General features: G+C 38.2%; 2 protein-coding genes, 1 long non-coding RNA gene and 3 other non-coding genes across 6 annotated transcripts in view; all 6 read right to left on the bottom strand.

Moving 5' to 3' along the window:
• CNTN1 (contactin 1) overlaps positions 1-26620 on the bottom strand; it is a 241139-nt gene extending 214519 nt beyond the window's left edge. The window contains 1 exon segment of the mRNA XM_049783881.1: positions 26505-26620. The gene's annotated coding sequence lies outside the window, so the exon portion shown is untranslated.
• Positions 26621-39160: 12540 nt separating this feature from the next.
• LOC126023465 (U6 spliceosomal RNA) lies at positions 39161-39267 on the bottom strand. Its single transcript, XR_007500586.1, has one exon. It is a non-coding gene; the product is annotated as a U6 spliceosomal RNA (small nuclear RNA).
• Positions 39268-42190: 2923 nt separating this feature from the next.
• LOC126023668 (U6 spliceosomal RNA) lies at positions 42191-42297 on the bottom strand. The gene has a single exon (XR_007500768.1). It is a non-coding gene; the product is annotated as a U6 spliceosomal RNA (small nuclear RNA).
• Positions 42298-42633: 336 nt separating this feature from the next.
• LOC126023162 (small nucleolar RNA SNORA51) lies at positions 42634-42766 on the bottom strand. The gene has a single exon (XR_007500368.1). It is a non-coding gene; the product is annotated as a small nucleolar RNA SNORA51 (small nucleolar RNA).
• Positions 42767-76793: 34027 nt separating this feature from the next.
• On the bottom strand, positions 76794-81551 carry LOC126022867 (uncharacterized). The gene is made up of 4 exons (XR_007500278.1): positions 81478-81551; positions 79103-79132; positions 76941-76972; positions 76794-76863 (listed from the first exon to the last, which is right to left on the bottom strand). It is a non-coding gene; the product is annotated as an uncharacterized LOC126022867 (long non-coding RNA).
• An 8464-nt stretch (positions 81552-90015) lies between these two features.
• Positions 90016-123304, bottom strand: MUC6 (mucin 6, oligomeric mucus/gel-forming). The gene is made up of 27 exons (XM_049782874.1): positions 123263-123304; positions 121440-121500; positions 121126-121220; positions 119230-119440; positions 117696-117818; positions 117153-117276; positions 112822-112957; positions 112365-112448; positions 110919-111003; positions 110642-110779; positions 109457-109606; positions 107979-108073; positions 107141-107267; positions 105474-105720; positions 104125-104177; positions 103925-104025; positions 103561-103712; positions 102937-103075; positions 101473-101577; positions 101190-101384; positions 100366-100605; positions 100127-100283; positions 98518-98643; positions 97286-97427; positions 96335-96366; positions 90140-90897; positions 90016-90108 (listed from the first exon to the last, which is right to left on the bottom strand). The coding sequence occupies exons 1-27, from the start codon at positions 123287-123289 to the stop codon at positions 90016-90018; spliced, it is 3996 nt and encodes a 1331-aa protein (XP_049638831.1). The 5' UTR covers positions 123290-123304.
• Between the last annotated feature and the right edge of the window lie 20875 nt (positions 123305-144179).

Here is a 144179-nt window from a genome sequence, read left to right as displayed (position 1 = left end):
ATCCTTGAAGACTATAAAGAATATGAGCAGCTCCCAACAGAATCTAAACATCAAGAACTCGATTCTCTATGACGTCCAAGAGAAGAGACCTCAAAACCTATCGCTCTCCCTATACTATCAGAAACTTAATAATACAGGAACTGCAGAAGCTAATTAGCTTGCTGCCTGTTAATTATATATTTTTATTTTTGTGGAGAAGTATGTAAATTTCTTGGGAAAAACTATAATTTTCTCTAATTTTATTATCTAGAGATAATTATTAACATTTAGTTTGTATAGTCACCCATTTTTCCAGTATACAAAACTTTGTATATATGGTTATTTTCTTTCCATTAAAATGACACTAAATTGTATATAGTGTTTTAAATTTAGTATATGTAATGTAAAAAACACATTAACTTCTTTATGTCAATAAATATTTTTCTCTGGCTTCATTTCTTTCTTTCTTTCTTTCTTTCTTTTTTTTTGGTTTTTGGTTTTTGGGTCAGACCCGGCAGCGCTCAGGAGTTGCTCCTGGCTCTATGCTCAGAAATCGCTCCTGGCAGGCTCAGGGGAGCATATGAGATGCCGGAATTCGAACCAATGACCTTACCTCCATGCTATTTCTCTGGCCCCTCCATTTCTTATATCTCATAATTTACGTTCTAGATCTGTTTATACTCACTTGTACTAACTTGTTTCCATTTTTTTACTTTATTTTATTTCAAGCATTGTGCTTTATATTATTGGTACTGATATGGTTTTATAGATATAACATTTTAATACCACATACTTCATCAATTATCCACTTCCCTCCACTGTTATTGCCCCCTCCCTGCTCATCCTAATCACCCTGACATTTCATTGTAAGCTCAATTCTGTAGAAAAGTCCAGATTCTGTTGCTTCCTTTTAATCATTTGGGTTTTTTTTTAACTTGTCTTGATGTCTCTTTACACTCAAAGCTATAAAACTACTTTCATCAGAAAATAATTATATATTAGGATTTTGTGTGGGAGCTAAAGTACAGCAGTTATAGTATTTACCCTGCAGCTGGGGGAACTTATTTCATCTACACAGCATTTCACATGTTACATATGTTCTCCCATACACTGCCAGGGGTTATTCCTTAGTGGAGAGCCAAGATTAACCTCAGAGAATTGTTGTGTAGATCCCAAAAACAAAAATCGAGAATTAATCTGTCATATTGCCTCAATACAGGAAAAATAAAAAGAGTTCCAGCAATATTAGATTGAATTCAATATTAGAAACCAGAAAACCTTTGCTATTAGGAACAACTAAAAATGTTGAGAATAGAACTCCCAGATCTTTTATAAAAGGATAAGAGGATATAAACATTAATCATAAATTTTTATTTTCAGTCACATCAAAAGTATACTTCCTAGGAGCATCTCCTGGAAATGATCACTAAATATTGATCATTCAAAGGCCTTCATGCACACACACACACACACACACACACACACACACACACGCTCACACATCCCCAATACCACATATATATCAACCCTTGGCTTTCAGGTGATGAAGACATAAATTTGGTTTGAATCAATCTCTCATGGCTGATCTTGGGGCATTAAGGATGCAGAATTCAGAGTTTGAAGCCTTCTTGTATGAGTAATTGTCATTGATGCTTCTTGGCTTGCAGTATTCCCTGTACTAGATGAAGCATTAAGTTGGCAAGGAACTGTCTGAAGTCAATTTAATGGCCTCTCCTATCAGAAGAAGCTGTTGTAGCAACTATTCATAGATGGTAGGTCACTCAACCACTACAAGTCTAATGATTTAGAGAAGTAATACTTTGGATCTTGGATTCTGAGCCAGCATTTCCAGTACTATGTTTTGACTTTCTTGAACCCAAAGAGTTAGGGAATCTAATTTCAAATAGCTTCTGATGTAATCCAGTACAATTTAGAGGCTTACACTCAGGTCTCTTTAAAGACTCATACAGAGATTTAGCTCTCTGTTCAATCCAAAGAATCCAAATTCTACGAACATCTGCCATTAAAAAAAAAAGGAGGAAATTGGAGAAAAAGTACAGGGATAAGGTGTTTGCCTTGCTTATGACTGACCCAGTTTCAATCCTTGGCATGGCATAACATTGCCAGGAGTGATCCCTGAAAACAGAGCCAAAAATAAATATGGAGAACATCTGGGTGTAGCCAAAAACAAACAAACAAAACAACAACAACAACAAAAAAAAACCCATGTACCTAAATGTTCTTAGTTACTTCTTTGTTTAAGGAAGTTGTAGATTTAAAGCATTCTTGAGGTTGTTCTTTAAACCTGTGTTCCTTGAACATGTGTCTCGCTAGTAGCCTCTAAGATTGTTTTGCTTGCTCTTTCCACTTGGGAGAAATCTGAGTTCTGTCTCTAACACACATTTCTCCCTTTCTCTCCCTTCGCTTCTTTTTAAGTTCCAATAAAAACTATCTTGCTTCACTTACAGTAAAATAAATTTTGTAGGTTTTCTCATATCAATAAGATCTCTATGTCTTATGGTGATAAGATAATTTTATTTTAATGATATCAAATTGGAAATTTTTTTTTTTTTTTTTTTTTTTGGTTTTTGGATCACACCCAGCAATGCTCAGGTATTACTCCTGGCTCTACTCTCAGAAATCTCTCCTGGCAGGTTTGGAGGAGCCATATGGCATGCTAGGATTCAAACCACTGTCTTTCTGCAAGCAAGGCAAATGCCCTACCTCCATGCCATCTCTCCAGCCCCATAATTGGGACTTTTTCAAGAGAGATCCAGAATCCTTTTTAAGGACTTTTACCTGATGTCTCTTTTATTGGGTTGTATATGACTAAGTCACCTACATATTGAAGAAAAATTCTTTGTTTAACTTCTATTTGCTGAAACTCCATAATTAAAGTGTTATCATATTACTGGGGACAATCTCTAAACACTTAAGGATCAAGTATATTGCTAATTAGGGTCACTTGAGGAAATAGATGAATCTGAGTATTCTTAATATTCAGTATAATATTCCACACTACAAAGTTACATACTATAAGCAGCCTCATTTACTGCTTGATATAAAAAATAATAATAAATTACTTTGAGTAAGATAGATATTAGTACAAACTGTAGGTATTGATGCAAAAATGATTAGGCCCCACCACCATTACCAAAATGCTCATGATCTTCCGGATTTTTCTTTATGTCATCTCTAGTATAGTCATTATTCCTTGTATAATCAGCATTATAACCCAATTTCAAGGATTTGTTACTGTTAAATATTATCTTCTCCTTTGAGTTGTCTCACCATTCCTATGAGTAAAACTATGTTGTATTTGTCCTTTTCTTTTTAACTTATATTACTCAACCTTTCATCCAGTTCTAACAGCATAGAGTGACTGCATAATTTCATTCATTTTTAGAACTAAATAGTATTCCAGTATGTGTATACCACAACTATTGTATCCATGAATAGATTGTTCCCAAATCCTGATTATACTCAGGGCAGCAACTGACATAACTAACATAAGTCTACATACTTTTTATAATCAAAAAATTCTTTTTAAATGAATGGTTTTGTGTTTTGATTTGAGATGTCAATAACTAGAATCACTATAATTGCTAACTTTTGTCTGTTTGGGGCCAGACCTGGCAATGTTCAAGAATTACTCGTAGCTCTGCACTCAGGAATCACTCATTGCAATGCTCAGAGGGCCATATGGGAGTAAACCCTGAGCTATAAAACCAGGACTCTGCTTTGACTGACTCCACACTCACAGCTGGATATGAACCCCAAACAAAACAAAACAAACTCTTCAAATTCAATGATTACCTGTTCAAAGGTCATTTTTAGATTCATTAATGTGACTATGAATGTTACTCTAAAATTGGCAAGTAGATTATAAAGGACTGATGATGTATTGGGAGAAGGTTTTGGACTTTTTCACCTTCTTAACACATTTAAGCTCCTTTAGTTTTTTTCATGCTTCTAGGGATATGACTACCACTTGTTGTCTGAGGGGTATTGCTTCTACTACTTGTTACCCCTGGGATTCTTTCCCCAATGGGTGTGGTTTGACTCACTTCTGTGGGTCTCCATAAAAGAAATAGTCATGCTGGAAGTGCTCATTCAATCCCAGTATTCCTATCCATTCTAGGACAATGGCCTTCTATTGGATTTTATACTAACCTGTAACCTCCATTTGGTTTTATCTATGCATAAAATGGAAGTTACATGCAGATTGGATGGCTTTAATAAATAAAAAGAGGGTTGGAGAGATAGACAGCAAGTATGCACTTACCTTCCAGGTAGCCAACCTGAGTTTGTACCCTGGGCCCTATTTGAGCCCTCTATACCCCCACCCAAAGACATAATCCTAAAGTTCAAAACTAAAAGTAAGCCATGAGTGTAGTCCAAAAAAGAAATATATAGCAAATTGAATTCCGATATGAAATTTCTTGCTTTAAGATTAATGATACTGGCCTTCTTTTTTATTTATTTTTTAATTTTTAATAATATATTTATTTAAACACCTTGATTACAAACATGATTGTAGTTGGGTCTCAGTCATAAAAAGAACACACACCCCTTCACCAGTGCTACATTCCCATCGCCTATGCCCACTGTCTCTAAGGGAACTTAGGGGGTTCTTTTTACTGAATTTATATGGGAATTAACAGTTCTGCTCTTCTGAGAGCTTTGGTGTTCTAGAACCGGGCATTTACTTAAGATAAGATGTACTTTGAAATTCTCCCAGGGTTTTTAGAGTAAATAAAAACATGAGTCATTAAAGAATTGTCATCTTTAATTTTTAATGGAGTAATGAATTGACTTAAGACACCAAAAAGTCTTAGTGAAACTCTCCCTAGAAAATGAATTGGTCATTCTGCACTATGAAAAAAAACAGTGAGAATAGCTAGTAGACCTTACATTACAGATCATGGAAAATAGACTGGACTTCAGTTTGTCACTGAGAAGTTAAGGGTGGACACAAATCAAGCTAACTGGATCAGAACAGAATAGGAAGCTCAGATCTAATTTTAGTATTGCCACATCAATAGTTACCTAAAACAGCACTAGTATGACAACATAACCAGGTGATGGTAAACTGTTGGTTGTTCCTCTATTTCCATCAGGTGCAGTGAGTGGTCTCCTCATCCCAAAAGCTTGAATTAGAAACTTTTTCTAAGACTGTCAGTCAAATGACCCAGGAGAGGCAAATAGAAAAGTAAGTCTTTTTTCTCTTTTCCAGTGCACCTCCTTCTGGCAGTAGATACACTGGTTGAGGTGAAGCCTCTTCAATCAATCTTTAGATTAACACCAGATCTCTATTTTTGTTTGTGTTTGATTTGGGGTTACACCCAGTAGTGCTGAGGACTTACTCCTGGATCTGCACTGAGGAATCACTCCTGATAATGTTCAATGAAGCATATGAGATGCTGGAGAGTGGAACCTGAGTGAGCTGCATGTAAGGCAAATGCCTTACCTGTTATACTTACTCAGGCCCAAAACCAAATTTCTTTCTTTTTTTTCTTTGCTTTTTGGGCCACACCCGGTGATGCGCAGGGGTTACTCCTGGCTATGTGCTCAGAAATCGCTCCTGGCTTGGGGGACCATATGGAATGCCGGGAGTTCGAACGGGAGATGAACTGCAGTCCATCCTAAGTTAGCTTGTGCAAGGAAGACGCCTTACCACTTGTGCCAGTCCCCCAACACCAAATTTCTTAGCCTTTTTAAAATGTGTGCTTAATTAGGACAACCAACAGTTGTACTTCCTTTTCCATTCTTTTCATTCTATTCTGCATAATCCCCATTATCAAATAACTTAAGAGACTCCTTACCAAGTTTTCATGAATATATAGAACCCTTCTTTTAAGATTTTTTTTCATATGGTGCTGGAGCGATAGTACATGTAGCTGACCAGGAATACCTCTGAGTCCAGAGATAGGAGAAAGCCCCAAGCAGACTAGATATGGCCTCCCACCACACACACACCCAAAAAAATATAACAAATATTTTCTTCATAAATTTTCTTGTCTTACATATGTACATATAATCTACATAGTAGGTTTGTTAAGCTTTATTCACTCCTTAAAAGGTTACATTATTTCCTTCTTTTTTCCCTTTTTCAGATAACAAATTCCTTATTTTCTTTGAAATTCTCACATATTTTCCATTTAAAAGCACTTTTCTATTCTCTTAAATATCAATTAGTACCAGTGGACATTAAAAGTCAAGGGAAGGGGGAGGAGCATCCAGAGCAATAATAGTACAAGAGGTGAGGTACTTCTTTTGGAAAGAGCCATCTCAAGTACAATCCATATATGGTACTCAAGTTCTGCCAGGAGTGATCACTGAGTGCAGAGCCAAGAACAAAACCTGAGCCCTCTTTGTTGTGGTCCCAAAACAAAACAAACAAAAAAAAAGAGGTAAGTGGTTTTTTGGATGGGTATTGAGAGAGAATAATGTGCAAGTTAAGACCTCGTTGTGTAGGCATCCTACCCTGGTTTGATGTTTGGGACTCAAGTTCCATCAAAAATTAACCTAAGCACAAAGTCGAAAGAAAAAAAAATTGACCAATGTCAGATGTGCCTCCCCAAAACAAATTTAAATATATCTGTTGTTTCTGAATACTATATAGCTGTTAGACAAATTAAGTAATTTTATATTAGGTCATTTTCTTTATTTTATTGAGAAACTTGCTTATATGTGGACAGATATGAACGCAATAGTGTTAAGTGAACTAAGTCAATGGAAGAAATATAGTCATAATTATCAAACTCCTCTGTATGATATAAAAGAACAACAAGCAAAATCATAGTCTGAGAATAATACCCAAAGAAAATAGAAACATTGGGTGAAAAGTGCAATTAAGACAGAGAAGGAACACTTCTTACATATGACAGTTGGATATGATCACTCTGGAAAAAAAATAAACAATAAGTAAAAAGATATGCATGATACCCCTTCAGCAATAATATTGAAAACCATAGTGCCTAAAAGAAAATAATAATAAGAGAGAGAAGGAAAATGTCTATCATAGTCAATGTCAGCAATAGAGTCAGGCTAAGGGTATTGGTGGGGAAAGGAAAGGTAACGGGGGAAATGGGTGGTGTGTTGGAGAACCGGTTCTTACTTTATTCAGAATAATTCTTCTTTGCATGTTCTTGGTCCACCTGGGCAAGAACCTCTGATTTGGCCCCCTACTCTTAGCTGTTCTCCACCCATAGGGGTGGTCCTACTCTTCCTAATAAAGACCTCGGGTCAGAGCAACTTCTTCCTGTTTCGGTCCCATAAATAGCCTGTACGCCTGCTGGTACCCTTTTGCCTGCTTGCAGATAGTTTATAGAAGTTCCTGAACCTGTTTTGTCTTCCTAACCTGTGTGGATTATTTCCTATATCGTTACTGCTTCCAATCCTACGTTCTCCAATCCCCCATGATTGAAGTATGAGGCTTTCACTATATCTGGTGCCATGGGTAGGGAAGTGTTCAGTAATAGATAGATTTACCTGAGTGGGTTACATGGTTACTCAAATGGATATTTCCACATTGGATAAAGAATCTACTCCTTGTTTGGCTCAAGGCTATGACAATGACTCAGTTTTAGATCAAAGGATCCAAAACTTTCTTCCAACAATTAATATAACATATACAGGAGTAGTAATTTGTATATTAGTCATTCTGGTATTGCTCCAGGTAGGCATTATAATTTTTATGTATTGTGCACTACTAGAAGGCCAAGTTTTCTGAAACATCTCCTACTTCAGAGAATAAAAAAGCACAGTGGCCAGAATGGTGGCACAAGCAGTAGGGTGTTTGTCTTGCGCATGCTGACCTAGTACAGACCGCAGTTCAATTCCCCAGTGTCCCATATGATCCCCCAAGCCAGGAGCGATTTCTGAGCACATAGCCTGGAGTAACCCCTGAGTGTCACTGGGTGTGGCCAAAAACTAAAAAAAAAAAGAAAGAAAAGAAAAGCACATTCCCAGAAGTGACACTCATGAATCATCTGATGTTGTTGACAAATTAAATGACTTGAATAGCTCAGTGTCGCAACTAGAATTGAAAAGTTTAATAAAAAGTCGGCAAGCCAAGAAAAACAAGAAAAAGGAATGGCAAATTTGGCTCAGTTAGAGGCCTTATACCAGTCTTCATGGGATAGCCAGTTTGTGGGTAGCAGGGAGGACTGTTTTCTTATAAATCAGTTTTTTTGTGAGGTAAGAAAAGATGAACAGAATGAGAAAGAAAATATACCAGTTACTTGGACAAGTTCTTTAGCAGAAAAGAAGATACTGAAATACTAGAAACTGAGCCAGTGGAGGATGGGAAGCTCGGGAAGAGAGGAAATGAGGAAGGATTTCTGTACCATGATGGGGAGTTCCTCTTTAGCAAGCAACTTAAGTCCATAGGTATCTCACAGTTCCACAGTCCAGAGGGTCACCACTTAAGTCAATCCAGGCCACATTAACACCGCCTGCTATGAAATCTCCCCCTCAGATTCCTCATAAGACATGCAGCAACATTCTGAAACATTTGAACTAAAACACTCAGCAGACATTTCTCTTTGTGTTTTTTTATGAAGTGTGTTTTGTCTTTAATTATAGTTTTAAGTCATTTTTTTAACTTGAATCAGATGCTGTCATTTAGAAAGGATTTTGTAAGTTCTTGGTTTTTTTAAATCCAAATTATTTTTTCTACATGTGAGATGGTTTTCATTTTAACTGGCATGTCGTTTGCACACAAAAATTAAGATTGAGCAAAATGATGCAATCAATGCTGGAGGAGACAAATGTACTAAGACAAGTTTAGAAAAAAATACCAACCAAAAAAAACATTCTCTCATAGAACAATGATCTGTTTTACAGGAAACAAAATCTTGCCTTGAAATTTACACAGTGAGACTGTACATAATTGCATGAAAATATCTATTTTTTCCTAAAGCATTTTTCATTCATGAGTATTTTCAAGTTTTTCATACTGTACACATTTCTTAAAACACATGATACCAGCAGCAACTGAAAATAAATGTCGAATTTGGTACACATGTGTTATCAACCTGAAGATAACAAAAGTATGTGGCAAAACATATACCAGCCATGGTGCTTCAAAATATGCACTTCTATTTAGCCAGCATTTATTATAGTAAACTATTCTTACAATTTATTCACCGTGTATACATGTTCTGATATGCGTTCTTTTATAGTGACATATTACTACGTCTCCTCTTATTTATTTTAGCAAATTCAGTATATTTTCGGTATTTAATTATAAAAAAGTTAACTTTGTTTCTAAAATTAATTTGCAAACACATTTTTTTCCACTTGGCACTATGGTTTTATTGCCTGCTTGGCTGATTCTAGAGTGTCAGCTCCTACTAAGGCTGACCATGTACTTCATTCCCATAATAGCCACTTTAAGTAAAGTGCTCGCTGTGTATAGTAATTTATATTTTGAAGGTGCTTGATCTATCTACAAAGAAAAATTAGGAATTACTTTATTATAAAATGCTCCTAGAAGTCTTTATTGTGTTCATTTTTAAAAAATAAAACAACTGTAATGTTAGATGTGGGCATGGAAGTAATTAAGGTACATCATTATTGTAGTTTAAAAAGTAAGTTTTGTTTTTACTGAATGATCTATTTCCCCATCCCAAGGCAAGCATGAATAAAATTAGGTTAAATGTAAAAAAAAAAGAGGAGAAGAAAAGAAATTAAGTGGAGGAGAAGCACAAATATGAAGGACTGGGGTCAGGCATCAAGTGATCTCAGGCGCATTGGTGATGTTGAAAAGGAGAGAACTAAATTATCTAAGCCAAAGTCAACAATGGAATCAAGAGATCCAAACTTTAACAATCTAAACTTAAAGTGGGGCAGTTATACTGGCAGGCAAGCAGAGCAGAGGGTAGTGGTTTTGGATGCACTCTGGGAACATTGGTGGAAGGAAGGCAATCATGGTGGTGGGCTTGGCCTTTATTCATTGTGTCTGAAATCCAACTATGAAGGACTTTGTAAAGCACAAAGGTTTCAATAAAATAAAAAAAATTTAAAAAGAGTTTAAAAGAATTTTCCTGCACAGTCATCACTAGGAATACAAAAGTCTAGTCCACCCGAGTTAACCAGATGGCATTCACATCCTAATCTACAGGGCTCAAAAAACTTACTCCTAAAAACTTAAGGTAATTAAGAAATTCCCCCATAAGAGAAGTTAAAGGTAAATCAGAGAGAGAAAAATATCAATGTTACTCTGGATTATTTTTTTTTTCTCTTTACAAATATCTACTAACATTAAGGACAAAAAGTAGAGTACTTTAGAGCCAAAAGAAAATCCCTCTTTCACACTGAAGGCTTTTTATTTCTCTTTTACTTTGATGTTCCTCATTTTCTTAAGGTTCAGATTCGTGGTTTGTTTTGCTGTGTTTGATAAAAACCTAAAAAAGTACCATTATTCTCTTTAAGGAAATCAGCATACCCAAAAGAAAATGGCTGCCTATGCTTCCCAAGTAACTGGATCAGGACTGAAATCCTTGTGTAATTCTCAGAAATGTGGGGAAAGGAGAAATTCTCCTTTCTGCATTAAATACAGAAGCCAACACCACATTCTATACTCTCCACACCCACCCCACCACCAGAAAACCACCAGAAAACCCAGCAGACCCTGCCCACCATCACCATCATTCAGGCAGAGAAATGGCCCAGATCTTCCACAGACTCGAGTGAATAGAAATGAGAAGACTTCAAGCAAATATCAGGGCTGAATGACATGGTAGGTGAAATGGAAAAACTCAGAGGAAAGCCTCAACGGCAGAGTAACAGCTGATGAGGACAGAATTTGTAAGTTGGAAGAGAACTTCATAACACCTCCATACAATAGAACAGGCTGAAAATGAGTCTTAAAATAAACATCAGAAGATGGGGGAAAAAATACTCAAATAAAGCACACAGATGATAATAGAACTCTGGGATAAATAAAATAGAAACAACATAAGAATCACTGGAGTCCCAGAAACCCAAGAAGAAAATCATTGCTCCCAGAGAAATAGAGATGAGGGCTGGAAGGACCAGCCCCTGTGAAGAAGCTTATCGCAAAGATTGACTAAGTGCACTTAGAGAAATAATTACACTAACAACTTCCATGACAATGATAGAGAAATAGAATGCCTATCTCGAAGACAGGTAGTTTTATGAAGGAGGGGGGAAATGGAGGGCAATGGTGGAGGGAAACTTACATTTTAATACCTAAAAATTAAATAGCTCACTTGAATAACCAGTCAGTCAGAGATGAAATCCAAGAGGGAATCAAAAGATTCCTGAACACAAATGAGAATGAAGACAAATTATCAGAATTTGAGGGACAAAAAAAAAAAAAGAATTTGTGGGACACAATAAAAGAGGTATTAAGAGGGAAGTTTATGTCTTTGCAAACATTTATCAGGAAGGAACAAAGTGCCTACATAAACAACATAATGGCACAGCTTAAAAACTTGGAAAATAATCAACAAAATTAACCAATAATAGGCAGATGAGAAGAAATAATAAAACTTGGAGCAGAAATTAATCAACTGGAAATGCAAAAATAAATCTGTAAGACATAAGAAAAACAACAGATAGTGTGGTAATAATTTCCAGTCAGCAGAAATGAGAAACAGGAGGACCAGTCCATGGTAAAAGGCTTGCCAACTTGCCACAAAAGGCAGCAAGTGCAGTTAAAGTAGAGAAGGGTCAACTATGAATGATAGTGACAGGTAAAATTGATCACTCTGGACAAGAACTGGATTCTGAAAGGGTCTAAAATAGCATGCATGGCACCCTCTCATTAAGAATAGTGCAAACCACAGTGTCAAAAAGTAAAAAAGAGGGGCTGGAGCAATAGCACAGACTTAAAGAGCTTTGCCTTGCCTGCGGCCAACACAGGACAGACCCCAGTTCAAATCCTGACATCCCATGTAGTCCCCTGAGCCTGCCAGGAGCGACTTCTGAGAGCAGAGCCAGAAGAAACCCCTGAGGGCTGTCGGATGTGACATAAAAAACGAAAACCAAAAAAAAAAAAAAGAGAGAGAGGTAAAATGCCTGCCCCAGAGACCTGCTTCTGGGGCAGGCATGGATGGAGAGTAGGAGGGAAAGTGGGAATACTGTGGTTCGAAATTTGCACTGTACTGCAAACCAAAGTGTCTAAAAGCAAAAAACGGAAGTGAAAGAAAGAGGGAGAAGAAGAGATATAGAGATAGATGGGAAAATGTATGCCTTATATACAGGAAGGGGAGAGGGCATTAGTGAGGGTGAGAAGGAATACTGGCAATGTTGGTAGTGGAAAAATATGCACTGGTTAAGATTGTTGTGCATTGTATGATTGTAACTCAATTATGAACAGCTTTATCTGTGGGAAAAAAACAATAGTATTATGAACAACCTTGTAATCAAAGTGTTTAAATTTTAAAAAATTAAAATAATAAAAGAACCAATGGCACAAAACTCTTAGAAAAAAGTAACCCAACGGCTTCATGATACTTGTTTGGTAATGATTTGTATTGATGCATATTACATTAAAAGAAAAGGGACGGGGCCGGCGAGGTGGTGCTAGAGGTAAGGTGTCTGCCGTGCAAGCGCTAGCCAAGGAAGGACCGCGGTTTGATCCCCCGGCGTCCCATACGGTCCCCCCAAGCCAGGGGCAATTTCTGAGTGCTTAGCCAGGAGTAACCCCTGAGCATCAAACAGGTGTGGCCCGAAAAACCAAAAAAAAAAAAAAAAAGAAAGAAAAAAAGACAAGGGAATTAAAGAAGAGTTGAATTGGACTTTATTTAAAAAAGAAAAAAGAAAAAGAAGCAAAGTGGATAAACCATTAGCAAAAATTATAGAGAGAGAAGTCTAACTGAATCAGAACAAAAGGAGAGCTGTCACAGTAGACACTACAGCTCGTAAAGGATCATCAAAGATTACTTTGAGAAACTTTATGCCATGAAACAAGAGAACACAGAAGAAACATATAAGTTATTGGACTCCTATAACCTTGCAAGGATGATCTAAGAAGATATAGAACACCAAGCAGACCAAAATTGTTTGAAGAAGTAAATGGATATGGTAATTATTCACTACTCAAAATCAAAAGCCTGGATACAGATGGCTTCACAAGTGAGTTCTTTCCAACCTTTAAAGAAGACCTATTCCCAAATCTTTTCAGACTCTTCCAGGAAACAGAAATACCCCCAAGCATTTATATATAGCAAACATCACCCTGTTACCAATAGCAGATAGAGACAAAAAAGAGAATTATAGATCTATACCAATGATGAACACAGATGAAATAGCCTCAAAGAAATACTAGCAAATAGAACACAATACTTCATTAAAATTTCACACTCCGTGACCAAGGAAAATTTATCTGAGTTGTAAGGATACTTTAATATACATAATGCATAATGTATAATATATAACACAACAAATAATAATACTGTTAAAAATTAAGATTATATGATCATATCATGAGATGCAGAGAAAAAAAATTGACAAGATCCAGCACTCATTCATGATATAAAATCTAAAAATGTGATTGAGAATTTTAACTTATAGTCAAAGCCATTTACACAAACACACGAAAAACATTCTCAATTCTCATCACTACTATTCAATATAGTACTAAATATAGTACTGGAAGTATTTGCCACTGAAAAATAAATATCATGGACATGCAGATAGCAAAGGAAGAAGTCAAGCTGTTACTGTTTGCTGAAGACATGATATTAGATTTAGAAAACCATACTCTATAAATAAAAGATGCTAGAAACAATAGATTTGTAGAGTAAAGTAGCAGTCTTCAAAATTGATATGCAAAATTCCATGATCTTTCTACACAAATAATAAAAAGTAAAGATATATTAAAAAATCTTACAGTTATGCCTCAGAAAATTCAATTGCATTGGAATCAACTGAACTGAAGAAATAAAAGACTTATACAAAGAAAACTACAAAATACTGCTTCAAGAAATAAAAGAGGATACAAGAAAATAAAAACACATAACACTGTTCATGTATTGGGAGAATTAACTTTCATAAAAATGACAATACTTCCCAAAGCATTGTAAAGATTTTATACAACTTCTATAAGGATACCCATGACATTTTTTTCAAAGAAATAGATGGATCACTCCTAAAATTTATATAATAAAATAAACCTCCACAAAAAAAATAAATAAATAAATAAATACTTTTGAAAAATAAGATGGTAGATATCAATCTTCCCAACTTTAAAGGGTATAATAAAGCAGTAGTCATTAAAATAGAATGATATTGGGGCTGGAAAGATAGCATGGAGGTAAGATGTTTGCCTTACATGCAGAAAGATGGTGGTTCGAATCCTGGCATCCTATATGGTCCCCCAAGAGGGCCAGGAGCGATTTCTGAGCATAGAGCCAGGAGTAATCCCTGAGTGCTGCCGGGTGTGACCAAAAAAAAAAAAAAAAAAAAAAGAATGATATTGAAATAAAGACAGCCCTCAGAACAAAAGAATAGACTTGAATATCCTGACACAGACCCTCAGGAAGATAGTCAATTAATCTTTGATAATAGAAATGTAATAAAAAAATATATGAAGTGGAACCAAAAAAGCCTCTTCAACAAGTAGTGTTAGGAAAATTGATCAGCTACATGCAAAAATATAAACTCGGATCTGTCTTTAACACTATGCACAAAAGTCCAATATAAAGTATTAAAGACCCTGACATTAGACCTAAAATGATAAGGTAATTGTAGACACATCTCTTCATGACATTGAAGCTAAAGGCATCTTCAAAAATAGAACCACACTGACCAAGCAAGTGGAAGCAAAGATAAACAAAAGGGACTACATTAAACTGAGAAGTTTCTACACCTCAAAGGAAGTGGTTTGCAGGATACAAAGACCGTTCATAGGATGGGAGAAATTATTCAACCAATACCCATCCGATAAGTGATTAATAACTAAGATATACAGGTCCTTGGTATCAAGATATATAAGACACTGGTAGAGCTTAACAGGAAAATAAAATAATCCTATCCAAAAGTGGGAAGAGATGAACAAAATTTCCTCAAAGAAGAAATACAGATGGCCAACATGCACATGAATAAATATTCCACATCATTTGTCATCGGGGAGATGTAAATCAAAACAATAATAAACCACAGAGACTGGCACACATCACAAAGAACAAGAACTAGCACTGGTGCAATACAGGGAGAGATGGACACTCATTCACTGTTGATGGGAATGTTGACTGGTCCAGTCTTTTGGGGAAAATTGGATGGACATTCCTCAGAAAACTAGAACTTAAGATCACATATGACCTAACAATACCACTCCTAGAAATATACCCTAGGACCCCAAAAACAATGCAGTAAAGGGATCTACACTCAAGTTCATTGCAGCAGCACTCCTCACAATAACCAGAATCTGAAAACAATCCAAGTGCTCAAAAACAGATGAATGCATAAAGAAACTATGGTACATCTACATAATGCACAATACTAGGCAGCTGTTAGGAAAAATGAAGTCATGTCATTTGCTTATACATTTTAGATATGTAGTGTATTATGCTGAGAGTAATGAGTCAAAAGTAGAGAGATAGACAGAATGATGGCATTCACTTGTGTGATATAAAAAATGTTAGTACAATAATAAAAGCCAAGTACAATAGAGACAAGAGCAAGGAGGACCAGTCCATAGTGGGAAGCTATCCACAAAGAGCTGTGGAGTTCAGTTAGGGCAGAGAAGGGACCGCTATAACAATAATGGTTTGAAATGATCACTTTGGAAAGAACTGGGAACTGAAAGGAGATAAAATGCTATTCACAATACCCTTTCAGTAGCAATATTGCAAACCACAGTGTCTAAAAGAAAACAAAGAAGAGATAGAAAAGAACAATATCTGCTACAGTGGTAGGCAACAGGGGGAGGAGAGAAGAGGAGAGCAAGAGGGAAATTTGGCACATTGGTAGCAAAAAATATACATTGTGAAGGGTGTTGGGCATTGTATGAACGCAACTCAATCATGAACAATTTCGTACCTGTGTATCTCATGATGATTCAATTAAGGTAATTGTTTAAAAATAAGTAGATAAAATGAAATAAAATAGGAATCAAAGGTCATAGTAGAGTGGTCCCTGGATCAGAGATAGTAGAGAGGTTAAGGTGCTTGCCTCCCATGCAACCAGCCTTATTTTAATCAGTGCAATGCATATGGTTCCCCGAGGTTGATCAGGAGTGATTACCGATCACAGGGCTAGGTACAAGTTTTGAGAAATATTGTGTGTGACCCCAAAACAAAACAAACAAAACCCATCCTCTTAGAACAGGGCTAAAATGCTTACCTAGACTCAAGTTTGATTCTGCCATTTCAAATGATCCCCCAGCACTGCCAGGAGTGATTTCTGAGTACAGAAATGGGAGTAAGCCCTTGACACCACCAGGTATACATTTCCAAAATAGGAATTTCTATAAATAAGGTATATTTACACTTGTCCCATTGCTTTAAAGTTGTTTCTCAAGAGATATTTAATTGATTGATCTGCCACCTTACATACAAAAATATTTGTTGAAAGTACTTAATTTTGTTGACAAAAACTAAGTCAATAGGAAAATGTCAATAGACAATTGATTTTGATTTTCTAAATAATATAAGCATAGCACATATGGTAGCATATTACAATAGCTCATAACAATTCTTTATATTTTTTACTCCAAATGTCAGAATAAAAAGGTAATTTTGATTTACCTTCATTTCTAGTACACATTACAATCTGTGTTTGTGAGTTCTCATGAGAGAATGTTCCCACAGGATTTGAAGTGATTTTCAAAATAGTACTGAGAGATAGGATGACTTGGGAGGTGAATTCTAGATATTTCTCTCCCTTGGGTAAAAAGTTTCTGAGAAATAAGTACCTACTTTATGTTATTTTTAGAGGCACATCCTGCAAGCTCAGGGTTTTCTTCTGTTTCTGCACTAGGGAATCACTCCTGGCACTACACAAGGAACAGTCTGAGATGCCTGGAATTGAACCCAATTTAGCAAGTGTCCTTTCCACTCCAGTTCCTTTACCTTTTTTTTTTTTTTAATCATTAAAGTCTAAGAGAGACTGTTTTGTTGCTAGTGTTTTATTAAATAGTACAATGAGATTATAATGAGGAGCAAGTTACATTCACACAATTTAGTTGCCAGTTTGTGGTAGGTTTGGGTTCTAGTCAGCTCACGTTGCTGTTTCTCAATCTGCCTTCCTCAGGGTGAAGGCTATGGTCTTTCACTTCCTTCTCTGGCTTAGTATCCTCATTAAAAAGGGATAATTGAAAAGAAAAGAACCTTCTTTTCTAATAAGACATGTTATTGGAACCTATTCATCATGTATATTGACCAGTTATTAATTTAATACATTTTGATATTGTTTATGAGACACACTCCCTACTGTGCTAAAAAGGCACCTAAATTTGATTGAATCTAAATATTATAAGTAGGAACTCTAAACTTTGAATATTATCTTTTTCTACAAAGAAAATTAAAAAACAAAAATATTACTAAGTGAACAGCCCCAAATCACACTGTTTTAAATGACCATTTTAAGTTAGGTTTTCTGCTTTGCCTGAAATTCTAATTCCAATCCTCTGAAGGGCCAAAGAAACCTAAACATTTTCTAAGTTAAATAAAGCAAAACAGGAAAAATAATGAAACTATCAAGTCTGCATCATCAAAACCAAGTACAGGGAGTGAATAATTATCCTGTGAACAAAGTACCATCTGGATGATCTAGGCAAAAGCAGCTTTAGAACTTGAGTGATACAGTAATTGTGCAAATCTATGGCCTACTTTGAGTAACCTGGTCATTAACATCTTCTGTAGTAAGATCTGCCCAAAGGCCCTTTTAAAATAGACAATGGTTGCTTAACAAAGAATTAGGTATTACTTATCTCTTGAATCACATAAGCTTTATTATTGCAGTAGATTGAGATTAGAGCTCAAATCTCTCAAGAGGCACTTCACACAGTATATATACATTATATAAAGAAGCTGAATCCCACTTCAAAATGGGAAGAAGCTGAGCAATAGTTTAGACAGGCACAGGAAGTTTACTGAGCAATGATAGTATTACAAATATATTTATTTATTAAAATACAATACAGCATAAGTTTCTATTGTCGAAGAAAAAAGAAAATAAATTTTTAAAGGTGTAGTAAATTATCACAAATTTCAGACTTTTATGATAGCAGGAGTTCTTATTTTAGAAAATACAAATATCAAAATAAGAAACTGTCAAATGAAATCCACAATTTTAAAAAATTTAAGAAATCAGGGTTGAAGCAATAGTACAGAGGGTCGGGAATTTGCCTTGTACCCGGCTGACCCCCATTTGTTCCCAGATATTCCACATAAGTAAGGCCCCCCAGCCAGCCAAGAATGATCCTGAGCACAGAAACAGGTGTGTCCCAAAGGATCCAAAAATAAATACATACATATATACATATATAAATTCAATGATAAAATATTTCTCTTACTTCATTTAAATCATAAACATAAAACGCACACCAAAAGAAACCTAGATATCTAATTTTCTGTCAGCAAAGAATTCATGACTTTTGAACCACAAAGTCAGATACTAATGAGAATATTTCCAAATCTATTTATTCCAGTTAACAATCTCTACATAAGCTTTTCGCTGAAGTAATGTGGAATAAAGATAGAATCTGAAAATACTTATATGCTTGATTCAGTAATATCTTAATAGTTATTTTAATGAAATTTTTAGAAATGTAAATTAGTAAATATTTATCTATTTCCATGTGACATGAAAAAATTAGAATTCAAGACTCAACCAATATTTATAAGTCATTAAAATAAAAATAACAATATGAAATAAAATAAATAAATATGTACGATATGATGTTAAGTTCTAGAAAAGCTCAACGCAAAATATATCCATATAATTTAAAATCTAAATGTATAACACCTATGTATATTTGCAAAAATAAAATTTCTGTGAAAGAAGGTTCATCCATGTGATTGAATCATCTGTTAAATCAAGTTTTCCTTAAATAAGCATCTATATCCTTATAAACACAAAAATGTAATTTTAAATGTAGTACTAGATGGTTATAATGCTGTATGTGTTTTAAACAACAGGTAAAATAGTACCCCATCCTTCTCTTTGTCCTTTCTAAGGTCAATTGTATTTTCAATATTTTAAATTTTCTTTTTTTCCTTTGTTTTTTGGAGGCCACACCGAGAGGTATTCAGGGCTAACTCCTGGCTCTGCACTCAAGACCCACTTCTGATGGGTCTCAGGTACAGTATATGCTACCAGGAATCTAATCTAAATCAGCTGATGCAAGGCAAGTGCCCTATCTACTGTACTAGCTAGCTCTCCAACCCCAGGATTTAAAATTTTCTTGTATGAAAGTCAGTGTTCATTAAGAACTTAAATATGACAAGTTTCAAAGTAGAGTAAAACCAGAGTAAAAGTTAAAAATACATTATCCATTATACCAATAACAACATCTGGTAGCTTAGAGATATATACATTTATATGACTTTTATCATAACTATAAATAGTATTTCTACAATTAATATCTATAGTTGGGTAAAACTCTGTGCGGATTCTTTTATTTTTGTTTATTAAATCATTTGTTTATTGAGTGCTCCAGAGGCTGCTTCCAGCTCTGCTGGTGCAGGGGTTATTCCTGCAGGTGCTGAAGGTCAGTGTGTTATTAGAAATTGAACCCAGGCCTCCTAAATGCAGAGCATGCCCTCAGCTATCTCTCTGACCCTGGCTCCCCCTTCAAATATTTTATTTATTATTTTATTTAATATGAACAAGAAAACCCCACAAAAATTCTCAAGAACTATTATAATCCTCAACTGACTTAGAGAAAATTCACCAATGTGCATTATGATATAAAAAATGTATGTAGATTTCCTTTCAAAACTTGTGTTCTTAGCCAGTCAGATAGTATTTTGTAATAAATAGAGGAAAAAAGATTCTGAATGGAAATAGACATAGAGAAATTTGTTTATGAAAAATGTTACGTGTCATCAGTTTAGGTATTAATATGTGAAAACTAGAAACAGGTGAAGAAGAAAATCAGAAAAAGACACCCAATCATCATTGTGATATCTGGATTTAAAATATAAGATGGAGATTAATAACATAGAAAATAGCAAATAGAAAGGAAAGGATACGTAATATACCAGTAAAGTGAAAACAAATACTAAAATTGAAGATTTTGAGAGTATGGGGCCTGATATGATATAGATAATGACCAACTTTTATATATATATATAAAAGTTCACACCCAGCAGCGCTCAGAAGTTACTCCTGGCTCTATGCTCAGAAATTGCTCCTGGCAGGCTCAGGGAACTATATGGAATGCCAGGATTCAAACCACCGACCTTCTGCATGCAAGGCAAATGCCTTACCTCCATGCTATCTCTCCAGCCCCAAAGCTTATACTTTTAAATAAGGCTATTTATTTATTTATTTATTTTTGGTTTTGGGGCCACACCCGGCGGTGCTCAGGGGTCACTCCTGGCTGTCTGCTCAGAAATAGCTCCTGGCAGGCCCCGGGGACAATATGGGACACCGGGATTCGAACCAACCACCTTTGGTCCTGGATTGGCTGCTTGCAAGGCAAACACCGCTGTGCTATCTCTCTGGCCCAATAAGGCTATTATATTGCATGTTTTGTATAGAAAAATATTTATGTGGGTGGTCTTTAGTCAGTTTCAAGGGTCACAATGTACAAAAAAAATACATAATCTTTTTTTTGTTTTTGTTTTTGTTTTTTGGGGCCACACCCGTTAGATGCTCAGGGGTTACTCCTGGCTACGCGCTCAGAAATTGCCCCTGGCTTGGGGGGACCATATGGGACACCGGGGGATCGAACCGTGGTCCTTTCCTTGGCTAGCGCTTGCAAGGCAGACACCTTACCTCTAGCGCCACCTCGCCGGCCCCAAAATACATAATCTTTATTGTCATAACCTGGCAGTCTGTAAGGGTTAAAATAGTCTGTAGGTAGTTAAATGCCTTGTTATTCCTTATTTAGAAGATAAATGAGCCAATGGAACTTTCCAAAATAGTCTCCAACACATGTCCTTCTTTTAATAGACAAATCAGCCTCATATTATCCTAGTTCCATGTAAAGATTAAGCAACAAAATGAGACTGGTTGTGATTAGATTAACAAATAAAAAGTAAAGGATTAATGCTGTTATCACTGGTTTTTCTCCTCTTTGCTAAAATTCAATGCCCATTTTTCTATACATCGGTATTTTATTTCACCACAGATATTAAACCTTTGACATTTACTCATACCGTTTCTAGTAATTACTTACTTTATAATAATTTAATTTATGCTGACTGCTTTATTTGTTTCTATGGGTGAAGATCAAGAAGCAAAGAAGATAAAACATTGAGTAACAATGTGACTGATTTAAATCAAGAATCTTTAAAAGATGCTAGCAGGCATTTCAGGGACACTATTTTTCTTATTTAATAAATTAGGGACCTGTTCACTTAAAGTTTAGGCCTCAGATATTTTGGAGCCTAAAACTACACAATCCTATCTCTGATTACAGAGACTGACTACAACAACCGCAACTGAGTAGAAATCTTCCCAGGACTAGAAAGAAAGACCTTGGGTTTGAACAATTGCCCCTAGCCTGCAATCGGTCTTATGACCGTATGTTTCACGGATAGACAGCCTGATATTTTTAGGTCAAGGGTATTTCCTTTCTATTTTCCCCAATGTTTACTGTGCCTATGCAAAAAAAAAAAAAAAAAAAAGAATTCTGCCATACCCACCCCCCTTTTATTTTATTTTATTTTATTTATATCTTCTAGATAGAAATTCTGGCTTTTTTTCATAGAACCTTGGAATGTGAATCACTTTGTTTTATCTCATATTTCTAGTCTTTCTACAAATTGAGGGAAGAAAAAAAGGGGGTGAATGGGACCTAGGGGCCAAGTGGTCTCAAGTGCATTGAGTGGGGAAAAAATGGTCAGAACTAAATACACAAGCCAAAGTCAAGGACAATAGAATAAAGAGACCTAAACAGACCTGTTACATTAGTAGACCAGAGGGCTCTGGGTGGAGTTTGGGATGCATGCTGGGAACTGGGTGGGAGGTCAACACTGGTGGAGGGAATAGAACTAATTCACCATCACTATATATCTGAAATACCACTATGAAGGAAGGACTTGTAATTCACAATAGTGTCAATAAAAAATTAAAATAAAAAACTACTCTCTCTCTGACTTATTTCACTCAGCATACTAGATTCCATGTACATCCATGTATAGGAAAATTTCATGACTTCATCTCTCCTGACAGCTGCATAATATTCCATTGTGTATATGTACCACAGTTTCTTTAGCCATTCATCTGTTGAAGGGTATCTTGGCTTTTTCCAGAGAGTGAAAGACGCAGAATGGTCTCACTCATCTATGGGTTTTAAGAAAAATGAAAGACATGCTTGCAATAATAACTTTCAGACACAAAGGAGAAAAGAGCTGGAAGTTACAGCTCACCTCATGAAGCTCACCACAAACATGGATGAGTTTAGTTAGAGAAATAACTACGTTTTGAACTATTCTAATAAAGAGAAAGTATGAGGGAAATAGAAAGCCTGTCTAGAGTACAGGCGGGGGTTGGGTGGGGAGGAGGGAGATTTAGGACATTGGTGATGGGAATGTTGCACTGGTGATGGGTGATGTTCTTTACATGACTGAAACCCAAACACAATCATGTATGTAATAAAGTTGTTTAAATAAAAAAACATAAAAAACTACACGATCCTAACCTGACTGATTTTGTCTATAACTTTCTTCAAAATGCTTTTAATTTATTTGATTGATATTTGCCACTCCGAACAAAACCACTGAGAGCTCCATAAACGTTTTAAACTTCATAAACTTGCAAACTTTTTTGTCAGAAAAAATTTATAGGTAACTTCAGGCATATTTTTATAACTGAATAAGTCAATAAGCAGTTATCTATCCCAGATTTCTCACATATGGAAATGTGCTCACAAATATTTTGGTTCAGACCATTCTAGAAAGTGTATATAAATCAAAGTGAAGCTACAAAGAATATGCTTGGGAGCAGGTCTTACTGTAGAACAAAGAGAGAAGCATAGAAAAGTGAGGGAAATGAGGTGAACTTTCTTAGATGGTACTTGCTTTTTTTCTCTGAAAGACATTGTAACATCTTATTCTTTTGGGGGGAAGGTTGGTTTTTGGGTCATACCCAGCAGTGCTCAGGCGTTACTCCTAGCTCTACGCTCAGAAATTGTTTCTGGCAGGCTCAGAGGACCATATGGGATGCCAGGATTCAAACCAAAATGCCCTACCTCCATGCTATCTCCCTAGCCCCGTAGCATCTTATTTTTAAGACATCTGTAGCTTGGGAGAAAATATTTTGGGGGGAAACACCAAGGATGCTCAGGGCTTACTCCTGGTTCTGTGCAGTCAAAAATCACTCCTGGTATGGTTCTACGGATTATATGCAGTGCCTAAAATCAAACTTCTGAGATTCTCAAAAGGCAAGGGTCTTACTAGTTATATTAGCTCTTCCACCCAAAGAGTCCTGTTTTGTTTTGTTTTGTTTTCATCTCTATTACTGATCTCAAAGCCACAGAGCAGAGCATGGTCATGCAATCAAATTCTTCCACACAGGAATCTGACTCAAAAAGATCTAAATTCTCTATTATAGGAGCAGTCAGAGATTAATCATGGCCACTGTTCAGTAGCCTGAATTCCACCCAGAAGTACCAACGTACACTAAAAGTTTGCTTGTGCTATAGGAGCTTATTGGTTATCAATTGATTTCTACTTCTTTTTTTTTTTTAACATCCTATCTTATCTCCTATCCAATGGCTGACCACTCTTCTTCAGGTAACCTTACTTCTGTTATTGAAACAAAAAAATATGATAACTTGTCTTTATTTTGCCTTAACTAGACAACTATTTTATAGCCTTATATTACATGTATAGTTGATATAAAAATATGTGCCTTGCACTTTGATCTATTCTGCTTCAGTACTGTATTTCTTTCATTTCTGGTGAATTACAAATTTCATTTTCATAGATAATTACTAATTTATTACTGTATGTTACAAAAATTCAAATATCAGGCCAGATTTTTCTGCACTTCTTTTTTGTTTGTTTTATTTTTGGGTCGCACCAGACAACGCTCAGGGGTTACTCCGGGCAGGCACGAGGGATCATATAGGATGCCGGGATTCGAGCCACCGTCCGTCCTGGAAGGGCTGTGTGCAAGGCAAACGCCCTACTGCTGTGTTATCCCTCTGGCCCCTTTCTGCACTTCTGGTAGTGCAGAAGGTAAAAGAGGCATGCAGCTGGCCCCAGTTTGAATTCCTGGCATCACATATGTTCCCTCAAGCACCCTCAGGCAGTCTCTGGAGGGCACAGAGCCAGTAATGGCCATGTGGCCGCACTTGTCACACACTCTGCAAATAAAATCATAATACAAGAAAGATGCATAAAAGGCAGAGCTGAAAATCTTTGTTAGCGGTATTAGTATTAAGATGATTTTGTTTCCAAACTCTGAAAAGCTAAAAACTATTTGAAGGGAAACTGCTATATGACATAATTCAAAGCAGGTTGTTGAAATCTTAAAGTTGAAATAATATATTTATGTAGAGACATTGTGTCCTCTAAATCATAGTCATTCATCTAAGAAGATGAAAATAATCCCCTATAATCAAATTATTTGTATCAGATAATTCTAGGAAATGAAAAGAAGGAATATAGAATGTCCACAAAGCATCGTTTAAATAGTAGGTCCACCAGCACATTTTGTACAGAATTATTAAATGTCAATATAAAAATGTTAAAAATTATATGTAAAATAATCAGTATTTTAATGCAAAGGTTCTAAAAGTCCCTTAGCTTTACATCCTCTAAATGGTTGGATCTTTCTTCTCAGTTTCCCAAATAATTTATAGTTTAACACTCAAATTTACTACCAAATGACCATGGTACTGATAAAAATTAATTCATTTCCTCTATTAAATTCAGTAAAATACCCAGATATGATGCATGCTTGTTTATTTGATATACGAATTGTATTTGAGGCAGGCAAGTTTCCACATAAACAGTGAAATGGGGGTGGTGACGAGGATTCAAGGAAAAGCCCCAAAAGCACTCTAATAGATTTTTTTTCCCTAATAGATTTAAATTGATTTTTGGAAACAGTGATCCTGGTACAAATTACAGAGCTAGTTCTGCAGTGTTTGTTCAATCTGAATGCATGTTCTCCAGCTTTTACTCCACAGGAAATTTTGGGTCCCTTTAGGCCCTCCCACCAGCCCTGGAGACAGCTCTAGAAGGCCAAGGCAGCAGGCAAAGGGGGCTGGGTGAGCAGAACTATATATAGCTCCACCTTGGAGACGTACACACACAAATTGGGGTTCGAACTGGATTTGGCGTGAATAAATGAGAAAGGCAGCATCTTTTGCATTTCTCATCGGCCCAACCTTGTAGTGATTTTTCAGAGCCGGGTGGCATCAGTTTCTAATGAACGATGAGGTTATCTTAATTCTTCTGCAATTCTGCCCACCGCTTGCAACAATCCGATGAGAACCGGCATGCAGCCAACACCTATTATTCCACATGCTATCACCCTGGGGGGCTAATCTGCCTCCGTTCCAAGCCCTTAGGGGGACTACGATTACTTTACAATTCAGGAATTCCCCAGAGGATGAGCCCACCTTTCAGAAACAAGGGCAGAGGGTGGTTCCCCATAAGCAATGCCACAGAGGGAAGGAGGGAGAGATGGAGAGAGAGAGAGAGAAACCTTCGCCATTTCCACTGCTGTCTGCAGCAGATAAGAGGCAGAACCCTTTTCTTCTGATGTGATCAAGTAGAAAAAAAAAGTCTTTTGATTGAAGTAATTTCACCCCAATACCACCAGACTCCACCCCCCCAAAAAAAGCAAACTAATTCTTGGAAGCAAGAACTCATGATGGAGGAAGGGAAACTCCCTTTCCCGCCTTAGTGTAATTCCCAGGGGGATTTTTTTTTTGCACCCCAGCTTCCCATCATCCCCACCCTGGATCCCCCAGAATGTGTCAATCTTGCAAGGCGGGAAAGATTTTTTAAAAAAAAATTAGGAAAAAGCTCTTTTTGACTTAGCAGGACCTAAGGATTCACCTGCAACTGACATGACATGTCTGCTAAAGGCACACACCCTTTCCTGCCCAGTCTGCACCGCAGCATCCTTTGGGGGTGAGGATGCAACCTCTGGAGAAGTTGGGGAGACACAATCTGGGCCTGCTGACTTCTCCTCAGCCCCCAACCCTGCAGGGTCACCCCGATTTCAGCATGCCTCGCCCCTCCTTGCCACCCCTAGGCAGCTCCACCCTTTGGATCTGCATCCCAAGGAGATGCACTACAGGAGATGCCAGGCATGACCAGGGCGGGGCAATGCTAGGGAGAGGCGATGCTTGGCTATGGCAGCCTAAAAAAAAAAATCTGATTTTTGATTCTATCTACACAGCAGACCTCTCTTACCTGTTCCCAGCTCCGGCGTGACACAGCTAATCCCTTCCCCTACAGGTTTCCACTTGGGCTTGGGCAAATGCACCCCAAGCCAGCTCTAGCTCTGAGCCTTCACAGACAGAGCCCACCTTGGCCAGCTACTTGGTGGAAGCCCAGCCTACTAGAGCCGTGATTGGTGCTTGGAGAGATGTGGGCGGGCACTGTTGGGAAACTGGTTTTTCTGATTGGACAGGCGGTGTGTCACTCCACAGCCTGTCTGAGGCTGAGGCCGAAGCTCCAGCCTGCCTGACTGCAAAGGGTCTCTGGGAACCGGCTGCTACTGGATCGCGGCCCTTCAAAGCGAACAGAAACCGGTTTGACTACTTGTCATCCGGGGCCTTGAACAGGACCAAGCATCCAGCACTTTCTGAGCTTCCCTGAAGGGACCATCTATTTGGGGATTTTGGGGGGGGCAGGCTAAAAAATGTCGGGAGTAGTGAGTTGCCCCTCTGAGAGAAACCTGAACTTCTATTAAGGATGGAGAAGAAGAAAACAAAATAGTCTTTGATTAAAAAAAAAAATATATATATATATATAGTTTTTTAAGTGAGGGTTTTATATTTTCATATTTTCATTTACCTAAATGGCAGAGGTTTTGTGTGTAGAGAAATTAAGTGCTTATTCTGAAGAGCTAAGCTTCCGACTATCTATCCCCTGATAAAAATTGGACTTAATGAGAATGTGCTATATAATAACCTCTTAAGAAAGCATCAAGGATGAAAATTAGGGTCAAAAAGCTTTAGAAATTTGCCTTAGGCAAGTTCGTTTGGTGGCCAAAATCTGTCATCAGGTTAAGTGATGAATCAATCTGTTTCCCTTCTTCCTAGCCTTTATTTTGTGCCCCAACTCTGAGAATACAGGTGCAGAAGCCAATTCAAATCTTGGTTATGCCAATTATATTTTATAGGTGGTGGATGATGGGGATACAACAATCTTTTACTCAACTGTTTAATTTATCCAGGTGGAAACAGGAAGCTATAGGATTCAAGGGACAAGTGGAGGAAAATGAAGAATTGATAACACAAAGTTGGGAATAGGCAGAGGATTTATTGCTCAAACGAGGAAATAATCCACCATCACAGGCTATCTTCTATAGACATATATGCTCTCCATTTTATGTGGCTAAATTGAGTAGCCAACTTAGTTAGCACCTAGTATAAAATACATCTCCCATCTATTAAGAGTTTCTGATAGACTTGGCATTGGACAAGGTTGGTGCAAAGGAACAATTGGAGAAATAAGTCACTGAAAGAATTACAGAACTAAGAAAAATTTATTTGGGATACAGAATGCCTGCAAATTAGAGCAAATAGGCTTCTTCTTCAAGAATAAAAAGCTCTAGTGCTTTCCTTTGTCTGGGAATATGTACCCTTTCTTGGATGTGAGTCATCTCACCCTTGGGAGACAGTCTTTGGAAATGTGACATTGGTGTAGATATTAGGTCTGGGTTAGTTCTTCCTATGGCTTAGATACTATCAGCATCTAAGTGATAAGCATTTTGGGGGACAAGTGGTAAGGTTTTGGGGAACAACAGAAATATGCTGAGAACTCCTGGAAGGGCATCCACAGAGATGTGTCTTTCACTATGGTTGCCTGAGACATTTATGGTTTGCATCTCTTATCCTGGTTTATACCTGGGAATAAGAAACTTGCTAAGCAGTTTTAATTTTGTAATTGTTTTACCCCTTCTTCTCAAAATGCTATCATTACTTATCAGACAACTTAGAAAGATCACATTTAGCTTAGTGTTGGTTTGTTTTGCTATTAAAGTAGCCTACATAAAGTATTTTCTCATAAAACTAAAAAAATTCAAGATATGTGGATGTGGAAAAGGACACAAAAATATTTAGCAAGAAAAATAAATATGATCTTTTTGCTAAGATAACTTTCAACACTTTGGAATTATTGAAAATATGATAGCAACTTGAATAAACTTCATTAGTCATGTAGAAGCCCAAGGGACCCAAAGCTACCAGAGGGCCAAGACTGCCAGAGCCCTGTGCTGCAAGGCTCACAGGGGTCCATGAGGCCCATCTGCCAGGGGGACCTCAAGTCCACCCAGGGATGCCAGCTTGTAATGACTGCCTGCTCAGGACTGAGGGAGAGGGAAGAGAAGAAGCTAAGTACATCTTTTATTCCTCCTGATGCCTGAGGCCTACTATACTGACCAGGGGTTCCAGAGAGAGAAAGAGTTAGATGGAAATTCAACAGCCATCTCCTAGGAGAGTCTTGGGTTCAAAGAAGATATAAAAATGAATAGTTGCAAAGCAGGCAGCATTTCTCCAATGCTTTATCTCTAGTCACCCGTGACAAGTCACTGCTCTGATCACTATTCTGTCCCCCGCTTCAACAGACCAAGTTTCTCTTTTATACCAGCATGACAAGGGGGGCATATCCAGGTTCAACAGTCATTACAGTGGGAGTATTCAAAGGGTGTGTCTGAATTTAATTGCCAACTGGAGTTATCTCCAAGGAGCTTATCCAAGCCCAGATGCCCTATTTCTTCCTACTGCCAACTGACTCTGTCCAACTGTCTCTTCCAATTGCCATAATGCTTCAATAATTATGAGTACAACTCAACAGAAATGATGAATCAAGAAAGAGCCTTATTAGCAACAAATCAGTGGATTAGAAGATGGCATATTCATGTCCTCAATGCAACTACTTTTTCTACATAGTCACAACAACTTTTATAGAATAAGAAAGAAGTACAGCTTTAGGAAGAGTGTGTTACAAACTGGTGGTAACCAGAGTAATGAATAAATTTCCTCATGGGTTATACATATTTCCTAGCCCCAGAGATCTGTTGATCCCCTGAGATACTTTCAATGTGTCTACAAATATTAAGATTCATCTTGATACACAAGAGTTGAAGGGTGGAACACCATATTAATTCAATCAGTCACTTTAAATCTCTCTCATAGAAGAGTTAACTCTTCAAAAAGGTAAACAATTGGGCCCGGAGAGATAGCACAGCGGTGTTTGCCTTGCAAGCAGCCGATCCAGGACCAAAGGTGGTTGGTTCGAATCCCGGTGTCCCATATGGTCCCCCGTGCCTGCCAGGAGCTATTTCTAGCAAACAGCCAGGAGTAACCTCTGAGCACCGCCGGGTGTGACCCAAAAAAAAAAAAAAAAAAGGTAAGCAATTGAATAAATAATGGGATGATAGAAAAGATGGTGAAATGGTAGCAGATTAAAGGAGGCCCCAGCCCTTCCTTCTCTCCTCCCTTTTCTTTTCTGTCTCTTTCATCTTTCTCTCTGCTCTGTCTCTCCTTTTTAGTAATTTTTTTACTTAAACACCATGATTACAAGGTAGTTCTTAATACAGTTTTTATTTTCACAGATAAAGGTGTTCATGATTGAGTGGAAAGTTTTTATCATGAACAGGTGTTGGAACTTGTCAAATGTTTTCTTTGCATCTATTAATATAATCATCAGACACTCTTCACTTAACGACCAAATTCCATTTCAAAGACTTGGCCATTAAGTGAATTGGTCGTTAAGTGAGGAAATGCATGTACTGTGTACAGTAGTACAGTGTATGCATAGTACTCGACAATACAGTATTCTGAATAAGTAAAATAACGAGAAAGATCAAACTGAAAACTTCCACTTGTTTTCATTTGCATAGGTTGTGTCATTTCCACACAGTACTGCAATGTATTGCAAAACATAAAGTTAGTAAAGTAGGTACATTAAAGCACCAAAAACCACAGTATTGTACTGTAGAGTGTACAAAATGGAAAAAGGATATTTAAAATAAAATAAAATAATGGTGAAAGATGGTCATAAGTGCGAGTGGTTGCTGAACAGGTAGGTCACTAAGCAAGGAGTATCTGTATAATTTTTGTTTTCCTTTTGTTGATATGACATATTATATTGATTGACTTGCTTATGTTAAGCCATCCTTGACCCCTGGAATGAATCATGCTTGGTCATAGTGTATAAGTTTCTTGAAGAGTTGTTGGATTCTGTTTGCTAGTATATTGTTGAGGATCTTTGCAATCATGTTCAGCAAGAGTATGGGCCTATAATTCTCTCTCCTTTTTTTTTTATTTTTGTTGTTTTTGCTTTTTTATTAGGGTGATGTTAGCTTTATTAAAACTATTTGAGAATCTCTTCAAGGTGTGTCTCGGCTGAGGCGTGTGTTTTCTGTTGGAGTTGTGGACAAGAGAATTTTGCTGGTTTTCTTAGCTTGGCAGACATTTGGGGGCTTCCCCAGGCATCCCCTGATGGCTTGCCTTGGCTGAGGTGAGTGTTTGGGGGCCGGAGTTGCGGATAAGGCTGACTGCTGGACCCCTAGGCCCGGCAGACATTTTGGGACCTCCCCCAGCCTGCATCAACCTGGGAACTTTGATCTCCTCCAGCATTAATCTCTTCAAGGTGTGTCTCGGCTGAGGCGTGTGTTTTCTGTTGGAGTTGTGGACAAGAGAATTTTGCTGGTTTTCTTAGCTTGGCAGACATTTGGGGGCTTCCCCAGGCATCCCCTGACGGCTTGCCTCGGCTGAGGTGAGTGTTTGGGGGCCGGAGCACGGCCACTCCGCTGTGCTTCGCGGCCACGCACTCCACCTAGCCAATGAGTACCACCACAACACGTAGAAAAACCCACAGCGTAAGCGTGACAATGGGGAGACTACGCAGACCAACTTCAACCATAGAGAATGAAGATGGAAACTCTGATGACCCAACAATGGCCAACTACCTATGCAGTCTTTCAGAAATGGAGTTTAGAGATGAAATATGGAGGTTACTAACAGAAATCAAAGAAAGTATAAATCAGAACACTAATAAAAATCAAGAGAATATGAAGATAGAAATCAGAAAACTCCAAACTGAAATATCAGATCAGATAACAGGTCTGAAAAACTCAGTAGACGAATTGAAGAACATAATGGATGAGCTTTCAAACAGGTTAACAGCAGCTGAGGATAGAATTAGTGCTTAAGAAGACGAGATGCATAACAACTTTACACAGCAGAAATTGGAAAAAAGCCTGAAATCAAATGATCAGACAATGGAAAATTTACTCAAAGAATATGAGCAGATGAAAATAGAAGTCTTTGATAAGCTCAACAGAAACAACTTTAGAATCATTGGAGTTCCAGAGACCCAAGAAGAAAATCTTCAGGAAGAATCAATGGTTAAGAACATCATCACAGAGAAACTACCAGAGCTAAAGAAAACATGTGACCAAATCCTGCATGCCCGAAGAGTACCAGCTAAAAAAGACCCCAGTAGAAACACCCCAAGACACATCCTAGTCACCATGATGAAACCCACCGATAGAGATAGAATACTGCAAGCAGCAAGATTGAAAAGGGAAATTACATTCCAGGGAGCATCCTTGAAATTTACAGCAGACCTGTCACCAGAAACACTCAAGGCCAGAAGGCAGTGGTGGGACGTAGTGGCAAAACTCAATGAAATAAATGCTTCACCAAGAATACTGCACCCAGCAAAACTAAGTTTCAGGTTTGAAGGATGTATACACGGCTTCACAGATAAACAACAGCTCAAAATCTTTGCAGACTCAAAAACCAGCCTTAAAAGAAAAACTGAAAGATCTACTCTAAAAACAAGACAGAACAAAAAACACACCAAACTTCTACACAAAGATGGCAATAAATCCCATGACAATTATTTCTCTCAATGGACTAAATGCACCAGTTAAGAGGCACAGAGTGGCGAAATGGATCAAAAAACTGAAGCCAACCTTCTGCTGTCTACAAGAAACACACCTGAATAGTCAGAATAAACATAGACTCAAAATCAAAGGCTGGAGGAAAATCATTCAAGCAAACAACACCCTTAAAAAAGCGGGGGTGGCCATACTAATATCAGATGACACAAACTTTATACTCAGAAAAGTTGTAAGGGACAAAGATGGATATTATGTACTAATCAAGGGATTTGTACAGCAAGAAGAAATCACTCTCCTAAACATATACGCACCGAATGAGGGTCCAGCAAAGTATTTAATACAATTGTTGACAAATCTGAAGAAGGATATCAATAATAACACAATAACTGTGGGAGACCTCAACACAGGCTTGTCAACACTTGATAGGTCAACCAAATGGAAACCCAACAAAAATATACTAGACCTGAAAAGAGAAATGAATGAAAGAGGCCTAGTAGATATATATAGGGCACTCTATCCTCAGAAACCTGGATACACATTCTTTTCCAATGTACATGGATCATTCTCCAGGATAGATCACGTGCTGGCACACAAAACATACCTCCATAAAATAAAAAAGATAGACATTTTGCAGGCTGCCTTTGCTGACCACAAGGCTCTGAAGTTAGATGTGAACTGCAAAGGGACACAGAAGAAAAAATTTAACACCTGGAAGTTAAACAGCCTTATACTCAATAACCAGTGGGTCCGAGATGAAATCAAGGAGGAAATCAAAAGGTTCCTGGAAACAAATGACAATAAAGACAAACTATCAGAACTTATGGGACACAGCAAAAGCAGTACTGAGAGGAAATTTTATAGCTTTGCAAGCACACATCAGGAAGGAAGAAGGAGCTTACCTGAGGAGCTTAATGACACAGCTAATAGAACTAGAAAGTGCTCAACAAAAGGACCCAAAAATAGGGAGGCAGAAGGAAATAACAAGCTGAGAGCAGAAATCAATGAAGTGGAAACCCAAAAAACAATCCGCAAGATTAACGAAAGCAGAAGTTGGTTCTTTGAAAAAATAAACAAGATTGATAGACCACTGGCAAAACTAACAAAGAAAGAGAGAGAGAGAAATTTGATAACTCGTATTAGGAATGAAAAAGGAGAGGTCACTACTGATATGACAGAGATTCAAAGGGTAATCAGAAACTACTTTGAGAAACTCTACGCAAATAAAATGAGAACCTGGAAGAAATGGATACATTCTTGGACTCTTGTAATCTTCCACGGTTGAATGAAGAGGATGCAGCATATCTAAACACCCCCATCACCATTGATGAAATTAAAACGGTAATCAAATGTCTGCCGAAAAACAAAAAGCCCAGGCCCAGATGGATTCACTAATGAATTCTTTCAAACTTTCCAAGAGGAACTACTACCAATCCTGGCAAGACTCTTTCATGAAATTGAACAAACGGAAACACTTCCAAATAGCTTTTATGAAGCCAACATCACCTTGATACCTAAACCAGACAGAGATGCTACAAAAAAAAGAAAATTACAGACCAATATCGCTGATGAATGCAGATGCAAAGATCCTCAACAAGATCCTGGCAAATAGAATTCAATGCCTCATTAAGAAGATCATCCACTACTATCAAGTAGGTTTCATCCCAGGAATGCAAGGCTGGTTTAACATCCGTAAATCTATCAATATAATACACAACATAAACAACAACAAAAATAAAAATCACATGGTCATATCAATAGATGCAGAAAAAGCATTTGATAAGGTTCAACACCCATTCTTGATGAAAACTCTCAGCAAGATAGGAATAAAAGAAACCTTTCTCAATATAGTCAAAGCTATCTACCAGAAGCCAGTGGCAAATATTATCCTCAATGGAGAAAAACTAAAATCCTTTTCTCTAAATTCTGGTACAAGACAAGGCTGTCCTCTCTCACCACTCCTATTCAACATAGCACTGGAAGTACTTGCTATAGTGATTAGGCAAGAAAAAGATATCAAGGGAATCCAGATAGGAAAGGAAGAAGTCAAGCTCTCACTGTTTGCAGATGACATGATACTCTACTTAGAAAACCCTAAAGACTCTACCAAAAAGCTCCTAGAAATAATAGATTTGTATAGCAAAGTGGCAGGCTACAAAATTAACACACAAAAATCAGTGGCCTTTTTATACACTAATAATGATAGGGAAGAAATGGACATTAAGAGAACAATCCCATTCACATTAGTTCCACACAAACTCAAATATCTTGGAGTCAACCTGACTAAAGATGTGAAGGATCTATACAAAGAAAACTATAAAACACTGCTCCAAGAAATAAGAGAGGACACGCGGAAATGGAAACACATACCATGCTCATGGATTGGCAGGATCAACATCATTAAAATGGCAATACTTCCAAAAGCAGTGTACAGATTTAACGTTATTCCTCTGAAGATACCCATGACATTCTTCAACGAAGTGGATCAAATACTTCTGAAATTCATCTGGAACAACAAACAACCTCGAATAGCTAAAGCACTCCTTGGGAAAAGGAATATGGGAGGCATTACTTTCCCCAATTTTAAGTTGTATTACAAAGCAACAGTTATAAAAACAGCATGGTATTGGAATAAAGACAGACCCTCAGATCAGTGGAATAGGCTTGAGTACTCAGAGAAGGTTCCTCAGACATATAACCACCTTGTTTTTGATAAAGGAGCAAGAAATCCTAAATGGAGCAGGGAAAGCCTATTCAACGAGTGGTGTTGGCACAACTGGTTAGCCACTTGCAAAAAAGCGAACTCAGACCCACATCTAACACCATGTACAAAGGTAAAATCCAAATGGATTAAAGACCTTGATATCAGAACTGAAACTATAAGGTATATAGAACAACATGTAGGTGAAACACTCCAGGACATTGAGACTAAAGGCATCTTTAAGGAGGAGACAGCACTTTCCAAGCAAGTGGAAGCAGAGATAAACAGATGGGACTATATTAAGCTGAAAAGCTTCTGCATCTCAAAGGAAATAGTGCCCAGAATACAAAGGCCACCCACTGAGTGGGAGAAATTATTCACCCAATACACATCAGATAAAGGTCTAATATCCAAAATTTACAAGGTACTGACAGAACTATACAAGAAAAAAACAACTAACCCCATCAAAAAATGGGGAGAAGAAATGAACAGACACTTTGAAAAAGAAGAAAGGCAAATGGCCAAAAGGCACATGAAAAGATGTTCAACATCACTAATCGTCAAGGAGATGCAAATCAAAACTACTATGAGGTACCACCTCACGCCACTGAGATTGGCACACATCACAAAAAAGGAAAACAAGCAGTGCTGGCGGGGATGTGGAGAGAAAGGAACTCTTTTTCACTGCTGGTGGGAATGCCGTCTAGTACAACCTTTATGGAAAGCGATATGGAGATTCCTTCACAAACTGGAAATTGAGCTTCCATACGATCCAGCTATACCACTCCTAGGAATATACCCAAGAAACACAAAAATACAATACAAAAATCCATTCCTTACTCCTATATTCATTGCAGCGCTATTTACAATAGCCAGACTCTGGAAACAACCAAGATGCCCTTCAACAGATGAGTGGCTGAAGAAACTGTGGTACATATACACAATGGAATACTATGCAGCCATCAGGAGAGATGAAGTTATGAAATTTTCCTATACATGGATGTACATGTAATCTATTATGCTGAGTGAAGTAAGTCAGAGGGAGAGAGAAAGACGCAGAATGGTTTCACTCATCTATGGGCTTTAAGAAAAATAAAGGATATTTTTAACAGTATCTCAGAGACAAGAGAGATGAGGGCTGGTAGGTGCAGCTCAGGACATGAAGCTCATCACATAGAGTGATGAGTGCAGTTGCAGAGATGACTACACTGAAAACTATCATAACAATGTGAATGAATGAGGGAAGTAGAAAGCCTGTCTCGAGTACAGGTGTAGGGGGGTGGGGAGGAGGGAGATCTGGGAAATTGGTGGTGGGAATGTTGCACCAGTGAAGGGGGGTGCTCTTTACATGACTGTAATCATACAACTATAATCATGTTTGTAATCACGGTGTTTAAATAAAGATAAAGGAAAAAAATTAAAAAAAATAAAAAAAAACTATTTGAGAGTGTTTCTGATTCTTTAATTTTTTTGCAAGAGCTTCTCTAAAGGTTTGATTAAATTCACTAGTGAATCCATCTGCACCTAAGCTTTTGTTTTTAGAAAATATTTTGATTACACTTTCGATATCCTCATTAGTGATGATAGATCTGTTCAAGTATTACAGATCATCTGGTTTAAACATGGAATATTGTATGAGTCCAAAATTTTATCCATTTCTTTCAGGTTTTTTTTGTTTTGTTTTGTGACATAATTTAATCTCTCAAAGTATTCTCTTCCCTTTGAATTTCTGCAGTTTCTGTAGTAACCTACCCATATTCATTTCTAATTTGGTTTATTAAGTTTCTTTATCTTTCTTTCTTTGTGATTCTTGCTAGTGGTTTATAGATCTTGTTATTTTTTTAAAAGAACCAACTCTTGCTTTCATGGATCTTTGGAATTGTTTTTAGGGTTTCCAGTTCATTAATTTATGCTCTGAGCTTTGTTGTTTCTTTCTGTCTGCCAATTATTGGTTCATTTGTTGCTCTTTTTTCAATTTCTTAAGCTGTGACATTAAATTATTATTAATTTTTTTGGTTTTTGGGCCACATCTGTTTGACGCTCAGGGTTACTCCTGGCTATGCACTCAGAAATCGCCCCTGGCTTGGCGGGACCATATGGGATGCCGGGGGATCGAACTGCGCTCTGTCCTACACTAGCGCTTGCAAGGTAGACACCTTACCTCTAGCGCCACCTTCCCGACCCCGACATTAAATTATTTATGTAGGCTCTAACTTCCTTCCTGATGAATGATTGCACAGCTATAAATTTTCCTCGTAATATTGCTTTTGCTGTGTTCCACAAATTTTGATAATGTGTGTCTCCATTCTCATTGTTTCCAGAAATATTTTAATTTCTTCTTTAATTTCATCTCTAACCCACTGGCTGTTTAATTTCCAGGTGTTAAAGTTTTTTTTCTGTGTCTGTTTATAATTCACTTCTAATTGCACTGCACGGTTACCTGAGACAATAGTTGATATAATTGCTATTCTCTTGAGTTTATGGAGGTATATTTGTGGCCCAGAATGTGGTCTTGGAGACTGTTCTGTGTGCATTAGAGAATAATATATATTCAAGTTTTGGGGGATGGAAAACCATGTACAAGTCACTCTTTTCTATTTCTTTCTTCAGAACCTGTATATCCTTGTTGTATTTTAGCCTTGTTGACCTTTTGATCTATCATTGGGTTATAAGAGTCTTCAAGTGTCCCTCATTGTTGTGTTGTTATTAATGTTTTTCTTCAAATCTATGTTGTTTAAATCTATAGTGCAATTGTTTTATTTACTGGTCCATCATTGGGTACATAAATGTTTAGGAGTGTAATTATTTCCTGTTATACATATTCCTTAATTATTAATTTATATTAATACATAATTGATATATTTTAATATTAGATATATAATATATGATATATATAATTATTATAATTATATCTGTCTTTTTTGGTCACATTTACAAAGTTGTTTTATTTTTCTTTTTTAAAGTAATATCATTATTTAAACACCTTGATTACAAACATGATTGTGGTTGGGTTTCATTCATATAAAGAATACCCCCCTTCACCAGTGCAACATTCCCATTACCAATGTCCCAAATCTCCCTTCTACCACTCCACCCCTATGTGTACTCTAGACAGGCTTTCTACTTCCCTCATTCATTCAAATTGTTATGATAGTTCTCAATATAGTTATTTCTCTACCTGCACTCTCACTCTATGTAGTGAGCTTCATGTAGTGAGCTGGAACTTCCAGCCCTCCTCTCTTTTGTCTCTGAAAATTATTGCAAGAATGTCTTTTATTTGTCTTAAAACCCACAGATGAGTGAGACTATTCTACATCTCTCTCTCTCTCTCTCTCTCTCTCTCTCTCTCTCTCTCTCTGACTTATTTCACTCAGCATAATAGATTCCATGTACATCCATGTATAGGAAAATTTCATGACTTCATCTCTCCTGATGGCTACATAGTATTTTATTGTGTATATGTACCACAGTTTCTTTAGCCGTTCATCTGTTGAAGAGCATCTTGGTTGTTTCCAGACTCTGGCTATGGTAAATAGTGCTGCAATGAATATAGGAGTGAGGAAGGAATTTTTGTATTGTATTTTTGTGTTTCTAGGGTATATCCCTAGGAGTGGTATAGCTGAACCATATATGGTATAGCTGGGAGCTCAATTTCCAGGTTTTGGAGGAATCTCTATATAGCTTCCATAAAGATTGGACTAGATGGCATTCCCACCAGCAGTGGATAAGAGTTCCTTTCTTTCCACATCCCCACCAACACTGCTTGTTCTCATTCTTCCTGATGTGCGCCAATCTCTGTAGCATGAGATGGTACCTCATAGTTGTTTTGATTTGCAGCTCCCTGATGATTAGTGATGTGGAGCATTTTTTTCATGTGCTTTTTGGGCATTTGTATTTCTTTTTTGTTAAAGTGTCTGTCCATTTCTTCTTCCCATTTTTTGATGGGATTAGATGTCTTTTCTTGTAAAGTTCTATCAGTGCCTTGTATATTTTGGAGATGAGCCCCTTATCTGATGGGTATTGGGTGAATAGTTTCTCCCACTCAGTAGGTGGCTCTTGTATTCTGGACACTGTTTCCTTTGAGGTGCAGAAGTTTCTCAGTTTAATGTATTCCCATCTGTTTATCTCTGCTTCCACTTATTTGGAGAGTGCAGTTTCCTCCTTCAAGATGCCTTTAGTCTCAATGTCATGAAATGGTTGTTTTTTGTTTGTTTGTTTGTTTGTTTGTTTTTTGGAAGGTTTTGTGTGTGTGTGTGTGTGTGTGTGTGCATGTGTGTGTGTGTGTGTGTTTAAAATATGGAACGCTTCACGAATTTGTGTCTCATCCTTGTGCAGGGGTCATGCTAATCTTCTCTGTATAGTTTCAATTTTAGTATATGTGCTGCTGAAGGGAGCACATCATGAAGTGTTTCACCTACGTGTTGTTCTGTATATCTTATGGTTTCAGGTCTGATATCAAGGTCTTTAATCCACTTGGATTTTACCTTTTTTTGTTGTTGTTGTTGTTTTTAGGGCCACACCCATTTGATCCTCAGGGGTTACTCCTGGGTATGTGCTCAGAAATCACCCCTGGCTTGGGGAGACCATATGGGACACCATAGGATAGAATCGTGGTCTGTCCTAGGCTAGCTCTTGCAGGCACACCTAAACTCTAGCACCACCTCTCCAGTCCCTGTCTTTAACCTTTTTAAGCTAAAAGTCTGTGCTGTCTTGTAGTTAATAAACTTAACATCCAGAGTACACACCCTATTTTTCCTAATCCTCTCACACTGTCTTCCCTAAACGCAGAAGCACATACCCTGTTATAATACCCTCTTACATCCTACCCAATGGCTAACACAAAGTTCACATTTCACTCTCTCCTAATATAAATATTTCCCACCTATAATAAACTGAGTTACTCTCCCAAAGTGACTGGTGGATACTTCTTTGTGAGTGCTGTACTCACCTGAGATCTAACCTCACCAGTGACTTATACATCTAGTGACTCTGACCTTACCAGCGATTCTGACATCAAAAGTGACTTCTATCTCTTGGGATATGACCTGACCAGCCTCATTTACATCTGGAGCCAGGAGTAGGGACTCTGTAATTTTCTGAAAGAGCTAAGGCTAAACTTAATAGCTTAGATCACTTGGAAGGATAGTTGTAGGGTTTAGTTGACTTATGAACTGCTGATTGGAGAAGAGTTTTCAGATTTAAATAAACAGGCAAAATTATTCCATAATATTTTGGGACTAGTCAGAAAGCACATGTTAAACAAGATTTTGAAAAAATTAATTCTGACACCAAATTTAAGGGTAGCTATTACAAATATTTTCCAGGGAGCTTCTGAGCCATATGCAGAATTTTTAGGGGAACTGAAAGAGATTGTCTGGATTATAGACCAGATTAAAGACCTGTTAGCACAACAGGTACAGGCATAAACGTTAGCCTTTGACAATGACAATAAAAATGGTCAGGTATTAATACATTCCATTAGGGAGAGAGAAGATGTCATGGTATTTTTACATACTTGAAAGAATATTGTCATATAAATTTCTTTCTCCTGGCCTACCACTGCCCCCCTTTGTCAACTTATGCTATTCAAATGCAAACTCTGGGGAGCCAGAATAAATACAATTATCCAGTTAGTGGACACGGTGACTACACTCAAGGAGTAGATTTTGCCTGATGCATGGCAAAGGATTTTTTGAGCTAGAGATAGTTTCTCATCTTCTTATTGTATCACCAGCAGCCACAGAGGAGGTCCAAAACTAGCCTCATGAGTTCAGATCAGATGATTTAAGTTTGGCAAAGTGGGACATTTATGTATAGATTACAGAATGCAATCCTTTTCTGCTCTGGCTCCTGAGCCATCCTCTTGAGGCCAAGATCTAATCAGCCTGTCTCAGAAATTTGGACTGGAGAGAGGAGCTAGAGAGATAGAATGGAGGTAGTGTGTTTGCCTTGCATGCAGAAGGACGGTGATTCAAATCCCAGCATCCCAAATGGTCCCCTGAGCCTGCCAGGAGCAATTTCTGAGTGTAGATCCAGGAGTAACCCCTGAGCACTGCCGTGTGTGACCCCCCCAAAAAATAAGAAAAAGAAATCTGGACCAGGGGCTGATCCTGGGCCTACAAATCAGGAAACTTATTCGTAATAATTAACCTTCCCAGTCCAGTCTAAGAACTCAGCATAAGCTCATTAAAGCCTACCACTCCAGAAAGTTGTGTTCTCAATATACCCTGTACTGAAGAATTAACCATAATACCACCATCTTGGTGCCCTTACAAGATAAGATCTGGCATATATGAGCCAATTCCTTCAGAAACTGTGTATCTGATAATGGGGAGAAGCATTCTCACTATTAAAGGCATTTCTATTTTTCTCAGAATTATAGATTCAGACTACATTGGAGAAATAATAGTTCTTGTTTTCATGCCCACATGAAAGTTTGGACTTTCATAAAAGGTAAAAATACAGCTCAAAATTTATTATATCCTTATGTTATGCCTGGTAAATCATAATGCATCTGGTAGAGGGATTTCAGAAGTACAAACTCTGCTGCTTCTGTTAAATCATTAATAGATTTTACTGATAAGTTAAAAAGAAAAACCAATGTTAACATTTGAAATTAAGGACAGGAAGTTTGAAGGAATGTTTGACTCTGGCACTGAAGTTTCTGTGATTTCTTTAAAACACTGGCACAGCAATTAGGCTTTGCAGGATATACTTTATAGTCTGAAAGGAACAGATGGTGTTTTTCCCCCTCCCCCATCTATTCACCAGAGAGCTAGGTTTTTCAAGTACTTAGGACCATAAAATCAACAGGCTGTTTTTCAACCACATGTAGCTCCAGTTTCTATGAACTTCTGGGGATGCAATTTGCTTAAGCAATGGAAGGAAGAATATCATATCCCTCATTCAACCCTCTTTTATTTCACCAATTCAGATGTTTCGCATTATCACCCAAACCCCTTTGAGTCCACTAGCTCTGCTATTTCACCTTTTTTGGGGGAGGGGTCACACCCGGCAGCTCTCAGGGGTTATCTTGGTTCTAAGCTCAGAAATTGTTCCTGGCAGTCTTGGGGGACCATATGAGATGCTGGGATTCGAACCACCATCCTTCTGCATGCAAGGCAAACGCCCTACCTCCACACTATGTCTCCGGCCCCTATTTCACCTTTTTCATTGGGGCAACCGGAAATTGAATGCACCAGTTTAGATTCCCCAGTGACCCATAGACAGCACAAAACAAGAGGCACTGAGAAATTTATTTGATGAACAGCTAAAGCTGGGACACATAGAAACCTTCTTTTCTTTTTTCTTCTTTTTTTTTAAAATATGAAATGCTTCACGAATTTGCATGTCATCCTTGCACAAGGGCCATACCTATGTTCTCTGTATCATTCCAATTTTAGTATATGTGCTCCTGAAGCTAGCTCAGAGAACTTATTTTCTGAAAGAATTCCCCCACTTTTGCTATGCAAAAATGTGCATTTTTTATGGGAGAATTTTATGTGATTTAATGCATCCATGTTACTATGGGGAAACTACAGAATGGCTTACTTTTACCAGTGGTCATTCCAAAAGTCTGTCCCTTTATAGCAATTGACTTAAAAGACTGTTTTATAATGTTTCCATTCACCCAAAAGACAGAAAATTCTTTGCCTTTTCAGTTCCCTCTCTTAATAATAGAGCACCCATGCAGTGGTTTCAATGAATGGTTATACATCAGGACATGGAGAACTCACTACCATGTGTCAATATTTTGTTTTTGTTTTTGTCCCCCAATTCACAATACAGACCAGGCAAACGGCCTGGGTTGAGGTGTATATGGGGTGCATTTACTGTACTTCCTTGTTCTATATAGTCAGTGTAAAGAACACGGCCTGTGGTAAGAATTGGGAGGCCTTATCTTTTCTTTTCTTTTCTTTTCTTTTATTTTTTTAAAATATACAAAATCCTTCACCAGTGCACTTTCCCATGACCAATATCCCAAGTGTCCTTCCTCCCCACCCCACAAAGGCCTATACTCTAGACAGGCTTTCTAGAAAGTCAATATTTTGTTGATGTAGTTTATATATGCTCACAAAAGTTTTTCAAGGTATTTTTGGTCGACTATATAGATGACGTTCTTATGGCCTGCTATACAGACAGAAAATTACAAATGTTTGTATGAATTTGCCTTTAGTTATTTGCAGGTTGCTGGATTAACAATAGCCACAGAAAATATTTAGACTTGCCCCCACTTCAGTATTTGGAATTCTTATTGGAGTGTACTTTAGTTGGTCCCCAAAAGATTATTATTTATTAGAAATATCAGGGGCCAGACAAATAGCACAGTGGTAGGACATTTGCCTTGCCTGCAGCTGACCTGTGATGGACCCGGTTTGATTCCCATCATCCAATATGCTCCCCAACCTGCCAGTGGATATTTCTAAGTGCAGAGCCAGGAGAGACTGCTGAGCATGGCTGGGTGTGGCCCAAAAACCAATCAATCAATAAACAAATAAAGTTAAAAAAGAAGAAATATCTCATTGTAGTTTTGATTTTCATCTCCCTGATTATTAGTGATGTGGAACATTTTTTCATGTGTCTTTTGGCCATTTGTATTTCTTCTTTGAGGAATTGTCTATTCATTTCTTCTCCCCATTTTTGGTGGGGTTATGTTTTTTTCTTATTAAGTCTGTCAGCACCTTGTATATTTTTGATATTAGTCCCTTCTCTGATGGGTATTGGGTGAATAATTTCTCCAATTCTGTGGGTGGCTTTTGTATCTTAGGCACTATTTTCTTTGAGGTGCAGAGCTTTTCAGCTTAATATAGTCCCATCTGTTTATCTCTGCTTTCACTTGTTTGAAAAGTGCTGTTTCCTCCTTGAAGATGCCTTTAGTCTCAATGTCATATAGTGTTTTACCTACATGTTGTTCTCTATACATTATGGTTTCAGGTCTTATATAAAGGTCTTTAATTCATTTGGATTTGATCTTTGTGCATGGTGTTAGATGAAAGTCTGAGTTTGCTTTTTTGCAAGTGGCAAACCAGTTGTGCCAACACCACTTGTTGAAGAGGCTTTCCTTGCTCCATTTTGGATTTCTTTCCCCTTTATCAAAGATTAGTTGATTGTATGTCTGAGGAACATTCTCTTAATAATCAAGTCTATTCCACTGATCTGAGGATCTGTCTTTATTCCAATACCATGCTGTTTTGATAACTATTGCTTTGTAATACAGTTTAAAATTGAGGAAAGTAATGCCTTCCATATTCTTTTCCCCAAGTATTGCTTCAGCTATTCATGGGTGTTTATTGTTCCAAATGAATTTCAGAAGTGTGATTCACTTCTTTGAAAAAATGTCATGAATTCATGAAATTTTCTATATATGGATATACATAAAATCTATTATTCTGAGTGAATTAAGTCAGAGGAAGAGAGATAGACACAGGATAGTCTCACTCATCTATGGGTTTTAAGAAAAATTAAAGACATTACATAATAAGGCCCAGATACAATAGAGTTCAAGGCTGGAATAGCCTAAAGGACTTGCTCTCAATTTGAAACTCACGACAAAGAGTGATGAATGCTGTTAGGGAAATAACTACACTAACAACTAGCATGACGATGTTAAATAATGAGAGAAGTAGAATGCCTGTCTCGATACAGGTAGGGGTGGTGGGCATTGGTGATGGGAATTCACCAGTTGCACAGGTGAAGGGGGTAGTCTGTTTATGACTGAAATCCAACTATGAACATGCTTATAATTATAGTGCTTAATTAAAGATTTATATATATAAAAAAACAAAAACAAAAAGAGAAATATCTAAGGACTCTTGATGATTTTTAAAAACTCTTAGGTGATGTAATTTGGATCCCTCCCTCCCTTGGCATTGCAAACTATGAACTCAGCAACTTATTCAGCACACTAGAAAGAGATTCAGACTTAAATAGCCACAGGTGTTTCACTCAGGCCCAAAAGGAATTGTACTTTTTTCATGGACTGGCTTCAAAAGTCCCATCTTTCCAGGTTCATACCTGGAGAGAAGGTGTGCCTTTTAATTTTTGCAACCCTCACTCTCCTAAAGGGTGCTATTGTTCAGCTCTCAGGGCCTCTGGAATGGGTTTATTTACATAACAAGCAAACTCCTACATTTGTACAAGCCATCAATGCAAGTTATCTGACAAACTTTCAACAGACTTCATAACTTAGGAAACACTTTTAACATGAATTCAGTGCTACAATGCTTGTATAATATTCCTAGTTTGACTTCTTACTCTTACCAGAACTATTGTAAGAAGAATATTAACAGATCAACGTGGCAGAAGAGTTTGGTAAGATTATAAAAGCCTTATGTGAAGAACAACACAGACATATCTACCCAAAAGACTTTAAGATGACCATTGGAAAGATAAATAATCAGTTTCAAGGAGATAGTCAACAGAATCCACATGAACTACTTCTATTCTGGATGGAGGGTCTTCATCAAGACTTGATCAAAGCTGATATACAGAGGAAAAATAGAGATAGACAGAGTCTATCTCTGTCTGTAGAGTCTGAAACAATAGCTCACAGCAGTCATGATCAGGAAATGTCCTGATAGACAGAGGAAAATAGAGACAAGCAGTTTAATGAGTCAATTGTTATTACACTTTTCCAAGGCCAGCTTACATCTACAATTCAATGTCTCACCTGCCACCAGGAATCAAAGACATCAGAGATCTTTACTCATTTATCCTTGCCTTTGACATCTACATATAAATGCACGTTGCATGATTGCGTTAAAGTGTTTTTTAAAGAAAAACTAAAATACAATAATAAGGTTTATTACAGCCACTGTGACACACAGCAGGATTCCTTAAAAAGGACAGAAATTTGGAGACTATCACCTGTGCTCTTAATACACTTGAAACCCTTCTTCTATGATGGCAAGAGAATGAAAAATCTACAGACCTATGTGGACTTTCCTTTAGAAAACCTTGATCTTATCACTATGGACTCTAACAACAAACCTGAAGAGGGCAAATTATTCCCTGTTTTGAACCATTATTGTGAAATGGAAAAATGTCATGGCACAGCCTATGGTAAAAATACAGCAAGAAATGGTGGTTTTAAAATGGATGACTAAGCAATTTCAGAAATAGCTAATTTGTCTGTAAAATATAGTTTTTTATATTTTAAAGAAATTTACTTCTATGAATATAGCTTTTAAATTAGTGGATATTTACCTGGATGCTCCTTAGAAATGCCTATAATGATGTTCTAACATTTAACATTTTTTTACCAACAGAAAAACAACTGCAGGATGTGGAGTCGCACTATAGTACTCATTATTAGAATGTTTCAGTGCCTTAATTTCTATTCTAGTATGTGTATAATAATCTTAATACTTCTGTTAATAATGATCCATGGAAATATAGTTTGGATACCTTAATTTCACGTTACAGTGATATTTTCTGTTGGTCTCCTAATTAATTTTTTTTTTTTTTTTGGTTTTTGTTTTTTTGGGCCACACCCGGCGGTGCTCAGGGGTTACTCCTGGCTGTCTGCTCAGAAATAGCTCCTGGCAGGCACAGGGGACCATATGGGACACCGGGATTTGAACCAACCACCTTAGGTCCTGGATCGGCTGCTTGCAAGGCAAACGCCGCTGTGCTATCTCTCCGGGCCCTGGTCTCCTAATTAAGAGCTCATCACCATATCACTTAGTATTCAAGTCTTAAAAATTATGATCATTTTACGAATGTTCTTTGCATGTTCTAAATCATTAAGCCTTTTTTCAGCAAAGTTCCTATCCATCGATGTTGATTACTCTAAGGAAGTACAAATTTTTTCACCTGACATGCTGGCTTTATATTTTGAGGCACTTGGACCCATTCTACTTGGGTCAGTTTTTCTATGGATTGATCTTTTAATCTGTCTGTGAGTGTTTGTGTGGTGGCCACCTCTATGTTTAATGTTTGTCTGTATTATGCGTGTCTGTTCATATTTTTTAATACATAAAATATTTTTTATAAATTATCTTTATTTAAACACCGTGATTACAAATATAATTGTAGTTGTATGATTACAGTCATGTAAAGAGCACCCCCCTTCACCAGTGCAGGATTCCCACCACCAATTTCCCAGATCTATCTAATCCCCACCCCACCCACACCTGTACTCCAGACAGGCTTTCTTTTTCCCTCATTTATTCACATTGTTATGATAGTTTTCAGTGTAGTTATTTCTCTAACTGCACTTATCACTCTACGTGGTGAGCTTCATGTCATTAGCTGCACCTACATGAGAAGATGGGGGGAAATAAAGGTTGGGACTGAGGCAGTAAAATATTAGAAATGAGATTTGTAGGGCGGTATCAAAGTCACAATACAAGATGGATGTTATGGATATATAAAATATATGCATACAATACTATCAATAGGAAAACAAGGAGGAAAAAATTCCAGTGACTGTCCCAATATAAACCAGTACTAAAACGAGCTGCCCTTCTCCCAAAGCACATTTCCATTAGTGTCTCCCTATATTTGAGTCCTTTTGTTGAGTACTTTCTATTTCTATGAGCTGCGTCATTAAGCTATTCAAGTATGCCCCTTCTTCTTTCCTGATATGTGCTTGCAAAGCTATAAATTTTCCTCTCAGTACTGCTTTTGCTGTGTCCCATAGATTCTGATAGTTTGTGTCTCCATTGTCATTTGTTTCTAGGAATGTTTTGATTTCCTCTTTGATTTCATCTCAGACCCACTGGTTATTCAGTATGAGGCTGTTTAACTTCCAGGTGTTAAAGTTTTTCTTCTGTGTCCCTTTGTAGTTCACATATAATTTCAGGGCCTTGTGGTCAACGAAGGTAGCCTGCAAAATTTTTATCCTCTTGATATTATGGAGGTATGTTTTATGTGCTAGCATGTAGTCTCTCCTGGAGAATGTCCCATGTACATTAGAGAAGAATATGTATCCAGGCTTCTGGGGGTGGAGTGTCCTGTATATATCTACTAGGCCTCTTTCTTCCATTTTTCTTTTCAGGTCTAGTATATTCTTGTTGGTTTTCAGTCTGGTTGACCTGTCAAATGTTGACAGTGCCGTGTTGAGGTCTCCCACAATTATTGTGTTGTTATTGATATTATTTTTCAGATTTGTCAATAATTGTATTAAATATTTTGCTGGACCCTCATTTGGTGCATATATGTTTAGGAGAGTGATTTCTTCCTGCTGTATGTATCCCTTGATTAATACAAAATGTCCATTTTGTCCCTTACAACTTTCCTAAGTATAAAGTTTGCATCATCTGATATTAGTATGGCCACTCCTGCTTTTTTATGGGTGTTGTTTGCTTGGATGATTTTCCTCCAGCCTTTTATTTTGAGTCTATGCTTGTTCTGACTATTCAGGTGCATTTCTTGTAGGCAGCAGAAGGTTGGATTGAGTTTTTTCATCCCTTTAGCCACTCTGTGTCTCTTAACTGGTGCATTTAGTCCATTGACATTGAGAGAAAGAATTGTCCTGGGAGTTAGTGCCATCTTTATATCGAAGTTTGGTGTGTCTGTTGGTCAGTCTTGTCTTAAAGTAGGCTGGTCAGTTTTTCTTTTAAGAATGGTTTTGAGTCTGTAAAGTTTCTGAGCTGTTGTTTGTCTGTGAAACCATGTGTTGTTCCTTCAAACCTGAAAGTGAGTTTTGATGGGTGTAGTATTCTAGGTGAAGCATTTATTTCATTGAGTTTTGTCACTATGTCCCACCACTGCCTTCTGGCCTTGAGTGTTTCTGGTGACAGGTCTGCAGTAAATCTCAAGGATGTTCCCTTGAATGTAATTTCTCTTTTCGATCTTGCTGTTTTCAGAATTCTGTCTCTATCTGTGGGATTCGTCATTGTGACTAGGATGTGTCTTGGGGTGTTTTTTCTGGGGTCTCTTTTAGTTGGTACTCTTTGGGCATGCAGGATTTGATCGCATGTATTCATTAGCTCTGGTAGTTTTTCTTTAATGATGTTCTTGACCGTTGATTCTTCCTGGAGATTTTCTTCCTGGGTCTCTGGGACTCTGGGACTCCAGAGTACTAAAACTATTATCTGTCTGTTTCTGTTTAGAGTACTAAAACTATAGTAGTATGTATTACCTATATATAATGCATAATATCATGTCATTACAATGTATAATATATTAAGACATATCACATATTGTATATTTTAACATACTGCAATATCATCCATAAAATAATACCTCATTTTTTTCATGGCATTACATATATCATTATATGAAGCTATATGCAATACATCATTAAAATAAATAATATGTATATTAAAATATCAATGTAATCATGATATAATCATACAATTATTCATTCTATAACACAAGCTATAGACAAATATGTTATAATAGAAAACATTTGATATGCCAATGATATTTATAATAAGCAGTGTAATATGATGCACACATAATATCGCTTATTATTTTTGTTATATAATAAAAACACATACATGGCAATATACTGCATATAATAAAATACAATTCATTTGCACATTTTACTTTATTTTTTTTGGTTTGGGGCCACATCTGGCGGTGCTCAGGGGTTACTCCTGGCTCTGTGCTCAGAAATAGCTCTTGGTGGAGGCTAGAAGGTCCAGCTCGCAACATTAAGCTCACCACGAAGAGTGATGCATGCAGTAAGAGAAATAACTACATTGAGAACAATCATAACAATGTGAATGAATGAGGGAATTAGAAAGCCTGTCTAGATAACAAGCGGGGGTGAGGTAGGGAGGAGTGAGATTTGGGACATCGGTGATGGGAATCTGAAGGGGGTGTTCTTTACATGACTGAAACCCAACAATAATCATATTTGTAATCAAGGTGTTTAAATAAAGATGTTAATAAAAAAGACAAAAATAAAAAAAGAAATAACTCTTGGCAGGCTCAGGGGACTGTATGGGATGCTGGGGCTCAAACCTGGGTCTGTCCCGGCTTCAGCCTCATGCAAGTCAAATGCTACCACTGTATTATCACTCCAGTCCCATGTGCACACTTTAAAAGATAATTTTATGCAACATAATGTCAAATAACATATGGCATAATATAATATATAATATGTGATAATGCTATAAAATATAAAAGCAATAGGTTGAATGTACTACTACTATTAATAAGTGCCTAAGCTAATGTGTATAGCATAATACATTTATATTTTAATAATATAATATGAAACTATCACACAATAACATATGTGCTTTTATATAATGGTATGATACTATAACATCATGAGTCAAAATAACAGATGATTACTCTAAACTCAAATAAAATAACATTATAATGCTATATCAAAGTATAATGCATGATTTTATAGCATACTACTAAGGTACCTTTATATGGCAATATGTCATATAATCATTTTATATTACATATAACATGAATTGTTTTATAATATATTAAACACAATTATACTTTATAGTGATGTTATGCTATATTTCCCAAATGCAATGTGATATGATATATGTTGAGATATATATATATAATTATTCTATATTATACTTAAATGTCATCTTAATTAATTAATTAATTAAAATCACAACAGACTTTATTTTTCCAGTCTTGATTTGACTCCTTGGATTTGACCAAGAGTTAGTGACAATTCAGGTGAGCTTTCCCCAGGCCTGCTAAAAAGAATACTGTAGGGGTCAGAGAGATAGCACAGTGATTGGGCGTTTGTCTTACACATGGATGACCCAGGACGAACCTGGGTTCAATCCCCGGCATCTCATATGGTTCCCCAAGCCAGGAGAGATTTCTGAGCGCATAGCCAGGAGTAATGTGTGTCGAAAGATGTTCCCCAAAACAAAAATAAAAATAAAAGAACATAGCAACTTTGTAAAGAATGGCTGCCATCTGGTGGAGAGAAAAATCCCAACAGCATCATGCCTGATGACATGATTAAATTTACAGAGAATACAGAAACAGATAATAGTTTCCCCAACTAAATCCAGAATGGCATACCAAACCAATTTGAAAATCAAAAACCTTGAAAAAAAAAAAAACCAAGGCAAAACTGACTCTTCTATTCATACAACAGTGCCGTTCCATACTCACTGTGTAAAGAAAAATTTATCCGTTCTCAGAGCCAGTCTGCAGGTAACACAGACTGAAGAATAAACCCCAAATATCAGGCCTTCAAAAATTTATAAAACAAAGTCACGGCTCAAAATCTCAGTTTTCATGTACTTTAACGTAAGTACTCTTAGAGAAAAATAGCTAAGGTTTTGTTTTCACATACTTTTCTACATGAATAACAGTGCTCAGTAATTGGTTCATGCTTAATGAACAAAGGTTTACCATCCACAACAATACACTACATCTCTGACACTCTGTGCAGTATGTGCCATAAACCAGCCCATAGAAATACATAAAAACAGACCAATTATCAAAGTCTTGCCTCTGATGTGTAAAACAGTAAAGTAAGGAGGAAAGGCAGAGACTTTATAAAGGGTCACATATTTGACTTGCACTGGTGTCATAAGTACTACCAGCAGTGAACCTGAACAGACTGATGTGGAATCAGCAAAAATAATAAAAGGAAACAGTTATTGGGGGAAAAAAACTCCTCTCAACATTTAGTAGTAAAACAACTACCGTTCAACATGCAGGCAGGGCAAAAAAAATAAATAAATAAAAACTAGACATGCAAGTTAAATCATTTTAAAAAGAACTTAATTACAAATATAAGACATTGCTCACAACAGTCGTATTGCTGTCTCTAAAGTCAATGAGGGCAATAAACTAGCCAAATGAGAGGGCATCCTAATCACAGATTAGAAAAAAAAGAGAACAATGCAATGGATGCATCTGTCATTGTGATTGCAATTTAGAGCTTCATTATGTAAAAGAACTACAGAGATAAAAGAAACATTTGCAATCACAAACAATGTAATGCACCCAGTAGCAATCATAGATAATATTCAAAGAACATAAATCCCCATTGAAGTAGTATTCATACAGCATATTAAATGGGAAAAACATAAATCACCAACAATCAGTGACAGTCAACTAGACATTCCATCATAAATATTCTGACGTGGTGATAGTATCAGAGGAAAAGAAGCGGAAAGAACTTCATCGTTGTCAACATTTGGAATGCATTGCCATGAATAGGAGATAACAAAAATACTTGAAAATGCAAGGATTTTCTCTGGTGAAAATGATCAACCAACTATCAGGAAACGCATAGTAATCCTGAAGTATATTATATAAGCACTAAACATCAATCCTAAGGAATGAAGTTTTAGACATTCCAGAAAGCTGGCATTTGGTGAAATGACAAGAATTAATGGAAAATTTACCAGTCAAAACTCTAACATGAACACAGTTCATGCAGTTCACAGATACTGCAAGCAAAATAAAAAGCATGCCACTATGCAGGGGCAATTGCAATGAATCTATGAGTGCAAGCATAGTAGGACAAACCCACTACACAATAGATATTACAGTCAATGCATAATTAAAAGGAAGTCATGTGAAATTCCCTATGTGGAATGGAAACTGTAAACACCAAAAGCTAATGTTCGGATTCCCTCAAACATCGATAAGAATAGCATTGGGTCCCACAATTTGTACACACAGCATTTGTAGTAGCCAATGGATTCTCAAGCATTGTTCAGGCCCAGATCAGTAACAGGATAAGAGGGAGTTAATAACTCCCAAAGATGATCCCTAGTAAAGGGATCAAAGTAGGTATACCACCATAGGTTAATGGTGCACAGAATTCATTCCAGCGTCATTAGTCACAGAGTTGAACTGAAGGCAAGAAAAAGACCAAAGGACACATTTGCATATGGTGACATAAGAAGTCAAAGAGAATTAGTCCAATTGCAAGGGCAGAAATCCCAGGACACAAAAAGGAAGAGACGATTTGAACTGGGATTCTCCAGGTTCCCATTGCTTCCCCCGATCTCCTCCTACAAGCACCAGTCTCAGACCACCATCAGTCTTGGCATCCAATGCACCTGCCCACCCAAACCAGGTGCATCATTTGAGGGAGAGACCTTTGGTCCCTGATTTGAACTGGGACTCTCTAGGCTCCCAGTGCCATTGCCTGTCCCCTCCCCCAAGCATTAGCCTCACCCCACCACCAGTCATGACATCAGATCCATCTTCCATCCTCTCCTCAAACCACGCACAGGCACATCTGCACAGAGTCACTTCAATTTATATTTACTATATCCTGGCAGATATGCTCTAGCTGCACTTCTTTCTCTTAGAAAATAGACAGCCTCAAAACTCAGCTAAACCATTTTTATCATACTTGGATGCCATCGCAGATTTAAGAAAATAACCTGTAAGTCACCTTTTGTGTAATCAATTAAATAGATCATTTTCCTAAATTACAGAGAACCTGAAACTCTATCATTTCAACCAGCATTTTTTGCACTGGACTAAATGTGTCATGCTACCATGGCCATCACTACCACCACTCCTGCTGTCCACACCATTCCTCAGTATAAGTATGCCATAGGTGTGTGCAACCCTCAGCAGAATCTCAGTGTGCAGCCATAGGTCATCATGCAACAGCCTGTAGTCCAAAGTTAGGAGCCTTTGACTGCTTCCATGTTGTCATCTGCCCCTCCTCAAGGGAAAAAGCAAATGTTGGATGAAAGGCTCTTTCCTCTCATTCAGGAAATGCACCCTACTCTTGCTGGTAAAAAAAATCACTGGCATGTTATTAGAGATTGACAATTCAGAACATTTTCACATACTTGAGTCTCTGCAGTCTTTCTGTTCTAAAGATGATGAAGCTTTGGCTATACTACAAGCCCACCAAGTAAAAGAGGATGTCCAGGAAGCAGTGAAGAGTGTCAGTGGTGTTCCAACTGGCTAAATTTATCAGAGACCACAAACAAACTTGTGCTTCACCAAAGAAAAATAACTAAACATTGAGAAACTTAAATATTATGGGAAAAAAAACATTGCAAAATATAAAATAAATAAAAAAGGAAAAGAAATTTTGAACCCTATGTACTGAGCAAATGCCAGGACTTAGGCATTTAGAAATGCCAGGCCTACATCACCTCTGATTTAAAAACAAAAAAGCCCCCATGTAAATAGTAAAATATAAAAATAAATAATGTTTTCTAGACCCTGGAAAAAGGTATTTTAAGCAAAGTACAAAATTTAAAGCATTTCTTTCTTTAATTATATAATTCTTTACTGTGTACTATCTCAGAATGTCAGTTTTGCTTTAAAAACAGACTTGACTACTGAGCAAGGAGATGCAATAATGGAATTGGATTATAAAATTCTTGTTTTAATAAAAATTCCTTACACAGTGAAAAAAGAATATGGATTTATATCAAGACAAGGATATGGATAAAGCTGATTGGTTTGAGAATGATGTGTACACAATTTAGCCTATGATACTTTTGTTATTCTGATACATATAAAAACAAGGTAATGTATATGTATATAGACAAGAATTTGGAAAAAGCTGACAGGTTTGAGAGTGATGTATGCACAATTTGACCTATGCTACTATAGTATAAAGACAGGGATATAGAAAAAGCTGATTAGTTTGAGAATGACGTATACACAATTTAACGTATGATATTTTTATAGCCAACTTTACCCTCACGAATAGAACAGATATGAAACTTACTACTGCCTTAAATTTTACATACCAGACCATACTTGACAGCTTTTTATTAATAAAGTGCTGTGAACCATTTCCATGTAAAACAGGCTGGAATCAAGTATGTAAGTTTGGGAAACATGGAACAAAATTTTAATCAGCCAATAGGACTAATCATAAGATTGGCCCACTAGCTGGAATAAACTCCCTTTTGCATTTTACATTTTTCAGAGGTAATCTTTGACTCTCAGCATTGGTCAGGTTATCTGCTTAAACCCTAACAGCTATGGCTACCCTTGGTAAACAAAGTTTAGTAAGTTTTCTTTGGCAATGGATCACAGAAATCCTCTGGAGCAAAAGAACTACTGCATAAGTACAATCTGCCTGAAGCAACTTCTATAGAAATCTACAAGTTCATGATTGTCCTGTGAAGATCTGATGATATCATCAGCTGAAGCCACTTGTCTATGGAAAGGCAGCAGTTTCCTGACTACTCTGCACAGATGAAGAAGCAGTAAGCTGGGGCCGGGAAGGTGGCGCTAGAGGTAAGGTGTCTACCTTGCAAGCGCTAGCGTAGGACGGACCGTGGTTCGATCCCCCGGCGTCCCATATGGTCCCCCCAAGCCAGGGGCAATTTCTGAGCGCATAGCCAGGAGTAACCCCTGAGCATCAAACGGGTGTGGCCCAAAAACCAAAAAAAAAAAAAAAAAGAAGCAGTAAGCTACAGCATTTTGGATATGACCTACCTGGAATACCCATCCTAAAAACATTTTTTAACAACAAAAGAAAGGGTGAAATCTTAGCCTGTATTACTGTAATACTCCAGTAACACCCCAGTAGTAGCCATACAAAGGGGTCATCCCTTTAAGAAGGACCCTACCTAACTGCCACTCACTGGGGATATAAAACCCATTCCAAGTGAGGCAGGTGTGGAGCAGAGGACTGGTAAACTTGCTGCTGATTTTCTACAGACATAGGTTGCATTTTCTAAGACAGTTTTATCCTTTTGTTACTCCTGCCTTTTACCTTGCCCTATCTCTGACCTTGTCCCAAACTGCCCCCTTCTCTCTTGACCTAGGGGTCTGTCATAAGGCACGTGGCCTCTCTACCCTCCCCGCTTATTAAAATAGACTTAAAGAAACATCTTGTCAGAATCTTGCATGCTCTACCTCCGGCAGACCAAAGTGCTCGGATTCTGACATATGCCGACATAAGGAAAGAAGAAAAAGGTGGTTAAATCAACAATCAAAAGGGAACACCTTAAATATTTGGAAAACAAACAACAAACGACCCAAACACAAAGAGAAAAAAAACATAAAAGAAGTCAACAATATGGTAATAAATAAAACAAACAGAATCCATGAAACTGGGAGCTGGCTTTTTGAAAGAGTAAACAAGATAGAGAAACCATCACTGGCAAGACACAAGTAAAAAAGAGAAAATGTTCAAATAATTTGGATCAGAAATGAAATGGGGGGGGCCAGGCAGTGGCGCTAGAGGTAAGGTGCCTGCCTTGCCTGCGCTAGCCTTGCGAACCGCGGTTCGATCCCCAGGTGTCCCATATGGTCCCCCAAGCCAGGAGCGACTTCTGAGTGCATAACCAGGAGTAACCCCTGAGCGTCACCGGGTGTGCCCCCCCCCAAAAAAAAAGAAAAAAGAAAGAAATGAATGGGGAGACATTACAACAGAACCTCCAGACATCCAGACATCATGAGAACTTATGAGCAACTATACTCTGTTAAGCTAGAGAACCTAGAAGAAATGAATAGATTTCTGAAGATAAAATCTCCCAAAACTGAATGATGAGAAAGTAAATAGCTAAACAGGCCAATCACAAATGTAAGATGACACCCAACTATTAAGCCAAAACAAAGACACCCCCCCCCAACTTCCTCTTTCCTTTAAATCTAACCCTTTGCCTTTAAATCTAACCCTTTGATATGTAAAAGTTCACCAGGAACTCACTTGATCCTCCCTTATCCGGGTGAATTGGTCCTGATTTAATAAAGGTTAGTCTTGCTTGGTGTGTAGAGAGAACAGGGGGAGAGAAGCAAAATGACCCATGATTATCTCTTGACTGGCTTGGTTTATAAATTCTCCACAACTACCCTTCTTCAGACCCATTCACCTGGGGTTAGAAATATGATGTGGGGGATTTATTTTTACAACAAGTATGAAAATTGAAATAGTAATTAAGAATCTACCCAAGAATAAAAGTCCAGTACCAGATGGGCTTACAGGTATGTTTTATAAAACATTCAGAAAAGGATTACTACCATTGATTTGTAGACTCTTCCAAAATATCAGAGATGGGAATTCTCCATAATATCTTCTATGAAGCTAACATTATGCTCATTCCCAAAGGTGGCAGAGATACTACCAAGAAAGAAAACTACAAACTGATTTAACAGATGAACATTAATGCAAAAATCCTTAATGAAATCTTAGCAATCGGAATACAACAGCACACAAAAATTTATACATCATGATCAAGTGGGTTTCATCCTGGGGATACAAGGATGATTCAATATATGCAAATTAGTTAACATCATGCAAATGGGCCTGGAGAGATAGCACAGCGGCGTTTGCCTTGCAAGCAGCCGATCCAGGACCAAAGGTGGTTGGTTCGAATCCCGGTGTCCCATATGGTCCCCCGTGCCTGCCAGGAGCTATTTCTGAGCAGACAGCCAGGAGTAACCCCTGAGCACCGCCGGGTGTGGCCCAAAAAACAAAACAAAAAAAAAAATCGCATTAATAAGAAAAAAAAAATCACATTAAAAAAAAAAACAAAAAAAACTAGAAATTGAGCTCCCATACGATCCAGCTATACCACTCCTAGGAATATACCCTAGGAACACAAAAATACAATACAAAAACCCCTTCATTACACCTATATTCATTGCAGCACTATTTACCATAGCAAGACTCTGGAAACAACCAAGATGCCCTTCAACAGACGAATGGATAAAGAAACTGTGGTACATATACACAATGGAATATTATGCAGCTGAGATGAAGTCATGAAATTTTTCTATACATGGATTACATGGAATCTATTATGCTGAGTGAAATAAGTCAGAGAGAGAGAGAAAAACACAGAATGGTCTCACTCATCTATGGGTTTTAAGAAAAATGAAAGACATTCTTGCAATAATAATTTTCAGACACAAAAGAGAAAAGAGCTGGAAGTTCCAGCTCACCTCAGGAAGCTCACCACAAAGAGTGATGAGTTTAGTTAGAGAAATAACTACATTTTGAACTGTCCTAATAATGAGAATGTATGAGGGAAATGGAGAGCCTGTTTAGAGTACAGGCCGGGGTCGGGTGGGGAGGAGGGAGACTTGGGACATTGGTGATGGGAATTTTGCACTGGTGATGGGTGGTGTTCTTTACATGACTGAAACCCAAACACAATCATGTATGTAATCAAGGTTTTTAAATAAAAAAAATTCAGAGAAACAAATAAAAAAAAGAAAAAGAAAAAGAAAATTTTAAACAAGGGATTAAATGGCCTAATTTTATGTATACAATGGTATTAAAGAAGACAGAAGCACATTAGGATCCAATTGTAATTTTTTATTAAAATATGATAACCTATGTTCAGAGGGAGCTATCTATGAAAAAGATATTCATTTCTGCTGTGGGCCTAATATGGATACTATTAAAATGTAAAAGATGTAAGTAAAACTTTTAAGTTTACATTGCAGGTATTTAGTGGTTGTGATTTGCTTTGTTATATTATCATTTGGATTAATAAAATCTCCAGGCAAAAAAAAAACATCATGCAAATGACATGATGATGCACATCGAAAATCCTAAAGAGCCCACAAAAAGCATATAGAAAAAAATAAACGAAGGCAACAAAGTGGACAGCTTCAAAGTGAATACACAAAAGACTTTATACAAACTCCTGTATATATTCCTTTATACAAATCATGACATAGATAAGATAGAGATCAAAGAGTTTAGCCCTCTTAAACAGAGCCCTAAACCATCAAATAACTAGGAATAAACATAATGAGAGAGGTAAGACACCTATACCATGAAAACTTCAAAACACTTCAGAAAGAAATTGAAGAAGACCTAAGGAAATGGAAAAACATTCTATGCTTATGAAAGAATCAATATTCTTTCATTCTTAAAATGACCATCTTACCTAAACTACTATATAGATTCAATAAAATCCCTATCCAAATTCAGACAATATTCTTCAAGGACTTAGAACAATAAATTAAAAAAGGTTTTGTGGAACCATAAAAGACCTAGGATAATCAAACCCAAATGAAGCATCTCAATACCTAACTTGAAGCTCTACTACAAAGTCAAGTGATCAATATAACACGATATTGGAACAAAGAGAGACTTTCAGTCCAATAAGTCAGAAAAGAAGATCCAGTGACAAACCCCAAAGTATAAGGTTAATGAAGCTTTGACAAAGGAACCAAGAACTTGAAATGGAACAAAAACAGTCTTTTCAACAAATAGTTTTAGATAATCAAGTGTATGAAATTAAATATTGATCTATATCTCACACCTTACACAAAAGTCAATTCAAAGTGGATTAAAGATCTTGAGATTGGTCCTGAATCCATAAAGTTTACTGAGGAAAACATATGCAAAACACTACAATATTTAGACCTCAAATAAGTCTTCAATGATAGGATGCCATTGGCAAGGACTCTAGAATCATATTTAAATAAATGGGACTTTATCAAATTTAAAAGTTTCTGTAGGGCAAAAGAAAATTAAAAGACAGATAACTGAGTGGGAGAAAATATTTGTACTCACACATCAAATAAAGAAGTAATATTTCAGATATACAAAGTACTCTCTAAAGGTTAATATCACAAAACCTAAAAAATTTCCAAAAATTGGGAGATGAAATGCATACTCACTTCTCTGAGAAAGACCAACAGATGGCCAACAGGCACATAAAAAATGCTTATCATCACTTATCATTAGGAAAATAAAAATCAAGAAAACAATGAGATATCATCTTACACCAGTGAGGATGACACATATCAAAAATACTGGGAACCAAAAAAAAAATACTGGGAACAATCCATGTTGGTGGGGATGTGATAAAAAAGGAACTCTCATCCATTGATGGTCGAAATGCTGCCTGGTCTAATCCCTATGGAAAACAGTGTGGAAGGTTTTAAGAATTGATCTGCCATATTGACTCAACAATCCTACTTTTGACTATCTACCCCAGCACAGAAAAATACTGATCCAAAAGGATGTATGCACACTACAGTTCATTGCAGCACTCAATACAATAGCAAAGAGTTGGAATAAGTTGGAATACTTAGAATAAGTGCATAAAGCGGCTAGGAAGATAGCACAGTGGTAGGGCATTTTCTTTGCACACAGGCAACTCGGACTGACCTAGGTTCAATTTCTGGCATCCCATCAGTCCCCCGAGCCTGCCAGGAGTGATTTCTAACTGCAGAACCAGGAATAACACTTGAGCACCACTGGGTGTGGCCTAAAAATCTAAACCAAAGCCAAAAGCAAACAATAAAAAGAATAACTGCATAAAGAAATGCAATACTTTGAATGGTAGTTATCTAGAACACCATTGACTCTAGAGTATACCAAGGAGAAGGAAAGAAATTGAGTGGAGGAGAAACACAAAAATGACATAATGGGGGCCAAGGGATCTCAATTGAATTTGTTGTGTTAATAAAGGACAGAACTAAATATCCAAGCCAAGATCAACACAATGAAATTATGAGACCTAAACTTTAAAAATAAAAACTTAAAATGGGCCTAGTATGCTGGCAGATTGGGTGCAGGGGTAGAAACCTTGGTGGATAGAGTTGAGATTGGTGGTGGGATTGGTGCTGATATATGGTATAACCGAAACCCAACTGTGAAGATATTTGTAAATCAAGTGGTTTCAATAAAATATTTCTAAAAAGAAAGAGATACTGTGCATATGTGTGAATTTAGATCAAAGACCAGCATGCCTTGTCTGATATACTAAAAATATACCTAAGTAATGTGTGGGTCAACTGGCTGCAGAAGTTGATAGTGAAATATTAATGAATATGAAGCTGCACAAAAACAGCTTGGAATAAACCCAATTTGAACTAAATTTGGATTAAAACGATTTCCCAAGAAACAGCCCATCGTTAATGATAGCATGCCATGGCAAGCAGCAATATTTAAATAATACATCAAATGATAAATAAACCAGACATTGTAATGATGGGCACAAAACAACTATAATGAATGAAATCAATATTCCAATGCAAATCGTAACCCAATTCATTTCTAATCACTCAATGTCAGTCTCTGAGAGGGGCACTTTTAGGTACTTTCAAATGAAGAAAATACTTCTGAACGCTAAATTTGGAAGAAAACTGTAGAATAAAATAATTAATGATGGAGCTGGATGGTGATGGAATGCATGGAGGTCTTTCTCCTCCAGCTCAGGGCCACAAGGCTGCATTCCCCCTCCAACCGGCGGGTCATCAGGTTCAGGTAGAGGCAAGTAAATCATCCACACAGTTTCCAGGAAATATCATGCCCTAGCCACCACATGTGTGTGGCCTATCATAACCATTTGTGCTGGATCCTTATTCAGCCCTGCATTGTACCTTATTTCTTAGCCATCTCCTTCTGCTTTCTCCTCCATGCTGCTTCCAAGCAAATCCTCCTGCCCTTCTGGTCTAAGGCCTCATCTAACCTTTCCCAGCCGCCTCCCAGAAATGGGAGGGATTTTTAGCAGGTAAGATTACTCAGGAGGATTGGGGGTGTGGCAACACTCTGCCCCTTTTCTTTTTCAAAACAAAAGCATAGGTTCTCTTTTGTTTTCCTAACTTCTGCCTTTAGCTGAAGGTGGGTAATATTTCCACAGCAGCAATGTAGAGTGAAAATTAACATACTAGTCTTTTTCAAAAATTTAACATTTCTACCAAATATATTATACACCTGTAACTAAAAATCTTCAATGCTTTCTACCAAGCACTATTCTGGAACTTCCTAGTTCCTAAACTCTTAATGCTATTTATTAAGCATTTTATCCTGGAACTTTTATGTTCCTATCACCTTAATATAAACACATAAGTACAAGAATATCTATACAGAACATACATTTAGAAAACAGACCAATACATTAAAATACACAGTAAAACATTTTGCAATTGAAAATATTAACTGGGCCGGAGAGATAGCATGGAGGTAAGGTGTTTGCCTTTCATGCAGAAGGTCATCGGTTCGAATCCCGGCGTCCCATATGGTCCCCTGTGCCTGCCAGGAGCAATTTCTGAGCATGGAGCCAGGAGTAACCCCTGAGCACTGCCGGGTGTGACCCAAAAACCACAAAAAAAAAAAAAAAAAAGAAAATATTAACTATGGAAAACAATAAAAAACACTTAAATTAAGTTAGATGCAGGCGGTTCTGACTCAATTCTTTCAGTTGGGCTATGCTGTATTACTCCCCCCCCCCTTTTTTATTTTTATACCACTACCTAATTGTCTAAAAGTGAATACACTGTACTTTTATCCCATTACCAACACCAATTGTCCAAACGCATCTTCTCCCAGGCCTCTATCACTGCGTGGTTTACTTTCATAGTACCAGGCTGTTTCACCTTCCTGGTCTGGAGGGCGGAACCAGTGGGAGCCCGCAGCAGCTTTTTTGCTGCAGGATAGGTGCTCTCGGCTAATTGCAGCTGCCTGCAGGCCAGGCGGTCTCTGCTAATCGCAGCTGTCTTTTCTCCCCTTCAGGTGGTTCTTTAGAAGCAGGTACCACTGCCTCAGCCACACCACAGTGTCTCCGCCACAGCTTCTTTGCAGGGCACATCTGGATGTCCATAATTTAAAGTGATCCAAGCTAAAAGTCCAGTCCGAAATTTCCAAAGTCGAAATCCATTTTCAGGCTGTTGGTCATATTCAGTAAAGCAGTCTATTTTTAATACAGTCTTTTTTCTTGTCCGTTTCCAATCTAGGCTTTCCATCAGTCTCTGAGGAGGTCGAGGTTTTTGTTTCTTGTAACAAAGTCTTAGTCCTGGGCCTGGGCCTGGGCCTGGGATAGGGGTGATACAAGCTTCCACCTCCCATATTTCAGTTTCCCTTCGGCCCCCAGAAGGGATGTTGCCCATCTTTGAAAATGGCTCCACATGGTGGCCCACAGGTGTGGGCTCACTGCAACTGAAAGAGCCAAAATGAAACTCAAAAGTAGGAATCTTACCATGATTGCTGTTTTCTTGAATCCCGAGTTCAGATCCATGTTCAGGGCGCCATTTGTTGCACTAAGCCCATAGGATCGGCTTGAATGGTGGTGGATGGTAATGGAGGCCTTTGTCCTCCAACTCAGGACCACATGGCTTCACCTTTTCCATTAGCCGGTGGGTCTGACAGTTCAGGTGATTGCAGCGGGCAGAAATGAAGTCAGGCTTCCAGAGAGATAACATCTTTATTTGCCCTGGCCAACATGTGTGGCCGATAGTAACCATTTATGCTGAATCCTTATTCAGCCCTGCATTGTACCTTATTCCTCAGCCATCTCCTTCCCCTTGCTTCCTTCTCCATCCTGCATTCAGGCAAATCCCCCTTGCCCTTCTGGTCAAAGCCTTATCTAACCTTCCCAAAGACCCCACCCAGAAATGGGAGGTCTATTAGCAGGTAAGATTACGCAGGAGGATTGGGGGTGTGGCAACAGAAAACTATGCTGGTCATAGTGAGAAATACAGGAGCACAGGCTTTAGCATGTTATGGTGTCACGTTAAAAGATCATGCTAGAGGGACCAGAGTGATAGCACAGCAGCAAGGCATTTGGCTTGCAAGCAGCCAACACATGACAGACCCCAATTTGAATTCTAGTATCCCATATGGTCCCCTGAGCCTGCCAGGAACAACTTCTGAGTGCAGAGCCTGGAGTAACTCCTGAGCACCACTGAGTGTGACCCCAAAAGCAAAAGGTAAAGAAATAAATAAATAAAGATCATACTAGAGGCATAGGTAGGTATGTATAAATAAAATATGAGAAATATTTCTTCTTCCTTTTGGAGAAGAAACAGCATATGCCCAAAGCAAAATTATCATTGAGTGAGTATGAACTGAGTAGTGTTCCTGAGAGAGTAACTGAGAAAATGAGCATTGTCCTTGCTGAAATCAGCCGTGCCAGGTCAGCCATATTAAAGTCAGCCATTCCAAGTCATCTGTGTATGGCAGTTCAGATAAAAATGACGGGAGATGTGCATGTGCTACTAATGCCTCGACAAAATTGAAGCATAGTTCTTAATATTAATACAGACACTGGCTAATAATAACACTACATCCCAGACACAATGTAATAAGTATTGGGGAGAAAATAAAGGATGTCTGGCTGTTTGAAAAAGGCAAATGGCGGGGCCAGAGAGATAGCATGGAGGTAAAACATTTGCCTTTCATGCAGAAGGACGGTGGTTCAAATCCTGGCATCCCATATAGTCCCCCGTGCCTGCCAGGGGCGATTTCTGAGCATAATGCCAGGAGTAACCCCTGAGCACTGCTGGGTGTGACCCCAAAACCAAAAAGAAAGAAAGAAAGAGAGAAAGAAAGAAAGAAAGAAAGAAAGAAAGAAAGAAAGAAAGAAAGAAAGAAAGAAAGAAATCAAGAAAGACAGAAAGAAAGAAAGAAGGAAGGCAGGAAGGAAGGAAGGACGGAAGGAAGGCAGGAAGGAAGGAAGGAAGGAAGGAAGGAAGGAAGGAAGAAAGAAAGAAAGAAAGAAAGAAAGAAAGAAAGAAAGAAAGAAAGAAAGAAAGAAAGAAAGAAAGAAAGAAAGAAAGAAAGAAAGAAAGAAAGAAAGAAAGAAAGAAAGAAAGAAAGAAAGAAGGAAAGAAAGAAAGAAAAAAAAAAAGGCAAGTGGCCCAACAAACACTTTAACCTGGTCCTTAAAAGCTTGATACAGAAAAATAACCAAGAGAACAAAACTGCTCTACTAAGACAAGATTGTGTTCAACACAAATAACAGACACAGCAATAAAAAGATAAATATAGAAAGCAGGCTGTGAGAGATGACTACGGGACAATGCAAGCTCTCAGTGAATGCACTCTAAGAGAACAAACACTTCTGTTCAACACATCATTAGATGCATATCTATCCACAACAAGGAACTACTGCCACCATAATTTAAGAGAAGTTAAAATTAGAAGGCCCACTGGACTTCCCCAATGCAAATAGTTGAGAAAAGATCTCAAAGAGAGGTCGTGTCCTTGAAAAGTGAGCGTGGTGTTTCTCAAGCTTAGTAATAGATGCAAACAATAGTTGCAAAGATATATTTGGCCTAATAAGAATCTCTCTGCTGCTGTGCTAAGTATGAATACAATTGAGCATTTAATTCCAGATGAAAAATTATACATTAAATATGGCCTTGATATCACTTTACCTGGGAAAATCAGCATCAAGAGAAACATAAAAATAACTTTGTAGTTCTCAAAGTAAAGTTAGTTCTTAAAAGATGTTGTGTATTTTAAAACAGTTTGCTCAGTCAGGTGAAAGGAGAATACCTGGCAAACTTGCTAATCTTTTAATTTATATCAGAATTGACACCAGGGGCCCAGCCTGGGAGTAAAAACTTCGAGATGTTAAAATTTGGTCTATATTCACACACCTATACGGGCAAAAACTTCTGACTTCCTCAAGGTGCATGCCTAGACACGGAGAAAAAGGAAATGAAAACAATCATGGGGAAGACGTTTTCATCCCGCTAGCTTCCTGGGGGCAGGAAGAGGACGCAGCTTGCGCCCAAGGCTGGAACACTTGCTACTGGTAATCGTAGCTTTCAATGTTGCACCTCTTCAGGTTCTTAAGGGATTTTCCATTTTTGGTTTTCCATTTTGTACACGTTTGGAAAATAATCTGCAAAAACGAGCTGTGCTTGCAAGGACTTCATAGTTCCCAAGAATTTAAAAAAAAAAAAAAAAAAGAAAAATATTTTAAATTCAAAAAAATTTTTTTTACCCTTGGATCCAGAGAAGCCTCTGTCTTTCAATTGGAGCTTATCATTCAGAAGATTTGTCCGGAAAGATAGCACAGCGGTGTTTGCCTTGCAAGCAGCCGATCCAGGACCAAAGGTGGTTGGTTCAGATCCTGGTGTCCCATATGGTCCCCTGTGCCTGCCAGGAGCTATTTCTGAGCTGACAGCCAGGAGTAACCCCTGAGTATTGCCGGGTGTGGCCCAAAAACCAAAAAAAAAAAAAAAAAAAAGAAGATTTGTAACTCACACTGAAGGCCTGTGAATTGTCTGTTGTGAAGAAACTTATAGATCAAAAAGTATGTGCTAAGCTTGTTGCAAACAAGAAAATACAAAATTTTAAACCTTGCAAAAAAAGATTAAAAGGTTAAAAGGAAAGCAGATGTAGGCAGTCTACCACACATAAAATTCATGTTCAAACACATCGTTGTAGTATTCAATAAATACACACAATTATGATTCACTCCAACAATTGAGTGTTTCTCCCTCATTCGCCAAAACTTGCACCCACTTTACTGGGGACCCAGAGAACTCCCTGAAGTGTCCAGACAGAAAGGCTATGGCAAGCAACGAATATAAACTAAGCACAATACAACTATAAAGTAGACGAAAGCATCAAAATAAGCAATTCAAAATAAGTTAAATGTGTTGTAAATGACTTTTGGCTTTTGGTAGAGCAGCATGTTGGGCTGAGCTCTCAGGGCACCAGGCAGCAGGAAGGGAAGTGATGACATGACTGGCCACCAGAGGATTAGGAGACACTTTAATGTAGTGAGAGCCTTGAGATTCCTTGGGCGCACTCTTGCGCGTTTGTGTTTGAGGAGAAAAATAGGGAAGGGAAAGAGGGTACAAAAGCAAGATGTAAGTTTGGGCAGGATTGAGTGAGAGTGAAGATTCCACAGCACGATTAAAGCCAAGTGCAGGCAGGTACCTGGCATTCCTGGTCCCTGTCTGTGGGAGGGTTGTGATATGAAAGAGCCAGTGCCTAAGTGCTGGTTTTGAGGTACGGGAGAGTGGAAGGGGCAGTATTCGTGTCTCCAGCCAAGAAGTCTTGGTAATGATTGTCATTGTCATTGCCAGGCGAGTGTTTGTATGGGGGATGTGGGCAGTGCAGGGACAGTGTTAAGGGAAAGGGTGGTGTCGGAGCTGTGAACAATTGAGTCAAGAGTTAGGTTCTACTGAATCAGGTAGCACTTCGGGTAAGGAGCTTGCTTTTCTTGATGACTGGCTGATGTTGATGCCTCTCGTTCAATGTGTGAGGAAATGCCACCTGAGGCCAACCCACTAGGGGTTAATCCACCAGTGAAAAGTCTGATAAGGGCTGCCTGGCCTGAACAGACTCAACAAGCCAGGGGTCAAACGTCAAGGGATAGCCTGGTTAGGGAAGCATTAAACTGTTTCTCCTCAGGGTGAAGGGGCACTTGTTCACGGACTGTGAATTTTGGGGGATGTGTGAATAGGTTCCCCCCTTTTTGGAAAACACATTGCCACATTTTAGTATCTTGGGCCACAGCAGAGAACAAGGATGATGCTCTCCACATACAAAACTACTGCTGCAGCCAAACTCAACTTGCTTTCAAAACATTACATCTCTTACCTCAAAAACAAAAATATCTCAATCTCTTGATATCTATCAGTTAAGGGGACCAATACCAATACCAACTACTCCAACCAAAATACAAAACAATCAATGATACAACAGCCCTTTCCACAAATGCCTTGAACTTGGAGAAAGAACCCATAAGTGCTTTATGAAACAACAGCACAAAAAAACAACAGCACAAAACACATAAACAGTCTCACACACAAACACAAAATAAAATAAAAAAAATATAAGTAACATGCAAGCATATTACACCTTCAGTAGCATTATTCCAGAAACATAAAGTAAGAGAAATAAAGGAATAATAGAATAATTATAGAGAAAGAGAGAAAGAAAGACAAAAAAGAGAGATAAAACTAAAGTGTCTAACATGGAGGAAAAATGGAGACAGGTGTGAGGTGAGGTGACATAACAAGGAAAATGGAGAAATGAGTGAAGGAAATAAACAATGCTGGCACATGGGAAGAAGAAAAATTTAATATCAACTAATGTTCAAATCTTTAAAAATAATTTAATAAAAAATGGAAGAATGTAACACCTAAAAATCTATAATTAGACATTATTCAACAAAAAGTTAGGACTTTAGGTTAGCTCTACCATCTTCCTGCCCTAGCAGTGCCCAGCTGGCCACCATGGTGAATGTGGCTGCCAAGAAACCGTAAAACATTCTCCGGCATCCCACCTAGATCCAGTGAGAACAAGCTGAAGGAGGCATACAGAAAGTTAGCCAAGGAATCCCATCCTGATAATAATCCAAATGCTGGAGGCAAATTAAAAGAATTAAGCTTTGAATATGAAGTACTATCAAATCCAGAGAAATGGGAGTTATATGATAGCAATGGAGAACAAAGTCTTCATGAAGGTAGTGGTATAGGAGGTGGAATGGATTACATATTCTCTCAGTTTTGGTGGGGGATCATTTTGTTGCATGGGTAGAGAAGTTGAAAGCAGAAGAAGAAGAGAATCAGGATGCATTCTCTAAACATATCTTTAGAAGATCTGTATAATGGCAAGACAACCAAATTACAACTTAGCAAGAATGTACTCTGTAATACAGCTCACCTCTCATAGCATGTGAAAACTACAGGTTTTACCAGCTTTAATGTCGGACTGTGTACTGGCTCTCTCTGCCTTTGGAGAGACTGATATTTTCTATCTAACTATCTATCTATCTATCTATCTATCTATCTATCATCTATCTCTGTCTCTATCTCTTTCTTTATCACTGTCTGTTTTTCTGTCTGTCTCTATCTCTTTCTCTATCCCTGTTTCTATCTTTCTGTATCTCTCTCTTTCTCTTTGTCTCTCCTGTTTGAACTTCCTAAGAATTTCCTAATAAAACATATTGTTAATTTACTGTTCAGCTCTTCATGAAATTCTTTTCTGAGCAAAAGTTGACAGACATGAAAGGTCTGTGTAAGGTCTTGAACGGATTTGCCTTTATTCGATGGAGCAAGGCTCACAGTTTGAGATGTCTTCAGGGATGAATCTTTTCTACTTCCAACTTAACATAAGTCACCAGGAAATCATGGCAGATCCTATGGCTCTCATACCTTTCTCTTCTCGCCCAAAAGTGCTCTATAAGCTCTCTTTCTTACCCACAGATGTCCCATGTGCTTTTGGATCAGAGATGATACTAGACCCAGAAAAAGTGTGGGAAGGTGAGGACAAACATCCCTGAGGGGTTTTCTTATATTCATTATGAAAAATTTTCATCTACACTTAGAGAGATAAACTTTATTAGGGTTCCCATAGGAAAGGATGCCTTCAAAGTCTTGGATCTATTTTTGCATTTCATCCTTAAAAAGGCACAGCACGGGTAACAGTTATTTCCATTTTGTTGATAAACAATTCAACAGAAAAGGGAAGAGCCATAAAGCACATTTCAAAAAAAATTTTTTCTTCTTATTTCAAAAACGAATTTGTATCAGAGAGCAGTATTAAACTACACAAGCTGCCCAGTTCAGAGAAAAACAGAGAAAGAACCCATCCATGATCATAAAAAGTTGACATTGTGGCTGCACCCAAGTCACTCTGAAGAGTTCATGAATCTGAAGTTTTGGGATACAGTTGACAAAAGAGAGAAATTGCTATTTGTTGGAAGTACTGGGCCTGTGTAGAGATGGTCTAGTGCTGGCAATGGAGGCAGGGTTGATGGAGAGGGGAGGAGAATTCAACCCTCAGTAATTCAATGAGGTGTTTTCTTGTACTCAAGTGTACCAAGTAGGAGTAGTAGCACTGTAAGGCCATTAACCATTAAATAAGCCATTAACCATGGAGGGTCTGGGTTCAATCACTGTCATTATATATGGTAGGCTATTCTAAGAGGTGTGAATTTGCTGGGGACAAGCCTGAAAGAGGGTCTGTATTTTGGAGGCTAAATCACAGTGTGTGTGAGTGCGCACATGTGTGTGCTCATAGGCAAGTGCACACACGAATCACCCTGCAGTGCCATTCTTTTATGACAAATATCTGGACTGGGCTACAGAATTGGGTTTGGGGGAGACAGAAGGTGGAAGCTAACCTGCACATTTTGCTCCTTGAGCTCCCTTTAATAACTATGCAGTGCTGTTTTAACCACAGGAAACAGATCCACAGTATATAAGAAAGCTCTGTCAGGTGTCCTTGCCAATTACATGATAATGTGATCATTATTAGGAAATTCAGGGAATGGTTTTTAGCATTAATGGATGTAGAGTTTAGGAGTGCAAAATGAAACGTTGTGGGAGATGAATAGTTGGAATATTTGTACAGAGTCATTATATAGAAACATGCACATAAAATGGTAAATATCATGTGCATCTAATCCCATAGGGTAGACTCATCACCAAGAGAATCAAAGATTGATGAAGTAATCAAGAGCTGGAGGGAAGATGGCCTGATTATAGGGTAGAAAAAGAGAAACTCAGTGCAGTAGAAAAAAAGAACAGGCATAGAAAATGGAATAGAGAATTTGCTATCACTGTGACAGGCGGTAGAAGGTGAAGTGGGCATGTGATTGGACTATATTATAGAAACCAAAAATACTTCCCTTATTGGAAGTGATCTGATGGGAGTGTAGGTGGAGATCCCTCATGATCTCTTAGACTTCAAAATACCTTGAAATTTTTTGACCTATTAAAAGTGCCAGAGCAAGCATTTCCTTTGTCTTCTGGATCCAGAACTAGAGACTGTCAATGGCTTTTAAAAGCCATTTGGACACAACGTTCATGTACATGTTCCTTTGTTAACCTTAGTCTGTCCATCCTTGATGCCACAGAGACTGAGAGGGAGAAGAAGTCAGTGAGCCTATCTCTAATACTGACCTTACACCAATAGTGTGTAGGGTAAGTGAAGGTGTGTCTACACAGTAACACTGTGCTGGCATTTCCTGAGGCAGACTTTTAAAATAAAGTGTGGCTTCAAAGAAGCACAACAATAACAGATCATTCACAGTGAATACAAGAGATGTCTCATAGTAAATTGAGTTTGGGGAGGAAATAACAGGGTCAATAAAGGCATCTTGTATAAATAAATAATGTGTGAGGTACATTTGTAATTGGGATAGAAAGCAGGTATGTGTGAGTCATGGAAGTGTTAGACTTGACCAAAGGTTAGTTTTAAAGGTCTTCGAGCTTAAGTTCTGATATTCAACCACATCAATAGTATATGTACAAGTGTACATATTTTGCAAGTAAACCAGAGGTTAGGTAAAATATTGTGTAGTTTAATTTTGCTGTTTCTGAATTTGACAGCCCCAATTTAGAGTGGTGATAATGTATAGATAACTCAGAGAAGGAATTGAGGTTAGAAATATATTCAGGTTATTATTTTACAAAACACATTTACTCATAAAATGTTCATAAAATGGAAATGTGTGAAAACAATACACAAAACAGAATGCAAATTTGAAGAAATTTAAAAGAATGGCCAACACAAAAAGCAAGGGTGCTATTTTGAAAGAAATTCTTGGGAATAGCAATACAGGAAGAGTGAGAGTGGTATTAGATCTACAAAATAATTTTAAGAAGAACAGTGATTTCCTGAGCGAAAGATATCTTAGAATGAAAGTTTGGCATAGAAAAACAGGGGAATAAATGTAGATATATTTTTTGTAAGTGTATCTGTAAAGAAGAGAAAAGGAACAAAGTCATAACTTCAAGAGATGGTATGTAGAAGAAGAGTATAAGTAGGTAGGAGATAGTGTGGGGAGTAAGGTGCTTGCCTTGTGCACGGCCTTCTATAGTCCAATTTTGACTATACCCCCAGGACCAATGTAAGCAAGTTGGAGATTTTTCTTAGCACTGCCACAAACAGATGCACATAAAATCTAAAAACAAAAAAGATGTATTGTACAGCAAAATGCAATGACTCCCCTTGATTTGTAAGATTCTTTGCTATAAAATAAATGCACTTGCTCATTGATAGCTTGCAGAATTATATTTATTTTTCATATCAAGTTAACAAGAGAACAAAATACAATGTGTTGAGAATTCATTTTTTGATGAGATACAAGTAGTTATGTTATTATAGCTATGACATAAAGTTCCTGCTAGATTCTTGGGACACAAAGGCATAGCACATGTCTGTGCAAGAACATGACGTGATGTGCCTATACCTGTAAGGGGCTGTAGTACCATCAGGACAATCAAGGATAATTTCTCTGAACTCATGATTTTCTTCTTTGCAACAAAGACAGGAGGTTTCTAATTTATACATGTCATAATTGTACCTAAAAATAAAAGAATATTTAACAATAAGTATTTTTGGAGTGTCTTCTGGAATAAATTAAAAGCAGTATCCTATTCAAATGATATAAGTGATTGGTAAATTTTCAAACTAATTTATCATTCTCCTACATATCCTCTTCACCAAAACATATGTGGTTCGGTGTTCATTGGTATGTAAGACAATAAAAAGAAAGTAAAGATATTTAAATCTTTAAAATATTTCAAGATTTGCAATAGGAGACAAATAATTGGATTTTAAGTATAAAATACAATGACAAAATACTACTTACTCTACGTATTTTCTCATATTAACCTCACTTTGGCCTCTCTTCAAATTTGTTTACTTCCTATGGGCTCCCTCTCCTAATGAGGAGCCCTAGAATTTCTTGTAATGGCAAAACATTTATGTACTTTGTACATGACACCCCTCTTAGAATATCCTAGGATCCCACAGGGACCATCTGATTAAAGTTAAAAAAGGTGTTTTAATACATATGTCTGGGAATGTGTATGAATAAAATTAAAATAGATAGTCTAAAGTGAAAGAAAAAAGTACATACTTAAATGAAAGTGGTTATTACAGAAAGCCAAAGATGCCTGCATATAAGTAATATATTTGGGAAACTAGTTTAAATGGTTTCATAACTATTTAAAACACTAATTTCTTTTCTTTTTCGTTTTCTTTTTTAGTTCTGGTGACACTAAGGGGTTACTCCTGTCTATGTGCTCAGAAATCTCTCCTGGCTTAGGGGACTATATGGGATGCCGGGGATCAAACCATGGTCCTAGGGCTAGTACTGGCCTTACCCCTTAGCACTACTGCTCCGGCCCCTAAAACACTAATTTTTAATATATAAATGCTTTAGTTATTTTTTATCTTGCATTGCTTTGATCAAACTTGGGGTATCACGCATACAAAGAAAAAAAACTTAACTGCTGAACCACATACCTAACACTGCTTTAAGTATATTTTTAACAGATTCTGATTATTCATTTGCATGTATAAAATTTTCCAGTTAATATTTTAATACTTCAATTTTGGCAATAGTATTTTTTTTTGTTTTTGGGCCACACCCGGTTGACGCTCAGGGGTTACTCCTGGCTATGTGCTCAGAAATCGCCCCTGGCTTGGGGGGGGACCATATGGGACGCCAGGGGATCGAACCACGGTCCTTCCTTGGCTAGCGCTTGCAAGGCAGACACCTTACCTCCAGCGCCACCTACCCGGCCCCATTGGCAATAGTATTAGGAAAACTAATGCAGACGCTTTTAAAGACTCACTTTGTAGTCTTTTTGCATTCCCCAGTGCATCTTGCCATCTGAACTTTTTTCCTGCATCCATTATACTTAATAGTCACATTCACTGGTGAAGTTTTGCATTGAGTTTTACCTAGAATATATAAATAAAAACAGATGAAGTTTCACCTGGCTTACGGTCAGTTTTCTTAATCATAAAGTAGGAATAATGACAACTATTCACAGAACTGTACAGGAATTGATCATCTCAGGACTGAAGGAAAGATTAACATTCAGTGATTGATTTCCTGTTATGCTGTTTGTTTTTTTTTTCTAGAAATTTGGTGAACTTTAATTATAATTGTTTTAATGATTTCTACTTTAAAGGAACAAAGGAGGAGGAAGAATAAGGGGGGAAGAGAAAGGGAAGAAGGAAGGAAAGGAAACAGTTTATAGAGAAAGATAGGGTAGTATTTAAATCATTTTTTCAGTGCTAAGCATACTTATACACTAAAATATCAGGTTACAAAATAATTTGATAATGCTAAGAATGCAAGCTGAAATTTCTTTATGAAAACTACTGAGAAGGCAGTAAATCACATTTGGCTGCTCAGGGATTCATTCTGATTTGTGTTGTCACAGATTACTTATTTCTGGAAGGATTTAAGAAACGTACGGAGTGCTAAGGATTTACCAGGAGATGGTTTTTGCAAGGCAACCAAATCACTATACTAGCTCTCTGGTTATTAAATTAAAATTTATTTTTGTAAATAAATATTTTTACTGGAAAGTTACCACCAAAATAAATAAATATGTAAGTAAATATATGTAAACAAACATCAACTGTCAGTAAATAAATAGGTTACATTGCCCATTAAAATACAGACGTTTCTATTAATGAAGAATTAATTTAAAGAAACATTAGATTTTTATAAGCAGTTTATATTTATTTTAATGGTGGTTCTACTTGTACTTACATGTGTAACAACATTTTTTTGAGTCATAAACACGGTCTTCCTACAAGGGTAAAAAAAATATAAGAATGTAAAAATCCTTTTTATTTTCTCTTGATTATATAAGAGTTCCTAATTGACTATAACAGCATTGAAAAAAGGTGGAATTGAATTACAACCCCATTTTTTAAATGCACAAGAGTAAAGGGAACAACTATGAAAATCACACTTATCAGACTATGACCTTTCAACAGCAGGAGAGAAGGAAATTGCAATGCTTAAAATGAATTTTCTTTAAGTTTATTTTAATGCATTCATTTTAAATAAAAAGACTTTAAACCAACATGACTACTATATTATAAATTCAGAAATACAGCACTTAAAATTTACACATTAAAGTAATCTCAAATACCTCTCAATGTACCTCTCAATGTACTGAAGCATAAAATCAATAAAATTTAAGATCCATACTGCAATTATAAAAAAAAACTGAAAGCTATATAATAAGTCATATCTTCAAAAATAAAAAGGTTAAATATTTAATTATAATTTAAATTTTAATCATTAACAGAATACCCTTATCATATATTAGGGAGATGTAAATGAAGGTACTCAAAAAGAGGTCTGAGTAGAAATATATTATGAAAACCAGAAACATATGTATGTATAGTATAGTTTAGGAGCAACACTTAGTGTTTCACAGTATTTCTGGCATTTATTTCTGGTAGTGCTCAGGAGATCATGCAGTGTAGTAGATTAAATTTGGGCCACCACATGCCAAGCATGTGCTCTTGACTTTCGAATTCTTGCTCTGGACTGAAAAACTTTACATTGTTATATAAAGGATTAATCTTACTCCATGAGTAATTTATTTTTTGTTTACAAACAACACAATTAAAAGAAGTTACATAAGGAAGGTGTTGGAGGGATGCTGAGCACTTTGGTGGTATAAGGTGCAATAGCTGAGTACATTAAAACAATAAACATTAACAATATTGTAGCCAATATCGTGGCCTTGCATATGACCAATTCTGCTTCAATCACCAGAAATGCATAGGGTTCTCGGAGCATTAAGCCTAGAATAACTCCTAAGCATTGCCAGATGTAACCCAAAACCTAAAAAATATAGGAACAAGACAGCCAAACAAACATAAAACATCTACAATACTATAACCATGTTTCCAAAACAAATAAAAATTTAATACATAAAATAAAAATAGATACATATTTTCTATAATAAATTAATTTGAGAATGGCAATAGATTAAGTTTTGCAAAACTTCAAATAAACCTTCACTATGTAAATTGGACTTGGCAATTAGAGATGGACATCTCTGGAATGGAACATATATGAAATTTTATGTCTCTTAGCAAACATTTTCAAATGAAGAAAGATAGTTGTACATGTGTATAACATTCGTTCTCCAAAAATAAATGTTGCTTACCTCTGCACACCAGGTCTGCTTGGGGCAGTCTTGAACCACTGCAATAAAACCTGTGTCTTGGCAGGAGTAGGACATGCAAGGGTTGGTTGGGTCATTGAAGGAAGCTCCAAGCTGCTCAGAAGTGAAGAGGAGAATAAAATAATGACTTCTTTGCAAATTAGAAGTGTGTGACTATACTTTAAAGCTTTTTATATTGCCTGAGATTGGTTTATTTCCAAAAATTCAAACATAACTTGAAAGACTGAAAGATAGAACCATAAGGTTTCTGAGAAATTGGAACTTTATTATTTGAAATATATTTCAGGTTATTAATTGGCAGTAAAATTATCTCGTGTGATTTATAAACATAAATTTTGGAGTTGTTTGTTATTTTTTTATTTGGGGGTGTAACACTGGCTGTGCTCAATTATTATTCCTGGCTCTGTGTTTATGGTCATTTCTAGAGGTATTTGATTTTTCAAAGTTGGTTATTTCGTTTTTGTGAATATAATATACTTTATATTAATTTGAAAGCTCTGAAGCATATCTACTACTAATAATATCCTCTGAGCACTGAAACTGGATGCCCCATTGAATAATATCCATTGAGAATTGTATGTGGATGATTCATTGCTAGGTAGTGATCAATAACCTTTAATGAAGCCATTGTGAGGTATAGTCATCTTTTATTTTTAAGTGAATATAGGAAAATATGAACAGATTTCACTCAAATATTCTCTATTATAGGAAGAGAGGAGAAATTGAGGGGAGAGGAAGAAAGAGGGAGAGATGAGGAAGAGAGAGAGGAGAGCGAAGAAGAGAGAGAGGGAAAGAGAGGAGAGGAGGGAGAAAGAGAAAAAGAGAAAGAAGGGGAGAGAAAAGAAAAAAGAAAGAGAGAGATAAAGAGACCAATCAAGTAAAGGAAGAATAAACTGAGCTGGGATTCAGTCTATTCTAGAATAGAATGTTCATTACCTATGATGTTTTAAATCTATCTAACATAAAATAGAAAAATGGGAATTTTATTTTGATTATATTATTTAAAAGATTTAAAATTATAAATGACCTTACCTCATAATCAGTATTGTTAAACAAACATGTCTTTGGTTCTAAAAAAAAAAGGAATTTTTCAAATAAATATGATAGTTATTTAAAATATTTATGAAGCAGTAATTTATCAACCAATAATATTGTTTCTTCCCATAATATCCTTATTAATAACTACTTAGTGTGTTATCTATCCCAAAGATACTAAGTTTTAAAAATTTAAGTACTGGTGGTATTATTCACTCAATAATTATTTTTCAGATACCTGGGAGAGTAAACTTTTCAATTCAAATAGTGTGTTACAATTACGCACCACAATGGCCGATTTCACAGCAGGTATCATTAGATCTGAATTTTATAAGCTTCTCTCCAGTTTTGCATGTTGGTGGAGAAGGACATTCTTGTGGTTTACAGTCAACAGAATTTGCGTCAGTACAAGTACATCTGTGGCAATTGGAAGTCCATACGTCTCCAGGCTACAGGAACAAACCAATAGTCAATGATAGGAATGACAGAAAAATTAAAGTATAGTAGACAAAAACAGCATACTTACATGTTTTTCTTCTCCCAGTGGACCATGACAAACTGTTAAGATCAAATGACCAATGTTAATTACATTGGGCAAAACATAACCAGTTATTCTTAGAAAAACACTGAGTGTTTACATTTGTAATTGGCTCTAGGATTTAAGGGTCACGGTATTTGGAAGGACCAAACTGTACTTTAAGATGGATTAATTACATCCATCTACTTGTAGCAAACTGTCTCTAGTAGGCTTTCATTAATATATCTTCTTTTATTTATATATCTTATTTCATTTATATATCCTATTCTCAAAATTCAAAAATAAGTGTAATTTTTTTCTCCATTTAGTGGTCAATAAATCTAATGACCTGCTGTTATACATAAAAGTTTACATTAGTGTGCCTCCACCTGGCAACTTCTTACATAACAATACCAGAGACTAATTTTTTTTTAAGTTGCCTGCAATAGATGACTTGTCAGAGTTAAATGCTCCTTATCCTTCAGACCGAACGTTCTGCAATCTCTTTTGAATTACCAGCTCTTCCTCACACCACTCATTGGTGTTTCTATTCTATCCTCCTTTTCCTCACTGTCCTTCCTGTCAAGCAGATATTTCTCTGTCTTCCAGAAGAGGACGAGAGGTCTCCTGAAAACTAGAAGCCTTGGGGCCCTTTCTACCATAAAAATACATTTCAGTAGATCTGTAAGAACCCTAAAACTCTGCACAAAACTGAATCATTACATTTCGAAAACCAGCTTCTTTCTTAGATAAACTAATCTTCTTTTGTCAAATACCAAACGAGATTTCAAAGTTAACTTGGAATCATAGTTAACTTATGAATCATTTTTATTCCTATACTCTTATAACGTAGCTTCCGATCCACTGCAAATTGTTAACTCTTCATCCATCCTTTATTCACTCCCTTTCCACTTCTTGCCACAATAATATTGAAGGACATTAATAACTTGGATCTAGTATTATGTCATTAAAAGTCAGTAAAACTGACATTTCCTAGGATCTCCTCTGATCCAAAAATTGTATATACATAAAAAGAATTTTCCAACTTTTAATTGCATCGATTTCATGAAGATTTTTTTGATATTTCCCTATAATCTTATAAAAATTACCTTATTCTATTATTTTTGCTTCCTAGATCTATCACAATGTGACACCATTCTGGCTTCTCAGTCTATTTCAAGTCCAAAAATTACATACTGTGGACTTGTCTATTGATTGTTACAAAATTGAGATTCTATAATGAAATATCCAAGAATGCCCCTACGTAATACATGTAATTTATATTACTATATATTTCATGTTTTACAATAAAATTATTATAGGTATATAAGTTATGTACATTTCTTTATAAATCAACCATATCTCACTAAATCCTAGGGACAGAGAATGATTTGGAAGCAGAGAGTAACTTTAGCTACTATCTGAAAAGCATACCAAACTATTAAAGAATATGACAGGAAGAATTCAAGGTTATCTAAAATTGTTTTCCTCTGGAAAGTCTCAATTCAGTTATCATGGATTTGTCTAGTGCAAAAATAATGCTAAATGACATTTTGAAGGTATCTTATAAGATAAATGAAACACTTTATTAATAGAAACCCAACTATGAAGGACTTTAAATGATTAAATTTGTAAATTATTTTGTAAATTAAAAAATTAATCTATCCATTAATTTTGGGATCAATTTGTAAATTATTCAATGGTTTTAATAAATTAAATTAAAATAAAATAAACATTTAAAAATAGACTTAAACTCTTCTAAAAATAGTTTTCTAAACCTGACATATTCATAACAATAAAAATGTTTCTTAAATCTAAAAAACATTGTATCCATATTTAATAACAGATGCATTAGTTGTTTGACTTTATGATGTATTTTGTCAATGAAGGCCAAATTACCTACTTCAATTGTTCTATAATATTTCCATGTTTATTGACCCTTTTCGTATGACTGATGAAATTTGATTCATACAAAAATGATTTGTGCAAAGTAAATTTAAAATGAAAGCAGTCTAGTTTGTGAGTTTGGGCCACAACTGGAGATAAGGGCTTAAAGCTAGGTTTACTCCTGGCAGGGCTTGGGGTGCTAAGGATCAAATCCAGGTGAGGCACATGCAAGGCCAACCTCCTTACCTTCTAAACTATTGTTCCAGTCCTAAAATCAACCTTACCTGGAGTTGGTGGGAGTGATACGGGGCATTCTGTAAAGCAAGAAGCCTTCTATTAGTCTCTAAAGTTATAAAAAATAGTGCCAGAGTGAATAGCTACTTGATTTGTTATTTTCTACCTGAAAATAACAGACTACATTGCTATTCATAAAAATAGACACAGTCCAAAATATATTCCTCTTCTGCCTCTCATAGAATGTGAAATTCTGCCATTACAGAATATTTACTCTGGATCTCTAATTATAGTGAAATACAAATGAGAAACAAAATGAGAAAAGAAAATCCAAGTAAGATTCTTAAAACTTGTCTTGGAAGACAATTAAAAAAAAATCTTTATCATAATATGCAATGACTCCGAAGTGGCAATTCAGCAAGAGGATATCTATATATGAATGATTCCACTTTATTTTATTAAGAACTTTCATTCTCCCATTGTCTTCTTGAACTACTTTAGACTTGCTCTATTTACAGGCATACTAAGTACTTTAAATTAGTCATGTACATAATAAATAAATAAATAATAAATAAATAAATAAATAAAAAACAAAACTTGTTTTGGTCAACCAATCTACTTATCAAGTTCTATTTTTAGACTGCTAAAACTAATTAATTCTTTCTACCTACCAAATAATGCCTGGACTAGTAGCAAGAGAATTTTGGAGAACTTAAAATTTATATATGCTTCAGCAAGAAATTCAAAAACTAACAGATACATGACAACAGAAAGGAAACTAATTTAAGATAAAATTTTGGGGATAAAAGTTTTGTCTTTAGTGAGGGATACTGAGATAATTCTTAGTTTTGAATGTTTAACAAATCAGCATAAGCAAGCAGTAGAAATTATGTTTGGAATATCTGTCTGTTTATATTTATGTATGTTTATTACAGAATAAAATTTATTCTAAACAAATAAAATTTGTTCTAAACAGTATTTCAAGAGTTCATTGAAAATATATCTACAAGAGGAGTGATAAAATAAAATTTCATAATTTTTGAATTGTTACCAAACTAATTTCTCAAAATTACTTCTATGATTTACAAGTTAAAGTAATATCCTTAATGTATTCTCATTTAGTATAATAATAATAATAACATCATCTTTGAATCTCATGGCATTACCAGTATTTGTTACTTGCTAATAAACTTTTATGTCTATCATTTCCTAGACTTAGGGGCAGGAATCCCCACTCCACCAAGTCAGTATAAAATTCAGTCTTCTCCCCTCTGATAGTTTCAATCAGCACTACAAACTAATTAGCAGAAGATAGCACACTAGTGTCATGACAACTCTGAGACAGTTGTTATACAGGCTATTAGGCTTAGCATTAAATGTAATGATGACTTAGAGATCCATACTACTTCTCCCACTAAGAGTCATAGAAGGCAATGATGGTATTGGTGTTGATGCTTTTGCTTAGTGCCTGCTATACAGAATCAGATAATGCAATAGAAAGGATTATATGAATGCTAGTTGAGTACGTAACAAAGATGGTTGATTTTTCCATACCAACCTGTTTTATTTTCAGTTTCTTGATCTTTTTCTTCTACCACGGTTCCTGAGAGGAAATGAGAATTAGTCTGTTATTTCCTTTATTAGAATAAACTTTATGCTAGTTTTTCCTCTGTGTGCATGCTTAAGCTATTCACAAGTTTAAACGAGTTCATGTGGGTGATGAAATATTGAATATATAATGAATCAATAGGGAAATTACATTTTTTTTTTTTTGGTTTTTGGGCCTCACCCGGCAGTGCTCAGGGGTCACTCCTGGCTCTGTGCTCAGAAATCGCTCCTGGCAGGCACGGGAACCATATGGGATGCGGAGATTCGAACCACCATTGGTCCTGGGTCTGCTGCTTGCAAGGCAAATGCCTTACTGCTGTGCTATCTCTCCGGCCTTGGAAATCGTATTTTATAAATCCAGTACTAAAATTTTATAATCTCTGTAACTAAGTCATCTGGAGAGAATCTGCTAAAAAAATCTAACCCAAACAATTTTAGTGGAAAATATATTCCTAATTTTACTTTAGAATCATGTTCCTGAAAGAAATCTAGATTCATCTCACTGGCAGCTGTCTCTGTTTCATTTCTACAACTTCTCTCCCCAATGTTAAATGTCTCATATTAAATCACACACACACACACACACACACACACACACACACACACACACACACACACACACACACACAAAACCTGATCATTGAAGAGACTGTTGTGCTAGTCTGTTTGCACTGAATTCTAGAAAGCTCCTCAGCTCTTGTGAAAGAAGTGACTGCTAAGAAAGAAAGTGTTGATTCTAGAGATTTGCAGAAGATAGTCTGAATCCAGATATGTTGTCCTGCCATGAAGCGGTATCAGTAGTTACTGACTGACTTACTTGTGGTTGAGGTTCCAGGAGCAGGGGTTCCTTCAGTTACATCTCTCATGCCAGTTTCTTCAACAGAAGTTGTGGTCTCTGAGAGGACAGAAAACAGGATAGAGATTAAGGGCATAGGAGCTCTCCTATAGAGAATAGGAAGAATTATTATAAATATGGAATCAAAGAAGGCTATTGCATCTTATTCCTTCGATTGTGTTAGATTTTTATGGGCATCAGTTGTGTCAGGGGTGACCCTCGTGCTGCCTGAAATTCAAGCATCTCAAATCATTCCACTGAGGGTGACCCCTGAAGTCTATCCCTGTCAGGATCCTTGAGATTATATGTTTATACCATTATTTCTGATAAGATAAGAATCCTTGGCATCTTTGCCACATTCTGCATAGAATTATAAGAACAGGAATATTTCCAGTCCCCATGCATCCTATTTATTTTATGGAGATACAAGGAAGCTTCTCCCAGGCTCACCTGTCCCATGCACAGCTTCTTCGCTTTTGGGTGCTACTGTGGTCTCCTCTACGGAGTAAAAGGCAAAAATGTTATTTGTGTGTGTTCAGAAAAAGATTCAGTGCCATTTTTTGATCAAGAAGTTCTATAGGATAGATAATTTTAGACTTCAAATGCTCCCTCTTTCCCATGGGAATGCCACTCCTGAACTCCCAAAGATTTTAGAGGCATGTTCCCCAGGAGAAGCCTCTCTGCTGGTCACATGGTTAACTCCATTTTATAAAGGTACTGCTGTGGGCTAAGCACTGGATCTAGATCTCTTCAACAACTCGTTAAATCTAAGTATACTGTAAAAGCAAAAGACATCACTTTGAGAAAAATGCCTCTTCCCCTAGGAAGCCTGTGGGAGTTGTGAAGCTGTCAGATATCCTCTCACCAGGTATGGATCTAAAAACATTACCTTCCTTCCCTTAAAGTTGTTTCCTTCCAGAAGAGAAGGCATTAACTAGCTAATTAACTATGCCATGAGGTTGGTTGCAGTGATTTCTGTCTACCTGTATGAAGACTTTCATATACAATGGTTATTTTAACAAGTTCTCCTGTACCTAAGATAAAAGGGAGAGGAAGAGAAAAGCAACATCTCTACACCTGTTTCCACATGGCCTTGTTTTTCCAAGGACCCTCAAATGTCACCCAGAATACTGTAGGATAGGAATATCCAGTGTCCATACATATCCAATTGATACAAACTGCTATGCCACTACTGGACTCTTCCTTTTCAATAGATCTCACTGAGTGGAGTGAAAACTCTCACTCCCTGTCCCCTGGCTCTTCTTTGCAATTTCTCTTCTAATTCTTTGAGGTATTTGGCCTCTGATGTTTAAGTAAGGAGCTCCTTGGTTCTATGCTCTCCTCGAATGAATGTGCTTAGTTCGACCATGTGTGCACTGGAGCCACCTACATAATGGTTTATAAGACCCAAACCCCTCAGACTTAAAGAGCTGAGCTATAGAGCATTATGCATGGGTGATATCCTATTCACCTGTGAAAGCCGAAGCCCCCTGGGAGAGGAAAGGTGGGGTAACAATACTGGGTGCACAGACATAGACTCTGATGCTGCTAGAATGTAGCCATCCTGAATTGGTACTGGCTGGTTCTGCTTGTATGGTGGCCCTCATCAGGAATCTAGCTTTCAGATTCCAGAGTTTATTGTGGAACTAAACCCAGAGTAACCAAGACATGGAAAGGGTAGATGTCACAAGTTCAATAACCTGTGCACTGATATTAAATTCAAACTCTAAGGTCATTCTGTGGAGCTGCAAAGCCCATCCTGAGCAAGGAAATGCCAAGAACAGCACATTCTGTTCTAATCAATTAATTCTGTGGCAATGTCACTGAATAGTTCTCAACTATTGTGTTCTAATCTACCAAGAAATGGGATACTACTGTATTGTAAATATAAAGAGGTTGTTTTTGTTTATTTTATTTATTGGACTGGCTTTAAGTGTAAAGATTGACAAAAAGTGTAAAGATCAACTATTATATAAGGGATTCAACACATTTTGTATCATATGTAAGGAGGGTTCAGAATATAAAAGTAAAAGCCCTTTGCTTCCAAAATATAATCTGAAATTCATGTTTTGCCTGTCAGACTCAGCTCTCATGTTCCACATATAAGTTCCTGTAACATTTTTTCAAGTCTCATACTTATTTAAAATCGATTTTCTCATCTGTTACTTCAGTCTGTTTTGTTGGTTCTAAAATTAAAACCACAAATATATTTATATGTACATTTTTACTTCTCTCTATTTATTAATATTACTTTGTTAGGTTATAGTTTGAGAAGAATAACACAGTCCATTAGATATTTTTAGTGTTATTTCAAGGGTCAGAGAACTAGTACAGGGTTTAAATAGCTTTCCTTACATGCAGCCAATCCTGTTTTGAACCCCGGCACCACATAGTTCAATAATCCCCAGGATTATGCCCAAGCATGAAGCCAGAAAAGATGCTTAGCACTACCAGATGTAGCTTCAATGTTCCCACCCCGACCTACCATCCCTGCACCATTTAAAGTCGTATTATTTTTATGTTGACTTACCTACGATGAACTCTGGTGGGTTAATGTATTCTGGGTCTAATTAAAAAAAAAAGTAAAACTCCAATTATAAAATATCATGTAATGGAATTTATACAATATATTTCAATTATAAATTATACTCAAATTTAATTTTTTTAAATTATGTTGATACTTCAACTGCCATGATATTTACAATTTTTAAAGTAAAGAAGCATGACACTTCCTCAAATTTATTCATTATTAATTCATGCCAGGAAGAAATCTTTTGAAAGAGAAATTGCCATTTTAAGAAACTATTATTTACAAATTATCTACACAAGACTAGTTTCCTAAAAATAGATTTACTTTAACTTAATAAATTTTAGTTTTACTAAATAATAAAGTTATAATAAACCTTTTTTTCTAAATTGGTCGTTGATAACTTAACACAGATACCTCTGTTTCTAATTAAATTTGGGATTTAATACCCCTAAGCACTGAAAGGCTCTGTATGTTTGTATACAGCAGAGGTGGCATCAAAACAAGAAGCTCCAACTAAACTTTTTTTAATTGTACATGTGGTAAATCGTCAGACATATTAAATGCATGTGATAAATAAAAAGACAGTAATTCTAAAACGTAAATTAGCTAAAAAGATAGAGGAAACAAACTAAAATAATTCACTGCAATAACAATTCATATTTTCTGAACAATGAGTTTCTTAGTTGTAAATTAAATATTAAATTCCACTTATCTGTATATTATATATGAGAATAAGACTGAAGTTCTTTCTTTCTTACTTTTTTAATTTTATTTTTGTTTTTGGGTCACACCTGGCAGGGATCAGAGGTACTCCTGGCAGGCTTAGGGGACCATATGAGATGCCAGGATTCAAAGCAAAGACCTTCTGCATGAAAGGCAAATGCCTTACCTCCATGCTATCTCACCAGCCCGAATAAAGATTATTTCTAAAAGACAATATGACAATAAATGTTGATTAGTCTTACCTGATTCATCAATAGTTGATGGTGTTGTTCTTGATCCTATAGTAGATGTCACAGTGCCAGTTGATGTAATAGTTGCTGCTCCTGTTGTGCTGGATTGCTTACCAGATCCTCCAGCGGTGCTCGTAGGATTGCCTGATTTGGTTGTACTTGAATCTCCTTTGGCAGGTGTTGCTGGGGAAGAGCCTGCACCTCCTGACGCTGTTGTCTTTGACTCATGAGGAGAGGATCCAGATGTGGGTTCTACACCAGAGGGGGTGGCATTCTCTGAATCTTTACCAGGTGCTACTGTTGTGCTGGATTGCTTACCAGACCCTCCAGCGGTGCTCGTAAGACTGCCTGATTTGGTTGTACTTGAATCTCCTTTGGCAGCTGTTGCTGGGGAAGAGCCTGCACCTCCTGACGCTGTTGTCTTTGACTCTTGAGGAGAGGATCCAGATGTGGGTTCTACACCGGATGGCGTGGCATTCTCTGAATCTTTACCAGGTGCTACTGTAGTGCTGGATTGCTTACCAGATTCGCCAGTGCTGTTTGTATGACTACCTGATTTGGTTGTACTTGAATCTCCTTTGGCAGGTGTTGCTGGGGAAGAGCCTGCACCTCCTGACGCTGATGTCTTTGACTCATGAGGAGAGGATCCAGATGTGGGTTCTACACCAGAGGGGGTGGCATTCTCTGAATCTTTACCAGGTGCTACTGTTGTGCTGGATTGCTTACCAGACCCTCCAGCGGTGCTCGTAGGATTGCCTAATTTGGTTGTACTTGAATCTCCTTTGGCAGGTGTTGCTGGGGAAGAGCCTGCACCTCCTGACGCTGTTGTCTTTGACTCTTGAGGAGAGGATCCAGATGTGGGTTCTACACCGGATGGCGTGGCATTCTCTGAATCTTTACCAGGTGCTACTGTAGTGCTGGATTGCTTACCAAATTCGCCAGTGCTGTTCGTATGACTACCTGATTTGGTTGTACTTGAATCTCCTTTGGCAGGTGTTGCTGGGGAAGAGCCTGCACCTCCTGACGCTGTTGTCTTTGACTCATGAGGAGAGGATCCAGATGTGGGTTCTACACCAGAGGGGGTGGCATTCTCTGAATCTTTACCAGGCGCTACTGTTGTGCTTGATTGCTTACCAGACCCTCCAGCGGTGCTCGTAGGACTGCCTGATTTGGTTGTACTTGAATCTCCTTTGGCAGGTGTTGCTGGGGAAGAGCCTGCACCTCCTGACGCTGTTGTCTTTGACTCTTTAGGAGAGGATCCAGATGTGGGTTCTACACCAGAGGGCGTGGCATTCTCTGAATCTTTACCAGGTGCTACTGTTGTGCTGGATTGCTTACCAGACCCTCCAGCGGTGCTCGTAGGACTACCTGATTTGGTTGTACTTGAATCTCCTTTGGCAGCTGTCGCTGGGGAAGAGCCTGCACCTCCTGACGCTGTTGTCTTTGACTCTTGAGGAGAGGATCCAGATGTTGTGGGTTCTACACCAGAGTGGGTGGCATTCTCTGAATCTTTACCAGGTGCTACTGTTGTGCTGGATTGCTTACCAGACCCTCCAGCAGTGCTCGTAGGACTACCTGATTTGGTTGTACTTGAATCTCCTTTGGCAGCTGTTGCTGGGGAAGACCCTGCACCTCCTGATGCTGTTGTCTTTGACTCTTGAGGAGAGGATCCAGATGTGGGTTCTACACCAGAGGGCGTGGCATTCTCTGAATCTTTGCCAGGTGCTACTGTAGTGCTAGATTGTTTACCAGATCCTCCAGCAGTGCTTGTAGAACTACCTGATTTGGTTGTCCTTGAATCTCCTTTGGCAGCTGTTGCTGGGGAAGAGCCTGCCCCTTCTGACGCTGTTGTCTTTGACTCTTGAGGAGAGGATCCAGATGTGGGTTCTACACCAGAGGGCGTGGCATTCTCTGAATCTTTACCAGGTGCTACTGTAGTGCTGGATTGCTTAGCAGATCCTCCAGTACTGTTCGTATGACTACCTGATTTGGTTGTACTTGAATCTCCTTTAGTGGGTGTTGCTGGTAAAGAGCCTGCACCTCCTGATGCTGTTGTCTTTGACTCTTGAGGAGAGGATCCAGATGTGGGTTCTACACCGGATGGCGTGGCATTCTCTGAATCAGTGCCAGGTGCTACTGTTGTGCTGGATTGCTTAACAGATTCTCCAGTGCTGTTCGTATGACTACCTGATTTGGCTGTACTTGAATCTCCTTTGGCAGAAGTTGCTGGGGAAGAGCCTGCACCTCCTGACGCTGTTGTCTTTGACTCATGAGGAGAGGATCCAGATGTGGGTTCAACACCAGAGGGCGTGGCATTCTCTGAATCTTTGCCAGGTGCTACTGTAGTGCTAGATTGTTTACCGGATCCTCCAGCGGTGCTTGTAGAACTACCTGATTTGGTTGTACTTGAATCTCCTATGGCAGATGTTGCTGGGGAAGAGCCTGCACCTCCTGACGCTGTTGTCTTTGACTCATGAGGAGAGGATCCCGATGTGGGTTCTACACCAGAGGGCGTGGCATTCTCTGAATCTTTACCAGGTGCTACTGTAGTGCTGGATTGCTTAGCAGATCCTCCAGTGCTGTTCGTATGACTACCTGATTTGTTTGTACTTGAATCTCCTTTGGCAGCTGTTGTTGGGGAAGACGCTGCAACTCCTGAAGCTGTTGTCTTTGACTCTTGAGGAGAGGATCCAGATGTGGGTTCTACACCGGATGGCGTGGCATTCTCTGAATCTGTGCCAGGTGCTACTGTTGTGCTGGATTGCTTAACAGATTCTCCAGTGCTGTTCGTATGACTACCTGATTTGGCTGTACTTGAATCTCCTTTGGGAGAAGTTGGTGGGGAAGAGCCTGCACCTCCTGACGCTGTTGTCTTTGACTCATGAGGAGAGGATCCAGATGTGGGTTCAACACCAGAGGGCGTGGCATTCTCTGAATCTTTGCCAGGTGCTACTGTAGTGCTAGATTGTTTACCGGATCCTCCAGCGGTGCTTGTAGAACTACCTGATTTGGTTGTACTTGAATCTCCTTTGGCAGATGTTGCTGGGGAAGAGCCTGCACCTCCTGACGCTGTTGTCTTTGACTCATGAGGAGAGGATCCAGATGTGTGTTCTACACTAGAGGGCGTGGCATTCTCTGAATCTTTACCAGGTGCTACTGTTGTGCTGGATTGCTTACCAGACCCTCCAGCAGTGCTCGTAGGACTACCTGATTTGGTTGTACTTGAATCTCCTTTGGCAGCTGTTGCTGGGGAAGAGCCTGTACCTCCTGACGCTGTTGTCTTTGACTCTTGAGGAGAGGATCCTGAGGTGGGTTCTACACCAGAGGGCGTGGCATTCTCTGAATCTTTACCAGGTGCTACTGTAGTGCTGGATTGCTTAGCAGATCCTCCAGTGCTGCTCGTATGACTACCTGATTTGGTTGTACTTGAATCTCCTTTAGTGGGTGTTGCTGGTGAAGAGCCTGCACCTCCTGATGCTGTTGTCTTTGACTCTTGAGGAGAGAATTCCGATGTGGGTTCTATACCGGATGGCGTGGCATTCTCTGAATCTGTGCCAGGTGCTACTGTTGTGCTGGATTGCTTAACAGATTCTCCAGTGCTGTTTGTATGACTACCTGATTTGGCTGTACTTGAATCTCCTTTGGCAGAAGTTGCTGGGGAAGAGCCTGCACCTCCTGACGCTGTTGTCTTTGACTCATGAGGAGAGGATCCAGATGTGGGTTCTACACCAGAGGGCGTGGCATTCTCTGAATCTTTGCCAGGTGCTACTGTAGTGCTAGATTGTTTACCAGATCCTCCAGCGGTGCTTGTAGGACTGCCTGATTTAGTTATACTTGAATCTCCTATGGCAGCTGTTGCTGGGGAAGAGCCTGCACTTCCTGACGCTGTTGTCTTTGATTCTTGAGGAGAGGATCCAGATGTGGGTTCTACACCAGAAGGTGTGGTGTTCTCGGAGTCTTTACCAGGTGCTACTGTTGTGCTGGATTGCTTTCCAGACCCACCAGCGGTGCTTGTAGAACTACTTGATTTGGTTGTACTTGAATCTCCTTTGGCAGCTGTTGCTGGGGAAGAGCCTGCACCTCCTGATGCTGTTGTCTTTGACTCTTGAGGAGAGGATCCAGATGTGGGTTCTACACCAGAAGGCGTGGTGTTCTCGGAGTCTTTACCAGGTGCTACTGTTGTGCTGGATTGCTTACCAGATCCTCCAGTAGAGCTCGTAGGACTGCCTGATTTGGTTGTACTTGAATCTCCTTTGGCAGCAGTTGCTGGGGAAGACCCTGCACCTCCTGAGGCTGTTGTCTTTGACTCTTGAGGAGAGGATCCAGATGTGGGTTCTACACCAGAGGGCGTGGCATTCTCTGAATCTTTACCAGGTGCTACTGTTGTGCTGGATTGCTTACCAGACCCTCCAGCAGTGCTCGTTGGACTACCTGATTTGGTTGTACTTGAATCTCCTTTGGCAGCTGTTGCTGGGGAAGAGCCTGCACCTCTTGAGGCTGTTGTCTTTGACTCTTGAGGAGAGGTTCCAGATGTTGTGGGTTCTACACCAGAGGGCGTGGCATTCTCTGTATCATTACCAGGTGCTACTGTTGTGCTAGATTGTTTACCAGATCCTCCAGCAGTGCTTGTAGAACTACCTGATTTGGCTGTACTTGAATCTCCTTTGGCAAGTGTTGCTGGGGAAGAGCCTGCACTTCCTGACGCTGTTGTCTTTGACTCTTGAGGAGAGGATCCAGATGTGGGTTCTACACCAGAAGGCGTGGTGTTCTCGGAGTCTTTACCAGGTGCTACTGTTGTGCTGGATTGCTTACCAGATCCTCCAGTAGAGCTCGTAGGACTGCCTGATTTGGTTGTACTTGAATCTCCTTTGGCAGCAGTTGCTGGGGAAGACCCTGCACCTCCTGAGGCTGTTGTCTTTGACTCTTGAGGAGAGGATCCAGATGTTGTGGGTTCTACACCAGAGGGCGTGGCATTCTCTGAATCTTTACCAGGTGCTACTGTTGTGCTGGATTGCTTACCAGATCCTCCAGCGGTGCTCATAGGACTGCCTGATTTGGTTGTACTTGAATCTCCTTTGGCAGGTGTTGCTGGGGAAGAGCCTGCACCTCCTGACGCTGTTGTCTTTGACTCTTGAGGAGAGGATCCAGATGTGGGTTCTACACCAGAGGGCGTGGCGTTCTCTGAATCTTTACCAGGTGCTACTGTTGTGCTGGATTGCTTAACAGACCCTCCAGTGGTGCTCGTAGGACTACCTGATTTGGTTGTACTTGAATCTCCTTTGGCAGCTGTTGCTGGGGAAGACACTGCACCTCCTGAGGCTGTTGTCTTTGACTCTTGAGGAGAGGATCCAGATGTTGTGGGTTCTACACCAGAGGGCGTGGCATTCTCTGAATCCTTACCAGGTACTACTGTTGTGCTGGATTGCTTACCAGATCCTCCAGTGGTGCTCGTAGGACTACCTGATTTGGCTGTACTTGAATCTCCTTTGGCAGCTGTTGCTGGGGAAGACACTGCACCTCCTGAGGCTGTTGTCTTTGACTCTTGAGGAGAGGATCCAGATGTTGTGGGTTCTACACCAGAGGGCGTGGCATTCTCTGAATCCTTACCAGGTACTACTGTTGTGCTGGATTGCTTACCAGATCCTCCAGTGGTGCTCGTAGGACTACCTGATTTGGTTGTACTTGAATCTCCTTTGGCAGGTGTTGCTGGGGAAGACCCTGTAGTTCCTGAGGCTGTTGTCTTTGACTCTTGAGAGGATCCAGATGTTGTGGGTTCTACACCAGAGGAAGTGGTGGTCTCTGAATCTTTTGTTGGTGCTTTTGTTGTTGAATGTTCTGAAGATTCATCTGGGGTCTTGTTATCTACATTTGATTTTGTTGTCCTTGATCCATCCATGGAAGAACTTGTTGTGGCATATCCTTCAAATGTTGACATACAAGATAAAAATTAAGTTTAGATATTATCTATATATGGTTACCAATGATTAACTGTATGATTATATGCATTTATATATAGATTTTCATATAGTTGCATTTCTGATCACTGCTTTCATTTGAAATAGTGAAATTAAAGTTAATGTCTATTTTTGTTTGGGACCATACATGTCAGTGCTCAGGGCTTATTCTTAGCATCTGTGTTCAGGCATTAATTTTGGTGCGGTTTTGAGAGCCTTATGTGGTGTGAGGGTTCAAACTTTCTTGACTGTGTGCTAGGCAAGTGAATTACTTACCATATTATCTCTTCAGCCTATGATTAAAATTCTTTAGGTTAATAATAAAGTTATTTATAAACAATTTCTTTTGGGGAAAAGTTGTCATCACAAATTCAATTTGTTTTAGAGTAAACATTGCATTATATTGTATTGGTGACAGGGATGCATGATTGAAAACAATATGTATATACATTAAGTTCACCACTAAAAGAGAAATTCCATCCTCACCATACAAATGTAAATTATTTTTAAAGAACTAAAATTTTTTATAGTGTCCACTTTATTGAAATTAGTAATACATAATGTTCCCTTTTAGCACATGAAACTTCATACTGGAAAAAATTTTCTATAATATTATGACTGATATAGAACTATGACTTAGCATTTTAGAAATAAATAGAGAATAACAAACCCGAGAATTGCTAAATAACTTAAACGCAAGATAACATTATTCAAATTTGGAAGTAAAAACTAATAGGTGTGTTTTACCTGTTGTGGTGCTTTGTTTGGAGGTGACAGTTGTAGTAGATTCTGTTCAGGAAAGAACCAGTTAATCAAAATATACAATTTAAATAATTTTCTGGGAAATATATCCTAAAATATTAGTTCATAAATCATTTGCATATGTAAATGTTTTAAACTGTGTTCTTACTATTGTGAACACTGCTACATGAACATAGGCATGCAGATGGCTTTTCTGCATTGTGTTTTTGGTCCCCTATGATATATTCCTAGGAGCAATATTGCTGGTCAAATGGGAACCAATTTCTAGTTTGTTTTTTTTTTTGAAGATGTCCATAACCCAAGTGCCTGAGAACAAATGAGTGGTTAAAAAAAAAAAGGAACTGGGGCCGGAGAGATAGCATGGAGGTAAGGCGTTTGCCTTTCATGCAGGAGGTCATCGGTTCGAATCCCGGTGCCCCATATGGTCCCCTGTGCCTGCCAGGAGCAATTTCTGAGCCTGGAGCCAGGAATAACCCCTGAGCACTGCCAGGTGTGACCCAAAAACCAAAAAAAAAAAAAAAAAAAAAAGGAACTATGGTACATCTTCACAATGAAATTCTACACATCTTCACAGTTGTTAGGAAAAATGATGTAATGAAATTTGCTTATACATGGATAGAGATGGCAAGTATTATGCTTAGTGAAATGAGTCAGAGAGAGAAATAAAAAATAGAATGATTATATTGATTTTTGGGATATAAAATGATAGATAATAATATCCAAAAACAATGGTTGGACTGGCACACAGTAGGCAGGACATTTGACTTACACACAGCCAACCCAGGTTCAATCTCCAGCATCCCATATGGTCCCCTGAACCTACCAAGAGTAATTTCTGAATGCAGAGCCAGGAGAAATGGAAGAAATGGGAGAGACTACTCATCCAATATCCATCAGATAAGATATACAAGGTACTGACAGAACTTAACAAGAGAAAACATCTAACGCTATCAAAAATGTGGAGAAGAAATTAACGGACACTTCCTCAAAGAAGAAATACAAATGAACAAAACGCACATGAATACATGCTCCACATCACTACATCAGTGAGATGCAAATGAAAACGACAGTGAGGTAACCATCTCACACCACAGAGACTGGCACATATCACAAAGAACAAGAATAATCAGTGCTGGTGGGGATTTGGAGAGAAAGGAACTCTCATTCGCTGCTGGTGGGAATGCTGTCTAGTCCAGCCTTTATGGAAAACAATATGGAGATTCTTCAAAAAAGTGGAAACTGAGCTCCCTTATGACCCAGTAATACCATTCCTAGGGATACATCTTAGGAACACAAAAAACACAATACAAAAATGCCGCCCTCATGCCTATGTTCATTGCAGTTTTATATACTATAGCCAGAATCTGGAAACAACCCACATGCCTGACAACATACAGATGAGTGGCTAAAGAAATTGTGGTACATAGGGCCGGAGCTATAGCCCAGTGGTAGGGTGTTTGCCTTGCATGTGCCTGATCCAGGAGGGACCTCATTTCGATCCCTAGCATCCCATATAGACAGTCCTCCAAGCCAGGAGTGATTTCTGAGCGCACAGCCAGGAGTAACCCCTGAGTGTCACTGGGTGTGATCCAAAACAAAAACAAACATAAAAAGAAATTTTGGTACATATACAGTATAGAATATTATGCAGCTGTCAGGAAAAATCAAGACATGAAATTTTTCTGTACATGGATGGACATGGAAACTAATGTGATAAGTTAAATGAGTCAGAGGGAGAGAGATAGACACAGAATAGTCTCACTCATCTGTGAGATTTAAGAAAAATAAAAGACATAATAATACTCAGAGACAATAGAGATAAGGCTTGGAAGGGCCAGCCCACAATAGGAAGTTTACCACAAAGATTGGTGAGTACAATTAGAGAAATAACTACACCAACAACTATCATGACAGTGGTAGTGATGAGAGAAATAGAATGCCTGTCTCAAAGACAGGCAGGGGTGGGGAAAGGGAAAAATGGGGGGCTTTGATGGCTGGAAGGTTTCACTGGTGAAGGGGGTGTACTTTTTATGACTGAAACCCAATTACAAACATGTTTGTAACCATGGTGTTTAAATAAAGATATTATAAAAAATAAATAAAAGTAAAAATAGAAAAACACAAGAAGTAACTCCTGAACACCATCAAGTATGACCCAAAAAACAAAAATAAGTAAGTAAATAAATAAATAGTGATGAGGACCAGGAGGATCCGTCCATGATAGAAAACTTGACACAACGAGCAGGGAAATTCATTTAGGACAGAAAAAGGATCACTATGACAGACTGTTGGAAATTATTACTTTGGACAAGAACTGGGTGCTGAAAGGAGGTAAAGTGATATGTATGATACCTGAAACCACAGAATCTAAAGGAGAAAAAGAGAGATAGAGAGAAGTAAAATTCTGCCACAGAGGCAGGCAAGGAGGGGGAGGGCAGGAAGGGAACTGGGGACAATGGTGGAAATGTGCACTGGTGAAGGGTGTTGAATACTGTCTAACTGAAATGCAATAAAATTAAAGAATTTATTTTTAAAATTATGTGCTTATATTTTCATTTCACTCCATATTGTATGTCATGAAGAAAATAGCTATTAATAGAATTTAGTAAGACCTTAGAAGATAAATAAAAAGGTCTATTTAAGGATAAAGAAGTATAATTCAAGAGCCCTGACAATACTTTATATTGGAGTAGTTGACTGATAAAAATAAAATTTAAACAGCATTTTTTTTGTTTTTGTTTTTGTTTTTGGGCCACACCCGGCAGTGCTCAGGGGTCACTCCTGGCTGTCTGCTCAGAGATAGCTCCTGGCAGGTACAGGGGACCATATGGGACACCGGGATTCGAACCAACCACCTTTGGTCCTGGATCGGCTGCTTGCAAGGCAAACACCGCTGTGCTATCTCTCCAGGCCCTAAACAGCATTTTGTAGATAACACACAACCATCTCCAAATAACAATCAATAAGAAACAAAATCCTGCCTGTATTACATAAAATAGAAACATCTGCCTAAATGCCTTGGCAACTTTCAATATGCCTGTACTTACAATGGATTAAATGTCCCAAACTAAAGTTAAACAACATTTGCCATATTCTCATGAATGAACTCACTGGAAATGCTTAGACAAAGTAATGAGTTTTAAAAAAATGAATTCAGGGTTGAAATGATAGTACAGCAGGTGGATGTTTGCCTCCATGTGACCTATCTGGGTTCAGCCCCTGGCACTCATTATGGTCTCCTGAGCCCTTCCAGGAGTGAATCGTGAGCAAAGAGCCAGCAGTGTGCCCTGAGCTTCACCCAGGTGTAGCCTAAACATAAATAAATAAATTCACTTTGACTTCTGTTTCCAAATCACTCCCAGTAATACATAGGACCTTTTTTATTGTTTGTTTGTTTGTTTGTTTGTTTGTTTCAGAGCACACTGAGGAGTGCTCAGGAATTCATTCTGATTCTGCGTCCAGGATTCACTCCTGGTGGACTCCGGGGACCCTATAAGGTACTGGAGAAGGAACCCAAGCAAGGCAAGAACCTTATCTTTGCTGTCTTATCTCCCTACCTTGATATATACCACACTTATTTCCATCATTAATTAATTAATTCTACCAACCACATTTACTTCTACTTCACTCCACTTGTCCCAATCATTTACAAATATTTTGGATTATGATATTTAATGAACATCACATTCATTTGTATTTATAACTTCATTTAAGCATATTTTGATATTTTTCTAGTAGCTTCATTTTAACTTAAAATTTCGCTAATAGCACACTCATTAAAAAGGAAATACTTGTAAGAAAACAACAAAGAAAAAAGAAGAAATGAAGGATTCTCCATAAAAAGTAATAAGAAATACAACTCAAAATACAAAGATAATTTTACCTATAAATGTTGAATTTGTTCCTGTTTCTGAAATAAAAATAAATTTCATTAATGACAGAAATAATAAGCTTGAAAATAATTCTATATCTCCTTGTTTCCTTATAATGGTCTCTTTTTAGTTTTATTTATACAATTAAAAAACAAAATAATCAGCTCATGAGTTCTTTGGGAATTATCTTAGGGTTTTTTTTTGAGGTGAGAGGTGGTTTTGAATCACACCCTGTGACGCTCAGGGATTGCTCCTGGCTCTGTGCCCAGAAATCGCTCCTGACAGGCTCCGGGGACCATATGGGGTGCTAGGAATTGAACAGAGGTTCGTCCTGGGTTGTCTGAGTGCAAGGCAAACACCCTGCTGCTGTGCTCTCGCTCTGGCCCCAACTGTCTGATACTTATTTTGAAGGTGTGTATTGCTTGTGAATCTTTCTTCTATTACAATTTTCTGCATTAATTCGCATCTGCATCCCTTTACTACTCTCTTCTGGCTTACTACCTCACTCCTGACTGAACCAGGACACAGATGCAACTGAGCTGCAAGTAAAGAATCCTGCAACTATCAGCTGTTGGAAAGGGTGGGAGGCACTGGTAGCAAGAGACTCAATGGAACAAATACCCTGGATTGAGCCTATCCTACAGACAGTGGTACCTCGACTAAGCTACTCCTCTGCTATCCAAGATCTCTGATGCCAAATTCCAGCTGTCATTCTGCCTAAACCAATTAAAGTTACTTACCTTTAAGTTAAGGATTACAAACACTTACCACTACACTCCAGCTCTCCTGCGATGCAGTAGCTGAAAGTTAATTTTTTAAAAAGAAATTAGTTTAAATGTAAGCTCTTAGTGGCATGCAGCTCTTGGATATAAAACGTCAAATTGTCTAACTGAAAATTAAAATAGAATCAAATAAGAAGTAAAAGGAAATAATTATTTTCCCAGGAACAGACCATAAAAGCAAACCACCCATTTTTTTTCATGTACTCAGACCCTTATCCATGTTCCATGGAGAAATTTTTGGAACCTAAATACATGCTCTTGTAGCCCACTGTAAAGTCAGTTTTCACATGTTTTAAGACTGACATTAGGAGAAACTAATTGCACTCGGGCAATCACACCTTTTTGGAATCCAAGTTACTTTTTGAAACCTACAAACATGAAAGCAAGCTATAATGAAGCAATGCTACGTTTACCTAAAACTGCATTGTAGTATTTTTGTCCTTTCTTCTGCATTATTAAGTTTGAGACTGAATAGCCACTTATGGTTTGTGTTTACTAAAATTATAAGATAATATAACTGATATAAAAGTCAACATAAAGTTGACCTTGTTGAGAAACAACAAAGGTAAATGTTGTACGCATATTTCCTCCTTCTTTTAGACTTGGTTTCTGTTTAGGGGCCACATTCTGGTAGTGTCAGGGATTAAAAAGAATCCTCCAGCATGCAAAACATAAACTCCAGGCCTTTGCACCATTCCTTTCACCCCATTTCTTTATTTGGAGTGTGGCCATGGAACACTGCTCAGGGATTACTCCTGACTTTGTGCTCAGGGATTACTCTTGGAGGTGCTTGTGGAACCAGATACAATGCCTAAAATCAAACCAGGGTTGACCTTTTTACATCTGTACTATCTCTGCCTCCAGCCCCGTTCACTTATCTTTTTTTCCAAATAAAACTTCAAGAATTGCTTAATTGAAAAAGCAGGAGAGAACATACCATGTTCTTCCACAATTATCTTGGATCACTCCTCCAGCTGGTATAACATCATTGTAGAAACAGCTGCATTCTGATTGGCGGACACATTTCATGGTGTTTTCATCCAAATAAGGAGCATCATCTGGACACTTAGCATAGCAACCTATATGAAAAATAAATAAATAAATAAATAAATAAAACGAAACACATCATCTCTTGGGCTACAACTTACCCCATAGTGGTGAAGTTATTTAAACTAACTGAAGCAAAGAATAACAAAACATTACATTCTTTTTGTTGTTATTGTTTTTGTTTTTGAGCCACACCTGTTGACGCTCAGGGGTTACTACTGGCTATGTTCTCAGAAATCGCTCCTGACTTGGGGGGAGGGTTCCATATGGGACCCTAGGGTATGGAACCGAGGTTCATCCTAGGCTAGTGTTTGCAAGGCTGACTCCTTAACTCTAGCACCACCGCTCCGGCCCAAACATTACATTCTTAATGAAAATTAATTGAACAAAATTTATATTTTGTTATAATGAACGGCCAATCTGAAAACACACAAATATTTAACTTTTTGCTAGTTGATGTTTGTATTATTCATTTTCATTGTGCCAGAAGTCAAACACAGTGTCTCAAATATACAAGGCATGCTCTTTTCCATTAAACCACACAACTCCTAGGTAGTCCATACAGCTTCTATCGGATTTTTTTTCTAAAGTGTTTCCTAAAGTATTTTTAAGTGATTGGCTTCTTTAATGATGGGCATGATGTTGAACATTAAAAAAAGATTTTGTAGTAAGTATCGTGAAATGTTAATGTTCATTCTATTTTTGAAAATGTAAATGAAGGCATAGTAATCATATTAAAATGAATCGAAAATAACTAGAAATTTAGCACAAATGTGACATTTGAAAATATTTTGCTTTTTTTCTTTCTGCTTCTTTTTTTCTGAGACATATAAATGAAGAGAGTATATTTTTGTATGATAATCCTATTCAAGTGAGATTATAGTTTTTCACATTCTGATATTGTGTAGTTAAAGGCTGATCATGGAATCTCAGCACTGTATTTTATTTTATTGCCTATTAAAATATACCATATGTACAAATAAAATGTTTCTAATATTATAGAAAGAAAAACTACATTAAATTACAAAAATCTGGGACACTGCTGGTAAAAACTAACATTTTCTTATTTTAAATTATCAACATAATTTGTTCTACTTAATCAACTTTATTAAAATGTCTTACCTTCTAAATGAGCTGAGAATTTCTGCCCAATGACTCTATCTTTGCATGTTTTTGCTGTCACAGTGCCACAAGGTTCATAATGCCAGCTGCATTCTCCAGGAGCATTGTAGTAATCACAGTAGACCGCTATGGTTGAACCACATCAAATTACTTCCATTAATTGCATGTCAATTTTCACCTTGTATTTCTCAAAGCATATAAAATTAAAATACACTTGTATGATATTAACAATAAAGAGACCTAAAAATTATTATATATAAAATATATGGTTTTTTTTTTGGTTTTTGGGCCACACCCGGCGGTGCTCAGGAGTTACTCCTGGCTGTCTGCTCAGAAATAGCTCCTGGCAGGCACGGGGGACCATATGGGACACCGGGATTCGAACCAACCACCTTTGGTCCTGGATCGGCTGCTTGCAAGGCAAATGCCGCTGTGCTATCTCTCCGGGCCCAAAATTATTATATTTTACCCATTGTTTAAATTGATGTGTAAGTTAAAATAGCTCAGAAAAAGGGGAGGTAGCTAATTAAACTCTGTTCACAGTAAAGCTGGTTTGGATTGAAAGGTAAACATTTATTTTCCCAATGATATTTTTTAGGTTATAGTCTATATTAATGAGTATTATGAATAATTAATTGATCATCAAATTAATTTAATTATTGATTATTCATGATGCTTCATATAAACCAAGATGTCTTATATTAAAATATATGGTATTATCTATCAGATAAGTGCCAACTGAGATAAATGAGAATGTTTAAAATGTTATATTCATTAGCTTTTTCTTATGTTCAACTTAAAATTAAAAAAACTAATCTCCAAATATTAGGGTGAATAAAATAATAATAGATAATAAAATCTAAATAGATTTTTTTTTGTTTTTGGGCCACACCCATTTGACGCTCAGGGATTACTCCTGGCTATGAGCTCAGAAATCACCCCTGGCTTGGGGGGGACCATATGGGACACCGGGGGATCAAACTGCGATCCATCCGCTTGCAAGGCAGACACCTAACCTGTAGCGCCACCTTCCCGGCCCCAAAATCTAAATAGATCTTAAATGAGAGAACTATGTAGATGTTTCAGTGTAGTCTATAATGTTCTTTACAAAGGAATAAAATGCAACTTTTAATTTGACATTCCTCTTGGTCATATTTGCTTTCTCATAACATCTTCTTTTAGAAGAAAAATAATTGATCAATTTCTATTGAAATCATCCCATCCACTACAGAATTAGATTCAATTGATATTCAGTTTCTGATTTATCTTGAACATCACACTATGAAAGTTTTCTAGTTCATATGGAGGAATTTAAACAAAAACTAGTATCTAACAGATATTCCAAAGGGTTTATGATTATATCCAGATGGGCTATTAGTTCATGGTTGGTATGATTATCATAAGCTGTATTTCATATCAGTACCAAGTTTCCCCTCTCGTGAATATGAAAGAATTGGAAACTAAATTTAATTCGCTGTGTTGTGTGATGTTAGCATGTTTTTAAACCTTTCTAGCTACAAGATTATACGTGTTAAAAATTATGAAGATTGTCCAGCAAGATAATTTCACATATTTTTCTTTCAAACGGCAATGCAGAGACTTGACTTACGACAGAGATCTGGTTTTCTCCAAGTGACACAGACGCCGACAGCGCTGCATGCCTCTGCATACATGGCCACTGCTGTGCAGAAACCCTGGTATTTGCCCTCCATGTCACAGGCACATGCTTCCTCGATGCACGCATCATAGTAAGAGCTGGGATCCACCTGCAGGGGCACACACGTCAGGCCTTGTGAGCACTTCCACAGTGCTCCTGCAGTACTGAGAGTCTTGTCCTGGCCACCTTACCTTGCTGTGACACTCCCTGAAGGTGCTGTCCCGGATGATCTCACATTTCCGTACAGCCCAGGCTTTACAATAGGGGTTTGAGTCACATGGGAAAGTTTGAGCTACTGTGTCCGAGCATTCTTGACTAGTTTTCCAACTATTTCCAAATTCCAGGGCTCCAGAAGCTTCTGACGAGTATCTTGTTGTGAAATCATCCTTGAGATCACCATTGTTATTGCCACAAAGACCGCACACTTTGCCCTGTGGGGGAAGTTAACGGGGCGTTATTCTGGGAACAGTGAGAAAGAGCGATAGATGACAGCAGGGATGTAGATTAAAATGAAATATAGCAAGGCTGTACAGAGGATGAGCAACTGAATAAAGATATCATGACTATAATCATCATGAATTCATTCTCTCATGAATCTATTTTAAATTACAGATTTGTAAAGAAACCATTATTTGTGAAAGATATTATGCTTCATTTAAACCAAGATGTTCTATATAAAAATATATAGTATTACTTATCAGATAAGTACCAACTGAGATAAAATGCCATGAGAACGTTTTAAAAGTTATATTCATTAACTTTAAATTATATATGCATATACTTAGATTCTTAGATTAGTTGTGGCAAGGAATACTTATCACTATAATACATTCACCAATTGTCTTAAAAATTACATTATATAAATCTAAAACAACATGCAAAAAAACCTCAAATAATATTAAACTAGGATGCCTACTGGTTACTGCCTTTATTTCTTTCTCTACTATCATTCTACTATCTATCTCTACTCCTATAATTCTCTACTATCATATAAATATTGAATAAATATACATACATTCCATTGTGGGTCCAATATAACAGAAATTCTTGTATTTTTATCCCAAATCACGGTCACTCCACTGACGAACTTCACAATCAAGTACAGACCAACTGTATGTACAGAGTATGAATTTTCACTGAGTTTACAATCCTTACTTTCTGTAGTTTTGACTGCTGTTACTTTACCATCATGCAGGACAACATTCTGATCCTGTGAATTAGAAAGAGAAACTTGTAATAAATCCATTTTATTTGATTAGTCACAATCTGAAAGTTGAAAAAGAGAAATAGTACCTCACCTGAAAAGCTACTATGATTTTTCTTGAACATGTAAGGCCATCTTCACAGCAGGGGACACTTTCTGTTAAAATACGGAATGTGCCATTTTCACGACCACAGTAATCCTTGACAAAGTAAATTAGAATGTCTATTAGTAGCGTGAACAAGGACCTAAATTACATTATATCAGACAAATATTTCTGAACTGGCTCCTTAAATTCAAAAAATTACCAAACGCTATATTGTAGCATTTCAAAAGGACAATTGTTCAAGTGATCATTTATGGGTAAGCATCCTTGGTCTAGTTCTATATAGTCTCCCATATAAATTTAGATATGGTACTTTATATTAAATAAAATAACACATATATACTAAACAATCCACATTTTACCCATGTGAAACTCAGAAAGCAAGTTATCTGTAGGTAATGAGCAAGATCTGAAATTAAGCAAATCTGAGTTTTCATACAGAATTTTAAAACATAATATTTTTATCATAGGAATAACATCAACCTTTGCATACTATTATTATTAAAAATAATAAAATGTTTAAATTGGCTCAGCAAAGAAACTGAGAATGTACTCGTACAATATAATTGTCATTGTTGCGGGTAGTACTGGTGTTAAAACAATTCATACTGAGCATTGAGGAGTATCCCAAACAATGCTCAAGAGACCTGAGAAATGTCCTTCTGTTTCCTGAAGTTCTCATCCAATCAGGCCGCAGTTTAATGCAAGGGTCTAATGATGTGATATTCAGGCCCTGTCGTGCAGGGATTACCCTAATGCCTTAAGAGCTACACTTGGTGATAAATAGGGACCGTGTGGTGCTGGGATTGAACCATGGTTAACTGAATTCAATGGTTAATTATGCTTTTATGATAAAACATAAAAAATGTCTTACTTTACAGTACTGTCTGCAGTACCCAGACAGCCAGAGTGGCCTTGCAAAGTTTGTCCTCAGGAACTACAGCAGGAAACTGGCTCTTTGTCAGACAATTCCTTTTTTATTTTTATTTTTTTTGGTTTTTCGGTCACAACCGGCAGCGCTCAGGGGTTACTCCTGGCTCTCCGCTCAGAAATCACTCCTGGCAGGCTAGGGGACCATATGGGATGGCGGGATTCCCACTGTCCTTCTGCATACAAGACAAACACCCTACCTCCATGCTATTTGTCCAGCCCCACAATTCCCATACTTACTCTTTGTGAGTGTTATAAACTTCATGTGCTAATAAGCACAAAATGTAAGTTATATGGGGGACTAGGAATTGGGACTAGAATTTTAGTCTCCTTTTAATTTAATCACAGTGAATCACAAATTTATTCATGACTGGATTTCAGGAGCACACTGTTTCAATACCAATTTCTTTACCAGTGTCAACTTCACTCCACCGATGTGCTTGTGCTTGTTTGCATTCTACCATTTCAGCTAGCAAAAAAATTTCATAGGAATGCTCTGATTTTGGATAACACTCTTGTCCTTACCTCAAGAAATGAATACTGGCAGAGACCATCAAAGCTGTAACTTTTTCCATCAAAAGTTCTAACATGACCTTCACCATAGATGTGACAAGTGGTTTGACATTCATTTTGTGTGCAGTTCCAAGATCCTTTTATACAAGTACTAAAAGTAAAGTAATATAATGAATGAATAGGATTATTGGAAGATTCACACGTTTTTGTGAGAAAAACACAGGACACAATTTCAAAGTATTTAAATTTTTAGTTGTCTTCATTCAATGAATTACATGATGGTTATCATATATTATGCTATATAAAGTTTCTAAAAGTAGCATTTTTTTCTTTTTTTTTTTTTTTTGGTTTTTGGGTCACACTCGGCAGTGCTCAGGGGTTATTCCTGGCTCCAGGCTCAGAAATTGCTCCTGGCAGGCACAGGGGACCATATGGGGCACCGGGATTCGAACCAATGACCTCCTGCATGAAAGGCAAACACCTTACCTCCATGCTATCTCTCCGGCCCCAATTTTTCTAACTGCATTGACATTGTCTATTCAAATATCTGAAAACTATTATTATTTACCATAAAATAAGTAGGTCACACACTTTTTAATATTGAAAACAAATAGATAAGAATCTTTTCTCATATACCATTTGTTGCAGCCAACTGAGGTGACACTTCCTTGGTCATACTCTCGTCCACCAAATGAGCATGGGCAATCATCAGGGAAGACACACTGCCCTTTAGAATTTCTAACCATTCCTTCTGGACAGTAGCACCCACGTTTGCAGGCCAAGTTCTCCTACAGAAATAAATATGAAATACACAATGAGGCAATTGTATAACTCCTGTACATCTCATTATTTGCATACTTTGCAATATGTTAAAATACCAAATATACCTTCAGAGTCACCTTCACGAATCAAAATAAGACACAATAAATAACAGGACCTAATATTTTCTTTAGCCTTGAAATAAATGAAAGTTTCGGAAAGCTGAGCTCTTGTCACTTACGTCAAAAGTGGGTATGTTTCTAGTGCTACATGTTCTATCCACTCTTCTCTGTGCTTTAGGGTCCCTGCAGTCCACATACTCAGCACCTCCAGAACAATTCTCTGCAGGACAAGAAACGTTTGTGTTAATCAGGAGCCTCCTGGTCTACTTACTTGACCAAATTATATATATTTCAGTGTGTCTCATGATTCAACACTTACGTAGAGTTAAGTCAATGGGAGTTTGACAAAGAAGAATTCCGTCCCGACAGACACTAAATAAAACATAAATTAGTGAATTTTAAACATTAATTTTAATGACTTCTTAAAGCACTACTATGTGTGGCACAAAAACAAAACAAAACAACAAAAAAAGGAAGGGTGTCTCTATTCTTCAAAACTGCCACTAAACTGTCAGTGGCAAATCAGATTAGTTCTCTGGTGAGAATCACATAAGAGTCTGAAACCAGAGATAGTGTTTGGGCAAAGAATATACAAATGAGACACCACAACTATGGCAGTAAGAGTTTGGGGTGGGAAAGAAATAAAACAGTCATATTGTGGAGGTCATCATTAGCAGGGGCTAGCTTAAGTTTCATTAAAAAGTTACCCTACTGATTTTCCAGCGTCTCTAGAGAAAGCATGAATATTAGACCCATATTTTGTGTGCTCCCATGGAAAGAAAGAACATTTCTTGTGCTCTTCTTTAAAAACAGCCCAAGAAAAAAGCATTTATTGTTAAATGATGATTTTTGGAACTAAAGAAAAGAGAAAAGATACATCCAAAGTGGTTTAGAGTAAGAAGTTTTATGATTATATTGTAAAGAATGCCTACAAAATTAGAAATAGACCTAAAATTTCTTTGCTGAAAACTGAAGAATTCACATTCCCTTAGCTTTTTAAGTCACAATTTTAGACTTTTTACTTTCCGGAGACCAAGACAAAATTCCTGAACACATTTCTGTCCTCTATCTACTTTTCCAACCAATCCTATGAAACAAACATCTATATACGCAACACTTTCTCAAGCATATTTACACAAGTACATTTTGTTTAAAAGAAATTACTCTTCATACTTCTAGTTCAAATCTTTTAGGGAATCTCAAGTGCTGGTCTCCTCTGTGAAGTCCTCTCCCTTTTTCAGATAATAAGTGGCTATTACTGCTACCATTAATACAATAAGGCTTCTACCACAGTTGGTACCAAGTGTAGACTCTGAATCCAGAAAATTCTTAGACTGTGGCATACAACACATGATTAGTGGGACTTGTGATTTATCAGAGATAAGAAACAATTGGAAAGGTATCTTCATGTAACACAGTAGGAGTGGCTCAAATAATTCTCTGCTGGCATTTAAACTCAAACAAAAGTAAACTAAGTCAAATAGAGCCATTATAAGGTTATGAAACTCCAGGTTAAATGAGGCAATCATTGACCTCCAAAAGAAATATAAAGTTAAAATATGGTGGAATTAAAAAATATTTCATATTCTCTAAGGACCATATATTTCCCTGACAAGGACAGTCCCCTTGATTTCATTGATCTGAGAAGTATATGTTTAATCTCCGTACCATTTATTGTCATCAATGTGGATGAGTTTTCCTGGTTGCATGACTTCATCATTTAAGTAGCAATCACACTGAGATTTTGGAACACAATTTCCTTCATTATTGTAGTACATTCCATTTGGGCAGGTACACCCATCAACTGGGACATCATCTAAATCACAGCTTCTATCTCTTTCTGACAGCGATCGGCAAGAACTATTGCAGGCTTTCACATTATATTTGAAAACTAGGCCAGTTGGACAAGAATGTTCTGCTTGTACAGGGATGAGAAACAGAAAATACATAAATGAAAGTTATCCGTTTACTTCATCTTGATGTCTATATAAAAACTACCATGAATTATTCCTGATTAATACTATTAACATTAGAGTACAAATGACTAGTTGACTTTTTGTGTCAATATTGAGTCCCTGCTTTATGTTTAGACACTTTTTCTAGGGATACAACCCATCACATAGGCAAAACACAGTTCCACTGTCATTTATGTCCCCGGGAGAAGAACCATTGTGGTATATTCCATAAAGAGAAAAGACAAAATGGTCTACGTGTGGATGACCGTGAGCATGCTTTCAGGAAAGATGGGTGACTATGAATCAGAAAATATCCAGAGAAAGATGTTCTCTTGCAGGGATCCTCAAACTTTTTAAACAGGGGGCCAGTTCACTGTCCCTCAGACCATTGGAGGGTCTGACTACAGTAAAAACAAAACTTAAGAACGAATTCTTATGCACACTGCATATATCTTATTTTGCAATGACGAAACAAAACAGATACAAATACAATATGTGGCCTGCGGGCCATAGTTTGAAGACCACTGTTAGGGGAACAGTTCAAGTTAGAAAAGAGGATATTGCTTCCAGAGCAAGCAGAATGGATGCTAGGAGCCCTGAGATGGAATCAGTGGGTAGATCTAGAAGAGTGCTTTGAGCAGCTTAGATTTTTGCCTCAGAGAAATAAAAAACTACTGATCTGTAGACTGAGTCTCACATAAAATTTAGTTTTATTTGGTCTTCTCTTAAGAACTATAGTTAGTTAGCTGTAAAAGTAGATTAGAGGAATCCAATAATAAATAGTGCAGGATTTCAATGCAATCACCTTATAGGGAATAATGTGAATTTTTTGACAAAAATATAAATTGATAGATATGAAGGAATTTGAGAGAGAATTTGGATATAATATGGCAATAATGATTGGCTGTGAACTATTAAGTGTGATCTTCAAGAGCTATGTTCCTATCGTTTTCTTTTGTAAATAAAAATGTTCTATAGTCTTACATAAACAATTCAACAAATATTTTCTAAAAAACAAGGTTTGTAGTATAATAGTTGAGCCCAGTATATACTGATATTTTGCAAAATTACTTATACATAACAAACCATGGAGTAAACTTGTAGTAATAATATTATATAAATTTCAGCAAGTAATCCTTGAACAGAAACATTTACATAACTACATATATTTCCTATTTTTGTTTAAACATGAATATGCTAACGCAATCAAAGATCTAAGAAGTAAACAGGCAAGAACTGTTTAAAGATGTTTTTAAAAGACAAAAATACACAAATTTAGTTCTTTCCAGAAGGAACGTTCATACAAACACACACACACACACACACACACACACACACACACACACATGAAACTGAGAAGGAAGCTTATATCCTGCTTACCACATCGTCCTTCTCTCCATCCTTCTATGTATGTCTTCTTTTCAGCACATGCCTTCACATAGTTGCCTAAAACTGTACACAGGCAGTCCTGGCTGCTTTCACAAGCACAAGTGTATTTTTTACATTCCTTTAAAATAAGAACCAAATTTTCATTGTATTATTAAATAATTGAGAGGAGCAGGTAAACTAGCATAATAACTGCTTATAGCCATTCCTTTTCCCTTAAAAACTGTCAAGGAATTTTATAAAATTTTTCACAAAATGTTTAAACAACAAATCAATTCTTTTTTTTTTAATTTTTATTTTGACCAAAGTGAATTACAAATCTTTCACAGTATTTTTTTTTAGGTACATAGCACCATTGAATCAGGGGCATTCCCACCGAAGAACTTAGAAAATACAAAATAAAACATAAAAATTTTTATCATTTGGAGATATTTTCTATACCTCTTCTTTTTTTTGGGGGGGGGTCACACCCAATGGTGCTCAGGGGTTACTCCTGGCTGTCTGCTCAGAAATAGCTCCTGGCAGGCACGGGGGACCATATGGGACACCGGGATTCGAATCAACCACCTTTGGTCCTGGATCGGCTGCTTGCAAGGCAAACGCCGCCATGCTATCTCTCCGGGCCCTATCTCTTCTTTTTATGTTGATATATATAACATAAGCAGGACCTAGTACTCAATGTAAGTATATATTGTGATTTAATGGCAAAGAATGTTATTTAAAAATAACTATGATATGATATTTATGATATAATATTATATCTATGATGTGCTATTTTAATAATATGACAGTATGCCGCAAAAAAATACATCTACGACAGACTCTCACATACCTCATGATATGGTTTGGGGTTTACAACTGGATGGCAAGAAGCAAAAGGCCCACTTGAATCAAGAAGAATTCCACAATGTTTTTCAGCAAACTTTTCTGGAAGAAACCAATACTTCTAACATTAGTAACAATATTGTTATAATTTCATAGGAATCACAGGAACTGCTAATGAGAAAAGGATGTAGTGCTTGAGGTCAACTATTATTATTCATACATGTGCTACCACTCAGTAACATGTCTTGCTCCAACAGAATAATTTTAATTGAAACTAAAATCACAAATTCTAAGTGCTTGATTTTTTAATTTTTTTTGTTTTGGGGTCACATCTGGCAGTACTCAGGGGTTACTCCTGGATCTGGACTCAAAAATCACTCCTGGCATATGTGATGCTGGGATTCAAACCACCATCCATTCTCAATTGGCCATGTGCAAGGCAAACGCCTTGCCGCTATGCTATCTCTCCAGTCCCTAAGTGTTTTATTTTTAATAAACCAATTGTATTTTAAAGTTCTTGCATTAAAGTCCTATTTTATTGCTATATAAAAAATCAGAAACATTTTTAAACTTAAAATAAAAATATTCATTCATTTGAATCTTTAGTATTGAATCAGTTGTTTTTTCTTAAATGCAGTCTCTATATAAAAAGAGTAAGTTAACAAATATTTATTTTGTTTTCCTTATTCTAAAATAAATATTAATTTAGAAACAACATATCTTTACAATATATCTTAATTTCTGATGCAGTTTCTACTCCTAAAAAAAAAAACAGTCACAGCAAGTCTTGGACTCAAATACTTGGATTACAACTTCACCTTTTCCCATTGCTGAGAATGTTCTATATGGGCTTCATCACCAAAATTTATGATAACAAATGGTTCTCATTTTTGAAAATAAATTAAATCAGTATTTAGAGAATTTTTTGGTGAGCCAACTTATAAGTTGAATCATGAAAATAATAGTTTTCTTAAAAATACATATTTGGGTTGATATAAAACATGCAAGATAGCAGTGGTCAGGAGACCTAAAGCCATATCATCAAGTGTCTCAGTAGTTATGTTGGCTAGTATGAGTTCATTCCATGGTTGCTTCCACAGCTAAATTTAAGAAAATAACATAAACTGGTGTGTAATGTCTTCTCTAAGGTGTATCAATGGAAGAAAGCAGGTAGACAAAGAAAATAGGGTTGATTATTTTCCCAAAATAAAGCAATGTTTCCTACAAGATTCCTGGCAGTTTAATTTAGCTAACTTTACTTCTTTTTTGGTTTGTTTTCTTTTGTGTACTGTTGTTGTTGTTATTGTTTTTTGCTACACCCAGGGGTGCTCAGGAACTCTTCCTGGATCTTTGCTCAAGAGTAACCAGTAATGTGTGGTTCTCACACACGTTGTGTGTGGGATTCAAAGCAACGTCACTGCTGCTGTAGCCACATTCATGGCAAATGCCTTATTTCATATTATTTTTCACTGGTCTCAACTTTACCATTTTCAATACTGATGCATGAACTGGGACTTCCTTTAGGACAGGGCATCATTTCCCATGAGCTAGCAAAGGCCTGAGATGTCTTCTCCAGTATGCTCTGACTGGACATGAAGTCATCCTCCACTTTGTTGTTGTAGGAGCCACAGAGCCCTGTGTGAAAGCACAGAAGAATTCAAAATCATCCTACTCCCTCAAAATCGGTCTGGGTTCATTCGTCATTTTGCCTTCATTTCTTTCTTCCTGTCAAAAACTGTAGAAGCCATTCGAAAAGTATTAGTTGCTCTCTATATAATGTAAAACGGTGCAATAGTGCAAATTAACACCCCTTTTAATTCAAACCCAAGAGAACTAAGATACCTTTCACTATGGATGCTGTGATTTTCCTGTGTCCCTGAAACATAACTTTCTTTGCCAAGGCAGCAGACATACTTACAAAGGGCAAGTTATAGATAAATGTCTTCACAGATTCACCTAACAGTACTCAGGGCTTACTCCTGTTTCTGTGCTCAGAGGTCACACCTGGCAGTGCTCAGAGGACCATATGGGGTGCTGAGGATCAAATCAGGTTTAACCACATGCAAGGGAAGCATCCTGCCTGCTGTATTATCAACTCCTGGACACCTTTCCTATCTACACATATAGAATACACACATAAGCTACTTCTTTCTATGTGCATGAGTCCCCATTTTAAGTACAGATACGTTGGTAAAATCTTAGATGGTTTTAAGTTAGTGACTAATATTTTTCATAATGTTATGTTTGATATCAATGACAGTACATCACACCTGACTTCTATAAAAAGAAAACTATCAGAATGTAGAGCAATGTGACTCATCAAAAGAAACTACCATGGAGTTTATGTAAGTTTGAAGTGTGATTTCCTAAATATTTACCCTTCATTCTTCTGCAGACCAAAGTACTAATAAGATATATTAAGAAGGTGATATATATAATTTACTATTAAATCTCTCTAAAAAAATCTCAGAATGTTTAGATTCTTGAAAGTTCTTTAATGGAATTTAGAACAAATAAAGCTCTGATTATTATAAATAAGTAGTCAGAATTATTTTACTGCAATATAGAAGGGAAATTCAAAATATTCTATGAGAAGCAATTGAAAAAAAAGGACAATAAATTAGGGTCATATGACAGCCCTGAAAAGAAATACATGCTCACGGGACTTACCGACAGTGTCTGGGAATTCGTGGGGTGGCATGGAAATATACAATTGCATTACAGGTTCAGTTTGTATTTGCATTATTACATGGGAGTGTGTTTCTACTTGAAAGTATGAGGAAGATATTTTGGAGATCCGTATTTCATCTAAAAATAATAGAAAAAATGATAGCTATTAAAGCTTTAAATATATTATACTTTAATATGTGTTTACATTCAGAAACGTTTATTATCTTTTGAAGTTCTATATAAACACATTACATTTCTTTTTAATGCTATTACTTACCCGAATAGTAATAATGTTGATTTCTGATCTTGTCATTTATGACTGTGCCATCTTTGTTGAAAGTATATTTGCTTACTGAAACAGACTAATATTTAAAACAGATCATTTTAGTGAGAAGGAAAAAAGACAAAGTGAAGGGGAGGGATAGGAGAGATAGATGATAAACAAAATGGGGCAGGAATGTTAAGGAAGGATAAAGCGAAGGATCTAAACTACAGAATCAATGACACTAAAATTATGAGACCCAAACTTTAATAACCAAACATTAAACAGTGCCTACTAAGATGACAATCTTGGGGGTAGAGGGGTAGGGGAAGGGACTTGGAAGCATTGGTAGAGGAAAATTGTCACTAGTAGTGGGATTGGTGTTTTATGTCTAAAACTTAACTATAAGTAACATGGTAAATCACAATATTTTAATAGACATTTTAAAAATCAAAAAAAATACAGTAACAATTAGATCTATTAACGTTAATTAAAGTACGATATGAAATTTAAATTTTATGCCATAAAACAGATTGGATTTTAATCAACTCCTTTATAAAAAATATAATTTTAAAGTATTTTTAATACTTTGCTTCATTGTTTTCCAATTCTATCTTATGAGGAAGACTGTAAAAGCCTTTTTATTCTCCATTTGTAGAGGAAAAACCTGAGCCCAAGAAGCTGACTTAGTTCACAAAGGTCTAACTCAGGGGTCTCAAACTCAATTTACCTGGGGGCTGCAGGAGGCAAAGTCAGGGTGAGGCAGGGCCGCATAAGGGATTTTACTTACTGAATATTCGCAATAAAAATCGCATTAGTAAGAAAAAAGTCGCAAAAAATCGCATTAAACATTGGCATACCCCAAACGGAACTGCTCGAGGTATGCGAATGTTTAATGCGATTTTTTTCTTACTAATGCAATTTTTATTGCGAATATTCAGTAAGCGAGTTTGAGACCCCTGGTCTAACTTGTTGTTAGTAAGGCTTCAGTAGGCTTCCTCTGAAGGAAAAAAATTAACTGCCTCTTCAATGTTTCCACAGAATTTAAGATTGATCTGTACTCAGCACATTAGCTATTTTTGTAAACTAATCGTTTTTTGGTTTTTGGTTTTTGGTTTTTTGGGCCACACCCAGTGACTCTCAGAAGTTACTCCTGGCTATGCGCTCAGAAATCGCTCCTGGCTTGGGGGACCATATGGGACGCCCGGGGATCCAACAGCGGTATGACCTAAGTTAGCTAATGCAAGGCAAATGCCTACCACTGAGCCACCGCTTAGGCCCCTGTAATCTTTACTTATTTAAGGATCCATAAAACTATCAGTAATCTAGAGACTATCAACATTTTATTTTCCATTTTTACTTTAATTTACACATCAAAGTTTCTCTTCTTCACCCTCCAAAGAACTTAAATAAAAATAACTGATTTTTCTTTTCATAAACCATATGAAGATAATGACTTACCGAATTCAAGGCAACTGTGACACTGTTTAAGCATGTTCCTGATGGACATGGACGAAGTTCCACACTAACAGACCAATCTTTATCCTATTAAAAATATATTTCATTATTACTATTTATAGGTTAGTCTGTGCTTCATTAACTACATATGCTTACATGCTAAATATGTACAAATCCTACAATCAAACTTCTCTGGAAACAGAAACCTTGTTCAGTCCATAATAGTGTCTTGGTTTACTCCTGGTTTACTCCTGGCTCTGTACCCAGATATCATTCCTAATGTGCTCAGGAGATCATATTGGGTACCAGGACTCAAACATTGCCTGTTGTACTCTCTCTAGCTGCCCGCATTATTTATTTTTTAATGGGAACTTTAAGATACAGACTATGTTCTAAATTGATTGAAATAAGGATTGGCATTTTTATCAGTTTTCTCAAGTGACTCAAATCAATTACGTACATGAATGGCCAAGAAGTGACAGTCTCCAGGATGATTATATTTAACACCGTCAAATGTGGTGATTGAGCTTCCTTCTACCTTACATCTTCCAGCACACTTGGCTTCAGTGCAAGACCACTTGGCATCTTGGCATGTGCTATTAAAATGCAATGTTACATTTAAGGTTAGCAATCATACTTATTATCTGGTAAAAATAAATATTCAACACTTAAAAGGTCACAAATTAATGAAAGTTTATGAAAGCTTTATAGACTATTTTCATTCCCCACACATCTCTTCAACTCTAATAATCTGTCTCATTGACAGTGTCCTTAAAAACACTCCAATGTGGAGGGTCTCTCTCCCTTCCTGGAGCAGGATTTTCAGCCGGCACAGGTGGGCAGCTGGCAGGCCTCCACATGTGCCAGCGGCCTGTTAGCCCGGCCTAGGGTAGGGGGGCCTGGACCTGGGTCACCCGACCCCTCTGTCCCCCATTCCTCCGGATCTCCAGGTGGGTTCCTGGAAGGAGATGACGGGGCACCCTGGGTTTTCCCCACTCCCAGGCAGGGCCCGGACACTGGCCTAGGGTGGGGCTTAAATCCCGGTCCTTCGGGCTTGGGAGGGTCTCTCTCCCTTTCTGGAGCAGGATTTTTAGCCGGCACGGGTGGGCAGCTGGCAGGCCTCCACATGTGCCAGCGGCCTGTTAGCCCGGCCTAGGGTAGGGGGGCCTGGACCTGGGTCACCCGACCCCCCTCTCCCCCATTCCTCAGGATCTCCAGGTGGGTTCCTGGAAGGAGATGACGGGGCACCCTGGGTTTTCCCCACTCCCAGGCCAGCTCCAGAGATTGGCTTAGGGGGTGGAGTTTGATCTGGGGGGTGGCAGATAGCTACTCAGTTATACTCAGGCTGTCACTGGCAAATTCATACCAGTCTACATGTTGCAAACCTCGCAGGGGCTAACGCCCCTGAGCGAACATATGCTCCTCCCAACCATCAGTACCCCAGATTTACCCTTCTTAACTTCAGTAAGACATAGTTCTAATCTCTGACCTAAGACATACAGTAGATCTAACAAATCCCAGAACTATTTAGAAGGACACAAATTGAACACATATATCTTTTGAATATTTTATAGGTATTTTCTTTAACTGATGTAACTCTCTATATATTCTTCTACCATGATGTTTCTATCCACTTTTCATATTGTCTTTTCTTTGTAAGCTGTTCAGGAAGGATTGTTGTTGGAACTGTCCCTCAGTTTGATGCCTATGATTGAACTATGTCATGGAAATTGCTGGTCTTGTTCCTATTGCCTCCAGATGAGCTGATAACGCTTCATGGCATTGATCCTTGTTTGCATAGACACATTAAAATGGGAAAACACCATACATACAGATAAGTTCTTATCTAATAAATCTCAGTACAATGTACCCTACACCCTGAACATTGATATAATGACCTGGCACAGGCCTCAGAAGAATGGTCATCCTTCATTCACGCCGGAACTAGGCAAGCTATCTACGAAACATCCAAGGTCTTTTATAGCAACAGCTGGAAGCAGTCCTCTACCAAGAAAGACTCTACCAAGGGTCTGACATCAACCTCCTAAAAGAGACTTCCGTTTACGCCGAGAAGACTTGACAACAACAATGACCTGCTCTACAGGACATGGTTCTCTCTAGTGCCCCTTAATTGTGAGGTGAAACGAGAGGATGCTCTGCACCATCCTGACTGCAATATGGGATATGCAGACTCCAGGATCTTTAATACAGAAGCATGATACCAACAACAGAGACTATGTGAGGAATGGAGGTGTATTGCCACTACAGACGATGACTTGGATTGGACAAACTAGTTTGCCTGGAGCCTAGAGTCAGTCCTGTGCCAGGAAACTTCAGGGGTAGGGTTTCCTTGTATTTAGACCATAATTTGTCTTTCCATGTCCCTTATGTTTTGGTGGGCCTATGCAAACAAATACCACTTTAATACCGTTTTTTACTAGGTTCCCTTGACTCCAATCCTTAAGAAAAACAACCCACTAAAACTTTTGAGGTTAACTTAAACTAGTAAGCATGTGCATAGAACTAGAGAAATGTATTTTGCCCTCAATGTTTAAGGAGTTACATAAGTCTAATGTCTTTAGATTATATTGTGTGCTGCTAAGAAATAGTATGTACTACAACTGGGGATGTGAGGGACAAAGTAATTGTATTGTACATGGGTTCAGTTTTGTTTTTCTTAATTTTCTTTGGCTGAAAGTTCAAGGCTGGGATATCATCGATGGGACTACCGAGAATTCTGTTTATGGGTGATTGGGCTTCCACTGTAACTTTACCCTGTCCTCTTTCATTGCATCTTTGTTGTCATAATTAAAATTTAAAAAAAATTTAAAAAAATATTTAAAAAAAATGTCTGACTCTGGGGCAGCCTTGGAAATGTTTGTTACTCCTAATTCTGTGTAGCTTTTAAACCTCACCTGACTGTTTCTGTGATTTTATTCTAAGAAATAAAAAAAAAGTAGTTAAAAAAAACACTCCAATGTCACCAATTAAATTATTTCCACTAGCATTAAACACATTTAAAACTTATAAACTAAATTGCAAGAATATATTTAAATGGAACACATGTCTCTATTAGTACTAACCACTGCTGAACTCTGCACTACAGACCTCCACTATTTAATAGTGTGGAGTTATGGACATTTTTTTTTTCAATGTGGCAAGTCTAGATTTAGATTTGCTATACATGTAAAATTATATAATTTGAAGACCCTGCATTGAAGATTAGGAAGCCAAAGTAGTACTGCTGTACTACATTTGCCTTGCATATGGCTGATCCAGGTTTAGTCTCTGGTTTCCCATATGGTCCCCTGAACACTACCAGACAGGATCTTTGAGCACAAAACCAAGAACAATCCCTAAGCACATTCTGGTGTGCCACCAAAGAACTTAACCATAAATCTCTCAGTAACATTTGATACTAATTTTGTACTGAAATTATGAAAATAACCATTTGAGCATACTGTTTTTTAAATAACATTAAAATTAAAATTAATTCCACCAATTTCCTTCCTTTTGCTATTAAAATCTTATCAACTAAAAAGGCCAAATTATAAAAATGAGCCTTATTTGACCCTTATTTTCTGTAATAGTGTCATTCAGTAATAGAGCACTTTAAAATTTAGAGAAATTACTGCGCTATGTTTTAAATACCAGGAAGTTTTCACTTGGCCCAGTTATTGTACCACATGAACACGGTACATTTCTAGAAAAATCCTTTATAGTCATTCAGAAGTTTAGTTTCAGAGAAAGACTATACAGAAGAAATGGGAAGGTTGGCACACTATTATTGAAACTCAAATATCAGTAATGTTTAACTTTACCTCATGGTGATTTAATACAAAATAAAATCATAATATAATAAAATAATAATAATAAATAATCATAAAATATCTCCTGAATAATGAGGAAGTATCTCTGATAAGCATGTTACTGATATATCTCAAAAGGAAAAATCAAACTATTCAGTTAAAAGAGAAAAAATTCTATACTTTTGTCCATTAAAATTTATTTCAGATTAAGTATACTACTTATCTTCACCAATGCAACCATCTATAATAGGAATCCCAAAAAAGCTGATTCTACATTTTAAAATTTTGATGTTTTAATTGTGGCAACCCTGGCTTATAAGAGTGTAAGTGTTTACATGTTGTAACATCATACCTATCACCAACGTCCATTGAACCCTTGTCAAGAACCCAAATTTTATATCCTCAATTCTGTGATCAAAGTATGAGTATAAATGCCATTAGGCATTTATTAAACATTTTACTAAATACTCTCAGCAAAATGAGATCATTATTTATTTATTATTGTAAGAAGAATTTATATTATCCTAGTTTAAAATTTCAACCACTAAAAGGTTTACTATTCAAATATTAATCAAACATACAAATTCAATCTATTAAAAATCATTTTTAATGCTATGCGGAGAGCTTAGGGGCCCTGATTGATAGCACAGTGGTAGAGCGTTTGCCTTGCACTCAGCCGACCTGGGAGAGATCCAGGTTCGATTCCCAGTATCCATGTGGTTCCCGAGCCCTCCTAGGACAATTTCTGAGTGCAGAGCCACACCCTGAACACCACCAAGTATTGCCCAAAAACAAAACAAAAACAAACAAACAAACAAAAAAACCACATTAAACCCCCTCAATAAATTAAATGTCAAACTAAAAAATGCTATTAAATTTCACTTACAATGGGAACTATGAGTGGGTCTAAAAATTATTCTAACTATACAAACTATTAGTATTATTTCAATATTAATCAAATGCAGACAAAAGTTACACATACCACTGAGAACTACAAGGACCTTCTCGGACTTCTCCTGGCTGATATATTTTTCCATTAGATTCACAGGGACATTCAGATTTTAAAACACATCTTCCTTTCTTTCCAATATCATCCAACAGGTAACCTAGATCCAGTACATAAGAATAATCATAAAACTTTGTAAACATCAATAAGTTATTAAGCAATTAATATAAAGTCACTTGGGGATACTTCTTTCAAGAAGAAACAGGCAATTAAATGTTTATCTCTTAATTACACAATTACTCCTACTATGAGAACTGGCAAGTGTACAAATAGAGTTTTTGAGCCCCAGACAAGAACTATTGAGGAGAAATATATAGTTTGTGTGAATGTGGATAATTGGATACCACAAAGATAGAAATTCATGTAAAGTTATATGTCCCTCCACCCTGAGGTATAGATGGATAAAAGGATATATTATGAAGTGATGAATATCATGTTAGAGATGAACACTCATTACTTATTCCCGAGTTTCTTGGCTTTGGCTTGTTTGCATGTGAAGATTCATACAAGTTGCATTACCTTCAGGGCAGGTGCAGCCACTCACACAGTCGCTGTCTTGGAAGGGGGCCACATTCGAACAAGTTGCAGGATTGGAGGGTCCACATTCTTTGTAGATATGATTTTCTGGGCATTTAGGTTTTTCTACAGAAGTATAGAAAACATATATACACGTATGCATGAAAATTAGAGGGAGATGAGTATGGTAAATATATAGTATTTTAATGAATATCTATCAGGTAAGATTCTTTGAGTCTAAATTTCTCTCTCTCTCTCTCTCTCTCTCTCTCTCTCTCTCTCTCACTCTCTCTCTTTTTGCCTCACCAGGTGATGTTCAGGGGTTACTCCTGGCTACGCATTCAGAAATTACTCCTGGGCTGGGGGACCATATGGGAGGCGGGGAAATCGAACTGCAGTCTGTCCTAGGCTAGTTCCGGCAAGGCAGACACCTTACTGCTCCGTGCCACTGCTCCGACCCCTGAGTCTAACTTTCAAGATATGTTTGTCTAAAAGATATTCAGCCCAACTAAGTTATTCGAATTTTGCTTCCACTATTTTTTCTACAGTAATTCATTTGGAGAAAATGTATATTGTATGAAATGTCACTTCCTTTACTTTGAAATGGCTGTTCATAGAATTTTAACTGATATGGATTGAACAAAGCATAAATAGCAAATGTGCTTACATTTGTGTAAAGCACTTCTTGTATCAGACATTTTGAAAGGAAACCATTTGCTCTTTGTTGAACATATGTTGACCCTGACGAATAATAGCCTGGCGGTCTACATAAACAGAATCTTCACTGCACCAGGGTTTGAGCGATCAGAATGTGAGACCAAATCTATGGCTTCTGGAAGCCAATCCAGACATTCTGGAATCTCTGACAGACAGCATTTCTAGGTCTCTGTATAAAAGAAGGGGGACCCACTCCACTAATGAGTGATCTTTGAACCCCTCTCTGGGTATCACCACTCCCAGCAAAGTACTCAAACACTCAGTCATCCTTCTAGGTGGCCTTTTTCAATCCCACACCCTCTGAAATCAGGAGCTTACAAGGTTGATGTGAGCAAAGATGTGGGGAAAAAAGGCATCCTGCTGGGAGTGAGCTTAGTGACTTGGACTCTAGTACTTAGAAGTGTGGGCTGGTCTTGACTCGGTGTTCTAGACGCTGCATGCCTCAGAACTTGAGAGCAGACCTTGTGCCATTCAGCTCTATGGTGTGATGGTGCGAGACAAACAGTACTCAATACTGAAGGTTGTGCTGAATCCTGCGTCCAGTGGATGCTCATCGCAACATCAACAGACACCTGATAGGCTGTCTGGTTCTTTACAAAGATTTTATAGAATTGCTCCTTTCCCTTGGAGGAAATTGCTTATTATTTGGAAAACTAAGGTTCGTAATAAGGTCTTAATGGTGAGTCCTTAGATTAGTGGTAAAGTTATTTCTGAGAATAAACAAGGCTCCTCTTGCCAGGCAAGGCACATGAGAGAAAGAACATTGGACTGGACCTCGGGTCCTCGCTCCCCTTCTACCGTCTGGAATGATCACACTTACCGCAGGTCACTTCGGGGTCCTCACGCCAGGCCTCATAGGCACCCGGGCCCTCGGCAGCACAGAGCCTTGATAACTCGGAATAGGTGTAGCAGGAAACCTCCTGGCCACGGGCCGTGCAGTGCTCATCGATACAGACCATCTTGAAGTCTCCGACTAAAGGAGCCACCTTTCCACACTTCTCAAAGTAGGTGCCAATAATCTTATTGCATTGCTACGACAGAAAGTGGGGGGATCCCATCAGCAGATGGCAAAAATGACACACATTGAATAAGATGAAGGTTTATCTCATGTGGGATCCTGTCAATTGGACGAGGAGTTTGTTCGACTGGGAGAGGCAGAAAGTTCTGAGGAACTGTGACTGGTAAAATCACAGATTACTTTACCTTGGGCATTCAGCTTTTAACATGCCACAGTCTCACAGTCTCACTGTTTATGAAATACAACATTTCCATATAAAGAGCTTGAATTTTAGAGCACAAAAAGGGGAAGGGTGAGAAAAGAGATACTTGGTTGCTGCCAGTGATGGGACTAGTAAATTATTTTTTTTCTCTTTCCTTCAAACAGAAACATACAACTTGAACCATCTTGTTCAGCCTCACAAATGGAGGGGGAAATAATGGAGAGTACCAAGACCGAACAGTCATATGAACATTAAGTAGAAATAAAAAGATGATCAAACTTAAACACCAAATCTAAAGCCAACCGCAACAGAATCGAAACCCAATTTACAACATACTAGACACAGAGAGGATCACTTATAATAGCAGCCTGGGGGTCAAATAGGGGGGTATGGGGTGCATGCTAGGAACAGGGGGGGAGGGAGGATAACATTGGTGGTGGGAACGCCCCTGATTCAATATCACTATGTACTTAAACTATTACTGTGAAAGATTTGTAATCTACTTTGATTAAAATTTAAAAAATGCAGAAAAAAGAAGCTTTTAATTAATAAAAAATAAAGCAAATGGACAAAAGGGATGTTGACCCTCTCTTTGGAAGGATGCTCAGTTTGGGGGTCAGAGTTGACTTCCTTAGGGAGGAGTCTTTTACCCTTGCTCAAGAAAAACCAGTAGAAATTGGTTATGGTTCAATTTGCTCTGTTAGAAGACAAGATGGGTTATAAATGCAACTCCCACTGTCAAACAACGTTTTCTTTTCTTTCTTTCAATAATTTTGTTTGTTTCTTTGTTTTGTTTGTTTCTGGGCCACTGGTGGTCAGGGGTTACCCCAGGTTCTGCATTCAGAAATTATTCATGGCAGTTTGGGGGACGATAAAGGATGCCAGGGAATCAAAACCAGGTCAGCTGTGTATACAAGGCAAACACCCAACCCACTGTGCTATCAGTCCAGCCCAAATAAAAGTTTTCTTTCTATACAAAGCTTGAGTTGGATAGTTTTGTTCTAAATTGAAATAGCAATGTGTGAATACTTGAAATAAATGCAACATATAGAATGCAGTATAGAAGATGATTCCAGTGGGAAATGTTCATTTTTCAAGCTTTGTAGTCAGAATGTGTTATATGTCATTTTCACAATTACATAAAAAAGAATGACAGTTCAGACTAACTATTAGAAGCAAGAAGTAAGAGAAAGAATGGGCATAGATACGGACTTCTAAATGCCAAGCAGTCACAACCATGTCCATCAAGAAACAATACAAGAGGCAACCTGAAGTTTTCAGTCAGTGCAAATGACAATAGACACACAATAAATATTGCATTGTTTTTTAAAAAATGATTGTTATTGTAGCAACGATAGCTAGACTGAAGCTTGAAGAGAATCATTCTCAGAATTCTAAGAGCAAGATTTGAGTGCTTAGAAAAGAAATCAGATCATATAGGTTGAAACAGGAAAATATTTCTGAAAATGCCACTAAATGAAGTGTAAATTTCCTACCTGCACCCCATCTTCACACACTTCATAGACTTTACTGACAGCTTTGGGACAATCACCAGGAATTTGACTTTTGGAGATGAGCTCATTGATATTTTCTAAATAAGAAAGCAATGTTGAGTTCAAGGTATTATCTCTCTCTATAGAAACATAATTTTCTACCTAAAAATATATATTTGACAATATAAAAATATATTTTATCAACATCTCCTATTTAAGACAACTATAAATCATTGATTTTATATTTACCAAAATATGAGCAATTACTTTGACATTTTATCTTTAGAAGCAGTACTTGTACAATATATTAAACTTACCTTGAGTGTTGTTGAAACTGCCACAGAGACCACAAGTTGGATATTGTTTGTGAAGAGTGAGCTTTAAAAAAAAATACATTAACATGTTTATAAAACATAAAAAAAAATCACAAAATATTTTTTATTTTCTTTTTGCTTTTGCTTTGTTTTTTATTTTTGCCACAACCAACTGTGCTCAGGGTTTACTCCTGGCTCTGCATTTAGGGATCACTACTGGTGAGGACTATGTGAGGTGTTGGGGATCAAATTTGGGTTGGCTGTCACAAGGCAAGCACCTTGCTGTACTAGACCCTGAAAGCAATTTAAAAATATTTTTGAGCTACATCCAAATATTGCTTAGGAGCTATTCCTGTCTCACTGTTCCAGGGTCATTCCCAGCCACAGGCATAAGTGACCCTGAAGTTCTGGGAATTAATCCTTGATCTTCTGAATACAAAACATTTGCTCCAGTCCTTTGAATTGTCTCCAGCCCTCAAGGCAAAATCCAAACCAAAGTACAAGGCCTCCTTATATTAAATTCTACCTCAACAAGTTACTTCTGGATTGACCACAGATTTTTCACAGGAATAGATCCTTACTCCATCAGTTACTGTGTCCTTGGGAAAAGTATTTAATTTCCATTTACCTAAATTTCCTGAGTTTCATTGTCTGTAAAATCTATTATGAACAGGCAGAAACTTCATTGATAGGCAATAATAGAGGAAATTCATAGTCCTAAAAACCAGTGTTGCAAGAAGCAGTAAAGAAACTTCTTTCAGAGACAAGATGAATATCAACCCTTGGTATTGAGTATGGCACTTACTCAAGTAACTTATGGCTGCACTTTACTAGATTAAGAAAGATCTGTTTACTCCTACCTTGCTAAGAGATTTTACATTTTTCAATAATGAATACACATTTCATTTATGTTGACTGTTCTATGTCTGCTCAGGTGTTTTTTGTTTTTATTTCCATATGTATTATTATTACTAATATAAATACTTAAGCAGTATCTATAATATTTTCTAACAGAGGGTCAATATTTGCTTTCTTAAAATTAAGCATATTTTTATAGACTTATTAAGATTATACCCTTAAATTTTCTTAATTCTTTTTACTCTTACTGAATTTTGCAAAATGTATCTATTTCATGTAAATGCTAAAATTATTATTCAAGAGTTATTCATAGTATTAGTTTTTATTTATATCCCATAATAAAGACAGGTATACAGTTTTAGAATAATTATTAACAAAAGTTTACAATTTTCTAGAATTTCTGGTGTGTGTAGGTGTCAACATCTCCACAATGAGAATAAACATGAGGAATAAACAAGAGACAGAGTAAGGGAAAAACAAATGGTCAAAATGATCAGAACTGAAGGTTTTGTCTGTAGAACTGAGCTTACATGGTGGGCCAGAAAGGTGGCAATAAGAGAGGTCTTGAGACATTGGTGGAGAGAAGAGGGGAAATCTGAAGAACAGATGTGGCATGGGAATGATATATGAAAGAAAAGTATAATCAACAATATTGCAGAATTGTGAATCCCTGAATTTAAGGTGGAAACATTGCACTGGTAAAGGGGTGTGTTTTTTTTCAATATCTAAAGCCCAAGTACAAACATGCTTGTAATCATGGTGCTTAAATAAAGACATTAAAAAATTTAAAAAATTAAAAATAATAAAATGCTTTACATTTTTAAAAAGGTATGAAAGAGTATGTACTTCAAGGCATTTAAAAAAATAAAATGCTTTGAATAGAGACAAAGCATTGATAATTATACAAGTGGCACACCTTCTTTTAAAAGCAAAAAAGCACATTTTTGAGAGATCCCACATGGACTTACTGACAGTTCGTTCTTATTGTCCCACATTAATGTCAGGATTCCTCGACGACTGTTCAAAACATTGCGTTCTCCGTATTTTTTAATATGAATCAATTTATTGTCATATGGTGTCTGTACACTGAAAGTATAAAATTGTAAAGTATAAAGTTGTAAAGTATAAAAATGTATAAAAAAGTATAAAATTGAAAGTATAAGAATGTACATCCAAAGTAATAACAGTATGTGATTTGATTTGCTTTTTCTAGTAGTCTTCTTTAATGGTTAATATAAATGTGACACTATAAAATATTTAAAAATGTATTACTATTTCTAAATAAATACAATGAATGTTTCTCAAAGATGAAAAGACTTAAGGAACAATGAATTGACACTTCAGAGATGTGAACAATAAAAAACACTGGTTCTTTATGAGAAAAATTAATAAAATAACATTAACTGTTCATAAGGAATATATCATACCTAATTTTTTTAATTTAATTTTTTTTTGGTGGGGAGGGGTCACACCCGGCAGTGCTCAGGGGTTACTCCTGGCTCTATGCTCAGAAATTGCTCCTGGAATGCCAGGATTCTAACCACCGTCCTTCTGCATACAAGGCAAATGCCCTAACTCTGTGCTATGTCTTCAGCCCCCATACCTAATTTTCTAACCCTGAAAAATATTAAAATAAACCATAACTCCTAAAAATGAATTTTGCTTCTGAAAATAAAGCCTTAAGAGCCGCATTTAATTGAAAAACTCATTTCTATTTGGTGACAGTCATCAAATAGAAATGTACATGTTGCTGTGTTTTGTTAAAAACACATGTTCAACATCGACCTGCTCAAAAGAGACTTCCCTTAGCACTAAGAAGACTTGACAACAACAACAATCTGCTTACAGGACAGGGTTCTCTGCATTGGCCTTTAATTGTGAGGTGAAATGAAAGGATGCTCTGCACCATCCTGGTTGCAATATAGGATATGCAGATTCCAGGATCTTTAATACAGAAACATGATACCAACAACAGAGACTGTGTGAAAAATAAAAGTTTGTTGGCACTACAGACAATGACCTGGATTGGACAAACTAGTTTGCCTGAGCCTAGAGTTGGTCTTATGCCAGGAAGCTTCAGGGGTAGGGTCTCCTTGTATTTAGGCCAAGGCTTTTCCTTTCCATGTCCCTCATATTTTGGTTGGCCTATGCAAACAATAATTGCCACTCTAACACTGTTTTTACTGTGCTCCTTGGACTCTAATCCTTAAGAAAAACAACCCACTTAAACTTTTGAGGTTAACTTAAACTAATATGCATGTGCATGGAAATGTAAAAAAGTACTTTGCCTTCAATTTTAAGGAGTTACATAAGTTTTATGTCTTTAGATTGCTTTGTGTGTTGCTAAGAAATATTATGTACTACAATCTGGGGGCTTGAGGGACAAAGTAATTGTACATGGGTTCTGTTTTATTTTTCTTAATGTTCTTTGGCTGAAAGTTCAAAGTTAAGATATCAGCAATGGGACTACTGAGAATTCTGTTCATGGGTGATTGTCCTTCCACTGTAACTTTACCTTGTCCTCTTTCTTTGCATCTTTGTTCTCATAATTTAAAATAAAAAATTAATAAAAAAAACATGTTCAAAATAGGAATAGTTAAACAAAATTACTCTTTCTTTCCACATCTTGTTATGTGAATAAAACAATTTTACATTACATAATAGCACTGTTGCTATTATATATTACTAATTTTATATTATATGTTAAGTTTCTGTTTAAAATTTAGTATATTAATGTGAGAATTAAATAATAAATGAATACTCTAGGAATACTACCTCCCATTCAAACATCTTTTTCCATTTTCCTCAATTCACTTCAAATAATTTTAAAACATTTACAAAACATTAGGATATTTACCTTTCTCCATTAACTAAGATTATGTCACGCCAAATAGTTATGTCATTGTTGTCCACTCTAACTATTATTTTTTCAATCTCACTTTCATTATTTCGTTTTATCTCAATATTGAAATCTCCTCCTGACTCAACACAATGACGGCAAAATGTATAGGCACATGAAGACTCAATGGAAAAGATGTCGCCATTGAAAGTTTTATATGCTCCTCTGCCCCAAGTAAAGGTTTCACCTAAAAGACATTTAGAATATAATATCATTATTTAGATTAATAAACACATATCTTCTGATCTATAAAAAATAATTTGATTTAATTAAAGAACTATGATTTACAGTTATTGATAGTTGAGTCTTAAGCATATATTTCAGCACCAGTCCTTCTACCACTGTCAACTTCCTCATGTCTTCCTCATGGATTTTCCCCTCAACCCTCTGCCTGCCACCTTGAAAGACTCATTATAAAGTTCAATGATTACAACTTACATCTCGTGTTTTCAGTGTTGTTGAGTCTGTGTTTTGAACATATTGTTATACCATTCTCCCACATCATCAAACTTCAAAAGGTCTCAAACTTTCTTTCATATTGAATAACAACCCTCCCACTAAATAAATAAATAAATAAATAAATAAACAAATAAACAAATAAATAAAGGCAAAAGTACTGGATTTCTTTGAATTACCCAATGTTAGTTTTTCTGACTAAAACAAAACAGTGATGATTATTTTCTTATTTCCCCTTGGAAAACAGAAAATTTTCACCATTATTAGGAGGGTATTGGAGGAAAGTTGCAATATACTTATTTTGCTTTCTGTAGTTATAATCTTTCTAATGTTGACTAAGGTTAATATTTATATGGAGGAGTGTCAATAATTAGAATATTTCTCTATACCTATGTGTATATATTAGCTTGCATATGTAGATTTATGTTGTGTATTTTTTGTTTGTTTGGGGACAAACTAAGGAGGTACTCAGAACTGATTCCTGGCTCTGTGTTCAGGACTGACTCCTGGGGGCTCAAGGGACTACATGGGGTATCAGGAATCAAATCCTGGTCAGCAGGTGCAAGGCTATCTCTCTGACCCTAGTGCTGTGTATGTTTTTTGGTTTTTGGTAGGGAAAATGTGATGCATTAAAATGAGTAGTGATAACAAATGATAGCATATTTTAAAAAGTAGTTTACATTTTTTATTATTTCATAAACCTATTAAGCACTGTTTGGCATGGCATAAAATATGTATACAAGTCAAAATAATTTTTACTTACCAACTATTGCATCTGTTTCTGAGTATGTTGGAGTTGCTTCTGGAATATGGGATCCTTTTTCTATTCAACACAATACATAGATCATTTAGATTTCAGGACATAATTTTATCTATTATAATTTACATTTATTATAACCTGGTTACAATAGTGTCAATGTTATAGTACTGGTATTTATTTTTAAAATAATAATATAATAATAATAACAATAATATGGACTTCAACAGAGAAATTTGGGAGTATTAAAAGGCACTAATGGAGTTTGTGATTCTGAGTATACAATTTAATTATGGCAATTTTGACTAGTTAAAGTCAATACTTTATCATTATCATGTGTTCATATATCATTAAGAATTAATTTCTTCTGGTTCACATATTATTACAGGCATTTAATATGTCACTAATTTCTAACTTCAAAAAATGATATTTTCTAGTTCATTTTTATTGGAAGTCTTTGCATAAAGCAGCTTAAAATAGTCTACTATAAAACACTAACCATTCATTTGTCTAAAAATAAAGAAAATATAATTCTTGGGCTTAAAAATATATATATTTATGTTTCAAGTTCCCATGATTGTTTATTCTTAATATACTGACATTTTTTAATTAACAAAGTATATTTATATAAAATCTTAGAGCATAGGAAAAAAAGTAAGCAGACAATAACAAGAAGGTGAACCTTCTGATAGAATGTTAACATATTTAATAATGCCATTTATGTTTGACACTGCTTTCATTTACTAAAATTATCTTTAATCAAATAGATGGTATGTAATAAATTTATTTATAAAAACATTTACAAATCGTATATCTTAAAAGATAAGGAAAAGTTTAAACATTTTTTTCATGTTCAATTAGTATATATTTTAATTTCCCAAATTCATTACATGGTTTCAAATCTTTAGAAGCTCACACATACATTAAGAGCATAAGAGGAATTAGAAACTAATTTAAATATGGGGAATTATATTAAATAATAGCAAATATTAATAAACATAACATTCAATTTTAAATTGTATATATTCATTTTATAAATTACAAATAAAAACATTTTTAGATCAAAATTTATAATTCAAATTACCTGTGGTACTAGGTGGTCCAGAAGTAGTGTAGTTAGGTAAAACTGTGGTATCTATATTAATACAAAATGATTAATTTTTTTCTTTTACAAGATCTTTTGCTTGTGGCCCACATTAATACTGCAAGGTTAACTTCTGAGTCTTTAGCAGGACTCGAGGGCCTAAAGATTATGCTGGGAAATATACAGTTAGGCTGCTTGCAAGACAAAAACTTTAATTCCTACATTACCTCTACATCAATCTCTTTAGCATATTACTTAAATAAATATAAAATATTTTTTTTAATTTGATGGACAGACCAGGATCACAGCTCAGGGATTTTAATGCCAACACACCAAAACTATGTGAGGTTCTATAATAAAAAAATATTTACTCAGCAAAAAGTCATATAAAACAGACAAATACCTACTCACTAAAAACTAAATCTTAAAATATATATAAAATAAATAAAAAAAGAAAAGGTTGAGCAGAGTGTTCCAAGGTGGCTTGTTCAAGTTTCAAACAACTTATCTCACTCTAATTTCTTTTTGGTTGGAAATCGAGAAAATATTAGAAAATGGCAAAAAGTATCTGTGAATAATAAAACAAATTGATAACAGACATATTGAAAAATACAAGAGAATATGTGACTTTTTTCAATGAATTTATCTGATTATAAATATTACTGCCCAAAACTAATAAAAACCTGGCAAATTAGAGTAAAATTAAGCAGTGAATGTCTGACATCCATAACAAAAAGGAAACAGTCCTTAAGGCAATAGCTGTTTACATGAAAATAAAATAATTGATAAGAGAGTAGGACAATGAATCTTGGTGACTTGATGAGAAGCATTCTTCAACCTCACTTGAGGATGGAAATGAGCTCTTCCTTCTAGAATTTGAGGATTAGGACACATTCATTATGGGAATACCTGAGCTACTTGATTCAGTTCCTTGAGTCCTGGAGTCAGTGCGCCCACTTCCACTCTTTACACTGCCCTTAGTTCCCTTGAATCCAATGTCCCCTTCATGAGAAGAAACCACTGGGGTCCCAGAAATTTCAGCGTCATCACCAATAGAGCCTGCCCCACCTTTCGAGCCAATTTTACCTGCCAAACATGAAGCCACCATCACAAAGTCAAAAAAAAAAAAAAATGAGGCCATATTAACTTCCAGACAAAAGGCAAGAATTTGTACCTAAATTTGGGGAAACTGCTTTGGAGCCTCCAGCAGCTTGTGTATGCCTGTAGTTTTCATGAACATATTCAGACCCCTGGGCAATGTTGCCATCTGTTTCTGCATACTCCCAGGCTCCATTTCCACCTGCAGCTGGGAATAAAGTTAAAAGAGGCTGCAGGTAGCGTTCATAATTTGAAGTCCTGTACTCCTCTCTATCTTGCAGGGAAGCAGTAAACTAATCGTTCACAAAAGGATGATGGCCTTGAATGACCATTAGCTAGAATACCTGTGCTACTGGTATCCAATGCAGTGTCTTGAGTCCTTGAGTCAGCATACCCACTGCCACTGCTGCCAGACCCCTGAGCACCCTTGGCAACAAGGCCCTCTCCATGAGAGGAACTGACACTTTTTCCAGCATTTTTAGAATGACCGCCAGCAATGCTTTTGAATTCACGAAGTGGGACCTAGATTTGGAAAAACTAATTCTTTGGAGTCTCCTACGCCATGACTCAGTTTGTCATTTTCATGAACATATTCAAAACTCTGGGCACTGTTGCCATCCCTTCCTGCAAACTCCCAGGCTCCAGATCTACCTGCAGCTGGGAATAAAGATTAATAATAGCAAATAGCACCCATGAATGGAAGCCCTGTGCTCCTCTAACTAGAAAGGGGCATCAGTGAACTTTATCCTTCACAAACAGTTGATGGCCTTTCTGAATGTAGGGAATACCTGAGCTACTGGTATCCAATCCAGTATCTTGAGTTTTTGACCCAGCAGATGCACTGCCACTGCTACCAGACCCCTGAGCACCCTTGGCTACAAGGCCCTCTCCATGAGAAGAACTGATACTACTTCCAGCATTTCCAGAAAGACCATCAGCAAAGCTTTTGATGTCTTCCCCAAGGCTTTCACCTGCCAGACATAAATCCACTGTCACAGAGCATTGAATGAAAACTAGCACTCAGGCCGCATGATCATGTCTCTGTACCTAGATTTTCAGAAACTGATCCTACAGAGGCACCCACTCTAGTTCCTGAAGCTCCTTTGCTCTCACTACTTTGGCCAGCAAGAGAACTGGACCCAGAGGATCCAAAACCACTGCCATCATTTGTTCCAAGAATCCAAATTTGGGAACCTGCTCCAATGGGAAAATGATTGATAAGAAAGTAGGACAATTAATCTTGGTGACTTGATGAGAAGCATTCTTCCACCTCACTTAAGGATGGAAATGAGCTAGTCAATCTCGAATTTGAGGGTTAGGACACGTTTCTTATGGGAATACCTGAGCTACTTGAGTCAGTTCCTTGAATCTTGGAGCCAGCGCGCCCACTGCCACTCTTTTTACTGCCCTTAGTTCCTTTGCTTCCGTAGCCCTCTTCATGAGAGGACGCCACTGGAGTCCCAGAAATTTCAGTGTCATCACCAACAGGGCCTGCCCCACCATTAGAGGCCAATTTGACCTGCCAAACATGAAGACATTGTCACACAGGTCGAAGAAAAGTCTATGGGACTATCAAAAACTCCCAAACAAATTCACCAAGGTGGACCCTGATTGAGGAAAATTGATTCTTTGGAGCCTCCTATGCCATGTCTCAGTCATTTTCATGAACATATTCAGACCCTTGGGCACCTTAGCATCTCTTCCTGAAAACTCCCAGGTTCCAGATCTGCCTGCAGCTGGGGAAAAGTTTAGGAGGCTGCAATTAGTGTTCCCCAGTGGAAACCCTGTGCTCCTCTCTAACTAGAAGGGGGCATCAGTGAACTTTATCCTTCACAAACTGTTGATGGCCTTTGAGAATGTAGGGAATACCTGAGCTACTGGCATCCAATCCAGTACCTTGAGTTTTTGATCCAGCAGATGCACTGCCACTGCTACCGGACCCCTGAGCACCCTTGGCAACAAGGTCCTCTCCATGAGAGGAACTGACACTGCTTCCAGCAGTTCCAGAAAGACCACTATCAATGCTTTTGCTGCCTTCCCCAAGGCTTTCACCTGCCAAACATAAATCCATTGTCACAGAGCAGATCACAAGCACAGAAGGAAGACTAGCACTCAGGCCTCATAATCATGTCTCTGTACCTAGATTTTCAGAACCTGAACCCGCAGAGGTACCAATTCCAGTTCCTGAAGCTCCTTTGCTCTTACTGCTGTGGCCACCATGAGAACTGGAACCGGAGGATCCAAAACCCAGCGCACCATTGCCATCCTTTGTTCCAGGACTCCATTCGTGGGAACCTGCTACAATAGGAAAATGATTGATAAGAAGTTGGAAAATTAATTTTGGTGTTTGGTGAGAAGCATTGTTCCACCTCACTGGAGGATGAAAATGAGCTCTTCCCTCTAGAATGTGAGGGTTAAGACAGGTTTCTTATGGGAATACCTGAGCTACTTGAGTCAGTTCCTTGTGTCTTGGAGGCATCGCGCCCACTGCCATTCTTTACACTGCCCTTAGTTCCCTTGGATCCGATGCTCCCTTTATGAGAGGAAACCACAGAGTTCCCAGAACTTCCAGCAACATCACCAACAGAGCCTGTCCCACTGTTAGAGCCGATTTCACCTGCCAAATATGAAGCCATTGTCACAAGGTCAACGAAAACCACATGGGACCAAATTAACTGCCAGTCAAAAGGCATCTAGGTATACATAAATTTGGGAAAAGTGATGCTTTGCAGTCTCCAGCAGCTTGTGTTCGCCTGTAGTTTTCATGAACATATTCAGAACCCTGGGCACTGCTGCCATCTCTTCCTCCATATTCCCAGGTTCCAGATATACCTGCAGCTGGGAATTAACTTTAAGGAGGCTGTAGGTAGCATATCCAATTTGAAGGCCTGTGCTCCTCTCTATCTTACAGGGGAGTCAGTAAACTACTCCTTCAAAAAAAGACGATTGCCTCGAATGAGGTTGAAGAAGAATATGATACTACAGTATCCAATGCAGCATCTTGAGTCCTTGAGCTAGTGTACCCACTGCCAGTGCTGCCAGATCCTTGTGTGCCCTTTGTAACAAGGTCCTGTCTATGAGAGGAACTGACACTGCTTCCAGCATTTCCAGAAAGTCCACCATCAACACTTTTGACACCTTCCCCAAGGGTTTCACCTGCCAAACATGAATCCACTGTCACAGAGCAGATCACAAGCACAGAATGAAGCCTAGCACTCAGGCCCCATTATCATGTCTCTGAACCTAGATTTTCAGAAACTGATCCTACAGAGGCACGCATTCTAGTTCCTGAAGCTCCTTTGCTCTCACTGCTTTGGCCAGCAAGAGAACTGGACCCAGACGATGCAAAACCACTGCCATCATTTGTTCCAAAAATTCAACTTTGGGAACCTGCTCCAATGGGAAAATGATTGATAAGAAAGTAGGACAATTAATCTTGGTGACTTGAAGAGAAGCATTCTTCAACCTCACTTAAGGAGGGAAATTAGTTTGTCGATCTAGAATTTGAGAGTTTAGGACATGTTTCTTATGGGAATACCTGAGCTACTTGAGTCAGTTCCTTGAATCTTGGAGCCAGCGCGCCCACTGCCACTCTTTTTACTGCCCTTAGTTCCTTTACTTCCGTAGCCCTCTTCATGAGAGGATGCCACTGGAGTCCCAGAAATTTCAGTGTCATCACCAACAGGGCCTGCCCCACCTTTAGAGCCAATTTGACCTGCCAAACATGAAGACATTGTCACACAGTTGAGAAAAGTCTATGGGACTATCAAAACTCCCAAACAAATTCAACAAGTGGGACCCTGATTTGGGAAAATTGATTCTTTGGAGCCTCTTATGCCATGACTCTTTCATGTTCATGAACATATTCAGACCCCTGGGCACCCTGGAATCTCTTCCTGAAAACTCCCAGGTTCCAGATCTGCCTGCAGCTGGGACAAAAGTTTAGGAGGCTGCAATTAGTGTTCCCCAGTTCAAACTCTGTGCTCCTCTCTAACTAGAAGGGGGCATCAGTGAACTTTATCATTCACAAACTGTTGATGGCCTTTCAGAATGTAGGGAATACCTGAGCTACTGGCATCCAATCCAGTACCTTGAGTTTTTGATCCAGCAGATGCACTGCCACTGCTACTGGACCCGTGAGCGCCCTTGGCAAAAAGGTCCTCTCCATGAGAGGAACTGACACTGCTTCCAGCATTTCCAGAAAGACCACCATCAACGCTTTTGACGCCTTCCCCAAGGCTTTCACCTGCCAAACATAAATCCATTGTCACAGAGCAGATCACAAGCACAGAAGGAAGCCTAGCACTCAGGCCCCATGATCATGTCTCTGTACCTAGATTTTCAGAACCTGAACCCGCAGAGGTACCAATTCCAGTTCCTGAAGCTCCTTTGCTCTTACTGCTGTGGCCACCACGAGCACTGGACCCGGAGGATTCAAAACCCAGCGCTCCATTGCCATCCTTTGTTCCAGGACTCCATTCATGGGAACCTGCTACAATGGGAAAATGATTGATAAGAAAGGTGGAAAATTAATTTTGGTGTTTGGTGAGAAGCATTGTTCCACCTCACTGGAGGATGAAAATGAGCTCTTCCCTCTAGAATGTGAGGGTTAAGGCACGTTTCTTATGGGAATACCTGAGCTACTTGAGTCAGTTCCTTGTGTCTTGGAGGCATCGCGCCCACTGCCATTCTTTACACTGCCCTTAGTTCCCTTGGATCCGATGCTCCCTTTATTAGAGGAAACCACAGAGTTCCCAGCATTTCCAGCAACATCACCAACAGAGCCTGCCCCACTGTTCGAGCCGATTTCACCTGCCAAATATGAAGCCATTGTCACAAGGTCAATGAAAACCACATGGGACCAAATTAACTGCCAGTCAAAAGGCACCTAGGTATACATAAATTTGGGAAAACTGATGCTTTGCAGCCTCCAGCAGCTTGTGTTCGCCTGTAGTTTTCATGAACATATTCAGAACACTGGGCACTGCTGCCATCTCTTCCTGCATATTCCCAGGTTACAGATATACCTGCAGCTGGGATATAACTTTAAGGAGGCTGCAGGTAGCATATCCAATTTGAAGGCCTGTGCTCCTCTCTATCTTACAGGGGAGTCAGTAAACTACTCCTTCAAAAAAAGACGATTGCCTCGAATGAGGTTGAAGAAGAATATGATACTACAGTATCCAATGCAGCATCTTGAGTCCTTGAGCTAGTATACCCACTGCCACTGCTGCCAGACCCTTGTGTGCCCTTGGTAACAAGGTCCTGTCTATGAGAGGAACTGACACTGCTTCCAGCATTTCCAGAAAGTCCACCATCAACGCTTTTGACACCTTCCCCAAGGCTTTCACCTGCCAAAAATGAATCTACTGTCACAGAGCAGATCACAAGCCCAGAATGAAGCCTAGCACTCATGCCCCATTATCATGTCTCTGAGCTTAGAATTTTTGAAACTGATCCTACAGAGGCACCCATACAGAGGCAACCATTCAGAAGCTCCTTTGCTCTCACTTCTTGGCCAGCAAGAGAACTGGATCAAGAGGATCCAAAACCACTGCCATCATTTGTTCCAAGAATCCAACTTTGGGAAACTTCTCCAATGGGAAAATGATTGATAAGAATGTATGACAATTAAGCTTGGTGACTTGAAGAGAAGCATTCTTAAACCTCACTTAAGGACGGATATAAGTTCGTCCATCTAGATTTTGAGAGTTTAGGACATGTTTCTTATGGGAATACCTGAGCTACTTGAGTCAGTTCCTTGAATGTTGTAGCCAGCGCCCCCACTGCCACTCTTTTTACTGCCCTTAATTCCTTTGCTTCCGTAGCCCTCTTCATGAGAGGACGCCACTGGAGTCCCAGAAATTTCAGTGTCATCACCAACAGGGCCTGCCCCACCATTAGAGCCAATTTGACCTGCCAAACATGAAGACATTGTCACACAGTCGAGAAAAGTCTATGGGACTATCAAAACTCCCAAACAAATTCACCAAGTGGGACCTAGATTTGGGAAAATTGATTCTTTGGAGCCTCCTATGCCATGTCTCAGTCATTTTCAAGAACATATTCAGACCCCTGGGCACCTTAGCATCTCTTCCTGAAAACTCCCAGGTTCCAGATCTGCCTGCAGCTGGGGAAAAATTTAGGAGGCTGCAAATAGTGTTCCCCAGTGGAAACCCTGTGCTCCTCTCTAACTAGAAGGGGGCATCAGTGAACTTTATCATTCACAAACTGTTGATGGCCTTTCAGAATGTAGGGAATACCTGAGCTACTGGCATCCAATCCAGTACCTTGAGTTTTTGATCCAGCAGATGCACTGCCACTGCTACTGGACCCGTGAGCGCCCTTGGCAAAAAGGTCCTCTCCATGAGAGGAACTGACACTGCTTCCAGCATTTCCAGAAAGACCACCATCAACGCTTTTGACGCCTTCCCCAAGGCTTTCACCTGCCAAACATAAATACATTGTCACAGAGCAGATCACAAGCACAGAATGAAGCCTAGCACTCAGGCCTCATGATCATGTCTCTGTACCTAGATTTTCAGAACCTGAACCCGCAGAGGTACCAATTCCAGTTCCTGAAGCTCCTTTGCTCTTACTGCTGTGGCCACCATGAGAACTGGAACCGGAGGATCCAAAACCCTGCGCACCATTGCCATCCTTTGTTCCAGGACTCCATTCGTGGGAACCTGCTACAATGGGAAAATGATTGATAAGAAAGGTGGAAAATTAATTTTGGTGTTTGGTGAGAAGCATTGTTCCACCTCACTGGAGGATGAAAATGAGCTCTTCCCTCTAGAATGTGAGGGTTAAGGCACGTTTCTTATGGGAATACCTGAGCTACTTGAGTCAGTTCCTTGTGTCTTGGAGGCATCGCGCCCACTGCCATTCTTTACACTGCCCTTAGTTCCCTTGGATCCCATGCTCCCTTTATGAGAGGAAACCACAGAGTTCCCAGAACTTCCAGCAACATCACCAACAGAGCCTGCCCCACTGTTGGAGCCGATTTCACCTGCCAAATATGAAGCCATTGTCACAAGGTCAATGAAAACCACATGGGACCAAATTTACTGCCAGTCAAAAGGCACCTAGGTATGCATAAATTTGGGAAAAGTGATGCTTTGCAGCCTCCAGCAGCTTGTGTTCGCCTGTAGTTTTCATGAACATATTCAGAACCCTGGGCACTGCTGCCATCTCTTCCTGCATATTCCCAGGTTCCAGATATACCTGCAGCTGGGAATTAACTTTAAGGAGGATGCAGGTAGCATATCCAATTTGAAGGCCTGTGCTCCTCTCTATCTTACAGGGGAGTCAGTAAACTACTCCTTCAAAAAAAGACGATTGCCTCGAATGAGGTTGAAGAAGAATATGATACTACAGTATCCAATGCAGCATCTTGAGTCCTTGAGCTAGTATACCCACTGCCACTGCTGCCAGACCCTTCTGTGCCCTTGGCAACAAGGTCCTCTCCATGAGAGGAACTGACACTGCTTCCAGCATTTCCAGAAAGTCCACCATCAACGCTTTTGACACCTTCCCCAAGGCTTTCACCTGCCAAACATAAATCCACTGTCACAGAGCAGATCACAAGCACAGAATGAAGCCTAGCACTCAGGCCCCATTATCATGTCTCTGAACCTAGATTTTTAGAAACTGATCCTACAGAGGCACCCATTCTAGCTCCTGAAGCTCCTTTGCTCTCACTGCTTGGCCAGCAAGAGAACTGGATCCAAAGGATCCAAAACCACTGCCATCATTTGTTCCAAAAATTCAACTTTGGGAAACCGCTCCAATGGGAAAATGATTGATAAGAAAGTAGGACAATTAATCTTATTGACATGAAGAGAAGCATTATTCAACTTCACTTAAGGACGGAAATGAGTTCGTCCATCTAGATTTTGAGAGTTAAGGACATGTTTCTGATAGGAATACCTGAGCTACTTGAGTCAGTTCCTTGAATCTTGGAGCCAGCGCGCCCACTGCCACTCTTTTTACTGTCCTTAGTTCCTTTGCTTCCGTAGCCCTCTTCATGAGAGGATGCCACTGGAGTCCCAGAAATTTCAGTGTCATCACCAACAGGGCCTGCCCCACCTTTAGAGCCAATTTGACCTGCCAAACATGAAGACATTGTCACACAGTCGAGAAAAGTCTATGGGACTATCAAAACTCCCAAACAAATTCACCAAGTGGGACCCTGATTTGAGAAAATTGATTCTTTGGAGCCTCCTATGCCATGTCTCAGTCATTTTCATGAACATATTCAGACCCCTGGGCACCTTAGCATCTCTTCCTGAAAACTCCCAGGTTCCAGATCTGCCTGCAGCTGGGAAAAAAGTTTAGGAGGCTGCAATTAGTGTTCCCCAGTGGAAACCCAGTGCTCCTCTCTAACTAGAAAGGGGCATCAGTGAACTTTATCATTCACAAACTGTTGATGGCCTTTCAGAATGTAGGGAATATCTGAGCTACTGGCATCCAATCCAGTACCTTGAGTTTTTGACCCAGCAGATGCACTGCCACTGCTACTGGACCCTTGATCGCCCTTGGCAACAAGGTCCTCTCCATGAGAGGAACTGACACTGCTTCCAGCATTTCCAGAAAGACCACCATCAACGCTTTTGACGCCTTCCCCAAGGCTTTCACCTGCCAAACATAAATACATTGTCACAGAGCAGATCACAAGCACAGAAGGAAACCTAGCACTCAGGCCCCATGATCATGTCTCTATACCTAGATTTTCAGAACCTGAACCCGCAGAGGTACCAATTCCAGTTCCTGAAGCTCCTTTGCTCTTACTGCTGTGGCCACCACGAGCACTGGTCCCGGAGGATCCAAAACCCAGCGCTCCATTGCCATCCTTTGTTCCAGGACTCCATTCGTGGGAACCTGCTACAATGGGAAAATGATTGATAAGAAAGTTGGAAAATTAATTTTGGTGTTTGATGAGAAGCATTGTTCCACCTCACTGGAGGATGAAAATGAGCTCTTCCCTCTAGAATGTGAGGGTTAAGGCACGTTTCTTATGGGAATACCTGAGCTACTTGAGTCAGTTCCTTGTGTCTTGGAGGCATCGCGCCCACTGCCATTCTTTACACTGCCCTTAGTTCCCTTGGATCCCATGCTCCCTTTATGAGAGGAAACCACAGAGTTCCCAGCATTTCCAGCAACATCACCAACAGAGCCTGCCCCACTGTTGGAGCCGATTTCACCTGCCAAATATGAAGCCATTGTCACAAGGTCAACGAAAACCACATGGGACCAAATTAACTGCCAGTCAAAAGGCACCTAGGTATACATAAATTTGGGAAAACTGATGCTTTGCAGCCTCCAGCAGCTTGTGTTCGCCTGTAGTTTTCATGAACATATTGAGAACCCTGGGCACTGCTGCCATCTCTTCCTCCATATTCCCAGGTTCCAGATATACCTGCAGCTGGGAATTAACTTTAAGGAGGCTGCAGGTAGCATATCCAATTTGAAGGCCTGTGCTACTTTCCATCTTACAGGGGAGTCAGTAAACTACTCCTTCAAAAAAAGATGATTGCCTTGAATGAGATTGAAGAAGAGTACCTGTGTTACTGGTATCCAATGCAGTTTCTTGAGTCCTTGAGCTAGCATACCCACTGCCACTGCTGCCAGACCCTTTTGTGCCCTTGCCAACAAGGTCCTCTCTATGAGAGGAACTGACACTGCTTCCAGCATTTCCAGAAAGTCCACCATCAACGCTTTTGACACCTTCCCCAAGGCTTTCACCTGCCAAACATAAATCCATTGTCACAGAGCAGATCACAAGCACAGAATGAAGCCTAGCACTCAGGCCCCATGATCATGTCTCTGTACCTAGATTTTCAGAACCTGAACCCGCAGAGGTAACAATTCCATTTCCTGAAGCTCCTTTGCTCTTACTGCCTTGGCCACCACGAGAACTGGACCCGGAAGATCCAAAACCCAGCGCACCATTGCCATCATTTGCTTCATGAATCCATTCTTGAGAACCTGCTCCGATGGGAAAACGATTGTTACGGAAGTAGTACAGTTAATCTTGGTGAGTTGATGAGAAGCATTCTTCCACCTCACTGGAGGATGGAAATGAGCTCTTCCATCTAGAATGTGAGGGTTAGACACATTCCTTATGGGAATACCTGAGCTACGTGAGTCAGTTCCTTGTGTCTTGGAGCCATCGCGCCCACTGCCATTCTTTACACTGCCCTTAGCTCCCCTGGATCCAAGGCCCCCTTCATAAGAGGAAGCCACTGGGGTCCCAGAAATTTCAGTGTCATCACCACCAGAACCTGCTCCAACTTTCGAGCCGATTCCACCTGCCAAACATGAAGACATTGTCACACAGTCAACAAATCCTATGGGACCATCACAACTGCTAAACAAAATCACCAAGCTGTACCTAGGTTTGGAAACACTGATGCTTTGGAGCCTCCAGTGCCATGTCTCTGCTTGTAGTTTTCATGAACATATTCAGACCCTTTTGCACCGTTGACATCTCTTTCTGCATACTCCCAGGCTCCAGATCTGTCTGCAGCTGGGAATTAAGTTTACAGAGACTGCAATTTGCATTCCTGATTTGAAGACCTCTCTAACTTGAAGGGGAGAGCAGTGAACTTTATCTTTGAAAACAGTCAATAGCCTTAGAATAAATGTACGCAATACCTAAGCAACAATACAGCACCTTGAGATTGTCGCCAGCGGATGCACTGCCACTGCTACCAGACCCCTGAGTGCCCTTGGCAACAAGACCCTCTCCATGAGAGGAACTGACACTGGTTCCAACATTTCCAGAAATACCGCCAGCAATGCTTTTGACACCAAAAGCATGGAATGAAGCCCAGCACTCAGGGCCCATTATCATGTCTCTATGTCTATATTTTCAGAAACCAATCCTGCAGAATTTGAGGGTTCGGCCACGTTCCTTAAGGAATTACCTGAGCTACTTGAGTCAGTTCCTTGAGTCCTAGAGCCAGTGTGCACACTGCCACTCTTTACACTGCCCTTAGTTTCCTTGGATCTGAGGCCCTCTTTATGAGAGGAATCCACAGAGTTCCCAGAATTTCCAGCAGCATCATCGCCAACAGTGCCTGCCCCACCTTTTGAGCCGATTTCACCTGCCAAACATGAAGCCATTGTCACAAGGTCGACAAAAACCACTTGGGATCATCATAAGTGCCAGATAAAATGCACCAAGCTGTACCTAGATTTGGGAAAACTGATGTTTTGGAGCCTCCAGTGACTTTTCTCTGCCTGTAGTTTTCATGAACATATTGAGATCCCTGGACACTGCTGCCATCTCTTCCTGCATACTCCCAGGCTCCAGTTCTGCCTCCAGCTGGGAATAACGTTTAAGAAGACTGCAATTAGCATCCCCAATTTGAAGCCCTAGGCTAGAAGGAAGCATCAATGAATTTTATCTTTCTCAGCTGATGGCCTTGAATGAGGCTGAGTTGGAATACCTGAGCTACTGGCATCCAATTCAGCATCTTGAGTCATGGAGCCAGTGTATGCACTGCCACTGCTGCCAGACCCCTGAGCGCCGTTGGCAACAAGGTCCTCTCCATGAGAGGAACTGACACTTTTTCCAGCATTTCCAGAATGGTCACCAGCAGAGCTTTTGACACCTTCCCCAATGCTTTCACCTGCCAAACATAAATCCATCGTCACAGAGCAGATCACAAGCACAGAATGAAGCCTAGCACTCAGGCCCCATTATCATGTCTCTGTACCTAGATTTTCAGAAGCTGAACCCGCAGAGGTACCAATTCCAGTTCCTGAAGCTCCTTTGCTTCCACTGCCTTGGCCACCATGAGAAGTGGACCCGGAAGATCCAAAACCCAGCGCACCATTGCCATCATTTGCTTCATGAATCCATTCTTGAGAACCTGCTCCAATTGGAAAACGATTGTTAAGGAAGTAGTACAGTTAATCTTGGTGAGTTTATGAGAAGCTTTCTTCCACCTCACTTGAGGATGGAAATGAGCTCTTCCATCTAGAATTTGAGGGTTAGGACACATTCCTTATGGGAATACCTGAGCTACGTGAGTCAGTTCCTTGTGTCTTGGAGCCATCGCGCCCACTGCCATTCTTTACACTGCCCTTAGTTCCCTTGGATCCAAGGCCCCCTTCATAAGAGGAAGCCACTCGGGTCCCAGAAATTTCAGTGTCATCACCACCAGAACCTGCTCCAACTTTCGAGCCGATTCCACCTGCCAAACATGAAGACATTGTCACACAGTCGACAAATCCTATGGGACCATCACAACTGCTAAACAAAATCACCAAGCTGTACCTAGGTTTGGAAACACTGATGCTTTGGAGCCTCCAGTGCCATGTCTCTGCTTGTAGTTTTCATGAACATATTCAGACCCTTTTGCACCGTTGACATCTCTTTCTGCATATCCCAGGCTCAGATCTGTCTGCAGCTGGGAATTAAGTTTTACAGAGACTGCAATTTGCATTCCTGATTTGAAGACCTCTCTAACTGAAGGGAGAGCAGTGAACTTTATCTTTGAAAACAGTCAATAGCCTTAGAATAAATGTACGCAATACCTAAGCAACAATACAGCACCTTGAGATTGTCGCCAGCGGATGCACTGCCACTGCTACCAGACCCCTGAGTGCCCTTGGCAACAAGACCCTCTCCATGAGAGGAACTGACACTGGTTCCAACATTTCCAGAAATACCGCCAGCAATGCTTTTGACACCAAAAGCATGGAATGAAGCCCAGCACTCAGGGCCCATTATCATGTCTCTATGTCTATATTTTCAGAAACCGATCCTGCAGAATTTGAGGGTTCGGCCACGTTCCTTAAGGAATTACCTGAGCTACTTGAGTCAGTTCCTTGAGTCCTAGAGCCAGTGTGCACACTGCCACTCTTTACACTGCCCTTAGTTTCCTTGGATCTGAGGCCCTCTTTATGAGAGGAATCCACAGAGTTCCCAGAATTTCCAGCAGCAGCATCACCAACAGTGCCTGCCCCACCTTTCGAGCCGATTTCACCTGCCAAACATGAAGCCATTGTCACAAGGTCGACAAAAACCACTTGGGATCATCATAAGTGCCAGATAAAATGCACCAAGCTGTACCTAGATTTGGGAAAACTGATGTTTTGGAGCCTCCAGTGACTTTTCTCTGCCTGTAGTTTTCATGAACATATTGAGATCCCTGGACACTGTTGCCATCTCTTCCTGCATACTCCCAAGCTCCAGTTCTGCCTCCAGCTGGGAATAAAGTTTAAGGAGACTGCAATTAGCATCCCCAATTTGAAGCCCTATGCTAGAAGGAAGCATCAGTGACTTTTATCTTTCTCAGCTGATGGCCTTGAATGAGGCTAAGTTGGAATACCTGAGCTGGCATCCAATCCAGCATCTTGAGTCATGGAGCCAGTGTATGCACTGCCACTGCTGCCAGACCCCTGAGCTTCGTTGGCAACAAGGCCCTCTCCATGAGAGGAACTGACACTTTTTCCAGCATTTCCAGAATGACCACCAGCAAAGCTTTTGACACCTTCCCCATGGCTTTCTTCACCTGCCAAATAAATCCATTGTCAAAGAACAGATCACAAGCACAGAATGAAGCTGAGCACTTGGGCCCCCTTCTCATGTCTCTATACCTAGATTTTCATAAACTGATCCCGAAGAAGCACCCACTCCAGTTCCTGCAGCTCCTTTGCTCTCACTGCCTTGGCCACCATGAGAACTGGACCCAGAGGATCCAAAACCATTTGCACCACTGCCATCAATTGTTTCAAGAATCCAACGTTGGGAACCTGCTCCAATGGGAAAACAATTGGTAAGAAAGTAGGACAATTAATTTTGGTGATTTGATGAGAAGCATTCTTCAACCTCACTTGAGGATGGAAATGAGCTCTTCCTTCTAGAATTTGAGCATTAGGACACATTCCTTATAAAAATACCTGAGCTACTTGAGTCAGTTCCTTGAGTCTTGGAGTCAGCACGCCCACTGCCACTCTTTACACTGCCCTTAGTTCCCTTGGTTCCGAGGCCCCCTTTATGAGAGGAAACCACAGAGTTCCCAGAATTTCCAGCAGCAGCATCACCAACAGTGCCTGCCCCACCTTTCGAGCCGATTTCACCTGCCAAACATGAAGCCATTGTCACAAGGTCGACAAAAACCACTTGGGATCATTGTAAGTGCCAGATAAAATGCACCAAGCTGTACCTAGATTTGGGAAAACTGATGTTTTGGAGCCTCCAGTGACTTTTCTCTGCCTGTAGTTTTCATGAACATATTGAGATCCCTGGACACTGTTGCCATCTCTTCCTGCATACTCCCAGGCTCCAGTTCTGCCTTCAGCTGGGAATAAATTTTAAGGAGACTGCATTTAACATCCCCAATTTGAAGCCCTCTACTAGAAGGGCACATCAGTGAATTTTATCGTTCACATTTGATGGCATTGAATAAGGCTGAGTTGGAATACCTGAGCTACTGGCATCCAATCCAACACCTTGAGTCCTGGAGTCAACATATGCACTGCCACTGCTGCCAGACCCCTGAGCTTCGTTGGCAACAAGGTCCTCTCCATGAGAGGAACTGACACTGCTTCCAGCATTTCCAGAAAGATCGCCAGCAATGCTTTTGACACCCTCTCCATGGCTTTCACCTGGTAAACATAAATCCATTGTCACAGAGCAGATCACAAGCACAGAATGAAGCTGAGCACTTGGGCCCCCTTATCATGTCTCAATACCTAGATTTTCAGAAATTGATCCCGAAGAGAAACCCTCTCCAGTTCCTGCAGCTCCTTTGCTCTCACTGCCTTGGCCACCATGAGAACTGGACCAAGAGGATCCAAAACCTAGCATACCACTGCCATCATTTGTTCCAAGAATCCATTCTTGGGACCCTGCTCTTCGTTCTAGAACTTGAGGGTTAGGACACATTCTTTATGGGAATACCTGAGCTACTTGAGTCAGTTCTTTGAGTCCTGGAGCCAGCGCGCCCACTGCCACTATTTACACTGCCCTTAGTTCCCTTGGTTCCGAGGCCCCCTTTATGAGAGGAAACCACAGAGTTCCCAGAATTTCCAGCAGCAGCATCACCAACTGTGCCTGCCCCACCTTTCGAGCCGATTTCACCTGCCAAACATGAAGCCATTGTCACAAGGTCGACAAAAACCACTTGGGATCATCATAAGTGCCAGATAAAATGCACCAAGCTGTACCTAGATTTGGGAAAACTGATGCTTTGGAGCCTCCAGTGACTTTTCTCTGCCTGTAGTTTTCATGAACATATTGAGATCCCTGGACACTGTTGCCATCTCTTCCTGCATACTCCCAGGCTCCAGTTCTGCCTTCAGCTGGGAATAAAGTTTAAGGAGACTGCAATTAGCATCCCCAATTTGAAGCCCTGTGCTATAAAGAAGCATCAGTGAATTTTATCTTTCACATTTGATGGCCTTGAATGAGGCTGAGTTGGAATACCTGAGCTGGCATCCAATCCAGCACCTTGAGTCCTGGTGCCAACATATGCACTGCCACTGCTGCCAGACCCCTGAGTGCCCTTGGCAACAAGGCCCTCTCCATGAGAGGAACTGACACTGCTTCCAGCATTTCCAGAAAGATCGCCA

Source organism: Suncus etruscus, chromosome 11, assembly GCF_024139225.1.
Source record: "Suncus etruscus isolate mSunEtr1 chromosome 11, mSunEtr1.pri.cur, whole genome shotgun sequence".
Taxonomy (NCBI): domain Eukaryota; kingdom Metazoa; phylum Chordata; class Mammalia; order Eulipotyphla; family Soricidae; genus Suncus; species Suncus etruscus.
This window is presented reverse-complemented; position numbering and strand designations above follow the sequence as displayed.

Excerpts from the sequence above, each read along its gene's own strand:
- MUC6 (XM_049782874.1), bottom strand. The coding sequence starts at position 123,289 with ATGTGGGACAATAAGAACGAACTGTCA. Across the intron at positions 105,721-107,140 it reads ATGGAGAGAAGGACGATGTG|AACATTCTTGTCCAACTGGC; the intron begins GTAAGCAGGATA and ends CTGTACAAGCAG. Across the intron at positions 90,898-96,334 it reads AGGAGAGCTGGAGTGTAGTG|GATATGCCACAACAAGTTCT; the intron begins GTAAGTGTTTGT and ends CAACATTTGAAG.